Below are 144,179 nucleotides of genomic sequence, written 5' to 3' on the forward strand. Positions count from 1 at the left end.
GTCAAAGGCTTTGGTGAGATCAATGAAAGCAATGTAGAGGGGCATCTGTTGTTCACGGCATTTCTCCTGTATCTGACGAAGGGAGAACAGCATGTCAATAGTCGATCTCTCTGCACGAAAGCCACACTGTGCCTCAGGGTAGACGCGCTCGGCCAGCTTCTGGAGCCTGTTCAGAGCGACTCGAGCAAAGACTTTCCCCACTATGCTGAGCAGGGAGATTCCACGGTAGTTGTTGCAGTCACCGCGGTCACCTTTGTTTTTATAGAGGGTGATGATGTTGGCATCGCGCATGTCCTGGGGTACTGCTCCCTCGTCCCAGCACAGGCATAGCAGTTCATGTAGTGCTGAGAGTATAGCAGGCTTGGCACTCTTGATTATTGCGCCATGGAGAGGTCACTCCATAGTTGCCTCACAGCGACTAAAACAACACGGAAGGCAGCAGTTACGGGTTTTGAGAATTGGGAGAAATAAATGTCACTTCCTTTGTGAGATTAGAAGAAACTGTCTTTGATGGGGAAAATAGTAGCTGGTTTGTATCTGTCCTTGTTGAGGGGAATAGGCTTATCTCCTCTACCTATATTTTTGCGTTTCGTTTAGAGATACAGCACTGAAACAGGCCCTTTGGCCCACCAAGTCTGTGCCGACCATCAACCACCCATTTATACTAATCCTACACTAATCCCATATTCCTATCCGTCCCTATATTTCCCTACCACCTACCTATACTAGGGGCAATTTATAATGGCCAATTTACCTACCAACCTGCAAGTCTTTTGGCTTGTGGGAGGAAACCGGAGCACCCGGAGAAAACTCACGCAGACACAGGGAGAACTTGCAAACTCCACACAGGCAGTACCCAGAATCTCAAGAGGGCTCTTGTTAAAATACAATGATGAATTCTTGTAGTGTGCTTATGCTGTTTAAGCTTTTTAACTGCAGTCTCTTTGATTATTTTTATTTAGCTTTCTGTCCTGCTACACTTTTAACTATTATCCATCAACTTCTGCTCATGATTTTATGTAAACAGTTGTACAAAATTATTTCATAGTAGCAGTATTCATGTGTAGTATGTATATCTTTTGTGATTTTGATCATGGAAATTGGATAAATGGTCAATTTATAATAATAGGAGTTTTATGTCATGCAACGCAACATTTTCTGTTACGAATGTAGAGCTATGCTTAAAACATTCTATTCTATAAGTCCAATTGCTGTAAGTCTTGAATTCAATTCGAACTCAATTGCTCTTTTTTAGGAAACTTTCAGCCATTTGTCAATTTTCAGTGCAGAAGAAACCAGTATGAAATAACTGTATTTTCTATTTTTTTAAAAATACTTTCAAGTGTGAAGGGCCTGTGAGTCAAACGTTTTAAATATACCTGTGTAATCATTTCAAGGATCTGTTGATTTTCATTAGTTTTAGTGGCAACCATTAAACTCTATGGAACTACAAATTTAACTCTATTTTTAATATCCAATCTATTTTTCCTGGATTACTTGCTTGCAAAGATGAGTTTGCACAAGTGGCACGACATGGAATTTCTTGAGTTACTATTGAATAGTAACTGTAGAAGGAATAATTCTTTCAGTTTTCTAAATTTGTACTTAGTTTTGTTTTAAATAGCCTCATTTACAAACCTTGGTTTGAGAATGTGATCAAGTTTGCCTTGAAAGTAGTTTGCAACCTGCTGTGGTTGTGTGATCAGGAATTTTAATGCTAGGTACTTGTTATAAAGCCCTGATTCTGAAGTTCAGTTGAAATCAGGAGCGAGTGGTCCTCCAGTCCAGTAGGTGGAGCCCTTGTGGAAGAGTCACTGTAACCGACATTAGCGATCCATCTTTGAGGCTTTGTGACCTTGTTTGCGGAGACAGCCTTGGGGAGGAGGCTGAAGCAGAAGCAGTTTTGCCGCTGAAAGGGGAAAGGAATTAATTGATCTTATCTTTTGCAGCTGGAGGTGGACTGTAGAGTTGGAGGAAGAGCTGGAGCTGAGAGAATGGGTGTTACCTGGTGAGAGGCGTCTCCTTTATGAACTCTTTATGGAAGAAAGGGTCAAACCCCAGTCCAGGGATGGAATCTTGTCAGACACTCCCCTCTCCCCCCACATCCAGACTAGAATTCAAGTGCATTCAACAACGTAGGGCTTCCAAGCCATTTTTAAAATGATAAATCTGTGCTTTATAGACCCAAAAAAAACCTAACTGTACCTGTATGCCAGCATTAAGTAGGTAGCATTTCTTAAATGCTTAATTTCTATTTGCAATTTGAGGGTATGCTGCATTTATTCAAAGAAAATGTATGTGTAAGATTTCATCTGTATTAGTTTAAATAGTTTGATTCTGACCAGTTGTGTTGTCAGGAGTAGGTGTTATTGGGAGCAATGTGCCTGTTAACATTTAGGCCCACAGAGCCAGGAGGGTTGCAATTTCAAGAACTGCTCTGCTGTTTCTGCTCTGAGTTGTATTGGACAGGGAGCTGAGATTTTTTTTCACCCAGAGGATGTAGGTGGGCGTCTGGAACTCACTGTCTGAAAGGGTGGCAGAGGCTGAAAGCCTCATCACATTTAAAAAGTACTTGAATGTGGATTTGAAGTGCCATAACTGACAGGACTGCAGACTAAGGTCTGGAAAGTGGCACAGACATGATGGGCTGAATGGCCACCTTCTGTGCTGTAAATTTTCTGTTTCAGTGGGTGTTGGGTCAAAGGGATTATCAGACGCACACATGCTCATGTAGAAAACCAGCAAAAGGTGACCTTGTCTCTCCCCATCCCCGTCTTATAAATCCGATCTCTTGGCGTAAAAGTCTTGGACGTTGGGAGGCCAAGAGTTGCGCTGAGTGCAGTAGGACACCAGTTATTCATACCTTTAACTGCAAGTATACCGAACGTTTGGATTTTGTGAAACCTGAAGTGAAAATAAGTGCAGTTGATAGCAGGAACTACTAAAAGGTAATTGCTGATTGTGTGACCCTTATTTCCTGACAGCGTTTGAGGGTATGAGTCATAGAGTCATACAGCATAGAAACAGGCCTTTCAGCCCACTGCGTCCATGCCAACCATAATGCCTTTCTGTACTAATCCCACCTGCCTGCATTAATTCCATGTCCCTCTATGCCTTGCTCATTCAAGTACCTGTCCAGATGCCTCTTAAATGTTGCTCCTGTTCCTGCCTCCACCACCACGTCAGGCAGCTCATTCCAGATGCAAACTATTCTTTGTGTGAAAAATTTAGCCCTTTGATCCCCTTTAAACCTCCTCCCTCTCACCTTAAATCTATGCCCTCTAGTTTTACTCACCCCTACCATAGGAAACAGACTCTGGCTATCTACCCTATCTATGCCTCTCATAATTTTATATATTTCTATCATGTCCCTTCTCAGCCTCCTTCGCTCCAGGGAAAACAGACCCAGCCTATCCAATCTCTCTTTATAACTCAAGCCCTCCAAACCAGGCAACATCCTTGTGAATCTTTTCTGCACCCTCTCTAGCTTAATCACATCTTTCTTGTAGTGCGGCGACCAGAACTGCACACAGTACTCCCAAGTGCAGCCTAACCAACATTATGTGGAACTGTAACGTGACGTCCCAACTCTTGTACTCAGTGCCTCGGCCGATGAAGGCAAGCATGCCATACGCCGCCTTCACCATCCTGTCTCCCTGTGTTGCCGCTTTCAGGGAACTATGTACTTGCACCCCAAGGTGTCTCTGCTCAACAACACTCCCCAGGGCCCTGCCATTCACTGTATATGTCCTGCCCTGGTTTAACTTCCCAAAATGCATCACTTCACACTTGTCTGCATTAAATTCCATTCGCCAATCCATTGCCCACTTTCCCAGTTGATCTACATCCTGTTGTAACCTTTGACAACCTTCTTCACTGTCCACTATACCACCAATTTTGGTGTCGTCTGCAAACTTACTAATCATGGCCCCTACATTCTCATACAGGTCATTAATATATATGACAAACAACAGAGGGCCCAGCACCAATCCCTGCGGCACACCACTGGTCACAGGCCTCCAATCTGAAAAACAACCCTCCACTACCACCTATCACCAAGCCAATTTTGTATCCAGTTGGCTTACTCACCCTGGATCCCATGTGTTCGAACTTTCCAGACCAGCCTACCATGCGGGACCTTGTCAAAGGCCTTGCTAAAGTCATGTAGACAACGTCCACCGCCCTGCCCTCATCAATCCTCTTGGTCACCTCCTCAAAAAACTCAATCAAATTCATGAGACATGATTTCCCACGCACAAAGCCATGCTGACTATCCCTAATCAGACCTTGCTTTTCCAAATGCATATAAATCCTGTCTCTCAGAATCCCTTCCAATAACTTTCCCACCATTGATGTAAGGCTCATCGGCCTGTAGTTCCCTGCCTTATCCCTGCTGCCCTTCTTAAATAAAGGCACAACATTAGCTATCCTCCAGTCTTCCGATACCTCGCCCATGGCTAACGATGATACAAAATCCTCTGCCAGGGTCCCAGCAATCTCCTCCCTTGCTTCCCATAGCATCCTAGGATACACCTGGTCAGGACCTGAGGATTTGTCCACCTTAATGCGCTTCAAAACCTCCAACAGCACCTCCTTTGTAATGTTGATATGCTCCAGGATATCGCTGTACCCTCCCTTGAACTCACTAGCTTCCATGACCACCTCCACGTTAAACAGACGAGAAGTATTCATTTAAGACCTTGCCCATTTCCCATGGCTCCACACATAGATTACCGCACTGATCCTTAAGGGGACCTACCCTCTCCCTAGCTACCCTTTTACTCTTAAGATTCTATACTTATAGAATCTTTTAGGATTCTATTTTATTTTATCTGCCAGGGAAATCTCATGGCACCTTTTCGCCCTCCTAATTTCCTCCTTAAGTGTACTCCTATATCCCTTATGGGACTCGCTTGATCCCAGCTGCCTATACCTGACATATGCCTCCTTCTTTGTCCTGACCAGACCCTCAATATCCCTCGTCAGCCAAGGTTCCCTAAACTTGCCAGCCTTGCCCTTCCATCTAATAGGAACATGCCGGCACTGAACTCTTCCTATCTCACTTTTAAAAGCCTCCCACGTCCCTTTACCTGTAAACAGCCCCTCCCATTCAACTTTTGAGAGTTCCTGTCTGATGCGATCGAAATTAGCCTTCCCCCAGTTTAGGACCTGAGGACCAGTCCTATCCTTTTCCATAAATCTTGAAGCTAATATAGTTATGGTCACTGGTCCCAAAGTGTTCCCCCACTGACGCATCAACCACCCGCTCAGCCTCATTTCCTAAGAGGAGGTGGAGTGTAGCCCCTTCTCTAGTAGGGCCATCCACATACTGCTTCAGAAAACTATCCTGGACACACTTAACAAATTCTTCTTCATCTGATCCCTTAGCACTAAGGCAGTCACAGTCAATATTAGGGAAGTTAAAATCACCTACTATTACAACCCTATAATTCCTGCACCTATCTGTGATTTCCCTACATATATGCTCCTCCAATTCCCTCTGACTACTGGGGGGGCCTATAGTATAATCCCATCAAAGTGATCACCCCTTTCTTATTTCTAAGTTCTACCCATATGACCTCGCTGGACATTCCCCCTGGGATATCCTCTCTAGGTACTGCCGTGATGTCCTCCCTAATCAATAGTGCAACTCCCCCTCCTCTCTTCCCTCCACCTCTGTCACACCGGAAGCATCAGTACCCCGGAACATTGAGCTGCCAGTCCTGCCCATCCCTCAACCACGTTTCTGTAATGGCTATAATATCACAATCCCATGTACCGATCCATGCTCTGAGTTCATCTGCCTTACCTGTAAGGCTTCTTGCATTAAAGTAAATGTAGTTTAGCCTACCAGACCTTCCACGCTCCCTGTCCTGCCCCTGCCCGGCCTGCCTACTGGACATGCTTGCTTTAACCTCTACATTTGCCTCAACTATCTCATCAGAGAGCCTACTACTTTGGGTCCCACCCCCCCCCCCCTGCCAGACTAGTTTAAACCCTCCCAAGTAGTACTAGCAAACCTCCCCGCAAGGATATTGATCTCCTTCCAGTTCAGATGCAACCCGTCCCTCTTGTACAGGTCACCTCTGCACCAGAAGAGATCTCAATGGTCCAAGTAGCTGAAGCCCTCCCGCCTACACTCGCTCTTCAGCCACGCATTCATTTGCCTTATCCTCCTATTCCTACCCTCACTAGCACGTGGCACAGGGAGTAATCCTGAGATTACAACCCTTGAGGTCCTGCTTTTTAACCTTCTGCCTAATTCCCTATATTCACTTTGCAGGACCTCATCTCTCTTCCTGCCTATGTTGTTAGTACCAATATGGACCACGACCTCTGGCTGCTCACCCTCCCATTTCATAATGCCCTGTGCCCGCTCCGAGACATCCTTGACCCTGGCACCAGGGAGACGGCACACCATACTGGATTCTCGCTCGCAGTCACAGAAACGCCCCTGACTATAGAGTCCCCTATGACTACCGCTGGCCTACACTTTGACCTTCCCTGCTGGACAACAGTGTCAGTTGTGGTGCCATTGACGCTGCTGCTGCTGCTTTCCCGAGAGGCCATTTTCCACCCCCGCCCCCCAACAGTATCCAAAACAGCATACTTGTTATTGAGGGGCATAGCCACAGGGGACTCCTGCACTACCTGCCTGCCCCTCCTGGCAGTCACCCATCTATCTGGCTGAACCTGCGTTGTGACCACCTCCCTGAAACTCCCTATCTATGATACTTTCTGACTCCTGTCAGCTCCTCAGTGAGTCCAACTGCCGCTCCAACCGATCCATGCGATCTGAAAGGAGCTGCAGCTGGACACACTTCCTGCAAACGTAGTCATCCGGGACATTTGACTTCTCCCTGATCTCCCATATTTCACAGGAGGAGCATACTACCCCACTGACTACCATTTCCACCCCAAGCGTTACTTCTGGCTTAAAAGAAAGACAGAAATTGGTAATAAAATAATACAGTATGCTCTCCAGAAAATCATTTTGTACACTTTTCAGCATTGTGAAGCATACTGTAAATCAGCCTTTCAAGTCAAAAATGATCCTTGAACCATTGGATATTTTAAAAATGTAAAGCATTGTATTTCAGGAACCGCTTCCTTTCATCAAGAATCACTAACTACATTACGTAAAAGGTTTAAGTTCACAAATTAACACTTGCCTACAACGATACCAACCAGCACAGCATTCGACATTCACAAGATAAAGTTATTGCATTTGCCCCTGTCATGGAACCCAACTAGGGTTGCCATCTGAATGGATGTAATTCTGGAGGTTTCATCACGTGATCTCTTGCCTCCAACAGCCTCGCCCCGACATTCCCTGCGTTGGTCGCCTGTCATTCATCCTTGCGACGCACCGCCTTCCTGTACCAAGCGTAAAGTGAATGGACTCTTAATCAAGAATTAACCAATTGAATAACAGTCAGTCAATTTTCCCCATCACCAGTATTTTTGCAAATAATTGAAAACAGTCAACAAAAAAAATGAAAGCAACATAAAATGTTTTTTTTAATGCTGTGATGCTTTTTCTCCAGGGTTGTTAGCAGCACTGTCCTGGCGATTAATCTTTAAATCCTGAAGGCTCCAAGCCAGGCCTTGAAAGTTGACAGCACTAAAACCAAGGCATATTGGAGATTAAGGGTCTGCGGATTTTAACTACTTTAAATTAACTTTATTCTTTTCTGAAGCTACTTTGGGAGGGATAAGAGATTCAATGCCTGGAAAAAAAATTTTTAGAATCAAATTCCAGTTGAGGGCTCACAGCTACTTCCTCTATTGACTGCTGTTCAGCCTGCTATATAATTCAAACATTTAACATTTGAAAACCTTAGAACTGATTGACAGTGATGATGGATTAATGGTTTTGTCTTTTTGCTATTTTAAAGGAGGTATAAGCTTATTTGAAGTAAACTACTAAAACATCCCAGTGTGCTTCACGGGAGTGTTAATTGTTAGCTAGGTGGTTTTATTGACAGTTTATTTTCTTGCGCTGGGAATCAGAATCAATGCACTTACATCTGCAGGAATAGATACAGGACCTGAATTTTGGATCTGACTGCTTTCAGTCTCGGATTTGCACTTTATTTTACTCTTTCTGTAGCGAATGCCAGTGTTCTGATGTTTCAGGCTCTCCAAGACATGGTTACTGTTAAGTAACAAACAGATCTCCTGTTCTGACAGTGTAAAGGAACTAAAAATAACTTCCAAAAACTTGAAAACTTCCGAAGTTACAGACCAGAAGTGGTTGTTGAACTTGTCACCAGTCTATATCACTCATTGTTCTAGTCACATACGAGTACAATCCTAAATATGGTAATCTCCATCTGGTCACTTTCAGATCATTCCAACACCAATTCTTGGTTTTATGCCTGATTTTATTCTGCAAATGCAGTGACTGGAATATTCAAATAAAGCCCATTCCTGCCCAGGAATCTCTCTCTCTCCTTAGTGAAACTGTATTGAGACTGAGAATCATCACGTAAGGTAACAGCCAAGCTGCAGAAAATTACCTTTCAGGGAAAGGAAAAGATTTCAAAATATGAATTTTGCGTAGGTTGTTATTATCTGTAAATTTTTTGGGGGATACATACACCACGACTGTTTAAAACCATCCATTCATGTTGAAAATTCTTCCAGAATTCCCTAGATTATAGAATGGTTCCCGTGGATTGGAAGGTGGAAAACATAACCCCAGTATTCAGAAAGGAGGGAGAGAGAAAACAGGGCCATCTGTAGTAGGGAAAATACTCAAATCTATTATTAGAGACGTGAGGTGGAATTTTGTACTTGCAGCAGGGGTGGGGTCTTGACTTCGAGGGAAACGGATGATGAGATCCCCGCATCGGCTCCTGTATGGAAGGCCCTCCAAATTTAGTGCCATCAGGCACCTAAGTGGTGGACTGTGGCGGGCCTTCTGTACAATGTAGGACCCTGCCACCAGGGGTCCTGGCCTTGCAGAGCTGCTGTCCAATCAGAGGCCGGCAGCTGCCGCGCCACTGCAGAGGTACTGTAGCTGCAGCCACCAGACACCGAGGCGCAGCACTGCAACCAGGCTCAAGGTAGGTCAGGGCGGGAAGGGTCTTGCAGGGTGGAGGTTGTGGGGGCGGTGGGGTGGGGGTCAGCAGTGCAGGCAGTGGGGTGGTCCTCAGCAGGGCCCCCTTCCCGAGGCCAGGTCCCTTGTTCAAGGACTAAGTGCCTTTTAACGAGGGACACCCTTCCTTCCCCCCCCCCCCACCTGCTTGCGGCCAGGCGGCAGCCCGCACGTTTTTTTGTACCGTGCTTCTCCTGCGGCAATGGGGCTGCCTGCTGTGTGGGTAATTGCGGCTGCAGAGGGAAGAGGCCCTTACTTAGTAATTAATTACCCAGTTAAGGGCCTCAATTGGCGACGGGGCAAGAAGACCATTCACAGGCCTTCCCGCCCGGAGACTAAATTTTGGCGGAGGCCACTCCTGCCACCATCCCACCCGATTTTTATGCTCTCCCCACTTCCAAACCAACGGCAAGGGAGAGCATAAAATTCCACCCATGATAATTAGGCAGTTAAAAAAAAAAATATGATTTGGTAGAGTCAACACAAATGTACTAAAAGGAAATAGTATTTGACAAATCTATTATTTTTTTTGAGGATGTCACCAGAAGGGTGGATAAGGGGGAACCAGTGTATGTAGTGCATTTGGATGTTCGGAAAGCGTTTGATGCCACAAAAAAGGTTATTACAGAATATTAGGGCTCATGGGATTGGGAGTAGTATATCAGCATGGATTGAGAATTGGTTAATGAACAGAAAACATAGAGTGGGAATAAATGGGCCATTTTCGGGTTGGCAGCTTATAATAAGTGGGGTATTGCAAGGACCAGTGCTTAGGCCTCAGCTGTTTACAATTTATATCTGACTTACTCCACATGTAATGTATCCAAGGTTGCTGATACAAAGTTAGGTGGGAAAGTAAGCTGTGAGGAGAACACAGGCTGTAAAAGGATTTAGAAAGGTCAGGTGAGTGGGCAGGAACATGGCAGATGGAATATAATGTGGAGAAATGTGAAGTTATCCACTTTGGTAGTAAAAATAGAAAAGCAGAATATCTTTTAAATGGTGAGAGATTGGGAAATGTTAGTGTTCAGAGGGATCTGGGTGTCAATGTACATAAATCACAAAAAGTTAACATGCGGGTACAGCAAGCAATTGGGAAAGCAGGTCTGTTGGCATTTATTACAAAGGAGGATATGAGTATAGTGCAGTTGTATAGGGTGAACCATACCTGGAGTACTTAGTATAGTTTTGGTCTTACCTAAGGAAGGATATATGTGCCTTCGAAGATGTACAGCAAAAGTTCACTAGACTGATTCCTGGGATGAGGGAATTGTCCTATGCGATTGAGTAGACAAGCCCTAAATTCCCTAGAGCTTAGAAAAATGAGAGGTGATCTAATCGAAACATATAAAGTTGTTAATGGGTTTGACTTGGTTCATGTTGGGAGGTGGGGTGGGGGGGGGGGGCGCGGGGGGTGTTGGGGGGCAGGACGGTGCGGTCTAGAACTAGGGGTCACAGTCTTAGAATTAGGGGTTGGCCATTTAGGACTGAGGAGGAAAAATTTCTGCAGTCAAAGGGTTCTGAATCTTTGGAATTCTCTCCCCACAGAGAACTCTACACGCTCAATGGTTGAGTATATTCAAGTCAGAGATTGACAGATTTTTAGCCACTAAGGGAATCGAGGGATGTGGGGATAGTGTGGAAAGGTGTAGCTGAGGTAGAAGATCAGCCATGATCGTGTTGAATGGCGGAGCAGGCACCAGGGGTCAAATGACCTGCTCCAGCTCCTATTTCTTACGTTTCTTATGTTTAGAATTTTTGACCTCAAATGCTTGAAGTAGGCGAACATAATCTGATTCAGACAGGTTCCAGTTTTGCCTTCAAACTGATCTGAGTGGTTCTGTCAGATTCTGTTCCTGCTCTCTAATTGATCTGATTGGATCAGACAGTTCTCATTTCCTGCCATCGAACAGATCTGGTTTGTACCAACAACCACTAATCTGATGATTTTTCTTTTCAAATACTGACCAATAGGGTGAGGTGTTGATGGTTTTTGTGTATGTGGAGAGGGAGAGCTGTGTATCTAAGGGCCTGCTATAGGGGACAGTGTCAGGAACGCGTGAGCTGGTCATCCCCGTACTCTGGTCGTGCAGGATTCAGGGCTAACGCCGAAGCAGTGCAGAGGTGCAATAATTGTTTTAATGGTACTGGGCTTGTATCCCAGCGGTCATACATTCAAATCCCACCATGACAAATTGTGAAGTAGAATTTGTGGACTGGCACCAGGGGGAAATTCCAGGGCTGTCGTCATTAACCCCACATCGTTCAGGGGAGGAGCCTGCTCATCCTACGCGTCGTTCTAGTCCCATATGATGCAATGAATTCCTAATGTTGTCTGAAGTGGCTTGGCAAGAAAGCACTGCTGTCTTTGGACTACTAGGGATTGGCAATAAATGCAGCCTGCTCGCATTCCCAAGGGCATTTAAAAAAAAAGTCACTTCAGCTCACACAAGGGAAAGCAAGACTGATTGCATTATAATATCAGATAATACTTCAAAAAATGTCTCCAGGTCAATGTAACTCTTATATTCTTTACCCAAAGAGTGATTAAGACTTGGGATGGACTTGTGGATAGGGTAGTTCAGGGCAAAGCCTTGGAACTGTTTAAGAAAGAACTGGACGCTGTAATCGGGGATTGTAGGTTGTGTCTGGATCGATGGGCTTGCCATTGGGAGATGTGCAGGAATGGTCTGGAGGTGAAGTCCGACATATTTTTCTCCACTCATCCCCGGTGGAGGTGTCACTGATGTCCAGTGGATGTCATCTCAACACAGCGCAACTCAGTGTTTTAAGTCAATGGTGTGTTTAATTGTGAGGACCCTCTATTCAAAAGCTCTAGAATGCAGCGTATAGATTGTGCCTTCCACCATTCAGCCAGTCTTGATTTCTAACTTTGGTTAATACTTTTGGTGGTGAACAAAGGGTTTGGTAAGCGTTTGTATATGAACGTTGGTTGACTGCAGGCCTTTAGTGTAAAGTTCAGGAAACATTAATCAAGCTGAGGGCTGTGTGCTGGAAGTGGAAAATTTCTGTGTTTTCAGTTGCTTGTGTCTGTCTTGGTTAGGTCTGAGTAGATTTTATTTGAATGACTACATTGGGTTCATATGAAGCCACTGGAAAAATTAAGCAGAGTGATTAATTGCAACATTTGAAGTGATTATTTTTCAGAATTGATTGTTTTTCAGTAGGATCTTTGTAGCCTTGTATATCAGGAAATTGGAACAGTTAGCATCCTTATTTGAGCGATCAGGAAAATGTGATCCTTGATTTAAACCGCTCAGACAAGGTTATGATGCACTATGGTTGAGTAACCTGCCAACATGTGGGAAAAATTGGCCCTTTGGGGTGTTGCCAAAACACTCTGCATCTGTATCCCAAAGAGGGCTTCATCTTCAAGGGAGAAATAGAATGGAAATGCAAAATTCGCAGCTGCCCCTCCTCCCCCCACCAAATGCTGTGCTTGGATCTGTGCTGAGTTTTGCTAATCTGTTGATTCTCTTTCGCAGTGTTTCCCAGATTCCAGCAGTTGAGGGGAAGAGTGTCCAGCAAGCAGTGGAGATGCTCACCAAAAAACTGGAAATACTGGGTGCTGTTAAGCAAGGAACGTTTTGCGTGGACTGTGAAACCTATCACGCAGGGCCAAATGTGGCAATCCCAGGTATCTATCACAAACACTGAAGGCCCACGAGTGCTGTTCTGTTACACAGTAGTTTGTGATCATTCCTTCACAAACTTAAAATATAAAGCAATAAATATGTACAATTGCTGTGTTTCACTCACTACTGTCTTTGAAATTTGATATATAAAATGGGAACAGATTTTTAAGTGTAATTTTTGTATTTTTTGATAGGTGGAGCAATTTCTAAGAATCAGTTTACAGAGTTCCCCAGTGATTCAAGGTGTAAGTGGTTGAAACATACAAACCAGCAAAGGTCCCAGGTTTGATTTCTAGCCTGTGCTAGAGTTAGTTGATCTGTACTGTGGCAGTGGTTGGGGCATTACACTTGACCTTGGCACCCGGGCTTGATGGAGGGGAAAAACAGCACAGCATCCACACCATTTCGCCTGCCGGAAAGACAGTTGTGTGGGTGGTGGATGAAGACAGAGTTTGGCTTGGTTGTGATGCTGCTTCAGTTGAATAGTTCATTGACATTCTTTGTTGAGATTGTATATGAACAAGATCATTTGTTCCGAGTGAAATTGCCAACTGTGGTGCTCACCATAAAGGAACCATTGCTTTCAGGAGAGATGGGAAGAGTGAAAAGAGATGGAATAATTTTCAACTTGCAGTCCTTGTCCAGTGCAAACCAGATGTGAGCAGGAGCCGCAACCTTAACCAGATTTCCCTGTCCTGTCCCTTTTTTTATTTGTTCATGGGATGTGGGCTTTGCTGGCTATGCCAGCATTTATTGCCCATCCCTAATTGCCCTTGAGAAGGTGGTGGTGAGCCGCCGCCTTGAACCGCTGCAGTCCATGTGGTATAGGTACACTCACAGTACTGTTAGGAAGGGAGTTCCAGGATTTTGACCCAGGAACAGTGATATAGTTCCAGGTCAGGGTGGTGTGTTGCTTGGAGCGGAACTCGCAGATGGTGGTGTTCCCATGTGTCTGCTGCCCTTGTCCTTCTAGGTGCTAGAGGTCAGGGGTTTGGAAGGTGCTGTCTAAGGAGCCTTGGTGCGTTGCTGGAGTGCGTCTTGTATATGGTACACATTGCTGCTACTGTGCATCGGTGGTGGAGGGAGTGAATGTTTGTGAATGGGGTAAGAACATAAGAAATAGGAGCAGGAGTAGGCCATTCAGTCCCTCAAGCCTGCCCCGCCATTCAATAAGATCATGGCTGATCTGTCCCAGGCCTCAACTCCGCTTTCGGGCCTGCTCCGCATAACCCTTGACTCTGAGATTTCAAAAATCTATCTACATCCTCCTTAAATACATTTAGTGGCCTAGCCTCCACAACTCTGAGGTAGAGAATTCCAGAGATTCACCACCCTCTGAGAGAAGCCATTCCTTCGCTACTCAATTTTAAATGTGTGACCCCTTATTCTGAAACTATGTCCCCTAGTTTGAGATTCCCCCACCAGTGGAAACATATTCTCAACATCTACTCTGTCAAGTCCCCTTAAAATCTTATATGGTTTAATACAATCACCTCTCATTCTTCTAAACTCCAATGAATAAAGGCCTAACCTGTTTAGCCGTTCTTGATAAGACAACCCCTTCATCCAAGGAATCAGCCCAGTGAACCTTTTCTGAACTGCCTCCAATGCGAGTATATCCTTCCTTAAATATGGGGACCAAAACTGTACGCAGTACTCCAGGTATGGCCTCACCAATACCCTGTACAGCTGTAACAAGACTTCCCTATTTTTAAACTCTAACCCCCTAGCAATAAAGGCCCAAATTCTATTTGCCTTCCTAATTACTTGCTGCATCAGCATGCTAACTTTTTGTGTTTCATGTACAAGAACACCCAGATCCCTCTGTACTGCAGTATTTTGTAGTCTTCCTCCATCGGAATAATCTGCCTTTTTATTCTTCCTACCAAAGTGGATGACCTCACACTTTCCCACATTGAACTCCATTTGCCAAGTTTTTGCCCACTCACTTAACCTATCTATATCCATTACAGATTCTTTGTGTCCTCATCACAACATGTTTTTCCATCTATTTTTTATCGTCGGCAAATTTGGATACACTACACTCTGTCCCTTCCTCCTAGTCACTAATATAGATAGTAAATAGTTGAGGCCCTAGGACCGATCCTTGTGGTAAAGGCCTGCTCAGGCCGGGAAAAAGAACCCGACCCGAACCCGACCGATCCACAGCAGACCCGAGCCTGACCCTGCCCGAGTCCCTCCAGTTTCTCCCTGACCCCACTCGACCTGACCTGGCCATCCCTTTACTTACCTTCCGACTGGGAAGCTCCACGGAACTGCAGCGCATGCGTGATGACGCCATAGTGATGTCACTCGCTCACTGCGCAGGCTCAGTTTTGTCCTGGACTCCCAGCTCAGCTAAGTTTTTATTTTTAATACTTAACGGCAGAGCACTTGCCGTGTGTGTCCGGCCTGACCCGACCCGAGCTCGAAAGCCGGACCCGGAAGACTGTCTGGTCCCATCGGGTTCAGGTCGGGTAGCAGGCCTTTACCTTGTGGCACTCCACTAGTTATGGCTTTCCAACCTGAAAAAGACCCATTAATCCCGACTCTCTGCCTTCTGAGTGTTAGCCAATCCTCAATCCATGCCAATACGTTACCCCCAATACCCTGAGCTCTTATTTTGTGCAAAACCTTTGATGTGGCACCTTATCGAATGCCTTCTGGAAATCCAAATACACTACATCTACCGGTTCCCCTTTATCCACTCTGCTTGTTATATTGTCAAAGAACTCTAACAAATTTGTCAAACATAATTTCCCTTTCATAAAACCATGTTGACTCTGTTTGATTGCATTATGTTTTTCTAAATGTCCTGCTATTTTTTTCCTTCATTGTGGACTCTAGCATTTTCCCAATGACGGCTGCTAAACTAACTGGTCGATAGTTTCCTGCTCTCTGTCCCCCTCTTTTCTTGAATTGGGGCGTCACATTAGCGATTTTCCAATCAGCTGGAACCCTGCCGGAATCCAGTGAGTTTTGGTATATTACGACCAATGCCTGCACTATCTCTGCAGCCACTTATTTTAAGGCCATTGGGTCCTGGCGACTTGTCTGCCTTTAGTCCTATCAGTTATCAATCAAGCAGGCTGCTCTGTCCTGGATGGTGTCGAGCTTCTTGAGTGTTGTTGGAACTGCACCAATCCAGGCAAGTGGAGAGTATTCCATCACGCTCCTGACTTGTGCCTTGTAGATGGTGGACAGGCATTGGGGAGTCAGGAGGTGACTTACTTGCCGCAGGATTCCCAGCCTCTGACCTGCTCTTGTAGCCACGTATTTATATGGCTACTCCAGTTCAGTTTCTGGTCAATGGTAAGCCCCCCCAGGATGTTGATAGTGGGGGATTCAGCGATCGTAATGCCACTGAATGTCAAGGGGCGATGGTTAGATCCTCCTCTAGCTCATAACCACTGAGGTCAGTTGTAGCCCACCCACTGCCATCGTGGGGAGCTTGTGTCCAGTTTTGACAAATTGCATTATAGTGTGAAGGTCACAACCTATTGCCTCCCAAAGATATGGCTTGGCTTCTCTGACATTTTCTTTTTGGCTTGAGACCAACTGAGGCAGTAATGTAGGCAGAAGGTGAGGAACCAGACTGCAAAATCTCGCTGTCAAAAATAGGCATTCGGGCTAGAGTTACCAAGACTCACCCGAAAATATTTTAGCAAATTGAAGCTGAAGTAGTCAAAATTGGTTTTTTTTTGTTGGTGGCGCCACATCTAATTGTTGCAACTTTCTAAGTCAGTGAGAGAGCATTAAATGCTAACATTGAACTGCAAAGAGTTGTTTGTGGTGCGATTCAGGTCTTGTTCTTTTCCCCCTCGAGCTGCTGAATTTGCCGTCTTAACGTTATTGCTGATAGCAAGCATCAAATGGACGACAGGCAGACAGGCAGTCAGTTACCTGCTGTGAGAGGCGTGGAATTGGATGAGTAATTCTTGGAACAGCAGTGCACATCTTGAATTCATCTTTTTTTCAGCTGCCAAAGCTTGTCCCCCTATCGCTGCCTCCACAGTGACTGCATGGCCTGAAAGGGAACCCTTGAATAAATAAATAAAATCTCTCACAACCACAATCTGATAGCACTGAAAGAGAAAAAAAATGTTGCGAGCTAGACAAATCTCCGGCTGTGAATCTTACAACATTCAGTGATTCAATTTGACATTGTGGTAAACTAAGAGTTTTACTGTCTTCCTATAAAATCCAGCAGTTGAAATGCAATTTCTTTTACACTATGTTACAGACCCAGGAACTTTAGTTCTGCCTATATAAATGAAACAAAATTTCAATCCTTTAGTTTGTGCAAAGATGGTTGATCTCCATTAGTCTGGCAATAAAAATAATTAAAAAGTCTAACAGAATTGGCCTTTATCCCAACGGGCTGGAATACAATGAGGTGGAAGTTACATTACAGTTATATCAAGCTCTGGTAAGACCCCATTTAAAGGATTGTGTTCACTGCTGGGCACTGCAGCCTCGGGAATGATATATTGGCCTTGGAGGAGGTGCAGCACAGATTCACCAAAACAATACCAGATTTAACTTATAAGGGTAGATTGCATAGACTATACTTGCATTCTTGAATATAGAAGAATAAGGGGTGATCTAATTGAAGTGTTTAAGATGATTAAAGGAGTTGATAGGATAGATGGAAACTATTTTCTCTCGTGGAGACAGTCCAAAACCAGGGGGTATAGCCTTAAAATTAGAGCTAGGCCATTCAGGGATGATGTCAGGGAGCACTTCACAAAGAAGTCATGAAAATCTGGAACCCTCCACCAAAAAGCTGTGGGCATCTCAATTGAAATTGATAGATTATTGTTAGGTTATTATGGATTATAGAACCAAGGCTGGTAGATGGAGTTAAAGTACAGATGGGCCATAATCTAATAGAGGGATGAAATGGCCTACTGCTTTTCCTAATATGGACACAAATTCACTCCAGCACCCCTAAGTTATGGAAGGGGACAAAGTCAACCTGAATCCCCATTCCTGATTACTACCCTGCTGGAAAGTTTGTGCATTTGTACATTACATGAAGACCATGTAATGTTCAGCTCTGATGACCCTATGAACGAATTGCTGCACTCAGACTGTGTTGCTAAATGAAGATGAACCATTTCACTGAGATACTGGAGAGTGTGTCGAGATGTGTGTCGGGGCATGTGTGTGTGGGGGTGTCGGGGTGTGTCGGTGTTCCCAGCGTGAGCCAGAGCCTGAAGGGTGGGGGTGTAGGTTTATAGTTTTCTTTTGCTTTTTTTTTGATCAGAAGATCAGATTATTTAGAAAGCTGACATGAGCATTCAGTGCTCATTCTGAAAGACAAAATTTGCACGATCAGAAGAATACACTGAGACAGTAACCCCACCCATCTCAGTTGTGTCACCTCAGGGTGGGGTTGGGGGAGCTGAACAGAAGGCATTTGGATCTCTCTCAGAAGGAAATATTCTCAGTTCAATTTTGTGCATATGTTACTGATCTGCCTCACTACAGCTTCTTATAACAGCAAATACCATTTTATGTAGAATGCTTGCTAGCATTGAAGTATGTGGGATTATCTCTAATGTTAAACCAAAACTGTGCTGCCTGTTCACAATGATGTCCCTAACATGGTTATAAATACAGAGGTTTGATGCTGCCGTGAAACAATGAGCTGCTTGAAACATTGAGCTGTTCTTCATGCTTCTGATGTTTTGAGCTTTACCTATTAGGGACACAGTAGAACTTGGCCTTTGAATGCTACTTCCATTGAAGTCACAAAGTCTTGGAATGCAAGATTTTTGAAATACTTGGTGATTCTCTCACAGAATAGCTACACATTTTGTATGTATTAGATGTTAAAACAGCTCTGAAAATTATCCACAGGTCTTCCTACATCACAATTTTGTCTTACCTCAGTTTCCAGTCCACTGTATTGTCTTACACTTTTATTTTCTGAAAGTGAATCTCAGCCAGAGATCTCAGAAGGGTGATCATCTGCGTTTGACTTTGGTGTTCCTGTGTGAGGGAGGAGAAAATCAGCCAGAATTCTGATTTTTGTTTGGAAAGTGTGCATGTAGAGTAAGGACGGGGGTTGTGATTGGATGTGATAGCTTCCATGGTTGAATAGCCTACCAGTCCTTACTATGGAGGTGCACACATGAGGAATCGCTGCTGGGGTGTAGTACCAGCAGGCGATCAGTGCCCATGGAATTTTAAGCCAGCATGAATGAGTGCCTTCAAAAGAGGAAAGGAGGGAAACGGGTCAATTAATAATTGATGTAAATCTCCTGCTGAGCGAAGTTAGAACTCTAAACATGGACTGTGTGTGTTGGGTGGTTAATTTACTGCATCTTTGTTAGACAGCTGCAGCATCCAGCCTGAACTGAATGTGACCTCTGTGGAGCTGGAAGTATAACAGCTCAAATCTCTCATTGGCCTTGTGCTCATTAATTCTAATGATATCCATCCTACTTTTCATTAGGGCAGGCTGCAAAGTTCATGTATGTTATGCACAACACGGAATATCCTCTCAGCTGCTTTGCACTTTTCGAAAATGGCCCCTGCTTGGTGGCAGACTCAAACTTTGACACGCTCATGATCAAACTGAAGGGGTTTTTCCAGAATGCAAAAAGTAGCAAGATAGAAAGCCGTGGACCTCGCTACCAGTATGGTGACTTCCTAGTAAAGGTTGGGACAGTCACCATGGGACCCAGTGTACGTGGCATATCTGTTGAGGTATGTTCGCTATTTTGCTTTGATTTCAGCTGCGGATCCTTGATCTTCATCCCTTTTATGTTTCTACTGGGCTCTTTAGCATAACATTTATTTCAAATTTACACTTCTGGGGTAATGAAGAAAAATGCTCTCTTTACTCTCCAAAGTCTATTCTATTTTTCCATGTTAATTGGGTTGGCATAATGAAAGCTATGCTGTCAAAACAAATGCTAGGCGATGTGTTGTTTTCCCCCCTACCTGGACTTGCAAATCCTTCTATCTAGGGAAAACCTGGCAGATAATTTAATTTGAACTGTGGTCTCCAAGCCAAAAGTCTCGAGCTCTCTCTTTGGAATTCCCTAATCATACCAGGTTTTTTCTCTCTAGCTGTTTTCCAATGAACATTGCCAACCCCAGCAGCAGCTTGTCCAAGTAGCCATCCTTAATCTGTGAGTCTACGCAACAAAGCTTGCTTGTGGGTGGCATCACGGCTGAAGCTGGTCCTGCCCTCCCTCAGCGCCTGTGATTTTCCTAGATCAGAAGTGAGAATCCTGGTGTGTTTTTTTTTGTCCATTCTAAGCCCAAAGATCTGAGGCTAATTATCCTCTGCCACTAGTCCAATTGGGACAGGCTCATTTAGTACAGAACAGTGAACAGTCTCATAATTTTTCCTGTCTCAGTATAATAAAACATTAGACTTTTATCCATCAGGAATCCGAGACTTTATGAAGTCAGTTTTTTAAAAAAAATTATACAGAAATAATTCTACAAAGTAGTACAACCATGAGTGCTGGTAAAATGTACCCATTGATTTCTTTCTCGAGCTTGTTCCATATATCGTTACAAATGGGAAATACTGCAAAAACTCAACAGTTAGGCAGCATCTGTGGAGAGAGGAAGATGGGGTATCGTTAGCTCGACCTTCCTTTCCTCACAGATGCTGCCTGACCCGCAGAGATAGTTTACAACATTTTCTGTTTTCGTTACTTGTTTGACTACAAAGGAGCAATGATGGACTGCCTACCTTACTTTTCATGGCTGTTTAGCTTACTCTGTATTGCACTTTGTTCCAGTTATGATTGTAACTGGATTAATTTACTTAATTTGGTCAGTGGTTTTTGGCTGCGAAAGGGCCAAATTAAACATGGTGAAAGATTGATGCATTCTACTTTATCAAAGGTGGTTGTGTGTGTGGATAGAAAAAGGGAAGGGTATAGTTTGGAGACTTGTGGTTTATGGCCGGGAATGTGCACAAAATCAAGGCTGACACTCCAGTGCCATACTGAAGGAGTGCTGCACTGTCAGAGGTACTGTCTTTCAGATGAGACTTTAAACCGAAGCCCTGTCTCCTCCTCAGATGGACGTAAAAGAACCTATGCACTATTTCGAAGAAGAACGGGAGTTCTTCCCGGTGCCCTGTCCAATATTTATTACTCAATCAACATCACAAAAACAGATTATTTGGTTACTATCCTTTTAAAATGTTTCCCCTTTGGCCACCTTCCCTAGTTTTCTTGATTCTCACTTTGTGAAGTACCTTGGGACCAAATAAAAATACTACATAAGTGCAGGATGATTTTTCCCCTGAATTCAAGGGCTAGAAAAAAAAGTTAATTCTGCAACAAACAATTTTGAGACTTTTGTCAAAAATAAAACAATGTATTTTCTGAGTGAAGAATTTTGAAAGGAGCAAATAAAATGATCGAAGTGAATAACGATTGCTTACAGCTGACTTCACAAAGCGTTTTCTTGCTAAAATACTCCATGCCGGGTGCACTCAGTGGCTCTTTCCTATGGTACTTTATTCAGTTATCTGTACATGACACATATGGCTGAAGGTGTGATCTATGTTGATGCCACCCATTGATGAGCAAAGATAAATTGCTATTTATGCCAAATGGGAAAGTAGCTCCCTGCATCCTGCAGAAATTGCAATACACCGATTGTCGTATTTGGGTTGGATTTTCTTAAGGTTGCTCCTAATTTTGGAATTCACTTTTTTTTGTGTGTGAAAATTATCAGGTCTCAATCACATGGCCTATCTATATGAATGGTTCTATTCCATACAAGACACTTGTTTTGTGGAGTTTGTTTTGGTGTTCTGAATTTTTAGGTGGGATTAGCATTGTACATGCAGTGAAAAACAGCTACATGATGCACATACAGATGCCATTGAATGGCCAGAAATCCCCAGAGGGAAGGGGATGTGAAAAATCTATTGATCCTTTTTGGTAATTATAACATTATCAAGAAAACTACAATGAGAGTGGGTGGTCTACAAAAAATTCAATAGCTTCTGACTCATTAGTTTGATGAGAGCTAGGTTGATGTCACTGATGTATTTTTTTTACCCTTCTTTCACCGATATGACATGATTTGGTCTCCAATTGACACATCTGAGTGATAAATGACCAAGATCAAGAACCCATACTGTAGATGTAATTTGCTGTTAAATAGGGTCCATGTAAGAGAGTAAATATTGTGTTTTTCCTAATTCTAGGTGGAATACTGTCCTTGCATTGTGTCCAATGACTGTTGGAATCTCATGATGGAATTCATGCAAAGTTTCATGGGAAGCCATACACCTGGGATTCCTTCCGTGTTCTCGGCAAAGCATGATGGGATTTATACACCGACAGACACAGCTATTCAGTATATGGAGCTCTTCAATAAGATTCGGAAACAGCAACAGGCTCCGGTGTCTGGAATTAGATAGTCTGCTTTGATATAGAAGATCGGTATTAAGCCCTATATGGACTTTGTACTTTATATTTTTTTATTAAATCTAAACCTTATCCTTATGAGATTGAATCACGTTTACATTTTCAGTATGAAATGTGTTCGAAATCAGTCAAGGTGCTACTTAAAAGAGTGGAATGTTGAGTAAAGAAAGATGTTTCATTGCTTTCCATCTCTACTGATGTCCCCCCACCGGACCCCCGGCATCTGGGTGTCACTGTTCTGGACTCGTCTGTGAAGTTTTCCTGTGCTCTTTTTAAAAAAAAAAAAAATTCCACTCCCCTCTCAAACTCTCCTCGCATTGACTCCCTTGTGTAATTGGAGAGTTTTTGTAGCAGTGCCGTTCAATTAAAAACAAATATGGCCTAATGAAGGCTGCTGATTCAGCTTTGCACCCACTGCTTTCACAATTTCAGCTATACCACTGTAAAGGAGTGGCGAGTGGAAGCCATTTGTTCACAAGGATACAGGGAAGATCTGAATGGAGTCCGGACCTATCTGTTCTAGTGCACATCCAGTGACCAATTTGAAAGTGGCATGAGTGATTGATTAATTCAGACTTCTTGCCTGGCTATGGACTAAATGTAGCCTGAAAGTCATAAGCAGTAGAGGAAGATGCAAATGGTGAAAAGATCTCTTACTTCTGACAACGAAATAACCCTTAAACAGAAGCAAAATACTGCGGATGCTGGAAATCTGAAATAATACCCAAAAATACTAGAAATACTCAACGGGTCAGGCAGCATCTAGAGAGAGAAATGTTCTGATGGAAGGTCATTGACCTGAAATATTTACTTTCTCCACAGCTCTGAAATAATACCCAAAAATACTAGAAATACTCAGCAGGTCAGGCAGCATCTAGAGAGAAATGTTCTGATGGAAGGTCATTGAACTGAAATATTTACTTTCTCTCTCCACAGCTGCTGCCTGGCCTGAACATTGTCTGTATTTTCTGTTTTGATACAATAACCCTTAATGTCTTCCTGTATGACTGCACAGATTACAAGCTGAATGAAAATATATTGCTTTGCTGTGGATTAGGACTGAAAGATTGGCTTGGTCTTCGTAAGTCCTTTGTATGATGGTTTATTAGGTAAATTCACTTCGCTTTGCAGCCCAGCAAGCTTTATCATTCAAATCTTTTGTTTATGCTAAAACCTTAGCTAGATCAAAAGCACTGCCACACTTAGTCGCAGTGTTGCAAGGCTGGGGAGCAAGTTTTTTTTTAAAAAGGCAGCTAGGATTTCCAATTCTGATCAGTTGATTGACTCCTGCTGGAGAACTTGTGTGTGGCCTTTTGAAGAGGGCAAGATCTGACTGCAATGGTTCATGTGACCAGATAGCCTGCTGAGGCTTGCTTGGCAGATTTACTCATGAATGGTCGTTTGTGTGAGGTACCAGGGGACTGCTGGTGCTGAATTTTGTTTGTTGAATATTTGAAAACCTCTACATTTATATTTACTATTGAACCTGTTCAATACAAATGTTTTTTAAAAAATTATTAAAAGAATTTGATGCTTGTTGAGTGACAACTTTTTTAGGTGAACACAATTTATTCCCTAAAGTTATAGAAAATACTGGTAGACTGGGAAATCTGATTTATACTGCACTGAGTTTTTATACAGCTGAATTCCAAAACTCATTACAGCTCTCCCTATTACCTGGTTTAAAGCTATCTAGATTGTGTTATGTAGCATGTTGTATTTCAGTATTACAGTTAATGGTTTTTATGTGTTTGTGGAAAAGTTAATTCATTGGTGGGACTCCCCACTCCACTACTGAGCAAGGTTGAGATAATGTTGTAAACTACAAGCCTTGAGAGTCTTACTATGTCAATCTTGGGAGGTGTTAGTGCTCTGAAGCCCACTCAGAAGTGTAATATTTACAATGTGCCTAACCTGGAGATTTCTTGCAGATTTTGTGTTAAGGATTGCTGTAGCAGAATTCTTGGATTGATTGTGATATTGTTGCACATGTGGCCTTATGAGCAGTACTGGCATAACTGAACAAAGACAGGCAGAACAACCTGCCTGTGAGAAACAAAAATGCTGGAAAGTTCATACAAAAATAAAATGCTGGAAGTGTTCAGGTTGTTTACCATCTGTAGAGAGACCATTCTGATGAAGGGTGTGCATCTGAAATTCTAGCTGAAATAAAAACAAAGTGCTGGAAATACTCAGGTCTGGCAGAATCTGTGGAGAGAGAAGCAGAGTTAATGTTTCAGGTCTGTGACCTTTCTGATGAACGTTAACTCTGCTTCTGTCTCCACAGATGCTGCCAGACCTGCTAAGTATTTCCAGCACTTTGTGTTTGTTTCAGATTTGCAGCATCCATTGTATTTTGCTTTTGTGAAATTCTAGCTGGTCTGTAATGGTATTCTTTATTTCCCCTTCGACATTCTCTCCTCACACTGACTCCATTTTTGGAACAAGAAATGGACATTTCCAACCCTCCAGTAAGACAATGACATTCCTCAAGAGCCTAGATGGAATGTTGGCATGATTATTTGGCAGTGTGGGGCATCACACCGTAGCTAAATCAATAACTTACATTTTTATATATCACTTTTTAACATAGTAAAACATCTCAAGATGCTTCACGAGCATAATAAGACAACAATAACACCCAGCCAACAAATACATTAGGGCAGGTGACCAAAGAGGTAGGTTTTAAGAACCATCTTAAAAGAGGGGAAGTGGTGGGGGTGGGGGAGAGGAGGTTTAAGGAGGGAATGCCAGAGCTTAGAACCTAGACAGCTGAAGCCACAGCTGGCAATGGTGAGCTGAAGGAGATGGGTGATGCACAAAAGACTGGAACTGGAGGAATGTAGAATTCTGAGAGGTTGTAGGACTGGAGGAGGTTACAGAAATAGGCCTTCCCTCGTCAGATGTCCACACATAATGTGCTTTCTAATTTGGATCACTGCATAGTAATCAAGAGTGGGATCATTTCCCTTTCCCAATCCCTCTGGCCATGGAGTGTGGAAGACAGTTGTAGTGTTACACCCGCTGCCCAGGCTCAGATTAGCTGATGCATCACAAGAATGGAGAAGGATCCTGAGACGACTTAAGTCTGCATGCCTCAGTTGCCTATTATCACAGGATCATAGTTCACTTATCCTCCTTTGCCTGTTTATTTCTGTCCAATTGATACCGGTAAAAGTTGGCTCAATCACTTGGCTTCTTCATTAGCAGTAAAAGATTGAGCTGCATTTCTGACAGTTACAGATGCACATGATAATACTTTTATAGAATTCTGATATTACAGTCATGGTAGTCTAGTGATCTTGTATGATGTTCAGATCTGATGTCTTGACTATTAGTTTTCCTCTGTCTACCCCAGTGAATTTTACTCTCCAGTGGTTGAAGACAGTACTGCTCCCCTCCTAAAGAAGTCAGCAGAAGTAACCAATTTATTAGCACTATCTGGTATAAAATTATATCGCATGGAAGGTCATTCAGCCCATTGTGCCTGTGTTGGATAATTAATTAATAAAAACAATGGCAATCTGTTTTTGTAGTTCGTGATTTTGACAATCAGCAATAGAAACCAGGATTATAACCACCTCATGCTACCAGCAGGTGGTGGCAAGTTAAATCTCCATTTCTTTCTCCTCTTTCTACACTACATGCCTTGTGCAGCTGACAAGACAGCCTGTGGCCGTACCAGCTGTAGAAGTGTCTTTAATCTTGTGCCAGATCCTTGAGACACACCTAGTTCAGTTCTCAAAGTCAGAGACTGATGAGTGGAGCAAATTAGTTTCAACAGGATATACAAAATATTGCTGTTTCAGTGTCAGTTCACTAATGTAATGACTGCCATCAAATACTACATGTTGGCATATTTCAAAGCCTGGCTACTTTCACTAATCTGGTATTTTTAAAAAAATTATTGCCAATTGTCACATTGTTTCCCATTTTCTTTTCCTAAGGCAAACATCTGTCAACATGGCGTTATTAAGAGTAAGGCTGAACATGTGGAAGTGTTTATTTTTACAAGTAATGTACGTAACAGTGGATCATATCTTTTAGACAAGATTTGTATTATACATGTTTATTTTACTGTTATACCTGGGTCAAATTTGTTTTGAAGCTCTTACAGTTTTTACAGCTCTTTTATTAGTACTGTAGTCACCTATAGAAAGCTTCACTGTTGAGTAGGGTTAATGACCCCATCACTCAAAATTCTGCTCTTCCGATGCTCAATTGATAAATGTGCAGCCTATCTGTTGCGTACACAGGCTTGGGGAAAAAATCAGTTGCCAAATCCTGTTGCGATTACTGATCTCAGTTGGGTGGCAGTAGTGGTACAAAGGTTGGCCTCTACCATGGGGCTCAGTATATTGTCCTGGGTTCTTGTTCCTTATTGCCATCTTGTAAAGTCCAGTTGTTTGGACATTTGAGAAGGACAGGATTCGGCATGACTATGATGCCTTTGTGGCAAAAGAACCAGGGGGAAGATTGGGAGAAATTTTTTTACACCGAGTTTTTATGATCTAGAATGCACTACCTGAATGGGTGATGAAAGCAGGTTCCATTGTAACTTTCAAAAGGGAATTGGATGTATACTTGGAAAGGAAAACATTTGCTGGGCTTTGGGGAAAGAGCAGGGGAGTGAGGCTAATTGGGTATAAAGGCCTGCTCGGGTCTGCAATTTAAACCTGACCCGCCCGAGTCCTTCATTTTTTTTTCCCATGCCCGAATGAAATTGATTGTATTAAAGAGTTTGTGCTCTACCTTGGATGGAATTGCTCACTGCAGACTAGTGCGGTGTCCAAATGCAAGTTTCCTGCCTTGACGTCCTGGCTGCCACTGTGTCCGACCCGACCTGAGCCCGAACGCCAGACCCGGAACAGCAATTCGACCTGACCCGAACCTGACACATCGTCGGACCCGTTCGGGGTCGGATAGCCATGCTCTAATTGGATAGCTCTTTGAAAGTGCTGGCAAGGGCCGAATGGCCTCTTCAGTGCTGTTATATTCTATCATTCTATAAAGTAGCCTGCTGAAAACCTACTCAAGACTAATGCATGAGGTTTAGCCTCTTGGGCAAGGTACCATGGCGGGAAGTGGTGCGGTGGGGTTTTGAAACTGTACCCGAGTATGAGAGAACTTTCCAGAAGTGGAGAAAATGGGAGGTGTGGGGTGCAAGGGTGGATTTTGTTTGAAATGGTGTACCTCACAAAGGGATAAACAAACCCACCAAAACACATTAATTGGGAATGGCAGATATTTTTAAACAATTTTAGTGCCAATCACTCTTGTTCCAAAAATAAACTTTGTTAAATGAGTTTGCAATCTGACGCAACTATTATAGTTATTTACATTTATAAATCTGGTCCCCATAACATTCCAGTTATTACACTAGGGTTACAGATTGAAAATGTTTTCTAAATAAAAAGAAACCCAATAATTTTATAATGGTTTCTTCTAACCTATAGTCAAAAAAAGTTGCAAATAGTTTAGATACCTTGTGGTTGATCTCTGGAAATAACAAGTTTACCTATTTAGACCACTTGCCTGTAGGAAGTATTTGAGCAGTGATCTTGAAAGGGACAGGCCAGGTTAGCAGCTGTCATAACTGTGCTCCAGACTTCAAATACTTTAGTGTCTATTGCATGAATGAAGAACTGCTTGAAAGGATGTCAGTTTGGTTAAGCGGTGGCATTCTGAGTCACAAGGTTCTGGGTTTAAGTCCCACTCTAGGTGCTTGAGCACATTATCTAGACTGACATTTTAGTGCAGAACTTCATTTTCAGAGATACTATTAGTTTTTCGGGTGAGATGTTAAACTGACGACCTGTTTGCGATGTGAAGGATCCCATGCATTATTTGAAGAATATGTGAGTTATCCTGGTCAACATTTATCCCTCGGCCAACATCACTGCCAAAATGGATTAATTGCTTATTTATTTCATTGCTGTTTTTGGGACCTGTTCATTTGCAATTGGCTTCTACCTTCAACTATGTAACAGTGACTGTACTTCAAGAGTATTTTGGCTGCGAAGCATTTTAGAACATCCTCAGGACGTAGAATGTACGATTATAAAAAATGAAAGTTTTTCTGAAGCGGAAAGCTGAACACAAGCTCATTTTAACAGAGGTAACAGCATTTTTCCTGTTTTATCTTTATTGTCCAGTGTAAGAAAATAAAATGACTTTCCCCTATCTCTTCAAAATGTAAAAAGGAGACTTGGCAGCAAATGCATTGTCACCAAGGGACTGGAGTACATAGGTGATATTATTTAATGTTATAAGCTGCCTTTGTTTTATGGTTTTGTTCATTACTTGTGCCTATCTTTTCTTTTGATGACACTGAGGCAAACTCACTATCTCCTTTATGGTTTTTATTACAAAAAGGGCATATTGCTATGTGTTAAAGTTGCCAACTGTAGTAGGATATACCCTGGAGGATTTGTCACATGAATCTGTACCTCCAACAGCCCCACCCAGTCAAACAATGTTCCGATCCCCCCCCCCCCCCCCCATTTCTTTTGGCAAAAGAACCAGAGGCAATATAAGGCGGGGGGGAGGGGGTGGAATTATGCAGGGAGTTCTTATGATCTGGAACACCTGAAAGGGTGGTAGAAGCAGATTCAGTAAATATCTTGAAAAGGAAAAGAAAAACTTGCATTTATATAGCTCCTTTCATGGCCATCAGACATCTCAGAGCTCTTTGCAGCCAATGAGGTACTTTTGAAGTGTAGTCACTGTTGTAATGTAGGAAGAAAAGGGAATGGGGTAAATAATTGAAGAGGAAAATTGTGTAGGGTAATAAGGAAAGACTGGGGGTGGGGGGAGCTGGAGAATTAATTAGGTATTGCCTTCAAAGAGCCAGCACAGGCATAATGAACTGAATGGTCTCCTTCTGTGATGTGTCATTCTATGATCTCCAATATTTTATAAGTAATAAAAAATGTATTCAAAGAAAATGGGGAAAAAAATACCATTTGAATGTGTTTTTTCCCCCTCTTGTGGGTTGCTTGCAGTCAGTGTCCAGGAGATGATAAATTATTAATTTCTGGAGAATCCTCTATGACAATCCTGGAGGGTCTAAAGGAAGACTTGTATATAGCACCTTTCATGACCTCAGAACATCAAAAAGTGCTTTACAGCCAATGAAGTAATTTTGCTGTAAATGTGGCATCCAATTTGTGCACAGCAAGCTCCCACAAACAGCAATGTGATAATGATCACATAATCAGTTTGAGTGATGTTGGTTTTAGGGATAAATATTGGCTGGAACACTCTGACATAGCGGGCCAAGCAATCTTTCACATCCATCTAAGACAGTAGATGGGGTCTCAGTTTTACATCACATCCTAAACACAGCAGCACTGACTGTGTAGCATTGTACTAGGAGGATAGGCCTTGAACTTTTGTGCTGAAGTCTCATGGAGTGGGTCTTGAACCCACATAACCTTCTGACTCTGGGTGTGCTACTCACTGAGCCAGGGAACAATGGAACAGGAGTAAGCCATTTACTACTTCAAGCCTATTCTGTCATTCAATGAGATCATGACCTCACCTGCCTTTGCCCCATATCCCTCCACACATTTGGTTAATAAAAATCTCAAGATTTAAATGAACAACTGATGGGGGCATCGATTGCCGTTTACAGAGGAGAGTTGAATCTTTTGTGTGAAGTGTTTCTTAATTTGTGCTCTTGAAAGGTTCTGGCTCTAATTTGTAGACTTACGCCCCCTCCCCCCACTTGGTCCTGGATTTGCGTGTCAGCCATGAATCAGTTGGTAGCACTCTCACCTCTGAGTCAGAAGGTTTATCAAGTCCAGATCTTGAATGAAAATCAAGGCTGACACTATAGTACAGTACTGAAGGAGTGCTGCACTGTTGGAGATGCTGTCTTTCAGGTGAGATGTTAAACTGAAACCCTGTCTGCCCCCTCAGGTGGACGTAAAATATCCCATGGTATTATTCGAAAAAGAGCGAAGGAGTTATCCCCTGTGTCTTGGCCAATAGTTATCCCTCAATCAACATCATAAAAACAGATTATCTGGTCATTATCAGAATGCTGTTTGTGGGAGCTTGATGTGTGCATACTGGCTGCTGCATTTCCTACATTACAATAGTGACTGCACTTCAAAAAGTACTTAATTGACTGTAAATTGCTTTGATATGTCTGATGGCAGTATATAAACACAGCCATTTAATTATGGCACAGAAGGAAGCCATTTGGCCCATCAAGTCTACGCCGGCTCCCCGCAGAGCAATCCAGTCAGCGAATCACAGGATTGTGACAGTGCAGAAGGAGGCCATTCAGCCCGTCGTGTCTGCACTGTCTCTCTGTAGGAGCAATTTACCTAATGCCACTCCCCTGCCTTCTCCCCATTACCCTGCATGTTCTTCCTTTTCAGATAACAATCCAACTCCTTCTTGCATGCCTTGATTGAACCGTTTTCACCACTCCGTCAGGCAGTGCATTCCAGACGCCAACCAAAAAGTTTTCCCTCATGTCTCCGCTCCCCATAGGAAATAGCAGTAGGCCATTCAGCCCCTCGAGCCTGCTCCACCATTCAACTAGATCATGGCTGATCTACCTCAAGGCCATTTTCCCACACTGTCCCCACATCCCTTTAAATATCTAGAAATCTATCAACCCCTGTCTTGAACATAGTGACTGAGCTCTGCATATTTATTCCCTTCAAGCGCCCATCCAGTTTCCTTTCAAAATCATTTTCTCTTCCTGGCCCCAGACCTCCTCGACCAGCAGAACTCCCAAAACGGGCTCCCCTTAATATCTTGAAAACTTTGACCTGAAAAGGTGAAGTTTTACACTCTGCAAACCTCCTCCCTCCCTCCCTCCAATAGCCAAGCCCTACTCTGTGTTGCTTTGGAAGGAAACCCCAGTGCAGAGCATTGAGTGTGCGTTATGCGTGTGAGCAGTGGGGAGGGATGGAGTTGGCCAGGGCCACGTGGAGCACCAAGTGTTGCCCCCGCCCGGACTGGCCCCGCCCCCCCTCCCTCCCTCCCTCCCCAGCGCTGACCCCTGACCCCGCGGCGTCACAGCAGCAATGGCGCCACCCAGTGACTTCCTGTCCAAGCGCTCTATTGTTCTTTATGAGGATTTTCAAATCTTATTTTGGAGGTTAAAAAAAAACGCGCCGATGGTGCCGGCTCTGCCCAGGCGGCGCTTCCTCTCGCTTTTCCCACTTGTTATTCCGTCTGGGGGAAGGAAGATGTCGGGGGAGGAGGTCGACGGCGTTTTCGCGGTGAGTTGTTTTTCTTGAGGTAGAAAAAAAAACACCAATAAAAAAAAAAAATCCCTCACGCACTCACAAATAATAAATAAAATATAAATATTGTTTTAAAAGAAAAAGGCGCAGGCCGCGAGCCAATGTGTTGGACTCGAGGTCTCCACAACAACAATAACAACACGTTAAATCCCTCTTCCCCACCCCCCCCCCCCAAAACCTCCTCTCTCTTTAATTATTTATTTACTATTATATTTTTTTAAATAATGAAATGGAAGACAGAGGGAAGGAGAAAGGGAAAAAAAAAACACCCCGACATTCGCCAGCCCCCGTCCCTCCTCCAACCCGTCTGTACTTTTTCTCTTCTTTCAGTCACCACACACACAAAATTGTGTGAACTTTTATTTTAGAAAAGATTTTCTTACGGCATTCGTGTGTGTGTGTGTGTGTGTGTGTGACTCATCCAAATCTTTATCTCCATAACAAGTGTTTGAAACGTCCCAACACGTTGGGAAATCCTTTTCTTTCTCTCTCTCCTGAGATTTCAATTCTCTCTCTTCACAAGTCTTTACAAAGATTTTTTTTGTATGTATATTTCTAGCTCCTTTTCCCTCTACTTCCCCCTCTTCCTATAGTCCAAGGATGTGATTTATCTTTTATTTCTCTCTCTCGTGGCTGCCACATGATTAAATTTTTAAACAGTTTGATGACATGTCGGTGATTATGATGCCCGGGGACGTCATTAATCCTCTTGATATAAATAAGTACGCGTATATTTTTGGTGACTTTAACTTTGTCCAGTAGAAAATCCTGATTTTTATGCTGCATCCAGCCCCTTCTGTCTGTGTCATGAATGTAAGCAGAAGCTCCTTTCTCTCTCTCTCGGGGTGTTGGTGGTGGTGGGCCGAATCCCAGCTAGGTGGATTTGATAAAAGTCTTCGCTCTCTGAGTAAGAGTCACTGTAGCTCCTCCGCCGTGTGCTTCATGGTTAGTGTTTTTGTTGCTCTTACCATAAAGCGTAATTAGGTGAATTTGTGAAATAAAATGTACCAGAGTCCTGGCTGTGGTTCTTATCTGTGTCTAGCCGAACACATCAGATCAGAATGGACAGTTCAGAAGCGAAGATTTTTTTTTGTGAATGTGTGTATGTTTGTGTAGTGGTGGAAGTATCGGATCATTAGTAGATTCTGCGGTATACAAAAGAGTATATGATGTGTAAAATCGTGGACTACATCCCACATAATCTCTATTGCATTGTCGCTGAGCGATGCAAGATGTCATTGTGCCATTCTGTGAAACTTTTACCTATAATTGTTGACAGATTTTTGTGCTCTGAAAGTGTGGACCTGGGAGATTTTGACTACTTTTGGAGAGGGGGGCGTGTACTCCCTCCTGCCGAAAGCAGATGCTTGTAATTTCAGGTTTGGAGGTTAGCTTTGACGTAATTGCCCCCCCCCCCCCCCCATATATTAAATGATGTTGTTCCGTAATTTGCCAGGTTATCTTCGTGGTGTTTATAAACAGCTGGTACATTCTATCAAAAGTGTAAATTCTTCAAAAAGCCCTGAAGTATTTCTGATATATAGGTGCAAAGAGTAAAAGAACTGTGCACAGATTGCAGATCACCATTTCATGAAATGTGTCATGATGTGGAATTTCTGAATGGTCTGTGTCTACAGGCAAATTTACCTTTTGTGATGTGGGTGTGTTTGAGTATTCATTTCAAAGTATATATAAAAAGTCGAATCTGATTGGACTGTGATATCTTACAATACATTCCTTCATATTTCCTCTAATTTCTGTATTCTTTTAGTTCTGCAATGTTATCGAAAAACTCTGTTACTGCTATCTGTTACCTTTTTCGTCCACGTAAAGATAATCTTCCTCCTGAATTTGCTTATTCTTCAGAAGACTAGGTATTCTATAAATTTGATGTAACTGATTTTTAAAAAAATAAATCCCATTACAAAAAAATTGTTCCGTTCTTGAATTAATTTTCTTTGTCTGCACCAGTTAATGTGTATCAGAACATTACATATGTTCCAGTAAACTTGTTCAGATTTTGTGTTAAATACACATAATATTTCAATAAGTGCTTCAGATAGCTCAGTAAGCAACTGATACCAGGTTTGATCAGTGGTGAGTTGACTGAACGTAATGGGAAGAACACAGTAATTAGTTTCCTTCATAAAAGCAAAATACTGTGGTTGCTGGAATCTGAAATAAAAAGAGAAAGTACTAGAAATACTCAGCAGGTCTGGCAGCATCTGTGGAGAGAGAAACAGTTAACGTTTCAGGCCGATGACTTTCCAGTTCTGATGAAAGGTCATCGACCTGAAACATTAACTCTATTTCTCTCTCCACAGATGCTGCTAGACCTGCTGTGTATTTCCAGCATTTTCTGTTTTTATTTAATTAGTCTCCTTCCGTAGGTTAGGTAGGGAAAAATCACCCAAGGCTCTTGATCACTCCAGTGAATCCTTTTAGAAGTGCTTGCGGGCATGGTTGAGTTTGCCTGTGATTGTCTTACCTTTTCTCCAATCCACCAGTTCAACAGCCTGTAAATGCTTAATATCACTGTCCATGTGTAAAGAATGGGATACTTTGTGGTGAGGTTCTGGAATGTTCCTGGTACCTATGGAACCTAACGCCAGCAAAAAGCCAATTGCTCTCACGGGAGCAGTAATAGGAGAAAATTTGGCTGAAGAAGGTGGACAAAACCTTTCAAAGATTGTTGGCAGCCTATGGCCAGATCTGTGTCTGTTGCCAATTTCAGGTTGACAGGACATGTGTGAAAGCTTGGCTCAGTTGTAGCACTCTCACCTGAGTCAGAAGTTTGTGATTCTAATCCACTTTGACCTGAGTACATAATACAAGCTGACATCTCAGTGCAATATGACTATAATATCTTTCAGATGAGATACTAAACTGAGATCTCATCTGTTCTAGTGTTTCAGGTGGATGTTAAAGATCCCATGCCCCTCTTCAAAGAAGAGAAGCGAATTCTTCCAGTGATCTGGCCAATATTCTTCCCTGAACTAGTGATATCAAAAACCAATTAGCTGGTCATTCATATCCATGCTGTGAAAAATGGCTGACGTGTTTGCCTACATTAGTCCATGCAAATCAAGGTAATTAATTGATTGTATGTGAAACACTTTGAGACAATTAAATACATATATAGGACCCTGCTCCCCTATTACCCCTGTTCTTGTTACCTACAATGGCTCCTGGATCCCCAAAGTCTCCATTTTAAGATTCTCAACCTTGAGTTTAAATCTTTGTGTTCTTACCCATTCTACCTCTGTAAATTTCTCCAGCCCTACAACTGCTCCCCACCCCCACCCCTTGGCAGTGCACAATGCTCCTGCAAACTCTCTGTTCTAACTTTTTAACTTTTTGTACGTCCCCTCCCTTTGCCCCACCATTGGTGGCCATGACTTCCATCATCTAGACCCCACACTCTCTAATTCCCACCCTAAATCTCTCCACCTTCCTCTCATTTAAGATCCTCCTTTAAATCCCTGGCCAAGTGTTTGGTTGCACCTCCAAATAAAGAGAGAACTTCTGTTTTCATAGCCCCTGCCATGACCGCGGGTCATCCCAAAGTGCTTTACAGCCTATTAAGTACTTCTGAAATGTAGCTACTGTATAAATATCTCCTTTAACTTGGCATCAATTTTTGTTTGACTACACCTCTGTAAAATGCTTTAGGACTTTTTTTGTTATTAAAGGCACCAAGTTATTATAAATGCATTTTTTTTTTTACTTCTTCCCCCCCTTCCTATAGGTAAACTCCTAACCTTATTGACTGTCCAGCTGAGATTGGGAAAAGAATACTGTTCTACTGCTCAGTGGTTTGATATGTTATCACAGTAAGATGGTGTGGTACAGGGTCGCTGTGAAATATTCCAGCTGATTTTATTTTTCCTTTCGCTTGCACTCCACCCTCTCTCCCCAGGATTTGTGCTAGCAGATAGCTAATTCTGTAGTTGCTGGTACCTCACACAAGTAGCCAGTCTCCATGTGTGAACCTAAATAGCCAGTATCACCAAACAAAAGGCATTGTGGCTCAGCCCAATTCTCCACCCCATCCAGCAACACATAAGCGCGCACACACATGCGTATGGCTTTCAGCAAGGCTTGCTAGATACCAATCAGAGCTGATGAACCCTGGAAGACTTTCCATCTGGGTGTCAGGCCCATTTGTAGCAACCAGCTTATATCAACTAACTCAAATGACCAGGGATCTAATCTGAAGTTCTCTGGTCTTTGATTTTTGTGCTATATAGTTCATGGATTGACAGTAGTAATGCATTTTATGTTTCAAGTTGCATGTTCCTGTTCCTTTCTGAACTTTAAATTGCAGCAAGATGTTGGTTCCCAAGAATTTCTCTAACGTGCTAAGTGTGCTGATCGTTTTTTCTGTAATTGTATGATTTTGTTTTTGCGTTGATGTGCAGTCTTCAAGTTCTTCTGTAACAGTGGATGAACAGCTCGAGTTTTCTCATGCTCCTATTCCTGGTTGGAATAGTGAATAAATTGCACCTTGCACCGCTGTTCAATTCAACTCACAATGCATTGTTAAAATGTAGGATCTTATCGAGTAACTGTCTATGTGCCGCATGTATACTGACTCATTGAATGTCACGCAAAATGAGCCAGATGATAAAACAGTCCCATGTCCTGAAGCTCAAAGCTCTTATCATTTTGAATGTTCTCGTGTCTCTTTCCTTTCATCTGAAGGGTCTGACATGTGCTGCGATTCAATTCCATAGTTTGCGGCACTGCTGTGAAACGTCAGCTAAATGGGTTGAGACGATGAATGTTTGCAGGCCAATTGAATTCGGAGGCATTTCAGCCAAACGTATGACACCCACTTGTGCTTTTCCCAGATGGGGGTCATTGAACAGTGACTGCAATGCCTATGGCCTAGGAATACAGCAGTTGGCCTCAGTACCTTTAGCTCAAGTATGCTATAACAGTTGTAACAGTCTCTTCCACCTCTGCTGAAATCAGCTAACTCAGCATAGACCTGTAATTCACATGTAGGGCTATCATATATTGTTCTCTATCACACTGCATGACACATTTACCCTCAGGGCATTTTGGAGCAGAATTGAGGAGAGGTGTAAAAGGAAATTATCATCGTGTACACTTTGTATGCGGTAGTAACTTGTTCACTTCATACTGATTTGGCATTGACTTTCACCCCTGCAAGAAGATATCTACTTCATTTGTATACATTTGCAAAGAGAATCATAAAATAGTTATAACACTGGAGGAGGCCATTTGGCCCATTGAGCCCATGCTGGCTCTCTGCAAGAGCAACTTAAGTAGTCCCATTCCTTGGCCCTTTCCCTGTAACCCTGCAATATTTTCCCTTTTCGGTGCTTATCCAACTCCCTTTTGAAAGCCGTGTTTGATTGTGCCTCCACCACTCTTTCAGGCAGTGCATTCCAGATTGTAACCACACTGTGCATGAAAAAAGGTTTTCGTCATGTCGCCTTTGGTTCTTTTGCCAATCACTTTAAATCTGCGTTCTCTGGTTCTCAACCCTTCTGCAAGGGGAACAGTTTCTGTCTATCTACTCTCTCTAGACCCTTCATGAGCAACATGATGATGCATTTTATTGAATCAATTGTTAGGGACAAAAATATGCAGTTGACAATGGTTTACCTCAATACAATATCTTTCATAGCTCTAGATGTCCTAAAATGGGCAGCATAGGACACTAAACAGGAAGGAGGAACAGAGGTAATAGAAAGGATATCAGAAACAAATTTTGAGGAGGATATTGAAGAATGTAGCGGGCAAGGGGATAAACAGAAAACAATGGTCAGAAATGCAGAGGTGCTCGCTGGAACATGGGGAAGGGATGGTGAAGTTTGAATATTGGAATGTGGCCGTGGAGGATTTAAACTTGAAAATGGGAATTTTGAATGTGCTATGGGAGGTATATTGTGGAAGTGGGTAGTTAGCGGTCCTAGCGATGGACCAGATGTATGATTTGAAGTTTCACTCGGTCATGCAAGCACTTGCAAGTTTTGTCTGAGTGGGCATCTGGGAGGGAGGTAGAATCTGTGGGTGAGGTGTGAATTTTCTTAAATCAAACAAGACAGCTGTGATCTTCCAGATGTTGGAGTTAGTGAAAGTTCTGGTTCATCAAATATTTGTTGCCAGACAAGCAATTGAGCAGCATGATAGTAGTTGTGGAATCGAGGGCAAAAGCAGGTCAATAGAGTTGGATGTCATCCATGTACCTATAGACGCTGTTGTCAAGGGACAGCATGTAGGAAAGAAGTTGATGGGTGTCTAGGATGGAGCCATGGCCCACACTGGAGATAACTGTATCAGTATAGGAAGAGAAGTCACTGGAAGAGATGAATTGACTGCACTGGGATCGATAGGAATGAGGTCAGGGAGGGTAGTGCCATAGAGGCTCATCACAGATAAGTTGTAACGAAGGTGGGACGAATGTCAGTTATGTTGAAGGCAGTCAAGGAAGAATAATGCTCCATATTAGCAGTCACAGGACATTATTGATATCTTGACACTGAAAATGCAGAGTGGTGGGAGAGACAAACATGAAATTAGATGGTGATCCTCCTTCCCTTTATAAAGAATGCACGTGCTTACATTTTTACAGTGCCATTCATGACTGCAGGATGTCCCAAAGAGCTTAATTGCCGGTGAATTGTTTCTGAAGTGTATTCACGGTGGTAGGCAAATTTGGCAGCCAGTTTGCTCACAGCAGCTTCGGCAATGAGATAAAAAAATAACTATTTAATCTGGTTTTTTTGGGAGGTATTGATTTGGATAAATGTTGGCAAGGACAGTGCTATGGGATCCTTTACACATGCATCTCCACTGAAAGATGGCGCCTCTAACAATGCAACACTCCCTCAGTACTACATTGCATTATCATTCTAGATTATGTTTCTGGAGTGAGGCTTAAACACAATCTTCTGACTCAGGCAAGAGGTTACAGCCAGTCCAAGTTAATATGAAAGGAGCTGAAACCTTCCTGATCAGTATGATTTCTTTGGTAAACTCAGATAAGTCAATCGAGGAGCTAAACTGTTAATACTTTGTTCAAATTTACTTTATAAATCTTTGAATCTTGTGACACATCAGTACATTGGGTCAGTAGAGTTTTGGCATGATGCAATGGTATAGAATTGTAGTGTGGGTGTTATAATTGACCCCAGCTTCCCTGGGCTGTGTAGAGGGGGAAGTCACCAATATTCCCTCTCCATTATCAAGGGACGCCTGTTGGAAAGTATGCGTGGACAAAGGGTTGCTTTGGCTGTGATGTTACCCACTGTTGAATAGTTTGGTGGCACTCGATGTTCATATTCTATATGAAGAATGATGAATTGGATGAAATACCTACAGGTTGTGTGCGCTTGCGGATCTGTACCCCAGTGAGCTCTGTGCATTTAGGGAAGGAGAAAACATGAGAAAGAAGATGGTAAGGAAATGCACAATATACTTTCTGCAATAGTTAAGGAATCAGCAACAACTTAATTTACTTGTGGCATGAATAGACTGGAGTTATTGCACAGTGAGATAGATCCACAGAAAGAGGAAAAGAAGTGTTTTTCACAAAAATGGTGATTGTCACTGGATGCAAATGAGAATTCAACATGACTGTAAATTTCAGATTTGAAGGGATGTCAGGGTATAACCTCATCATGAAATATCTTTTTCTTTGTTTGTAAAAGAAAAGCAAATTGAAAGAAAAATTATACGATGCTTGTCCTTTCAATTGAGGCCTGCCTCTTTACTGCAGTACTGAGATAGGAGCTAAAATTCGACATTACGCTTGATTAGTTTTATGTCACCCCCCCACCCCCCCCCCCCCCCAACCGATTCCCCCGACTCACTCCATCCCCTGCTGTTTTCTGCTTTCAGTAAAATAGCAGGACGGGATTAGTGGAGAACACAGTGCAAGATGAGGAAAATAAACTTGTGGATAGAGTTGTTTTTTTACAGGCAAATGCTTGAGGATAGAGCCATCGTACAGATGTATCCAGGAGTGTTCCTTTAAAACAAAGAACGCTTTTTCGGTTGCTTTCTTCAGGTGTACAGAAAGAGTAGCATCTCATCAGAGAAAAACGTACATTCCAAAAGTACAATGCGTTATCTCAGAGATTGAATTAATAAAATTGTAAATCGAAAATGATGGCGATAGAGGCTAAAGGGTCCCATGTGAAACTGAGTTATTCATTGTCTTTCTGTCTCTTTTGCGCCCCCCCCCCCCCCAATCCCCCTCATGCCTTCTATTCCCTGTTCTGTCTCTTATTTTTGAATTTTCAGATTTCATGGTCTTTTTACCTCTGCTATTGAATTGCTGAAGTTGGCTATTGTCCTCTTCCAGGATGAGTAAAAAAAAAACTGGCTTAAAGACAAGTGCATTTCTTTTTACATATGTCCTGTTTATACTGGAATCAGCAGTTGCTCTCTTTTTAAATTTCTTAAGGTATCACCCAAAATAAATTGATACACCCTGCTTACACTGCAGCACAAAGCAGGGTAGTAATGCTAGCTTAAAACGGCAGTAACATTTAAATCCCTGCATGGGTGGAGAGAAAATCAGGAAAACAGTGATTTGTATCAGTAAGACATTGATGCAGCTGCTTCTCTGTTCAGGGTAGAGAATCGAGCTTCAAAGAGATCAGTTTTTATGCTAGTTTTACAGTGGTGTAGGTTAATCCAAGGGTTTACATTGGCGTCTTGAAAACTTATACCAGGGTAAAATCTCCAGTGTAAATGTGGGTTACTCTGCAATAGTAGAAATCTGCTCAGTTGTAACTTCAGAAGGTTATTGGGGTATAGCTGAGGAAATCGATCCCAAGGTGCTCTCCCCTTGCTCTGCATTTGAAATTTTGATGCCAGTGCCTCCCTTTTTAAATTGCCAAATTTTCTTCGAGTGAAATCATCTTGATTTTCTTTAGTTGTCGCTGATTTATGCAGTTCCAAATTATCTGTCAATAATTTAAAATATGAATAATGTAAAATAAATGGCGAAATACCCCATCTGATACCATACAAGGGAGCTTCCTATCAACCCTTTATTATGCCTTTTGTTTCTCCTTAAGCAAAATCATGGGGAGCAATTTCTTCTTCTGTGAAATTGTTCTAAGTTTGGATTTCTAATTTTTGTGTTTAGTATAGTCTGATGGCAGACAATTTCTCGTAAGCAAAGTAGTAAACTAAATTTTGAAGAAAAATCTTCTAGCCTGTGCCAATCTGTGAAGGCCCAGGACTGCTATGTAGTTGCGACTAGGGGTGACATGCCGTGTATTCTGGCATTCTCCACGTTTGCAGTATATTGATGTGTCGACCTTGTGGAACGAAACATTCCATTTTCAGCTGCAGCTTTTCAGAGTTCAGTGATGTTAATATATGTTTAGTTTAGTTTAGAGATACAGCACTGAAACAGGCCCTTCGGCTCACCGAGTCTGTGCCGAGCATCAACCACCCATTTATACTAATGCTACACTAATCCCATATTCCTACCACATCCCCACCTGTCCCTATATTTCCCTACCACCTACCTACACTAGGGGCAATTGCTAATGGCCAATTTACCTATCAACCTGCAAGTCTTTGGCATGTGGGAGGAAACCCACGCAAACACAGGGAGGACTTGCAAACTCCACACAGGCAGTACCCAGAATTGAACCCGGGTCACTGGAGCTGTGAGGCTGCGGTGCTAATTTAAATCTTCCAGACGTTGCCACTTTATCTTGAGAGTAATTTTCGTTTGGTTTATCTACTGTTTAACTCGTCTAAAATTTGATATGGATCAATGTTTTTCAGTATCCTTTTAATCTTAAGGGATTGATGTGACTTAATTATCAATGGAATGTAGAATCTTGAATGTAAATGAAGTGATTGTATTATCCGGTCTGGGGTTGCCATTTTGAATTTGGGCAGGCTGAGGAAACAGTGATAGTGAGTGGTATAGTGAGTGACGTGACTGGCTCAGTATCATTTCTGGCCAAGAGACAGAATGGAGTCAGCAGAAACTTGCAGGATTAGGAGTGTGCTGAACCTACTATTTGAAGTAGTTTCAGATAATGATGCCTCATGAAGGGAGTGTTATATAGTACTTTTACATTTAAAAAAAAGTTTCTTTAAATTGACTAGTATGCAAAATCCAATGCACTAATTATTATTTTTGAATTGTTTGGGTAGCTGACGGATGACACATTAGGAAAATCCTGCAGCCGTAACCATATGTGCTATTGAAATAAGATGGCATGTCAGCTTATTCTCACCTTTCATGAATAGGCTATTAACACATTCTGAGGCTTTTGTTGTGTGACTATCCATCGTTAAATGGCTGATTAATGGGGCAGTCCACAGGACAAAAGGGTGCAAGGTCACCTTAGATCACTGAGGGGTGTGCTGCAGCTGGGGGAAAGAAAAAAAAACAATCACACTTGTTTATAACCAGAACAGCTTTTTCTTATCAGGAGATTTAGTGCTCGAGGAATGAGTAAAGGAAAATCCTGCACTCTCTGGTGTGTAGAACTTCTTCACAGGATAGCTGTGACGTGGGACACACTGGTTAACGTTAAAATTATATGACTTAATCAGCATATGATTTGGTTTACATTTTCCACTATACATACAATTTTACAAAAATATTTAAATGAGACCCACTTTGTTTATGAAGTGTGTAGAAATACACAATGGGCTCTTTATCTTTTCTGTCTGAGCAGTAAGCTGCTGAATTATGAGTGTGTTAAACTGACAATTGGAATGATATTTGAAGCACTCAACAGCCCTTTGGCTTTTCTATACAATGACGTAAGACTGACCAAGTAAACAAAGGTTCATGATGTAACATTGCACATAAATGGGAGCATGGCAAGTTCTCCGAAACTGTTTCATTTGCTTTAGTTAGAATACTTGAGATTGAAATCAAAACAAAAAGTGCTGGAAATACTCAGCATGTCTGGCAGCATCTGTGGAGAGAGAAGCAGAGTTAATGTTTTAGGTCAATGACCTATCATTAGAACTGGCAAAGCTTAGAAATGTAATAGGTTTTAATCAAATAAAGTGGGGGTGGGGCAAAACAAAACAAAAGGGAAGGTGTCAATAGGACAGAGGGTCAGAGAGAATAGCTGACCAGAAGGTTATGGTGCAAAGGGAAAGGGTGTGGTAATGGTGTGGTGAAAAACAAGCGTTAGTGCAGAGAGGGTGTTAAATGACCGAATAACGAACAGCCCTGGCCAAAAGCACAAACATGAAAAAAACAGCGGGCAGGCACAAGGTAAAAAAAAGAATGGTGAAACAAACTAAAATAAAATTAAAAAGAACAAAGAAAAATATAAACCTAACAAAAAGGCGGGGGGGGGGTCAGTCATGCTCTGAAATGATTGAACTCAATGTTCACTCCAGTAGGCTGTAGCATGCCTAATTGGTAAATGAGATGCTGTTCCTCGAGCTTGCATTGATGTTCACTGGAACACTGCAGCAATCCAAGTACAGAAATGTGGACATGAGAGCAGGGGGTGTGTTGAAATGGTAAGTGACAGGAAGCTCGGGGTCATGTTTTCGGACTGAGCGAAGGTGTTCCGCAAAGCGGTCACCCAATCTGCATTTGGTCTCCTCAATGAAGAGGAGACCGCATTGTGAGCAATGAATACAGTGTACTAAATTGAAAGAAGTACAAGTAAAACACTGCTCTCCCTGTGACTGTGGTTTTCCGCCTGGTGCTCTGGTTTCCTCCCACGGCCAAAGACTCGCAGGTTGATAGGTAAATTGGCCATTGTAAATTGCCCCTAGTGTAGGTAGGTGGTAGGAGAATTGAGGGAAGGTAGGGAATATGGGATTAATGTAGGATTAGTATAAATGGGTGGCTGATGGTCAGCACAGACTCGGTGGGCCGAAGGGCCTGTTTCAGTGCTGTATCTCTCTGACTCTGTGCTTCACCTCAAAGAAGTGTTTGGGTCCTCGGCCATATCAATTTCTCTACTCTCACTCACTCTAACCTGTCTTCCGCTGAACTTGCTGTATGCTGTTCTCTCAGGTCTAACCCCAACATTGTGATCAAACCTGCAGACAAGCGTGGTGCTGTTGTTGTCTGGCGTACTGACCTCTACCTTGCAGAGGCTGTGCACCAACTCTCAGACACTTCTTCCTACCTTCCCTGGACCATGACCCCAACACTGAACATCAAGCTACTGACCACAGGACTGTTACTGACCTCATCTCCTCTGGAGATCTTCCCTGTACAGCTTCCAACCTCATAGTCCCGTAACCCCAGACTGCTCACTTCTACCACCTTCCTGAAATCCACAAACAGGACTGTCCTGGCACACACATCATTTCAGCTTGTTCCTGCCCCACTCAACTTATTTCTTCCTATCTTGACTCTATCTTTTCTCCCCTGGTCCAGTCTCTTCGTACCTACATCTGTGACTCTTCTGATGCCCTACATCATTTTGACAATTGCCAGTGTCCTGGCCCGAACCACCACCTCTTCACTATGGACGTCCAATCTCTCACCACCTCCATCCCCCACCAGGACGGTTTGAGGGCTCTCCACTTCTTCCTTGAACAGAGGCCCAACCAGTCCACATCCACCATCACCTTCCTCCACCTGGCTGAACTTGTTCTCACATTGAACAACAACTTCAACTCCATTCACTTCCTTCAAGTATAAGGTGTTGCTATGCAAAATCGCATGGGTCCTAATTATGCCTGTGTTTTTGTGGGATATGTCGAACATTCCTTGTTCCAGTCCTACTCAGGCTCCTCCCCCAACCCTTTTTCCGGTACATTGATGACTGTATCGGTGCCGTTTCCTGCTCCCGCCCCGAACTGGAAAACTTTATTAATTTTGCTTCCAATTTCCACACTTCTCTCACCTTTACATGGTCCATCTCCGACAGGTCCCGTCCCTTCCCTTTCTTGACTTCTCTGTCTCCATCTCTGGGGATAGGCTGTCTACTAATATTCATTATAAGCCCACCGACTCCCGCAGCTACCTTGACTACATTTCTTCACACCCTGTCTCCTGTAAGGACACCATTCCATTATCCCAATTTTTCTGTCTCCAATGCATCTGCTCTGATGATGCAGCCTTCCACAACAGCGCTTCTGATATGTCTTCCTTTTTCCACAATCAAGGATTCCCTCCCCACTGTGGATGACAGGACCCTCAACTGCTTCCGGCCCATTTCCCGCATCCCTCTCCTCACCCCTTCCCCTTCCTCCCAGAACCACGGCAGAGTTCCCCTTGTCCCTTGGCCTCCACATCCAAAGGATCATCCTTTGCCATTTCCGCCACCTCCAGCGTGATGCCACTACCAAATGCATCTTCCCCTCCCAGCCCGTCAGCATTCCGAAGGGATCATTCTCTCCGCGACACCCTGGTCCACTCCTCCATTACCCCCGACGCTTCGTCCCCTTCCCATGGCACCTTCCCATGTGGGAATCACAGGAGGTGTAATACCTGTCCTTTTACCTTCTCTGTCCTTACTATCCAGAGCCCCAAACACTCCTTTCAGATGAAGCAGCGATTTACTTGTACTTCTTTCAATTTAGTGTTCTGTATTCGCGGCTCACAATGCAGCCTCTCTACATTGCGGAGACCAAATGCAGATTGGGTGACCGTTTTGCGGAACACCTTCGCTCAGTCTGAAAACATGACCCTGAGTTTCCTGTCACTTGCCATTTCAACACACCCCCCTGCTCTCACGCCCACATCTTTGTCCTGGGCTTGCTGCAGTGTTCCAGTGAACATCAATGCAAGATCGAGGAACAGCATCTCATTTTCTGATTAGGCACACTGCAGCCTACCGGACTGAACGTTGAGTTCAATAATTTCAGAACATGACTGGCCCCCCTTTTTTATTTTTAGTTTTATGTTGTCTTTTTTCTTATTTTATTTTAGTCTGTTTTATCATTCATTTTTTTTACCATGTGCCTGCCCACTTTTTTTTCATGTTTGTGCTTTTGGCTAGGGCTATTCATTATTCGGTCATTTAACACCTTCTCTGCACCTTGTTTTTCACCACAGCATTAACACACCCTTTCCCTTTGCACCATGACCTTCTGGTCAGTTATTCTCTCTGACCCTCTGTCCTATCAACACCTTCCCTTTTGTTATCTTTTGTCCCACCTCCACTTTATTTGCTTAAAACCTATTACATTTCTAACCTTTGCCAGTTCTGATGATCGGTCACTGACCTGAAATATTAACTCTGCTTCTCTCTTCACAGAAACTGTCAGACCTGCTGAGTATTTCCAGCATTTTCTGTTTTGTTTTCAGATTTCCAGCATCTGCAGTATTTTGCTTTTACTTGAGATTGATGCTGGCTGTGTTTATTGAGCAGCTTCTCTTCCTCCTTTTGTTGTATAGATGGAGCAAGAACCCAAAACTGAGTGTACAAAGCCTCTTGCAAAAGCAGCTTTGTACTGTAAATGAAGTGGGATTATAATTGTTTGGGGTGCATCATGAGGAAGTGCCCTTAATTTATAACCATGGATGGAATTCATTGCTTTTGTATACTTAACAATGGACTTTAATGTGTTATCAGATAATGCTTCGTGGATGTTTGTATCTTTTTCAAACAAAATTGATCACTGTATTTATCTTGGCAACAAAGATCAGCATTAATACTATGGACAGGATGTCTTTAGGACATTTAAACATTTGGCGTATAAAAAAAATCAGTATGAAAATTTTTAAGGGAAATGGATATTTAGAAATGATTGCACTGCTGTTATCTACCTGACGCGCTCAGTTGATTACCAAAATCTCAAGTGCAAAGATCGAGTGGTTTATAACAGTCACGTGAGCCCCTAAGATTAGATTTAAACTTTGAAATCGCTTCCAGGTACCTATTGAGATCAAAGCAAACTGCAAAAGCTGAAAATCTTAAATATTGGTTTGCTGTGGTTTTCAGGCATATTCAATTAACAACGAGTTTATAAATGATGTTTATCCTTTCGAATACTCCTAATGCAGAATTTTCTGTTTATATTTCAGGTATCTATTCTGAATTTGTTTCTTTTGGGGTAGTGAAACTGTTGGTGCGCTCCATATTATTGTTAGCTGAGTGCAGCCATTCGGATTGTGACCTCTCTATTGCAGGTTATCAAGAAATAATCTGCAGTTAAACGCTAGGAAATTATGCAACAGTTGAACTGTCAACTGCCATTCAAATATATAATTTTTTCCAAAATGGACACGCTTTTCTTTAGCAGAAACATGAAAAAGATTTTTACACTACTGTCAACCAAGGTAGAGGTAATACTGCCAAAATTGGCCTCAACCCATTCCCTCCTCTTCCTCCCGTTCCCACCCCCTTACCTTCCCGTTTTAAGGAAGGGGCAAATTGGCCATGGTTCACCCCTCCCAATCACCATCCAGGAAGCCCTGCTGGTGAATATGTATGAGGATCATTTTGGGCTTGACTGTGATCTCCCTTCCTCACTGCATTGACATGGACTGTTGAATGTCTGCTTGTCATTTGTGAAAGGTACAGGAGGGTAACCAGCTTCCCTGGTGCCATACCTCAGTTAAGTCAGCATCTGGGGGAGGGGAGAAAATTGCCAAGTTTTTTTTTACTTTCATTCTATTTGAAGTAATGCTTGAAAGATTTAGGATCTTCCATCCGCCCCCCCCCCCCCCCCCCCGACCTTTTCTCCCTCCTCCTTGTCCTTTTCTCCCTCCTCTTGTTCTTTGCCCCCTCCCTGTATTGGTCTAATTAGTCTTCGTAATTATACCTGGCATAACTTAGGGAAATGCCTTGCAGTACTTACTGTGAAGCTACTTTGAAAACTGACACCGATTTAGTGCATGTTTATACATTTTCAGACATTGGAAAACTGTTTATGTATTTCTGACATTTGACGGTGACATAGTATAAATTTTAGTGCGGAGTTCAGATAAAGTTTATAAGCAGAAGGATTTGCAGGTTTTGGCATTCAGCATGTTAAAACTTAAGCAGAATGAATGTGAATGTATTTTTCTGTTTACCTTGTATCATAAAGGCAGTGTGCTGGGTTCATAGATGCTGACAGCTCTGTATATTCTTTTTTTAATTCTTTCATGGGATGTGAGCATCGCTGGCAAGGCCAGCATTAGTTGCCCATCCCTAATTGCCCTTGAGGTGGTGGTGGTGAGATGCCTTCTTGAACCACTGCAGTTCTTGTGGTGTACGTGCACCCACAGTGTTGTTAGGAAGGGAGTTCCAGGATTTTGATCCTGCGACAGTGAAGGAAAGACGATATAGTTCCAAGTCAGGATGGTGCGTGGCTTGGAGGAAAACTTGTAGGTGGTGGTGTTCCCATGCATCTGCTGCCCTTGCCTTCTAGTTGGTAGAGTTGGAGGTTTGGAACGTGCTGTCATTCATCTCCCCGTGTGTTGGCAGGCTGAATCTTCCTTTAGCTTGTTTCCATCTTGGTAATCTTCAGGAGTAGCAATGCTGGCTAATATTTAGCCCATTTCTCTGAAGGCAGTAACTCCAAAATGACTGCATTAAATTCCCCATATTTGCACCAGTTGAAATCAGCTAAATCAGCACAGACCTCTGATCGCACTAGGGCCTTCGTTTGACCACAGTACCACATCATGTGGCCATTTATCTACTAAACCATTGGGGGAAATATATTGCATGGGCTGATTTTACAAAGTTTCTATGCACCACTTATCTCTATAATCCAGCTGTCTGGATTAATACACCCAGTTATTTATATCTTCCCTTTTACGCTTGATTTTTATCTTGCAGTACTGCTGTTTATGCTTGTATTTTATTTTCATAATGTTGGTTAGATGTGATCTGGCATTTGGCTCATGTAGACCATTAGGCTGAATTGTCTGTTTCTGTGCTGTAAATTCTATGCAATTCTATGATCCTATAACCCTCTCTTCTTGGTTCGAATACATCTCGTTGTTTATACCCCTTCTGCTCTCCTGAGGACTTGCTGCATGGTTCAGTGGGTGCCAAGTATCCTCCAGTGCCTCAACCATCCGACCATTCTTCACTTGTGAGCCTTGACTGGTTGTGATATCCCACTCATGATATACACAATCACATACACATTCAGCAGGTATTGCTGAATGCACATCTACAGGGTTCCTGCTTCCAATCGTCAATCATTCAGCCATCTTGGCATAATTAATTTCACAGTATAAAAAGCCATGATGTTAGTCTTTGGTGCTAATATTTTGAGCGGATTTATTGCCCAGTTGTTGCAATACTGGCACTTTGCTTTTATCTATCCTAATATTTATTAGCACTTCATTGGCTATAAAGCACTTTGGGGCATCTTGAGTTTGTGAAAGGCACTATATAAATGCAATTCTTTATTTTACTTCTCAAAAGCATTATTACCAAAGTCAAAATGTTCAGATGCCTGGCCTTCCAGAAAGGAGCCAGTTACCTCGATAAAATGTATAGGCCAGTGTCATGTTCCAGAAAGACAACACAGTGTGAATATGTTTGTATTCGCCTGCCACTGTGTGAGACAATCTCTCTTGTTACTGTATTTTTAGTTGCATGAACTTTGGAAATTCTTGTCCTTCTGTTGACCCTAATTTTCTTTGAATATACAGTAGATTACTGTGAAGGAACAAGCTGTAGTGTCTCCTTGGTTTTGTAATTTTGTGTGTATATTGGTGGATTGACAATGTCAGCTTTGTTATGTGTCATGTTAACTGTAACTGTATGAAATCAGCCTTTTTTGGTTCAGTGGACTCTACTGTTGATATATTATCTTATAATATACATCTACTGCATACTCTTGAAAATGAACTCTACCTAAGCAGTATACAGAAAAAAACATCTTTAAACGTTTTAAAAATTCAGCTATACTCACATTTCTTGGGTTATGATGCTCCAACACTAGGTCAGTCTCCCTGATAAAATGCTGCCTCTTAATTCTGATTAGTGTGGAGATTTAGTAGATAATCCATCTTCCATGCAAGCTCTACCGTTGATCAGTATTCACCTCTTTCTTCTAGCTGCGTTGCATGTCTAATGTTATAAGTGGTTTTACACAGGAACTGCATCTTTATTAGATTGGGTGTGCTGCACCTGTAAATGTTTGCTTTGAAAAAATTGTTTTGATCTAAAGCTCGCCTATATTGTCGCAGTATATGTTTTAAAAATTTGGTATATTTGGAAGGTATATCTTTTTTTAAAGAATTTATATTATTTATAGCTTTACCTTATGATATTTCATTGTCTTTTCTAAGGAAACACTATTTTAACTGCGTATATTCCATCTCTGGGCAAAATATAATCATCTAGACGCTGCCCAGCCCTAGGTTTTGTCAAGCACATTAAGACGTACTTAGGTAGCAAGTACTAGGGAGAGAGACATGAGTAATGTGTTTAGTTGAAAGTTACAGGCTGTCTGAGAACATTAAATGCTGTTCATAGTTTCAGTTCAATAAGAATCACCTTCATGACCTTAACTGAATGCTGTTCTCTTCCCCTGGGCTGCCCTCAGACATTTTGTTCCCCATGCAGGGTTGAATTACCTGCTTCCCCTTTGTGCTGACTTTCTTTCCCCATTTACAGCTAAAATTAGTTGGTGATTCTCATCTGGTTTGTGTTTACCCTTTTGTGATCCCTGTGTTGCAAATCCAGGCACTCCAGGACATGTATTTCTTTACACTGTTGGAGAATATTAGCTTGTTATCTTGAGAATGTTTCTACGTACAATTCTTCCTTACAGCGTCTGCAAGCCAGACAGGTGGGAATTTATGACCATAGTATAAATAAGGATTTCTGGTATATGTGTTCTAAGCTAAAGTCTATTTTCTGGTGTGGTCTTAACGTTTTCCACAGAATTTCCCAGTATCGCCACAGATGTCCCTTCCAAAGTGCCCAAATTACCATTTTTTTAAAAACCCTTTGCCCTCCTTTTATCCCCTCTCCCCTCCTGAAGGTGCTGACTTATGTTGGAGTCTAGGGGTCAGCAGCCATTGAATCACCCAAATGGCCATTCCTCATGTGTGAGCCTTGATGGTGAGTTGAACTGTAGAGGGTGCCACAGCAAACCCTCAAACTGTTTTTGCTCGATGTGCACACTATTCAAGACTGAGAGAATTAACGATTGGGGTCAAGAGATCTGGCTGATGCTTTCCCCTTCCCTGACTCCAGTGGCCATGTGTTAATTGCAGTTGCTGCTTTGGCTCAGGTCAGTTAATTCCACACAGGGAATCAGATTATTATTTTAAAATGATGGAATACCTCCATTGGGAGACGGGAAGGTCCTGGTCTTCAGATTTCCCCGTGGCTGTTGTGTGATCAATGGGTGGGAACTGTGCCTCTTTGAGACTGTTTCTGCTAGATATCTTTCTCGCTCTTCTCCACTCGAGTGCTTAGAGAAAACCGAGCACTGTCATAATCTGGCTGAGGCATGGCAAAATGTCCCCAGTGAGGGCAGAGTCTTAAAGCTAGAGATTTAATTCTATTCAGGCGAGCGTGCCAGTCAAGTGGGTCAGTGCCAGATTCCACAGATTGCTGCCATTCACGGATCAACTATCAGATTGCACAATTTTGCTTGGTGATGCATATACTGTAGTAAGACTTGTTAATACGTGATCACTGCCTGTATTTTAGATAGATGTTTGTGTGTGGAACACGTAGTTTTGCAGAATAAGCAGAGGTCTTTGGCAGTACACTGTGGTGTTATTTGTGAATGGATGATGTCAATGCGTATTTTCCATTGAGGGGCTGAATATTACAAAATAGAGCCAGAGAGTGGTTTTCCTAACCAAACTCTGAATGAATAACCTCAAAAAGTGTACTTGCTGCATATTTCAGTTCATATTTGAATAATTTTTGTTGGGGTTTTCTTAATGTAATCCCTGTTTTTGACTGGAAAAACGCAGGCTTTTTTCAATCCACACTAGACTTTCTTGTACCTTGCTTCTTGTCATGATTTATTCTCTGTTTCGAATGACTGATTTTAACAAATAAATTTCAGACAAATTCCTCACTTAAGTTCTCAATTTTGGAAAATGTGATACAGAATTAGCACTGGATTTTAAACTTGGAGTATTTTAGAGGTAGAGCTAGTATTTCCCTTCTCTCTCCTGAGTCTTCATCCATGAGTCAGAACTGGGACTGTAAGCAGGCTATCGAAACTGTAGCTTAATTTCTCCACTGAAAGAAGTGTTTTTTTCCGTCTCTAAAGTTGCCCTATTTTTTCTTCTCCTGTCTGGCTGCAGGTGAAATAAGTACTCAGTCCCCACTTGTCCCTCCCCTGCTTTCTACAGACGAGACCTGGAGCTTTTCTACTTGCTGGTCTGCTTACACCTTGGGGAAGGACCAGGGGCCAGAACTGAAGTGCTAAAATTGTGAATTTCAAACAGCTGCACAAGCATAAGTTTGCCATTTGATTGTTACTCCAGTGGGTGTTGTGGCTGAGGAATTTGCCCCACTGCATGGGGATTATTCCTTGAAGTTCTAAAATAAATAAAGCGTGAGTAAAGTACAATCTGGGTCTAATTCAGTCTGTACTGGGACTAGCATTGGGCAATTCGATGCTGTGTGGTTGTATTTCCTATCAGCCTGAACATGTCAGCATAATTTGTGACCATTTTAGCAAGCAGCAGATTGAGAGGAGGAAGTAAGAATGGGATTAGCTCACTAATTATATCTTGCCAATTTTCCTGGCTTTGTGGCTCTCTAGTTATTAATAACAGTGAGCTTCATTTTGTTCAAATGCAGCATTAAGAAAACCCAGTGTGTCAACCTGCATTAAGAATTGTATCTGCTTTTAACAGAAGAGTCTAATTTTCTGATAATGTAACTCAATGTTCTTTTAAAAATCTGTTTCCTTTTCAAATTTTGTACACGTACCTGTTTTTTCCTGCAATGTACAGTTTATGACAGGGCATAGTTCCATAACCAGCCCTAGTCCTCTAGCATTTCACTCAAATGGCCATTCTTCATAGGTGCATCTGAACACTGAGTGCTCACTCTGATTTCGAACTGCCAGTTTGAATGCAAAATTAATATCCGGCTGAAACATGGTGACTTTTTAAATTCTCCGATTTTCTCACCAATGACACTGAAGCACCGTAGCAGCGGTCTGCAACCTTTTTTTACCTGAAGAGCCTTTTAAAAAAAAAAAAATTTGCCTGAAATAAAAACTGTGCGGAGACGCAAGACAAATACTTGCCATTTCTAAACCAAATACTTGGCAAATTGCCAATTATCTCTGATAGAATGCATAATTTGCATATATAATATAAGGTATTGAATTTATGTATCAATAGAAAAAAAATTAAAATGGACCTAACTCTGAAGTAGTGCTTTTTTTGACTTTTACTATAATTTTGTCAGTAAAGTCAGCTTTAAAACAACTTTAACTTAAGATGTAGAATGAAGACAATTTTTTTTGGCTATTGATTCTTGTGATTTAAAAAAAAACTTCTAATCATACATTCCGAATAATTTATCATCTCTATATTAAAAACAATAATGGTCATCACTAGAAAACCTGTTCCTTGAATCAAAGGCATTATCTATAACCGGTAGTATAAGCTATACCACTCAAACAGATTTATTTCAAGAATTATGTTTTGCATTGAAATAATCATTTGAAACCGTAAAGTGTAGCGTAATGATTAGCTTTCTACGCCCACAATAAAAACATGGCTCTTGCTTTTCTTAATTTTTTTTAGGCTTTTTTCATATTAATGTGATACAACTGCAAAAGGTTGGGAGCTGTAAATGCGATGTTAAAGAGCCACAGGTTGCAGACCCCTGCTCTGTAGGGTTATGAGTGAGACTGGGATATGTTGATATTCAGAGGGACTGAGGTGCCCTTGTACAGGAATCACAGCAACTTAACATGTTGGTACCGCAAGTAATCAGGAAAGCAAATGCTATGTTAACCTTTATTACAAAGGAATTGGAGTATGAGTGAAGCATTCTTACAGCATATGTATGAGACCTTGATAAGACCACACCTGGAGTACAGTTTTGGGCTACTTACCTAAGGAAGGATATACTATCCTTGGCGGAGTGCCACAAAAGTTTACTAGACTGATTCCAGGGATGAGGGGATTGTCCTACGAAGGGAGATTGAGTACTGGGCATATGTTCCCTGGAATTTAGAAACATGAGAGGCGATCCTATTGAAACATGAAATCTTAAGGGGCTTGAAAGGATAGATGCTCTGAGTATGTTTCCTTTGTCACAGTCTCAGAATGAAGGGTCGGCATTTAGAACTGAGATGAGGGGAAATGTCTTCACTGTTGGGGTTGTGGATCTTTGGAATTCCCTACCCTAGAGGGCTGTGGATGCTCAGTTGTTGAATATGTTCAAGACAGAGATCGATAGAATTTTGGATACCAAAGGAATCAAGGGATATGGGGGAGGTGAAATTAAGGTAGAGGATCAGCCATGATCGTATTGAATGGCAGAGCAGGCTTGAAGGATCGAATGGTCTACTCCTGCTTTTAATTCCATGGATGCTGGTTGTCCTAAGTATTTCACCCAAGTTATTTTATTTGAGCCTCAGAATGAATATCAGCAAGACTTGGTAGGACATTGTAACTGTGTCTAACGTCTTCTCACCTCGCATCCCTAACACACTTTACTGGATAGTTGTGAAGAATCGGACCCCAGGTGATTTTTATTTGTTTTTGTCTTTTCTATTTCAGGGGTCTTCAGACAAATTTTAGCACCCCATTGCTGAGATCAGCTAATTCAACATAGATTGGGATGAAACCTGGCACTTTGTGGTCTATATGGCCTAGTACCATTCCACGTGGTGCATTCACACCAAGCCTCAGGAAAGGCACAAGGATAGTACCTGAATTTAAGAGCCTCCGTAATGAAGCATGACCTTGTCTTCACCCAGCATCTATCTACATGTGTGTTTTTAGTACAGGTCCCTGAGTAGTAATCAGACACAGGAACCCCAGCTGGGTTGTTCTGTTGTAACTGATTACTTGAAATCTTTTCCCAGTCAAAGGGGCATTCAAAGGTTTTTAGCTGGATAACAATAAGGATTTTTTTTTTTTTAAAGCATTAAACCTGAATTGTTTTGGCGCTGGAGTTTATGTCCAATATATTCTACCATTTACTACGTGGACGGTTGATTCCTCTGCTGCAGATGCTGACTATGATGAGATCCGAGTTTATCCTGTTTAAACTACAAACACAGTGTGGTACCTCCTAAGTGGTGCTTAGAATGCGCGTATGACCCTCAAGCACGAGAAAGGAGCTTTTGTTGTTGCAAATACAGTATCTCTGTTACCATGGTAATAAGTAGGCTGCTGGGATACTAATGCTGGTTTCACACCAGTTGAGTTTTTACACTCAGCAGGTGAACCCAGATGGAGAGGGACGATGCTCTTGTGCTTACTACATGTCTATCCTTTCTGTCACTTAGGATGCTATCAACGTTATACATGCACAGTCTTCATACCAGTGCAAATAGGGTAATGCTGTAGCTCCCAGAATGGCTCCTCGCCATCCCCACCCTCCACCCAAAAAATCTCCCCACTTTATATCCCTCCTGAAAATGATGGCACCTATTGTGGGTGTGATTGTGTGGGTACTGCCCAACTGGTCATTCTTCGTGTGAGTGTTATGGGACTATTCAACCATGGAGAATATCATAGCTGAGTCTAATCCTGTCATTATTTTTGTCTGCGCATGATCTACACATGGGCATTTTTGAGTAGGAGTCATTATATAGAAATCAGGAATAGGAGTTTTAATTTTTTGAACCCCTCCTCCCACTTTGTTCCACCTTAGTCCACCAGAACTGAGGTGATAGTTGATCGCAGCTAGACAGACAATGAAGCACTAACCACACAGAGAGGGATTCTCCAGGGACCATTTTTGTCTGGTGCAGTATTGAACCACATGGTACATTTGCCAATTGAAAAAGTATTTAGCTTTTCCACCTTTTCCTGATGATTCTAAGCTTATTAAAAAAAATGCAAGGTGGGCAGCCTAATGGTACAGCAGCGTTTGAGTAATTTGCAGCCTCAGCATCCTATTTTACTCTGATTTGAGCTTGCAACCGCTATCCTCTCCATCACAAAGATCGCCTACTTTCACCTCTAAGGTCAGCTGCCTCTGCTGCTACCTCAGCCCGTCTGCTGCTGAAACCCTTATCAAAGCCTTTGTCACCTCCAGACTTACTGTCCCAATGCCTCATTTGCCCTCTGTTAGAAGCAAAAGATCCCATGGGAGGTTGGGAGGAGGCTCGTGTGGAACATAAAAACTGACATGAACCTGTTGGACCAAAAGGCCTGTTGCTGTGCTGTAATTACTTTGTAATGCCTGCCTAGCTGGCCTCCCAGCTTTCTTCTTCCGTAAACTGCATCTCATCCAAAACTCTACTGCCTGTCTCCTGTCCTGCTCGCCCATAATCCCTGTAGCTTCTCAAAACTCCGTTCCCTAGCAACCGACTCCATCCCTCTCCCTGGCAGCAGTCTGAGATTAAACTAGTCTGTTTGTAATCTTGGTATCACATTTGACCCCCAGATGAACTTCCGACCTCATATTCGGCCATCACTAAGACCGTCTGTTTCCACCTCTATAACAGCACCCGACTTCACCCTGTCTCAGCTCATCTGCTGCTGAAACCCTCATTTGTGCTTTTATTACCTCTAGACTTAACTATTCCAATGCACTCCTTCTGGTCTCCCATATTCTTTCTACCCTGCATAAATTTGAGGTCATCCAAAACCTTGCTGTAAAGCCTGGCTCGGGTATAAAATTAAAACCCGACCCGGGCCTGAGTCCTTCAACTTTTTTTCAAGCCCACCCCAACCCGAAAATATCAAACATGTTATTAGTACAGAAAAAAAATTGCGTCAAGACGTAGATTAAAAAGAAAACCGTGCAAAACAAAACCCGACCACAGCAAACCCGAACCTGACCCGAGCCCGAATGCTGCACACAGAATGTAGACCCGACCCGAACCTGACACACCCAAACCGGGTTTGGTCGGGTTCGGGTCGGGTAGCCAGGCTTTACTCTGCTGACTGCTGATTTGTCAGTTCCGAAGAAGGGTCACTGACCCGAAACGTTAACTCTGCTTCTCTTTTCACAGATGCTGCCAGACCTGCTGAGTGGTTCCAGCATTTCTTGTTTTTATTTCAGATTTCCAGCATCCGCAGTATTTTGCTTTTATTTTACTCTGCTGACTATGTCTTAACTCAAGTCCCGTTCCCATATCACCCATGTGCTCACTGACTGTTGGCTCCCAGTCAAGCAGTGTCTTGATTTTAAAATTCTCATCCTTGCTTTCAAACCCCTTCATGACCTTACCCCCTCCCTACATTTGTAATCTCCTCCAGCCCCACAAACCTTAGCGATATAATATCCACACTCCTCTAATTCTTGAACATCCCCAATTTCACCATTGGTGGCCACGCCTTCAGTTGCTTGCTCGAAGTTCTGGAATACCCTCCCTAGACCCTCTGCCTCTTCATCTCGCTTTCCTTCTTTAAGACACTCCTTAAAAACCTACCTCTTTGACCAAACTTTTTGTCATCTGACCTGATATGTCCTTATGTGTCTCGGTCATATTTTATTTTATAAAGTTCCTGTGAAGTGCTTTGAGGTGTTTATTACATTAAAGGCAATAGTTAAATATAAGTTTTTGCTGTTGTTCTAGCTAGCCTACATAGTCTCCTGGTCTCAATGTTACATATTTAAAATTCTCACCCTTGTATTTAAGCCACTCCATGGCTTTGCACCTCCCTATTTCTGTAAACTCATCCAGCTGTACAAACCACCCAAAATTGAATGCTGCACATTCAGCCTCTTAGGCCCCAAGCTCTGGAATTTCCTCCTTAAATTTTTCCGCCTCTCTTCCTTTAAGACCTTTCTTAACACTTGTCTCATTTGATTGAGCTTTTGGCCCTCTGTCTCAATCTATCTTTCCTTAGCCCGACATCCATTTTTTCCTGATTCCTTTGTAGCGGCTTGGGATGCATTTCTATGTTAAAGGTGCAGTTTAGGATGTGGTGGTGTGGTAGCTCATAGTTTCTTCCACTGAGATTCCTGATTTTACTCGCATGCCAGTTAGCAGCATTAACTGTGGAAAGGTGTCCTGTTTATTTATGGTGAATAGTGGCAGTTAGCAGGTTAGTACCCGAAAAGTGGGTTACATTTTTGTTCTTCAATACTAAATTTACTTTAAAAGGAAATATTTTCATCCCAAACCTTTGACGGCCTACTAGATATTGTCAGGACTCTCTGCTGTTCAGGAGAGTATGCATACACTTTTGGAGCTATGTAATTTGGCTTTGAATGACTTGATTCTTGTAAGCTGCTTTCATGTTGGTGCTATTTAAATTTTGATTCCAGGAGTCTGGCATCCAAGATCTAGCTTCTGTTGTCTACAAAAATGTGGCTTCATTATTCCAGCAGCAAATTGTGCTTCCTGAGCAGTTGTAGCTCAGTTCTTCAGGGGTTTATGAGGGCTGCTAGCATAAAGCAGCTGGGTTTAATAAACATGGGGGATTGTGTCATTGATGCTAGCCTTCTGGAATCTAAAGTAAAACATTTTAAAACAGCTGCATAGAGCTGCCAGGACCAACCCCAGTTAAAATACCAGCAGTCCTGGAGTACGATGCGACAGCCTCGCTCAGTTGTAGCACCTTCCCCTTGGAGTCACAAGGTCGTGGGTTCAAGCTCACTCCAGGACTTGAGCATATAATCTCAGCTGGCACTTCAGTGCTTTATTGTTGAAAGTGCAGTCTTTCGGATGTGACGTTATGCCAAAGCCTCATCTGCCCTCATTTGGACATATAAGATCCCATGACAGCATTAGAAGTGGAATAGTGCGGTTCTCCGTGTGTCCTGATCAACGTTTATCTCTCAATCAACATCACTAAAACAGATTAAGTGCTCATTTATTTCATTTATGGGATCTTGCTGTGGGCAAATTTGCTGCACTGTTTCCCTACAGTGACGACACTTCAAAAGTACTTTGGGATATGCTGAGGTTCTGAAAGCATAACACAAATGCAAGTTTTTTTTCTTTTTTGCAAAGCTGGGGACCAGCAGTGGTCCTTTCCGATCTTGACATACATAACTGTGTGCCTAAGAATAGCTGAACCAAACAAATCAGGAAGTTTTCATGCTTAGACCCTACTTGGAGCTGAGTTTTCATGCGAAGTGCTCACATTGAGTCAAGAGCTTGGAAGCTAAGGAAGCAAAATTCAGCAGGCTTCCTGCTCGTGACTTCTAACTAGTTATCCTTGCTGGAAGTATGTACTTGTTCTTGTCCAGCAAGACAGGTTGGGCTGTCTCTTTCATGCTTCCCCCCCCCCCCCCCCCCCCCACCCATCTAGCTAATGAACCAAGAGCCTGACTTTGCTCGCTACACTCAGCATACAGAGGGGGCTTGGTGCCTGTAATATCCTAAGAAGGAGATGGTGGTTTTAGGGAGCGATGAAAGTGAGTAAATGCACCATGTAATTGGGAATCAAACATGGAACTGTTTAGTCTGTGTGGCTCAGTATGAAATATTTTTCTGTATTAGCTGAGCTATGGAGCATGCTGCAGTGTAACTCCCTGTCCCTGGGCTTGAAAGGAGAAAAAACAGCCAGAGCTTAGCTTTCCTCCACAAACAAATAGCATATCAACACTCGCTGCCTAGACTTGTACTAGGCCAATATACCAGGCAATTTACCAGAGTGCTGCTGGTTCTCGTGGAACTATACAAAAGAGCCAATGCGTTTCAGAGGAAAAGGGAGAAAGGAAATGTGGGTACGAGGGAAATTATATAAACTTGTTCCATTAGTGATGTGTAACCTGTTAACCACAGAGCTCTAATTTCGATTTATTTGTCATTTTTGTTTTGGAAAGACATTGAGAAATCTTAGAACGGTAGTTAAGGAGGTAGCTTGGGACTTGTGTAACACAAGGTAGCAAGGCTTGTATGCTGAGAATAGGAAGGATAGAATGAAAAATGTTTGCTAGCGAATGAGAAAAGATAGATTTACCAAGTCCCAGACTAGAATAAATGAAAATGCGTTGTGGAATTTTAGGTTGTATCAGGATGTGTGTTTATCTAGATTCCATTGACATTGATATTTGCCTATGACAAACTGATAGTCCTGAGTCCTTTTGGAAGAGAATACTTTGATGAGATGGGTCAGTTTAATGCATAGTGCTAGACCTGTGCCAGTGTAAAGACATAATTGAACTTCAGGGGGCTTATGTGTTAGTGGAAAGATAGAATGCCATTGTTCCAAATCAGGGTTTTGAAATATCACATGCACTCCTCTTTCATAGGTTTTGGTTTAAAAAAAAAAGTAAAATTCCATTAGCACTTGAAGACTGCTCTGCAATTTAAGAGCATTGATGAATATGAAGTGCAGTTTTTGAAACCAATTATTCCAGAGAGTTAGTGTTAGTTTCAGAGTAGTAGAGCTGTCATGATGCAAGGTTTTCTTTCCTTGAGAACACCCATTAAATTCATGCCCCGATTCTCTCTATTTAATTCCTGCAGCAATTTGTGGAGTTGTGTTTTTTCTATTTTAAGCAACTTCAGTCTAATTCTTTTTGTAGCATGCTAAAAATTGTGGTTGAAACGCTTCAAAAAAAAAAATCCTGCAACAAATGACGTGTCTGTGATTCATGTTAATTCTGTTAAAGCCCCCTCACACTTTCTCAATGTGCCTCCTTTGTGCATGTTGATCAAATCAGCCAATTGGAACTTCCATTCATCTCTGTCTGTCATTGATCAATGGCAGAGGCCTAACACTGAATGCATGATTTGAACAACAGTCCATCCCTAGCCTCTGCAGTCTCTTGATGGATGCAAGTGTGGGGGGAAAAAATATTTTAATTGTGGTTTTTTGTAATTATTTCACCTTTTATTTACCTCAAAAGACTTCTATAAGTAAAAAGGACACTGAAAGGTTTTCTGTCTTTACCCAGCCAAGACGTGGCTTGAAACTGCTTTTTGCTCCTGTCCTCTGCTCTCACTCGCAGCCCTCCCCCGCCCCACCACCCAAAAGTTAACCTGCTGTGTCCCTTCTCCCTTGTTGTGCCTTGAAAAGATTTCTCTGGCCACTGTCTTCATTCTTTTCCTCCTGCCCCAATGTGTTCAGAAATATTTCCCTACTGTTTCCACCATGCTGTTCACTGAGATGAAAGGGAATGTCAATCTAATGTGCCCCTCACTGTAATGCATGGCTTGCTTCCTCTGCCCTCCTCAGCTTCACCTCCATTGCACATTATAGCAAGGGTTAACTGTACATTTAACGTGCATTCAAGGAAGACGAGGCATGGCAGATGCAATGTGCGTAATACAGCAGAGTGAACAAATAAATGAGGATGTTAACCCATGCATTAATGTGAATGTCCTGTTTAGGTTTTCTGTTCTGTAACTCATAAATGATATTATGACATGTTTAAATAATGCCATAAAGTAGCATCAAAAATCTTGTGCTGTAATTCCAGCTCGTAGTCACAGTTGTCGTAAATCAGTACATATCATTGGGTTTTGGTGAAATATGCTGGTTGTAGCAGCTGACCACTTGGTGCAATTAAGCCCTCGGGCTGGCATATCATTAGAAAATTAGATTTTTTTTTTTGTTTAGATGTTTACAGTTTTTGCAATTTCTGTGACCATTTTCACACGAGTTTTACATCAGAATTCAGCCAATGAATTTTGACAGCCATGTTGCTGGATAGTCTTGGGGTATCTGCATATTAAAATGATAAAAAGGCAATCCTCCACAGCTGTGCAGATACCTCTTGGGATAGAAAGGGAAGTAACAAATAGAATGCAGATGATACCAGTTAGTGATGCTTGCAGAAATAGCATTGTCTAAATATTAACATTCTGTTTCGCTACGGAAAGCTTTGCTCTCTTAAAATATCTCAATATATTTCCAGACTCATTCACTGAATAAAATACTTTAAACATGATAAATGTCTTGACTTGAGGGACAGAATCTCAGTGGTACTTTGCACTAAAGATATTTTTTATGTTTCAGAGCTGTAAGGTTGTCTGCCTGTAATATGGTATCCTGACAGTTCCTAGCAACGTATCGTAGAGGTACAGTGCTGTGACTACTGCTTGCTGAGATGGTATTTTCCCAGACTGTGACCACTCTGTTGTTGGAAGAAGATTTGAGAATGTCTAAGTAAGTACAGATACTTTCTGCCTGATAATGTATGCAGCCAGGAACCTGAGTGTTAAATTTTTCATTAAATCTTTCCTTATTTTGCCTTTGCTATGTGCAGTAATATGATCAGGAGTAGCACTTCCAAAGATTAGAAATGTGTTTTGCAGTTAATATCTGTTAATTGTCCTTGCACTACAATTGGCGCAATCATTTTTATCTATTGGAAGATAGCTTTTGTATCTTGGCCTTTGCCTGAGGGTTGTACCTACTAACTCTTAGTTTAATTTTCAAATTTTCTCATCTCTTCTTTTTCCTTCTGAAGTCACTGACTCTTGTTCCATACTGCCAGCCATCCCTTAATACCTTAATTTCACAGACGAGTCGACTGGTATATTTCTTTCCACTTGTGCACTTTCCAACAGTGGTCACTATGCAGGAACCAGCAATGGGCATCCTGGCTGAGTTTTCTACTCTGTAACCCAGGGAAGGAAGCTGAGCCCAATTGCAGTTGGCCAGGTGAGAATGGCTAACAGCACAGGCCAGGAATCAAATCTAGGACCCTCTGGTCTGCATATCTGATGCTTCATCACACAGTGTCTTTCTGCTATTCTCACCAAAGTGAAGAATGGGAAATGAAGCATTGGAGGCAGTTGTCATTGGGATCAAGAATTCTTTAAGTCAGATATGTCATGGTTAGGTGCTGTGTATCATAGAATCATAGAAACTTAGAGCACAGAAGGAGGCTGTTCTGCCTGCACTGGTTCTTTGAAAGAGCAGCCATGCTTAGTCCTACATCCCCACCTTTTGTCTGTAATCCTGTAAGTTCCTCATCCTCAAGAACTTGTCCAGCTCCCTTTCCAAAATTATTTATAGAACCAGTTTCCACCACCTTTTCAGGTACAGTGTTCTAGATTCCAACAACTCTGAGTGAGAAGAATTCTCCTCATCTCCCCTCTAAATCTTTTGCCATTAATTTTCAATCTGTGACTTCTAGTTATTGACCCACTCGCCAGAGGGATGAATGTTTATCTAATCTATCAAAACCTCTCATCATCTTTAAAAACTCCATTAGATCGCCTCTTAACTGTTTCTGTTCCAAGGAAAATAGTCCTAACTTTTTCAGCTTCTCCTCACAACTGAAGTCCCTCATCCTGGTGAACTTCCTTTGTACCCCATCTAAGGCCTTTACATCTTTGCTGAAGTGTGTTGCCTAGAATTGTCCACAGAATGCCATCTGAGGCCTAACCAGTGATTTATAAAGTTCCAGCATAATATCTCTATTTTATTCTATTCTATTCCTCTGTTTATAAAGCCAAGTAACCCATATGCCTTTGCAACCATCTTATCAACTTGCCCTGACACCTTTAAGGATTTCTCACTTCACACTTCTCCGCATTGAACTCCATCTGCCATTTCACCATCCTATTTGTCATCCTAAAGCATATAACTATTTTCATCACCATCTACTACTTTTCCAAGCTTCATATCATCTGCAGAATTTATAATGCTGCTCCCTACACCCAGATCTGGATTGTTTATAAAAACTGAAAAGAGTAATGGACCTAAAACTGACCCTTGGAAAACACGACTGCAAACCAGCTCCCAGACTTATCAACAACAACTCTTATTTTTGTATTCATACTGCCACATGGACTTGTACCTTCTCAGTAATCCTCCTGTGTGGCACTTTGTTAGATGCCTTCTGAAACTCCATATGTGGAACATCTGTTGTACTGCCTTGATCATTCTTCTGTTAGCTCTTGAAAGAATTCAATCAGGTTAGTCAGACATGATTTGTGTTTAGCAAATCCATGCTGGCTTTCTTTGACTCTTAACTTTTCAAATTAAAATTTATTTTGTTCCTGATAATGGTTTCCAATAACTTCTCCACAACCAATTATAGACTGATAGGCCTGTAGCTTTCTGATTTCCCCTCTTCCCTTTCTTGAATAGTGAGTAACATTAGCAACCCTGCAGTCCTCTGGCACCACTACTGTAACCAACGAGGATTAAAAGATTGTAACAAATGCCTCTGCTATTTCTACCTTTTACTACTTTCAGCAACCTAGGATGCATTCCTTTTGGACCAGGTGACTCACGAAATTTCAGTTTTGCTAATCTCTTCGGTATATCTTCTCTATCCATTACTATCCTGTCCTTAACTTCCCACTCCTCTTAGTGTAACTTTCATGTCATCAGCTTCCTTTGTAAAGACAGATGCAAAGTACTCATCTAATACTTTAGCCATGTCCTCTGCTTCAACATGAAGATTTCCCTTTGGGTCCTTAAAAGGCCCAACTCTTTCCCTAGCCATAAGCAAAACGCTGCAGATGCTGGAAATCTGAAACAAAAACAGAAAATGCTGGAATTACTCAGCAGGTCGGGCAGCATCTGTGGAAAGAGAGTTAACTGTTCTGATTTATTTGTTTTATTTATTTAGAGATACAGCACTGAAACAGGCCCTTCGTTCCACCGAGTCTGTGCCGACCAACAACCACCCATTTACACTAACCCTACAGTAACCCCATATTCCCTACCACCTACCTACACTAGGGGCAATTTACAACAGCCAATTTACCTATCACCTGCAAGTCTTTTGGATGTGGGAGGAAACCGGAGCACCCGGCGAAAACCCACGCAGACACAGGGAGAACTTGCAAACTCCGCACAGGCAGTACCCAGAATCGAACCCGGGTCCCTGGAGCTGTGAGGCTGCGGTGCTAACCACTGTGCCGACCTAAAATATTAACAGCATTTTCTGTTTTTTACCCCTAGCTAACTGCTTACGCAGTTAAAGTTTTAGGGTTTAAAGTTTTAATGTTTCTAGCTAATTTTTCTCATAACTTCTCTGCTTATATTAATATTTCAATTCCCTGCTGTATTTTTCCACATGGACTGCAGCGATTCAAGAAGGTGGTTCACCACCACCTTCTCGAGGGCAATTGGGAATGGGGAATAAATGCTGGCCTAGCCAGCGATGCCCACATCCCATGAACGAATATATATTTTTAAAAAAATCTTCCTGATTATTAACTGAATCTTCCTGCTGACATTTGTTATAAGCCTCTTTTTTTCCATTTTATTTTAACCTTTATTTCTTTTGTCATCCAGACATTAGCTTTGGGTGCTCTACCTTATCCCTTCAAGAGAATGTGCCCAGTTTGTGCCTGAATTATTTCTTCCCTGAATGCCCTCCATTGCTCCATTACTGCTGTACCCTGCAATCGCCTTTTGCAATCTACCTGTGCTACATCCCTTCTTAAATCCCTGAAATTAGCGATGTCACCTTTTATATTTTCTTGTCTCTTTCCATAACTACTTCAAACCAAATTATATTGTGGTCGCTGTTAGCTTGATGATCTCCTAGTGTAACATGCTTCGCTTGCCCTACTTCATTTTCCAGAATCAAATTCAAAATTGCTTCCTCCCTTGCTGGACTGGAGACGTATTAACTTCTCCCGCATGCATATCAGAAATTCCTCTCCTTCCTTATCCTTCGCACTGTGTTTTTCCAGTTTATGTTAGGGTAATTAAAATCTCCTATCATTATTACTCTATTTTGATACAAGCCTTTTAAATGTGCCACAAATATGCTCATCTATCTCTTCACTGTATGGAGCTCCCTCTACCTACTCGGTCTGAGCATCAACCTTGGTGCATCCCTTACTGTATCATTCAGTGTAGCATTTCCCAGGTTAGCCATCCTTTCAGGCCTATTAAGTGAATTGCAATCTTGGTACCAGTCAGGGATGTTTTTATGCAATGCTCACTTAATAGCTCTTCAAAAGCATTTTAAATATCCCTTTCAGCAAACAGGTGCCAGGTCTGCTATAAGTCTATGTGCCATTATCATTGCCATAAGTCTCATCAAATGGTTTTTGAAAATTCATATAAACCAATTCACTGCATTTCCTTCTCTGCTTCTGTTATTCGAAAAATCCAGTAAGAATAGTCAAGAATGGCTTGTCTTTAGAAGTTGATGTTAGTTTGTGTTTCTTCAGGTGTTTAGTAATTTCACTCTATTTTATAAGCTCTTGGCTGACCTATAACTTTCTGGCTTACTGCATTTCCTTTTTTTTTTTTGCAGAGTGTCACGTTTGCCACTGTCCAAATATCTGGTGCAGAATTTTGGAAAATCTTAGAGCTTCTGCATTTTCTTCCCTAACTTTCATCAGGATCTTCAATTTTATGAAGGGTTTTAATAGGGTTAACAGGGAATGACCACTAAAGTATCGAGGGGAGAGAATGAGAAATTTCTTTACTCAGAGTTGTGAGAGCATGGAATGTTTTTCCACAGGGAATGGATGAGTCAGAGACCATTGTTTATGGGAAAACTGGATAAATATTTGAAATAGATAAAGATACAAGACTCTGGGACGATTGCAGGAAAGTGGAATTAATTTTAGATTTAACTGGCAATGAGTCAGCACAGATACAGTGTGCCAACTGGCCGCCTCCTGCGCTATAAACTTTTTTGGTTCTATAGTGTTTATGCAATCCTAATATCCGCCTTGTCTGTAAAAAAAAAAATTGAGGCAAAGTGCACATTTTGTATATCTGCCATTCCCTTAATCTTCATTTTTCCTTTTCACAACCATACCAAAATCTTGACTATCCTCTCACTAGGAATATACCTTTATAATATTTTTGTTATTAATTTTCACTCATACTACTTTTAGTCATTCCTGATCTGCCTTTTTGTAGTTTTCCTCTTTTTTTTTATCTGCACTGTAAGTTATGTTTTTTCTAGTTTCAAAATCTCTCATTTCCCTATTTATCTATACCACCCCAGACTTTGAAAACTTCCAATTTCCTCTACTGGAATATGCTTTTACCTATTCCTCCACTGTTTAAATATTTTCTACTTCTAATCTATCTGTCAATTTTTCCTTCAGTTTAATCTGAGCAATATCCCTTTTTTATCACACTATTTTTATCACACTAGGGGGCGGCACAGTGGCGCAGTGGTTAGCACCGCAGCCTCACAGCTCCAGCGACCCGGGTTCAATTCCGGGTACTGCCTGTGTGGAGTTTGCAAGTTCTCCCTGTGTCTGCGTGGGTTTCCTCCGGGTGCTCCGGTTTCCTCCCACATGCCAAAAGACTTGCAGGTTGATAGGTAAATTGGCCATTATAAATTGCCCGTAGTATAGGTAGGTGGTAGGGAATATAGGGACAGGTGGGGATTGTGGTAGGGATATGGGATTAGTGTAGGATTAGTATAAATGGGTGGTTGATGGTCGGCACAGACTCGGTGGGCCGAAGGGCCTGTTTCAGTGCTGTATTTCTAAAAAAAAAAAATTATTTTTCCAGTCAAGTGCCCTTGCCTTCAAATTTTTCTTTGTCTTTTCTTATACTGCACGTAACTATATATTGTGATCACACTTTCACAATATCATGGGTTGGATGAAAACCCTAGTCATGGAAGAAAAAAAGTCAGCAAGCTAGCCTAGCTGACTTAAATTCATTCTTTGAATAATGTAGCAAACAGCACCCACTTTATCCTATTTTCCCCCTGTAGTTTTAGATTCTGTTTGTTACTATAAGAAAAATATTAAACTTGTCTTTTTTTTTGTATACCTTATTTTCATAAAACTGCACCTTTAGGGGTCAACCAACATCAAACTTGATGTCTTGATTCAGAATTGATGCTGTTGTCCTCTGAGGATGTTGAGATCCTTTGTCAACAAGCTTGTAACCCTTTATTAACTAGACGACAGGGCAGTAAAGGCCTCTTGATGTGCTATTCCTGAGCTGGTGGCTAGAAGGTGTGTAAAGGAAATGAGTTGTCTTTTGTTGTTCACTTTAATGAACAGTGGTTTGTTTGGCAAAAGTAACTCATTAAAAGTGGGGCATTTACAAGGGCTTGGACCTTATCTCAGTGAGAATCTTCTCTAATTTGATGCTTTACAGCTTGTTATAAAGTTTCAACAGCTGAAGTTTTTTTTCTCTTTCTGTACAGGTTAAAGCAGTACAGCAGGTCAAGGATACTACAACCAGAATATTTCTGAGAGCTTTTAAAGCCATGGATAGGTGTAAGCATGTAGGGCGTCTGCGACTCGCCCAAAATCACTCCATATTGAATCCCCAGAAGTGGCATTGCATGGACTGCAACACCACTGAGTCTGTTTGGGCCTGTCTTAAATGCTCCCATGTGGCTTGTGGCCGCTACATTGAAGAGCATGCACTCAAACACTTTGAGGAAACTAGGCATCCTTTGGCCATGGAGGTCAATGAACTTTATGTCTTTTGTTATCTTTGTGACGACTACGTGTTGAATGACAATGCTACGGGGGATTTAAAACTGCTGAGAAGCACTTTAAGTGCGATAAGGAACCAAAAGTACAGTCCGACTGCACGCAGTGGCAGGGCATTGCGGTCAATGGCTTGCGGGGAATCTCCTTGTTCGTTTCAGAAGAACAAAAAAGGGCAGACTCATAGTACAGAGCAGATGTTCACTGCTCTTTGGCACAGACGGCAGTCTTTGCTAACAAAGGCAATGCGCATTTGGTTTGAACAGACAACCAGTGGGAAACGTAGATTGGAAGAAAAGAGGCTACAGGAGGAAATGGATAGAAGAAAGGAGGAAGCAAGGAAGCGTCGACAGGAGCTAAAACGCAAGTTCATGGAAGAGCTTGCCAAAGCTCCACCTAGGAAAAGTGCAAGGATTTTATTTCAAATCCGGAAGGAGGATCATATCTCGAGAAAGTGCAGAAAACCAACTGGAAGAAAGGTGCTACAAACTGTCCCTACCTCAAAACGACAAAGGAACAAAATGAAGCGCTATTACGCTGCCAAGCGTAAACCAGTGGTAACTCCTGGTGTTACGGGTCTAAGAAACCTTGGTAATACCTGCTACATGAACTCCATCCTGCAAGTACTGAGTCACTTGCAGAAGTTCAGAGAGTGTTTCTTAACCCTTGATCTCTGTGAGACTGAAGAATTATTGGCAAGGACCACAAATGGAAAAACGAGATTGTCTAACAAGGTCACGCTGGGGATTGGTCCTACAACTTGCCTAGCAGGAAGAAACGATCATGTGGGAACTTCAGGGAGATACAGTATGCCAGCTGGTTTGAATGGAGGTGCCTCTATGGCAAGGAACCTGGAACTTATTCAACCCAAGGAACCTAGCTCGAAGCACATCTCTCTTTGCCATGAACTTCACACACTCTTTCGAGTAATGTGGTCTGGAAAATGGGCTTTGGTATCCCCATTTGCTATGTTGCATTCTGTATGGAGCCTGATCCCAGCATTCAGGGGATATGGTCAGCAAGACGCTCAGGAATTTCTTTGTGAATTACTGGACAAAGTGCAGCAGGAGCTGGAATCGGAAGGCACGAAGCACAGGATCCTCATTCCTTTTTCCCAAAGGAAGCTCACCAAGCAGGTTCTCAAGGTGGTAAACACCATCTTTCATGGGCAGCTGCTCAGTCAGGTAAATGAAAATGACAGTGTGTGCAGTCTTATTTTAATTTAATTCTTCATTCGTGATCTGATCTTGTCAAGATGAAGGATGACAATACTGTTGAATGAAATACTTTCCACTTTGTAGCCAGTGTCAGCACTCTTCTATCAGTTATCACATGCATGAGATGTAGCAGTAAAGTTACCTGCACTAAATATAAAAGTTAAAGCTATGTCCTTTTGGCATTGCCATCCTTCACTTTTTAATGAAAACTGAAAAGGTTGTTTTGTAACTGAGAACTTGATACCTTTTTCATTTCCAGCCTGTTAACATTTGTTATTTAATGATCAGTTGTTCGGCAATACCAGTCAGAGTACGTACAAGTTATTTCTAACCTTGGGTTTTAACTTTTTAATTATAATCTTCTCACTGCTCTCCTGAAGGTGCTGCTTGTTGCTGGAGTGCAGCAATTCCCTGGGCGCCTGTAGCCATCTGTTATCTTGCCCAAGTCACCATTCTTAACATATGTGTCTTGATAATGAGCCCGTGGTAAGCTATTTGACTCTGGAAAGCATCAGAATCGAGCCCAATCTTGTTCTCACCCATCAGTACACTTTCTAGCACTGCTCACTGGGTACTAATCTGGAGTGGAACCCCTGGTGGATTTAAAAAAAAATTTCCTTTGGGTCATAATCAATTCCTCCCCTCCCCCATTCATGATGTCACTGAAGTAGAGCATACCGCTGAAGAGGAGCCCTTTTCACAGAAATAGAGGCTGAATAATCTGTTGGTTATGATTTATATGCCACAAATTCGTTTAACTAATAATTTATTATGAATTCATTGTAAGCCTTGCAAGTTTTACATTGCTTGTGTCCCAGGACTTAGTTCATATTTTAATTGTAGAACACCAGCAGGATCCAAATCAGGTTAAGTTCCAGGTCTTTGAACAACTGTGCATGTTGCCAGTCACTTCCTGAAGTTGCCCTTTGCTTCAAAGGGGGTAAATTTATAACATGGGGCAGTTGAAGTATTTAAAGAATAGATATGATTCTATGGGAAATATGCATCCATGTTTTTGATGTATCACCACCCTCTCTTTCAGGACAGATATTGATGCCATTTTTATAAAATTGATTTTATGCCTTTTATTTGCCTCATTGTGCTCATTTTACAATGGCTCCATCCAGCTGCTTTTCTGAATTCCCAAGGTATCAGCTGGAATACCTTTAGGTCAGCTCATTTGCATTGCAGCAGACTGTAGGGCAGCAAGCAAAGTGAAACTCCAGCAGTATTAAATCTGAACATATGTAAGTATGATGATTCAGGTCAAGCATTGTGCACTTTGGGTTTTTCATACCTTATTTATATTAACAGCTTCCAGAAGCACTGTGAATAAGTCAAAACCTATGACTCCAGAGATGCAAAACTCCACCTCAGCAGGTGGTTTCATTCCTGCCTCCAGGAGCAAGACAGAGGAACAAGAGTGGGCCAATCAGGAATTGGAACATTACGTTCCTGACTGTTAAGCAGCTGAACCACTCACGGTTCCTGCACAAGCACTGTTCAGACATTGCTGCCAATGTCATCTGTGTTGCTGCCATATATAAATAGCATAAACCTGGACAGAGGGAGACCTTCAAATTTTGAAATTGCTTCTGCTGGAATATGTTTTGCAATATAAAGGGGTTTCCTGTTGCTTAACCAGTTTCTGTGTTTACATCGAAGATATAATGTTACAGGACCCACCAGCAGGAAGAAATCCATATTACCAGGGTTTTGACAGGCGGTGGATCCTGTCGGATGGTTCCCCGAACAGACCGCCAAAGTCATTTGGCGGAATGCCTCATCACCAGAACTTTCAAACAAGCATCAAGATGTAGCTTGGCTGGTGGTGAGAAGAGCCCTCCCCGTCAGATCCTTCCTGCACGCCTGGAGTCTCTCCCCCTCCGCATAATGCCCCCGCGGTGGCTGTGGTGGGGAAGAGACAGTTGCCCACCTCCTTCTGGAATGTGTCTTTGCAAAGCAGGTGTGGAAAGAGATGCAGTGGTATTTGTCGAGGTTCATCCCAGGCAGCTCTAACACAGGAGTCTGTGCTCTACGGGCTGTTCCCAGGGACGCACACCGAGACAAACATCAACTGCTGCTGGAGGACTATCAATTCGGTGAAAGACGCCCTTTGGTCTGCCCGAAACTTGCTGGTCTTCCAGCGCAAAGAGTTGTCCATGACCGAATGTTTTAGACTGGCACATTCCAAGGTCCAGGACTACGTGCTGAGGGACGCACTAAAGCTTGGGGCAGCCGCAGCAAAGGCTCAATGGGGAAAGACCACAGTGTAAGGTCCCCCCACCAAGCTGAACTGAGAGGCTGGATCCATGGGAAACCCCTCGAACTGTATCGGGAAAATTTTGTGTGCTGTTAAATGTAAAAATGTATATGGCACGACAAATGAAATGGAAGGGTTGTGAGGCAACTCATGATTGTATTGAAGGAAACTGATCTCCCTGGCACTGTTTGTATATTTTGACTTGGTGCTGTTTGAAACTGTTTGGTAATGTATTTTTTACAGATTTATATGAATAAAGTATATTTTGGAAATAAAAAAAAATATTACCAGGGTTTTGAGAGTTTGAAAGATACTTGAGCATAGTTGCAGGCTAGCTTATTTGTTCTTGCATATTTGGATCTGCAATACTTACGGTTAAATTCTACCGAATTGGTAGAGATTGCACATATTCTAGTGGATAAAGATTAGCAAAGCAGAGGGTAAATTTCCAAGCAAATAGCAACTTAAAGTACAGGCAGCAACTTATTTAAATTGTGAGAAGTAATAGAATAAAAATTTAAATTATAATCATTATCCGGATATATAGACACTTTTTAATTTAGGATTTTATCAAAACTTTAGAAAGGACAAAGCACATAAGTGCATAGTCCCAAAAAGGTGACAGCAAGAGTCATTAATTATAGCATCAGCCAGTTGTTTGATTCTCCCCGACCTTACTTTTGTTCCTGTGCTACTGCTCAAGTTACTAGAATATATTCCACAAAGTGGGCTAGTTGCTGGTTATGAGCCACTCTTCATGTGCCGGTCAAGATAGTAACTGCTGGTGGTTATTTGTGAAAGAGCAGAACTGAGCCTAATCCAATTCTTACGTATCCATATACGCATTTCCAACAGAAGGTCACAACAGCAGTTGGGAGCTGAAAGCCAGACATTCTCCTTAGCTGGGGAAACTTGGACTGAGGCCCCTCCCTCGGCTCGTTTTGCACTTCCTGGAAACTGAGTCAGTAGCATTGGCGGAGACCTGGGAGCAGGTTCCATCTGGGCTGCAGATGCTGTCTGTTGTAATGCAACTAGACTAGGGATAGCGGAGTAGAGAAACTTGCCTTCATTTATTTTTCTTTAAAAGTTGTTGGTATATGTTGTGTGAAAATATGATCAGTATTGGATCTGAAAACTTAAATAAAGCTGTGTCACAGAGTGATAGAGTGCACTTTCATAGTTGTGATTCCCCCATGCACAAAACTTTCTATTCTCATCTGAACCAGTATTTTTTCAAACTTTTCTGCATTGGCTCCTCTAGCAAATATTGACACACTCCCAAGGACCCCCTGTTCCAAGTTCAGTGTCATATACCCAAAGGAAATCAGTGCGGCCATTGCACAAAGCATTCTTTATTTGCATAAAGCAATAGAAATAACATTAACAAACAACATAGTCAGTAGATAGAGAAAAGGGAATGCTGCATTTTTAAGGTACTGTGTTCTTGCCACATGTGTTCACGCTAAACAGTCGGATATCTGATGACCTTTCAAAGCCCGATGACCTTGCAAACCCCATTTTGATCTTAAATCATCGAAGAGAAGTACTGTATTGATTTATTTAGTGACCACTTTGCCCTAAGCAACTCTCATATACCTCCTAGTGGCCATTTCAAGAACAGCGATGACGGAAATGTATTATCAAATCTCTTGCTTTCCTTCGGCACCATGGAAATGGTGGATTCGTTGAGAAGTTAAAATCAAATGGAGATTAAAAATCAGAAGTAAGCTAACCAATGCCTGGATCATAAACTGCTACAGCCCAGGAGAAGGCTATTCAGTCCATCGTGCTATGTGCCAGCTCTCTGAAAGAGCTATCCACTTGGTCCTACTCCTTTTCCTAAATCCTGTATAGCAATTGCATGGGGAAAACTTGGTTACAATCTGAGGACTGTTAGTGGTGATACCAGGATTTCATATCCACAACCAACTTAATTGCAGATTTGCATATTGTACCTCAACCTAGTTGGATAAGATGTAACAAAATATAAAGAACAGAGCAACAGTATTCTGATTAAAGCTTCACGTCAGTGCTCCCTAGAAAGTACGGCGTAACAATGACCTCTTTCTGCAGAATGCCAACAATGAAACAGCTGAAAAATAAAACAAGGCATTTTTGCCTACCCAAGTAATCCCCTATGGTTAATATGGTTGTAATTTTAACCATACAAGATTTTCATTCAATTTTAGAATATATAGAATTATATCTGGTTTCTGAAGTTGCAGCATGCAAAACAGCCTTGCTTTTTTCTTCACTGTCTGACTTGACCCAGAAGCTTTCAACCCTTGAGCAGATTCTCTTCATCCATTACTGCATTTGTGCCTCATCAGAACCCTGTTCAGGACTTCGACACAGCCTTCCTTCAAGGTTAAAAGGGTTAAATTATGAGGATAGTTTGCATGGACTAGATTGTACTTCCTTAAGTATAGACGATTAAGGGCTGATCTAATTGAGGTGTTTAAGATGATTAGAGGATTTGATAGGGAAGGTAGAGAGAAACTATGTCCTCTGGTGGGGAGAGTCCAGAATAAGGGAGCATAACCCTAAAATTAGAGCTGTGTTGTTCAGGGGCAATGTCAGAAAGCACTTCACACAAATGGTAGTGGAAATCTGGACTGCTGTCCCCCAAAAAAGCTGTTCAAAACTGAGATTGGTTGATTTTTGTTAGGCAAAGGTTACGGAACCAGAGTGGGTAGATGGAGTTAAGATACAGATTAGCCATGATCTTTATTGAATGGTGAAAAGGCTCAAGGGGCTGAATGGCCTACTCCTGTTACTTTGTTCTTTTATACTGACTACCTCAGCTGTGTCGCTTTCATGATTTCTTCCTATCCAAACCCCTTCCTCCTGCAAACCTCTGTTACAATCTTCAAACTTAATCTGTCTGTTACAACACCCAGTGTTGTTTCATCTGTTTATTCTGTTGATTTCCAGTTGAGTTCACTACAGGTCTCAGCCCTTCACAGCTCAATTTCACTCAACATTTCTGCATTCAATGCTATCTCTGAACTGGAAACCACATATACAGAAGCATAAACAAAGTTCTCCACAGGCTCCAGTCACATTTCTTTACATCTAAAGTTTTAAGTAACCCAACATATCAGGTTTTTACTTCGTGTCTAATTATAAAAATTAGTTTTGCAGATAAAAGCTTTTCACGTCATCAGCCTTCCACCATCATGGTTACAACCTAAAACCTTTACATCTTAAGGGTTTCAGCAGACACATAAGCAAACCCCCGAATTACATTTAAGATGTTGCAAAAATTTTAATCATTCTTTTAAATTGTTCAGAGCATTACCACGCCACTCCAGCCCTGATGAATATTTACACGTGGAAAATTCCTGATGAAATTTAATGCAGAGAACTGTAAAGTGATGCATTTTGATAGGAAGAATGAGAAGAGATAATACAAAATAAAGGGTACAATTCTAAAGGGGGTGCAGGAACAGAGACCTGTGGGTGAATGTGTATAAATCATTGAAGGTGGCAGGCCAGGTTGAGAAAGTGGTTAAAAAAAGCACACGGGATCTTGAGCTTTATAAATAGAGGCGTAGAGTACAAAAACAAGAAAGTTATAAAATAAAAACAGAAAATGCTGAAAATACCCAGTAGGTCTGGCAGCACGTGTGGAGAGAGAAACAGTTAACATTTCAAGTCTCTGACCTTTCATCAGAACCTGTGAAGTTATGATGAACTTTTCTAAAACACTGTTTCGGCCTCAGTTTGAGTATTGTGTCCAATTCTGGGCACCGCACTTTAGAAAGCATGTGAAGGCTTTAGAGAGGGTGCCAAAAAGATTTATGAGAATGGTTCCAGGAATGAGGGACTTACAGTTATGTGGGTAGATTGGAAAAGCTTGGATTTTTTTCATTAGAGAAGAAAAGGTGGAGAGGAGATTTGATGATTCAAAATCATGAGTCTGGAGGACAAAGTAGATAGAGAGAAACTGCTCCCATTGGCGGAAGGGTCGAGAACCAAAGGACACAGATTTAAGGTGATTGGCAAAAGAACTGACAACTGAGGAAAAACTTTTTTGTACAGTGAGTGGATCTGGAATGCACTGCCTGAGAGTGTGGTGAAGGAAGATTCAATAGTGACTTTCAAAAGAGAATTGGATAAGCATCTGAAGAGAGACAATTTGCAAGGCTATGGAGAAAGGGCAGAGGAGTGGGACTAGTTGAGTTGCTCTTGCAGAAAGCTGAAAGGCCGAATGGCCTTCTGTACTGTAACCATTCTATGTTCCTTAGAACAATATGTTGCAGAACCTACCCGGGAACAGGCTATTTTAGATTTGGTAATGTGTAATGAGGTAGAATTAATAAGAGATCTCATAGTTAAGGATCCTCTAGGGGGAAGCGATCATAACATGGTAGAATTTCAAATTCAGTTTGAGGCGGAACAACTTGGGTCTCAAACCAGTCTTCAACTTAAACAAGGGCAATTACAGAGGTATGAAGAAAGTTGTCTGAACCGGGCTGGGAAAATAAGACTACAGGGGAAGTCAGTAGATGAGCAGTGGCAGACTCTTAAACAGATATTTCATAACACTCAGCAAACATTTATTCCGGTCAGAAGGAAGGACTCAAAGAGAATGATGGACCACCTGTGGAAACAAAGGAAGTTGAGGAGAGTATCAAATCAAAAACAAAGGTGTACAAAGCGGCGAAAGCTAGTGGTAGGCCAGAGGACTGGGAATTTTTTAGAAACCAGTAGCAAATGACTAAAAAACTAATAAAGAGGGAAAAAATTGATTGAGAGTAAATTGGCAAGAAATATAAAAACAAACGGAAAGAGCTTCTACAGGGATATAAAAAGGAAGAGAGTAGCGAAAGTAAGTGTGGGACCCTTAGCGGATGAGACTGGGCAATTGATAACAGGGAAATGGCAGATAATTTAAACCAATATTTTGCATCAGTCTTCATGGTAGAGGACACTATAAACATCCCAACAATAATAGATGAGCAAGGTGTAAATGGGAGGGAGGAACTTGTAACAATCTTTATCACGAGGGAAAAGGTGCTGGACAAACTGATGGGACTAAAGGCAGACAAGTCGCCAGGCCTGCATCCAAGGGTTTTAAAAGAAGTGGCAGCAGAGATAGTGGAGGCATTGGTCATAATATGCCAAAACTCACTGGATTCCAGTAGGGTACCAGGGGATTGGAAAATCGCTAATGTGACGCCCCAATTCAAGAAAGGAGGGAGACAGAAAGCAGGAAACTATAGACCAGTTAGATTAACATCTGTCATTGGGAAAATGCTAGAGTCCATTATTAAAGAAGAAATAGCAGGACATTTAGAAAAACATAATGCAATCAAACAGAGTCAACATGGTTTTATGAAAGGGAAATCATGTTTGACAAATTTGTTAGAGTTCTTTGAGGATATAACAAGCAGAGTGGATAAAAGGGAACCAGTAGATGTAGTGTATTTGGATTTTCAGAAGGCATTCGAAAAGGTGCCACATAAAAGGTTATTGCACAAAATAGGAGCTCGGTATTGGAATAATGTGTTGGCGTGGATTGAGGATTTGCTAACACAGAGAAGGCAGAGAATCGGGATCAATGGGTCTTTTTCAGGTTGGAAAGCCATAACTAGTGGGGTGCCACAAGGATCGGTTCTAGGGCCTCAACTATTTACTATCTATATTAATGACTTGGAGGAAGGGACAGAGTGTAGTGTATCCAAAGTTGCTGACTATACAAAAATAGGTGGGAAGGCATGTTGTGATGAGAACCCAAAGAATCTGCAAAGGGATATAGATAGGTTACGTGAGTAGGCAAAAACTTGTCAGATGGAGTTCAATGTGGGTAAGTGTGAGGTAATCCACTTTGGTAGGAAGAATAAAAAGGCAGATTATTATTTAGATGGAAAAAGACTACAAAATATTGCAGTACAGAGGGATCTGGGTGTTCTTGTACATGAAACACAAAAAGTTAGCATGCAGATGCAGCAAATAATTAGGAAGGCAAATAGAATTTTGGCCTTTATTGCTCGGGGGGTTAGAACATAGAACATTACAGCGCAGTACAGGCCCTTTGGCCCTCGATGTTGCGCCAACCTGTGAAACCATCTGACCTACACTATTCCATTTTCATCCATATGTCTATCCAATGTCCACTTAAATGCCCTTAAAGTTGGCGAGTCTTCTACTGTTGCAGGCAGGGCGTTCCACGCCCCTACTACTCTCTGAGTAAAGAAACTACCTCTGACATCTGTCCTATATCTATCACCCCTCAACTTAAAGCTATATCCCCTCGTGTTTGCCATCACCATCCGAGGAAAAAGACTCTCACTATCCACCCTATCTAACCCTCTGATTATCTTATATGTCTCTATTAAGTCACCTCTCCTCCTCCTCCTCTCTAACGAAAACAACCTCAAGTCCCTCAGCCTTTCCTCGTAAGACCTTCCCTCCATACCAGGCAACATCCTAGTAAATCTCTTCTGCACCCTTTCCAAAGCTTCCACATCCTTCCTATAATGCGGTGACCAGAACTGCACACAATACTCCAGGTGCGGCCGCACCAGAGTTTTGTACAGCTGCAGCATGACCTCGTGGCTCCGAAACTCGATTCCCCCTACTAATAAAAGCTAACACACCATATGCCTTCTTAACAGCCCTATTAACCTGGGTGGCAACTTTCAGGGATTTATGTACCTGGACACCAAGATCTCTCTGCTCATCTACACTACCAAGAATCTTCCCATTAGCCTAGTACTCTGCATTCCTGTTACTCCTTCCAAAGTGAATCACCTCACACTTTTCCGCATTAAACTCCATTTGCCATCTCTCAGCCCAGCTCTGCAGCCTATCTATGTCCCTCTGTACCCTACAACATCCTTCGGCACTATCCACAACTCCACCGACCTTCGTGTCATCCGCAAATTTACTAACCCACCCTTCTACACCCTCATCCAGGTCATTTATAAAAATGACAAACAGCAGTGGCCCCAAAACAGATCCTTGCGGTACACCACTAGTAACTAAACTCCAGGATGAACATTTGCCATCAACCACCACCCTCTGTCTTCTTTCAGCTAGCCAATTTCTGATCCAAAGCACTAAATCACCTTCAATCCCATACTTCCGTATTTTCTGCTATAGCCTACCGTGGGGAATCTTATCAAAAGCCTTACTGAAATCCATATACACCACATCCACGGCTTTACCCTCATCCACCTGTTTGGTCACCTTCTCAAAAAACTCAATAAGGTTTATGAGGCACGACCTACCCTTCACAAAACCATGCTGACTATCGCTAATGAACTTATTCTTTTCAAGATGATTATAAATCCTGTCTCTTATAACCTTTTCCAACATTTTACCCACAACCGAAGTAAGGCTCACAGGTCTATAATTACCAGGGCTGTCTCTACTCCCCTTCTCGAACAAGGGGACAACATTTGCTATCCTCCAGTCTTCCAGCACTATTCCTGTCGACAATGACGACATAAAGATCAAGGACAAAGGCTCTGCAATCTCCTCCCTGGCTTCCCAGAGAATCCTAGGATAAATCCCATCTGGCCCAGGGGACTTATCTATTTTCACACTTTCCAAAATTGCTAACACCTCCTCCTTGTGAACCTCAATCCCATCTAGCCTAGTAGCCTGAATCTCAGTATTCTCCTCGACAACATTTTCTTTCTCTACTGTAAATACTGACAAAAAATATTCATTTAACGCTTCCCCTATCTCCTCTGATTCCGCATACAACTTCCCACTACTATCCTTGATTGGCCCTAAACTAACTCTAGTCATTCTTTTATACCTGATAGAAAGCCTTAGGGTTTTCCTTGATCCTATCCGCCAATGACTTCTCGTGTCCTCTCCTCGCTCTTCTTAGCTCTCCCTTTAGATCCTTCCTGGCTAGCTTGTAACTCTCAAGCGCCCTAACTGAGCCTTCACGTCTCATACTAACATAAGCCTTCTTCCTCTTGACAAGCGCTTCAACTTCTTTAGTAAACCACGGCTCCCTCGCTCGACAACTTCCTCCCTGCCTGACAGGTACATACTTATCAAGGACACGCAGTAGCTGCTCCTTGAATAAGCTCCACATTTCGATTGTGCCCATCCCCTGCAGTTTCCTTCCCCATCCTACGCATCCTAAATCTTGCCTAATCGCATCATAATTTCCTTTCCCCCGGCTATAATTCTTGTCCTGCGGTATATACCTGTCCCTGCCCATCGCTAAGGTAAACCTAACCGAATTGTGATCACCATCACCAAAGTGCTCACCTACATCTAAATCTAACACCTGGCCGGGTTCATTACCCAGTACCAAATCCAATGTGGCATCGCCCCTGGTTGGCCTGTCTACATACTGTGTCAGAAAACACTCCACACACTGGACAAAAACTGACCCATCTAAAGTACTTGAACTATAGTATTTCCAGTCAATCTTTGGAAAGTTAAAGTCCCCCATAACAACTACCCTGTTACTCTCGCTCCTGTCGAGAATCATCTTCGCTATCCTTTCCTCTACATCTCTGGAACTATTCGGAGGTCTATAGAAAACTCCCAACAGGGTGACCTCTCCTCTCCTGTTTCTAACCTCGGCCCATAGTACCTCAGTAGACGAGTCCTCAAACGTCCTTTCTGCCGCCGTAATACTCTCCTTGATTAACAATGCCACACCCCCCCCCTCTTTTACCATGTTCTCTCTCTCTCTCTGTGGCTTCCGATTTCTTGGCGCGCTTTTCAAAGCTCTGCTCCCACTGTTAACATAGAACATAGAACAGTACAGCACAGTACAGGCCCTTCGGCCCACGATGTTGTGCCGAACCTTTAACCTACTCTAAGATCAAACTAACTACCTACCCTTCATTCTACTATCATCCATTTACCTATTCTCTCTCTCTCTCTCTCTGTGGCTTCCGATTTCTTGGCGCGCTTTTCAAAGCTCTGCTCCCGCTGTTCCCTCTCTCTCTCTGTGGCTTCCGATTTCTTGGCGCGCTTTTCAAAGCTCTGTTCCCGCTGTTCTCTCTCTCTCTCTCTGTGGCTTCTGATTTCCTGGCGCGCTTTTCAAAGCTCTGCTCCCGCTGTTCTCTCTCTCTCTCTCTGTGGCTTCCGATTTCCTGGCGCGCTTTTCAAAGCTCTGCTCCCGCTGTTCTCTCTCTCTCCCTCTCTCTCTGTGGCTTCCGATTTCTTGGCGCGCTTTTATTTCTTGGCGCGCTTCTTTCAAAGCTCTGCTCCCGCTGTTCCTTCCTCTCTCCTCTCCTCCTCTCTCTGGCTTATCCGATTTCCTGGCGCGCTTTTCAAAGCTCTGCTCCCGCCTGTTCTCTCTCTCTCTCTCTCTCCTCTCTCTCTCTCCTTCTCATTCCTTCTCTCTCTCTCTCTCATCTCTTCTCTCTCTTCTATCTCTCTCTCTCTCTCTCTCTCTCTCTCTCTCTCTCTCTCTCTCTCTCTCTCTCTCTCTCTCTCTCTCTCTCTCTCTCTCTCTCTCTCTCTCTCTCTCTCTCTCTCTGTGGCTTCCGATTTCCTGGCGCGCTTTTCAAAGCTCTGCTCCCGCTGTTCTCTCTCTCTCTCTGTGGCTTCCGATTTCTTGGTGCGCTTTTCAAAGCTCTGCTCCCGCTGTTCTCTCTCCTTCTCTGTGGCTTCCGATTTCTTGGCGCGCTTTTCAAAGCTCTGCTCCCGCTGTTCTCTCTCTCTCTCTGTGGCTTCCGATTTCTTGGCGCGCTTTTCAAAGCTCTGCTCCCGCTGTTCTCTCTCTCTCTCTCTGTGGCTTCCGATCTCCTGGCGCGCTTTTCAAAGCTCTGCTCCCGCTGTTCTCTCTCTCTCTCTCTGGCTTCCGATTTCCTGATTTCCTGGCGCGCTTTTCAAAGCTCTGCTTCCGCTGTTCTCTCTCTCTCTCTCTCTCTGTGGCTTCCGATTTCTTGGCGCGCTTTTCAAAGCTCTGCTCCCGCTGTTCTTTCTCTCTCTCTCTCTGTGGCTTCCGATTTCCTGGTGCGCTTTTCAAAGCTCTGCTCCCGCTGTTCTCTCTCTCTTTCTCTCTCTCTCTGTGGCTTCCGATTTCTTGGCGCGCTTTTCAAAGCTCTGCTCCCTGCTGTTCTCTCTCTCTGTGGCTTCCGATTTCCTTGCGCGCTTTTCAAAGCTCTGCTCCCGCTGTTCTCTCTCTCTCTCTCTCTCTCTCTCTCTCTCTGTGGCTTCCGATTTCCTGGCGCGCTTTTCAAAGCTCTGCTCCCGCTGTTCTCTCTCTCTCTCTCTGTGGCTTCCGATTTCTTGGCGTGCTTTTCAAAGCTCTGCTCCCGCTGTTCTCTCTCTCTCTGTTAGAGTTTAAAAATAGGGAAGTCCTGTTAAAACTGTACAGGGTGTTGGTGAGGCCACACCTGGAGTACAGCGTACAGTTTTGGTCCCCATATTTAAGGAAGGATATACTTGCATTGGGGGCAGTTCAGAAAAGGTTCACTCGGCTGATTGCTGGGATGAAGGGGTTGTCTTATCAAGAATGGCTAAACAGGTTAGGCCTTTATTCATTGGAGTTTCGAAGAATGAGAGGTGATCTTATTGAAACATATAAGACTTTAAGTGGGCTTGACTGGGTAGATGTTGAGAATATGTTTCCACTGGTGGGGGTATTTCGACCTAGGGGATATAGTTGCAGAATAAGGGGACACACATTTAAAACTGAGATGTGAAGGAATTTCTTCTCTCAGAGGGTGGTGAATCTCTGGAATTCTCTACCTCAGAGAGTTGTGGAGGCTAGGCCACTAAACGTATTTAAGGAGGAGGTAGATAGATTTTTGAAATCTCGGGGAGTCGAGGGTTATGCAGAGCAGGCCCGAAAGAGGAGTTGAGGCCTGGGACAGATCAGCCATGATCTTATTGAATGGTGGGGCAGGCTTGAAGGGCTGAATGGCCTACTCCTCCTATTTCTTGTGTTCTAATAGCATCCGCCCCCACCCCCAACCTTTTCAAATGTTGACCAGCCAGTATATTACAACTAACTCTGGCAACACATTGCAAAAAAACATTTTTAACTAACAATTGGAAGATCTTAGTCTTCACAAAAGGCCATTAACTGAAAATCAGTTAAGGTGAAAAAATGTATTTCAGTATCTTGGGACTGAAGTGATACCTCCAAAGTTTGCCATTTGTGTAGTTTAACCATATCAGGACCAACATTCCCTCAATGGTGCACGGCTGCGCAGCAATCAGGGCTGTGCCACGCAGGCAACGAACAGACCGTGCACAAGCAGCGGTCCCTTTAAGATGCACGATTGCGCATCAGTCTTAAAGGGACTGTGCAGCGCAAGAAATGAGCTGTGCACAGCGTAGGGAAATTAGAGGGAACATTAATCAGCACATGTCTGAAGAAAAGTGGAGAAATTGGGGAATAAAAGAGACTGATTGAGCTTTGACAATTAGCTGAAATTTCCATTTCCGCTGTTCCAGTGAAGCATTGATATTGCATTGTTACAAAATTCAAATAAGAATTTAATATTTTTAGATTAACAAAATGTGTTCAGTTGACTGACTATAATTTTGTTTTTTAAGTTCTCCAATCTATCAACCCCCTGAATTAAAAATAAAATCTCCTAACCCCTCTTTTTTTTTTCTTTTCAGTGATCATATTAAATTTATGCCATCTATTTACTGGCCTACCAAGCAACAGAAATAGCTTTCCCTAATTTACCTTATCAAAGCCCCTCATAAATTTGAACCTGTATTTGATCTCTTTTTAACCTTCCTTTTGGTGAAAAGTGCCCCAGTTTTTCTAGTTTCTTCTCATAACTCAAAGCTGTCATCCCTGATATCTTAGTGAATCTCTTCTGCATCTTGGCTAAAATAAAATACCCAAGACTACAGACAATGTTCCAACTCTGGCATAATCAATTATTTGTTTAGGTTTGATATTAACTCACTGCCTTCCCATTCTGTGATCCTATAAATAAAACTTAGGACCCCATATGCTATTTTCAAAGCTTAATCAACTTGTCCTCCCACTTGTAAAGGTTTGTGTTTCTGAACCCTAATCCTTTTAAAACCTGTAACATATCTGATACTATCATTGCTGTGCAAAGCCTTATTCCTTCTGCTGTAGTAACTGCTCTTTGTTTTTCGGTATCTCTTAACTGTCCATGTTTTGCCTGCAAACAGTTTTTAAAGAAATTTATCTTCCATTCTTTCCTCCTAATTTTTAAATCTGCTGTGATCATCTGGGAAAATTTAGTGCATGTTTGAATCAAGTCTGATGAGTTTGGATTAAATCCTGTCCCCAGACAAGGCGATCTGGGGCTGCAGTACGTCATAGTGTATGCAGTATCGCATAGTAGCAAAGCATGAATTTGTTTTCCTCACATCAAATCAATGAAATGTAGCTTCACCGGTGGCTGAGTTGATAAAGGCAGCATGTCACTGAGCCATACAGATTCCTAGTCTATGCTGAGTTAGCCAGTAGCTTAGATAGATTTAGAGAGGATACAATTGTCCTTGATTTCTCTCTCTGCTTGAGGAGGGGATAATCAATTATGGTAGTTGCTCATCATTACTGTCTGGTATTCACTGTTTGCAGAATTGGGTGAGGGTAAGCTTGAGCTGGGCTGTGATATCCCTATTGGTCTAATCTCCTGTGAAGAACGGCTGAAATTGGGTTGAGGTACTGGAGGATGATCTGTAACTGTAGCATTCTATTCCAGTATGTTCAGGTGAGGAGAGAAAATCCAGAGTTTTTTTTAAATAAAAGAGGGTATGATGTTTCCTAATCAAAAGGAAAGATTAACGTGTGAGCCTGCCTGGCAACTCCTGTGGAAAAGGGTGTAGTCATTATATAGTACTTGTTGATATATTACTGGCACTGTGAGTGGGAGAGTGCAGTTAAGCTGCTTAATCAAACCAGGGCTGCATGCACTAGCAGTCAAGCACACAATCAGTCAGGCAGAAACAGGTGTTTTCTAACTAATCAAGTAGTTTCGACAGGAAAACCAGTTCTATTAAATTAGATCAGCACAGAATTCACCATTTGACAGCATTGCCTCAGTTGTGTTTATACTTTTGGGAATTCAGTAGCTCTGACAAAAAGCACAGATCCATTGCCTTGGTGACTGAGGGAGTATATGTGCTACTGAGCCATGTTGATCCCTTGTTTACAGAGTTAGTTGATCGCAGCCAGTGGAGCAGTAGAAGTGGTATAGTTGGCTACAGTGGCCCAGGAAAAAATCACCCAGATTTCTGCCTCTTGACTGTTGTTCATCGCCACTTCTGGTAAGTGTGTGGCTATGGACATTGAGTCATAGAACCATTTACAGCATAGAAGGAGGGCATTTGACCCATCGAGTCCATACCAGCTCTCCAGGGAGCAATCCAGTCAGTCCCACTCCCCCGCTCGATCGTATAGCCTTGAAAGTTTATTTCCTTCAAGTGCCCATTCAATTTCCTTTTGAAATCATTGATTGTCCCTGCTTCCACCACCCTCATGGGTAGCAGGTTCCAGATCATCACCACTCACTGCCCAAAAAATTCTTCCTCATGTTCCCCTTGTATCTCTTGGTCAAAAATCTGTCCCCCTGGTCCTTGTACCATCAGCTAATGGGAGCAGTTTTTACTTGGCTAATTTATCTAAGCCTGTCATCATCTTGCATACCTCTATCAAATCTCCGCTGCTCCAGGGAGAACAACCCCAGCTTTTCCAACCTAACCTTGTAGGTAAAATCCCTCATCCCTGGAACCATTCTGTTAAATCGTCTCTGCACCCTCTCAAGGGCCCTCACATCCTTCCTGATGTATGATGACCAGAACTGGATGCAGTACGCTAGTTGGGGCCTAACCAGATCTTTATATAAAGGTTCACCATAACTTTTCTTTTGTACTCTTTGCCTCTGTTTATGAAGCCCAAGATCACCTATGCTTTAACTACTCTCAATATGTCCTGCCACCTTCAAAGATTGATGTACATGCACCCCCAGGTCCCTCTGTTCTCTAGAATTGCGCTATTAAGTCTGTATTGCCTCACCCCATCCCTTCTGCCACAATGCATCACCTCACACTTGTGTGTATTAAATTCCATCTGCCACTTGTCTGCCCATTCTGCTAGCGTATCGATGTCCTCTTGCAGGCAGTTCATATCATTCTCCAAGTTTGGTGGTATCAGCAAATTTTGAAATTCTACTCCGTATTCCAAGATCCAAGTCGTTATATGTAGGAAAAAAAATCAGTCCAAGTACTGATCCTTGGGGAACACCACTGTCTGTCATCTTCCAGTCTGAAAAAACATTTACCACGACTCACTGGTTTCTGTCCTTAAGCCAAATTCTTATCCAGTTGGACACTGACTCTTCTATTGCACGAGCTTCAGTTTTGTTAACCAGAGAGAGGATGGGATCATGGTTCTTTTCTTGTGGTATAACAGCAACGTGCATTTGTATAGCACCTTTAATGTAGTAAAACTTTCCAAGGTGTTTCACAGGAGCATTTTCAAACAAAATTTGACACAACCACATGGGATATTGGGAAAGGCAACCAAAAGCTTAGTCAAAGAGGTGGGTTTTAAGGAATGGCTTAAAGAGACATTTAGGGAGGGTATTCCAGAGCTTAGGACCTCAGCAGCTGAAAGCACAGCTGCCAGTGGTGGAGCGATTAAAATCAGGGCCGCCGAAGAAGTCAGTTTTGGAAGATTGCAGATATCTCAAGAGGGTTGTAGGGCTGGAAGAGGTTACAGAGATAGGGTTAACATTCACTCGTGATTTAGCTTGACAGCACTCATGACCCAAACTCTCAAAAATGGATACCTAGGTTAACTACCTGCACATGAGGCAGTGTCTTCGGGAGCAGAAATAGGAAAGCATTTGTGCTGCTGAGTTGCCTGAATTTGTATATTTGGTTTTGTGAAACTGAAGAAAGGGATGTACTAATTTGGACACTTAAAATGTGGCAGAATGTATTAATTTGCACTGTTAGTGAACGCATGTCATTTGTGTACGTACATCCTGTATTTGGGCTTGCGCCTCAGAATAGCAAGATATGAGCTCATACAAGTTTGCTCGTCTTGGTCGTATTATTCAGAAGAGGAAGAAGTTCAGCTACTCTTGCATATTCCTGAGAAGAGCTCCAAGCTTATATGAGTTATCAATGGTGGAAAGGTGTCCCCTCAACTGAGCAATGGCACGAAGGGAAGGAAAAAGATGTCCTGGGGGGAAAAAAATGAATTTAGCTGCAGACGTGTAAAAACCTGACCATTTATTGGAGGGTTAGATTTGAATTTTTTTTTTATTCATTCAGGAGATGTGGGCATCGCTGGCTATGCCAGCATTTATTACCCATTCCTAATTGCCCCTGAGAAGGTGGTGGTGAGCTGCCTTTGTGAACCACTGCAGTCCTTGGGGTATAGGTACACCCACAGTGCTGTTAGGAAGGAACCGCTGCAGTCCTTGGGGTGAAGGTACACCCACAGTGCTGTTAGGAAGGGAGTTCCAGGATTTTGACCCAGCGACAGTGAAGGAACGGCAATATAGTTCCAAGTCAGGATGGTGTGTGGCTTGGAGGGGAACTTGCAGGTGCTGGTGTTCCCATGCATCTGCTGCCCTTGTCCTTCTAGGTGGTAGAGGTTGTGGTTGAAGGTGCTGTTGAAGGAGCCTTGGTGAGATGCTGCAGTGCATCTTGTACACACTGCTGCCACTTACCATCGGTGGTGGAGGGAGTGAATGTTGAAGGTGGTGGATGGGGTGCCAATCGAGCGGGCTGCTTTGTCCTGGATGGTGTCTAGCTTCTTGAGTGTTGTTGGAGCTGCACCCATCCAGACAAGTGGAGAGCATTCCATCACACTTGTGCCTTGTAGATGGTGGACGGGCATTGGGGAGCCAGCAGGTGAGTTATTTATATGGCTGGCCCAGTTCAGTTTCTGGTCAATGGTGACCCCAGGATGATGATAGTGGGGGATTAAGCGATGGTAATGCTAAATCCCAATCCCTCAGTTGCATTGATTTCAAAGTAATTGCTTTTGTTTATAAATGTCTTTCTGGTCTCACTAAACCCTGCCTCTCCAAGCTTCTTCAATCCCACATGCCAGTTTGCACCCTCTGATCTGTTGACTGATACCTTGTGTGCATCTTCCCTCTTCCCCTCCACTATACCAGCAGTAACAGAGCTTTCACCTGTCTGAGTTGGAATGCTTTCTAAACCCCTACAGCTCTCAACTTCTGATCAACCTTCAATCACCTGTTCTCTTAACTCATGGATTGTCTGTTGTCTTCTTTCCCCATCCCCCTTTCCTTGTGAAGTGTGTAGGGACATAATTTCCTGCACATCTGAGTGCAGGGGTAGATAAAACCATAAAGAAATAAAAGAATTTGCGTTTTATAAATGGGGCAAGAAGTATTGATAAAATTGTTCAAAGCAATGGTTAGGCCATAATTAGTGTACTGTTTTTAGTTTTGGGCATTCCATTTAAAAACAATAGGTTCACCAAGATGATATCAAAGGCAGGAAACTAAAATTATGAGACTGAGGTACTGGGACTATTTCCATTGAAGCAGAGAAGTCTAAGAGGAGATCTAATAGAGGTTTTTTAAAATTCTGAATGATTTCAATAGGGTGAATAGGGAAAGGCTATTTCCTCTGGTTGGGGAATCATTCACAATTTAAAATGGTCACTATGAAAGTGAGGACTGTAGTAGAAAGGTCTTTACTCAGAGGACTGTTGAGCATAGAATCCTTTGCTACATGGACCAGTTGAGGGAGAGATTGCATTTTTTAAGGAAGAAATGGATAAATATTTGAAGCAGAGAAAGAGAGAATGCTTGGAGAGAATGGGATAGTGGGATTAATTTTGGATTGCTGTTGCAAAGAATTGGCATGGCACAGATGGGCTGAATAACTTTGTTCTGTGCTGTGAACCTCTGTCATCTCATTGGGTTAGCCACCTACAGTATTCTGGGTTATCTGTTGCTTCTATTGTCCCTTCTTACAGGTCACATGCCTGACGTGCAACTACAAATCCAACACCATTGAACCATTTTGGGATCTTTCACTGGAGTTTCCAGAGCGCTATCATTGTCTTCAGAAGGGTGCTACCCAGCATAAAGAATGCACTCTGACAGAAATGCTGGCAAAGTTTACAGAAACCGAGGCTTTGGAAGGGAGGATTTACGCCTGCGATCAGTGCAACAGTAAGCAATGCCCTTTTAAGTGAGTTTTCCTCTCAGTTGAACACCCTATTGACACTCACCATCCAGGCTTCTACCTGGGTGAGGCACGAGAGGGCTATGGCATCTGCAGAATGGTTTTATTCTCTAGACTGAGTGACAGGCTATCTACACCTAATACTGTCCTGGTCATACGTTTGCAGAAGCAATAATGAGTGCTAAATGGTAACCAGGAGTGGGAACTTTGACCTCCCTGTCCAAAGTTCCTGAGGCCTTATGTAGTGAGATGGCAAACTCCATAAAGACCAGGGATCATGCCTGGAACATTTCTGGCCTATATGGTTTAGCTATTCACTGCCTGAACAAATTGAGGCATTGGAGATCCCAAGCAGTAGTTACTTGATGGAACCTAAGAGAAAAGATCCATACTTGTATTTAAATAAGTATTTGTAGTTGTTTCATTGCATTGTTCTCAATTACTATTAGGTCAAAACACCTTTTGATCGTTTGCACTGAAGGGAAAATCAGCACTATGTTTGCTCTAGACCTTTAATAACAAACTTACCATTGCTCTGTGTAGAGCGAACTCAAGTTCTCAAGCATTGCCATAAATAGGACAATGGTTTATACTGGAGGAAACGTGCATTTGCCCTGGACGCTGTACTGGTAGCCTTTTTGCTCCCAATCTTAAAAGGGCCGAGTAGCTAATCTTTTTAACTGAATGTCTGAATAATGCTATTTTAATTAAATAGAGATGGGACATGGCTTGTGTGGCACATGAACACCAGCCTAGAGGAGTTGGGCCAAATGGCCTGCTTCTGTGCTGTGAATTCTATGTAATTATGTGTAATTACTTCTCAGGTAAACGACGGAAATCCTCACCAAAGCCTCTCGTCCTGACCGAAGCTCAAAAACAGCTAATGATATACAGACTACCTCAGGTCCTCCGTCTGCACCTTAAAAGATTCAGGTAGGATGAATTTGCTGCAGCTTCAATGGATTGTATTAATACCTATTAATAGTTATGTAATCCATGAATTCCAATTTGTTAGTTATACCTTTGTCCCTCCAGCAATCTTAGTTTCTGTGTCAGCCATGGCTCAGTGGGTAGCACTCTCGCCTCTGAGTCAGTAGGTTGTGTGTTCAAGTTCCACTCCAGAGACTTGAGCACAAAATTCTAGGCTGGCACTCCACTGCAGTACTGAGAGAGTGCTGCACTGTCAGAGGTGTTGTCATTTGGACAAAACACTAAACCGCCTGCACTCTTGGGTGGACATAAAAGATCCCATGGCACTATTTTAAGAAGAGCAGGGTTCCCTGGTGTCCTGGCTAATATTTATCCCTCAATCAACATCACTAAAAACAGATTACCTGGTCATTATCACATTGCTGTTTGTGCGAGCTTACTGTGCTCAACTTGACTGTCGCATTCTCTACGTTACACCAGTGACTACACATCAAAATTACTTCATTGGCTGAAATGCGCTTTGGGATGGCCTGAAGTTGTGAAAGGCGCTGTATAATTGCAAGTTTGTCGTCTTTGCTCTCTTTCTGCAAGAAGAACTTCACTTTGATTTGATGATCGAGCAGAATCTGCCCAGAAATGTAGGCAGATGTTTGAACCATCAGTGTGTATATTCTGGTTCCAGTCTAGTTTCTGTACATGTTGAAAATTGATTCTGGTTAATTTTTATTGTGTGTTTCTTTTCATTTCAAACACTGAATTAAACAGTTTCTAATTATTCCTCCCTCTTCCTCTTAAATGATCATTGCATAAACTTGTGAGCAACTAGGGAACCCCCTAAAATAAATGTATTTAATGTTTTATTGTGTTACTACGATAAATTAACCTTGAACTATAGTTGCTACAGAGTGAAGCAAGTTGTAAGATACTCCATGTTTGAGAAAATGTGCACTATTCTTCATGAGCAGTATCAGTGAAAAGCAGGCAGAAGCTCTTGTTCTGTGTATGAGAAAGTTCAGTTCTTGGTGGCAGTAACCTATTGTTGCTGGAGCACCAAAGCAGCAAAACATTATTTATTAATTACACTAGGCATACCTATAGACATTTACTGCATATTACGTGAGTTGTCCATTTTCTGCAATACTGTACAGTCTTAGCCAAGCAGAGAATGTATCCTCACAGCATGCATCCTTTCATGTCCTGTCTTTGATTTGTCACACTATTTGTCCGAACTCCAATATTGGATGCACAGAAATTTCCTCCAGCTAATTACTGGGAAAACTGAAGCCACTGTCCTTGGTCCCTGCCACAAGCTCCCTGACCACTGTTTCCATCCCCTGGCAACTGTCTTAAATTGAGCAAGACCATTCTCAACCTTTTGTGTTGTGCTTGACCCTGAAATGAGTTTCTGACCACATATCCGCATCATCACCAAGACTGGCCGCCTTCCACTTCCGCAACATTGCTTGACTCTGATCCTGCCTCAGCTCATTCACTGCTGAAATCCTTAACCATGCCTTTGTTACCTTTTGACTTGACTATTCCAATGCTCTCCAAGCCACCTCCCATCTTCCATCCTACATAAATTTGTGCTATCCGAAACTCTGCTGCCTGTATCTTAACTCGCTCTGAATCTCGTTCACCCATCATCCCTTCTCTGGCTCCTGGTCTGACAACGCCTCGATTATTCTAGCCCTACAAACCTTCTAGATCTCTGCTTTTCCAATTCTGACCTCTTGCGCATTCCTGATTTTAATCGCTGCACCTTTGGCGACCGTGTTTTCAGCTACTTTGGTCCTAAACTCAGGAATTTCCTTGCTAAACCTCTCCACCTCACTGCCTCTCTCCTCTTTTAAGATACTTTTAAAGCCTACCTTTTTGATCAAGCTTTTGGTCATCTGTCTTGGTATCTCCTTCTGTAGCTCAGTGTCGAAAATATATTGATATTCCTCTTTTTTAGCGCTTTGGAAAGTTTTAATATGTGTGCTATATAAATGTAAGTTGTTGTAGTAGTACATGGAAGAATAGTCCAGGACTAGACTGCCTCTGGTTCGTCTCTCAACCTACCCCTCCCCATGATCAGGAACCTGCTTTGTGAGATTGCAGGCATGGGCTTTTGCTGTAATAATCTATGACACTCTGTTGGAGCTTCATTACACTGTCCCGACAGCAACTGATGTTTTGCACCTTAATCCATTTGAATTAATTCTCTGCAGTTAGACATCATGACGCCTTTTGTCCACTGTACTCCCTTCTCAATCTACGTATTGATGCATATGTTCCATGTTATTTAACCTTCACCCTGTTAAATAAATCAATAGTGTGGTTGATTTCACACCGCAAATGCATGGCCCTCTATATTTTCCTCTCCTGATTTTTTTTCTGTCCTTCCTCTCCTCACCTGGAAGTGTTCACCCTTTTCTGGTACTGTTACGTGAGTGCAACATTCCCTTTAAACTGCGCAGGTGCATGGCCATGCACCTATCAGGAGTGTGCCACGCAGTGGACAAACAGGTCGTGCACAAGCGGCAGTCCCTTTTAAGATGTGTGCATGCGCACCCTGCGGCAATCTTAAAGGGACCACGCAGAGCAAGAAATGGGCTGCACACAGCAAAGGGAAGTTAAAGGGAATATTTCATGGATGATGGTCACTCTGTGGTTCCTTGCCCAAGTATCCATTATTTGTACGTGACCCCTTGACAGTGTCATGCTGAACACTGAGCATCACCAAGCCATTCCACTATGGAATGCATCACAGACAGGGCTTATCTTGCCCTGCCTTCACGTCCACATATTGCTGCTTTTACTAACGAGGGACACAGTTCTGTTGTACTGCGTACTGTGGCTGAGATCAACTAACTTGGCGTGTACCAGGGATTGAACCTTTTGCCTTTTTATTCTGTACGGTTAGCTGACTATTTGAATTGTTTTGTTTAAACTTTTATCGAGTTATCTTGTATAGAATGTGAGGATTTTTTACAGGGCATTGATGTACTGTACTCGTATTCCTTATTTCCCTCTTGATGCAGCTACTGTGTTTTTAGGTGGTCTGGCCGCAACCATCGTGAGAAGATAGGGGTGCATGTCAACTTTGACCAGGTATTAAACATGGAGCCTTACTGCTGCAGGGACTCTTCCGCCACTCTTGGCAAGGAAAGCTTCATATATGACCTCTCAGCTGTGGTGATGCATCATGGAAAAGGATTTGGCTCAGGACACTACACTGCATACTGCTACAACACAGAAGGAGGTCAGTGTACTATAAATAAGAAAGGATCATAAAGGTGCGCAGCTATAGCTGCTTTGCAGGTGTCGTGGGTGAGTGCCCTTCCTGCCAGACTAAAAGCTTCCACTTCATTTCTCAATTTGTACTGAGTTAGCTGATGTCAACAGGTTCGGTTTCTACTGTGAGTGCCAAATACCCCTTGGCTAGCGAAGGTAAAACTCAGCTAGGCATCTCACTTTTGCTTGCAATCCTGTAACCACCGCTTCTATAAGCATACTTAAGAGGATAGAGTCTTGCTTCTAAAATAAAAGCAAAATACTGCAGGTGCTGGAGATCTGAAATAAAAACAAAGTGCTGGAAATACTCTGGAGGTCTGGCAGCATCTGTGGAGAGAGAAACAGTTAACATTTCAGGTCCCAACCAATCCCCAATAACCTACTGACAGTGTCTATGCATACAATTAAAGAATGGCTCCTTGGATGAAGTAGCAGAAGGCTACTGTGCCCCAAGGAAGAAACGGCACCTTCAGGAGAGGAGCGAGAAAGGGGGGGGCATGCAAATTACACATCAGATTGTACAGTAATTTAATTGATGTGCTTACTTTGATGTACTGAAAAATACTGTATTTTACAATCTGCTGTATCCTTTCTTTCCTCTTTAGAATTTTGGGTCCACTGTAATGACTCTAAGCTAAATGTATGCAGCGTGGAGGAAGTGTGCAAGACCCAAGCCTACATTCTCTTTTACACTCAAAGAACTGTGCAGAACAGAGTGGGGTTTGTCACAGAAATGCATTCTGAACCTCAGGTGCCAACCAGAAATACAGAAAAGAACAGGAGACTGACCTTCCCCTAGGATGAGATACGTAAACCATTCTTGGAATTCACTGAAACCACCCAACGTCAGCCAGTGGGAACCATGTTGGGGCTGATTAAGCACTGTGTTCTCATGTGGGCTACACATGCCCTGGGGCTCGTTTACTGAAGCATATATAGCTTCCTATACATATTATGGTAGGGTTTAATTCCGTACTTGTCAATTAAAATGGTTTGTTCAAGTTGTCCAACTGTCCCAGGTCAGTTGATGTGGACGTGTGCAGTATCAACCCTCTTGTTGCAACGGTTTTTTCAGGTAGTATATCCATTGCAACGCATTCTGTTTATGTCATCATTCATATTATTGGCTGATTTCTAATAGTTACCATTTCTGATAGTTACTTTCATCCTTTACCTCCCAAAAGGTGCCTTTGTTTGCCGCTTAATTCACTGACTGACACAGGTACACATGTTTAACCTGCTTTGCATTGTGTACTGGATGCAGTTACGTTTACTCCCCATGGTGCTATACCAAGCTAGGCTTGAACTGATTCAGTAATTTTGCATTTTCACATTATGACCCAGGGCTGTTTCACACTCACACTGAACCTTCACTAATTAGTTCAGGCTCCATAATACCAGTTATGATTTGCCACCAACGATGAAGAAACCACAAGAGAAATCCTTGTCCCTTTGCTCCCGTTTTATGATTTTATACTTTAAGTGAAAGGACTCGTGCTGTGAAGAATTACTGTCACAACACCAGTCTCATCACTGAGAATATTTACAGCCACTGTATGAAACCCAACAGGATGTTCCTTTTGTGATAATGTCAATCCTTCTGTTGTGGGTCTGATAGATTCAGGACACAAGAATGTTGGGAGTGAATGCAGCCATAGTGATTTCAAGCACTTTTGCTGCAAACTGTTTCTTAATTGAGCTTTGTCTGCTGGATTTTGTATGAGGGTAGGAATTGTTAGTGTTTTCAGAAAGCTTCCGGTCTGCAGGCAGTGTGTATGTAGCTGATCATGCAACAATAACATGGCAGCTTTGGAAATGTAAATTACGACTTTTGCAACAATTTCAAATAAATGTGGGAGATTAAATAATTTTATTCAATATGATCTATGTGTGAATACCAGAAAATGTACGAGTTTTGTTTTTGTAAGTTGTGAGAGCACCGTATTCAATATATTTTGTTTACTTTGAGAATTTTATAGAAAAGCAGATCATTCAGAACAAACCAGTAAATGCAACATTCTGCTTCTGATGCAACCTTCTTGCAGCTAAAAGGTTTGCATGTTCACAGAGTTTTTGTAGTAATACCGCCCCGAGGGCTGTTTTGATACGCACACTGACCAGAGTGAACTGAGCAGCATGGACTAGGAAATTCCTGTGTTTGTTCCTGGGACTGCACTGAGTTTTAACTAATCTTGGCCATTGTAGTGCTAGTGGTGCCCCTAAACTAGAAACTAGATGGGTAGGAGGGAAAATCAGCTAGTGACACCGCCCCCCCCCCCCCACCCAGTTGCTGCCCTGTAACTCTTGCTGGAAATTGTGTGTATGTGTTGGTGTAATAGGGAGGTAACGCAGGATGCTCAGTGCTTGTGGAATCGTACTGCAGCATGAGGCACCTCCTCAAGATGAGAAGAGGAAATGAACATGTGTTTGTCGTTGTGGTCAAGTCTGAAGTAATAAGCTAGATAGAGATACAAACTGCTATCAACTTGCTGCCACACACGGACTTTGGCATTTGTGGGCTAGTTAACTGGTTTTATGACAGCTTTATTTCTTGTCTCTGTACGGGAGTTGACTATAGGTAATTGAAGTATTGTGTCATCATGTTTTAAAATCTGTCATTCATTTTTTGTGATTCTTAAAATGTTCAAAATCCAGCTCTCAAACTGATTTTTATTTCAAAATATTTTCAGTACTCAGCTGCTAGAATGATGCCCATGCATCACTCGGCTGGAGACCTCCTTATGCCTATGAAATGGCTTGCTTCTGGCTGACTTTTCCCTTGCCTCGGGACAGAGTGCTCTGTTGTACTTTGCCATTCTCCACCCAGCAACTCCAACCGTGAACTGGCAAAAGTCCTTAAATAGGGAGAGGAAAGTTCAATGTTTGTTGAGACTGAGACTTAAGTTTATTTCCCACCTTTTCTTATCTCTAGAATTTAGGGCACTATTACATTTCTCAATTTCCCCTCCCCTCCCACAAATCTGCCCTCCCAAATGTAAAGCTAGTTGATATTGTCTAATTGCTCTCACTATCTAGTTTCTGGCACACGCAGCCAGTTTAAGGTAGCTCAATACTAGCTATGCCTTTTTTGTACTTCTTAGGTGACACAAACAATGGTACTTGAAAACTTAGTGGTAAGATATTTCGTGCTTAATATAGTGACTAACTGCTACAGTGCCAAGGCACTGTGCACGACTGCTTTCCACTGCCTTACACTGCTGCAGCATTTGTACATCCTCTATGTATACCATTTAATAATGAAATGCCAATTTGTTAGCAGTTTGCAAACCACACTGACCTTTTACATCCTCTTGGAAATATCAAAAAGCACAATTTGAATCATATCAGAGAAACAAACTTTTACTAATTATATTCTTTGCATAAACTCAATAAAATTGAATGTTTTAATTATGGTGCAGAAATGCTACTGCAGTGCTCAGAAGGTTGCTTGGTTTTGAGCACTTTTTGTGCAACAAATTGCACACAGCAACTGCCTACTCATCTGTCATTGAATTTATGCTGAAAGCCAGTTTTCATGAATCAATATAAAGTCAATGGAAAAAGAGCTGGGTCCCCCCTTTTACTGTGTTGGTACCAGCTTGCTAGTTGTAACTTTGTAGCATGCATCTAAAATTCATTTGGATGCTTAAGAGCTATATGGGTTTCTGTAAACGAGTCCTGATCTATATTACGTTACAGGTACAGCTCGTGTTTGGTTGAAGGTGGTTTTTCCTTTTATCCCACCAGGCTTTCAGAAATTGCATGACAAGACAGTTTTGTGTTATTTGAGTCCAGTCTCCTCTCCGGTTCTTTTGGAGGGGAAAAACAATCCTGAAACAGAGCTCCAAAAAGCAACTTATTCAAACACCAGCTCACATAACTTAAATCAGGTTTTTATTTTGTTCGCTGACACTGAGCTTGAGATGGTGCTTTAGGCTGATTTTTAAAATATATTTTGGGCAAAACCTTCAACGCAACATAGGTCATGAATATTAGAGAAAGGGTCAGTCAACCAAAAGCTTATATTTGCCTCAGTCCACCATCTGAAATAAAAATGAATATGAGAAACAAACACCTTTTGCATGCTCATATCACAGTGATGTTATCTTAAATCCCCATTGCCATTTATTTTTAATATTGAAGAGGGGAGTGTATTAAGATAGTACCACTTTCAGCCACTCAATATCTGTGCTGTCCTAAACATCCATACAGTATTCCCTCTCCAGCACAGGGCCACCCTTAACAATGTGCCCATGATTCCCCCTCCAGTACAAACCTGGCCTAAATATCCTGTCCGTGTCTTCCTCTACAGTACAATTCCGGCCTAAAAATCTTGTCTGTGGTTCCCTCTCCATTGCAGTGCTGGCTTAAATATCTCATTTAAGATTCCTCTCATTATTTTATTATCATTTATTAGCAAGACAATCTGTGTGTCTGGTTTCATGCTGCTTTGTTTGGACACAGTTAATTTTGCCATTTGCAGAACAGCTTCACAATTGTTAGATTTTATACCCCTTACTCAGTAAGTAGCTCAGCCATATAAACAAGGAAGTTTCCCAAGTCTACAAAAGCAAAGTACTGCAGATGCTGAAAGTCCAATATATAAACAGAAAATGCTGGAAAACACAGCAGCAGTCTGGCAGCATCTGTAGAGAGAGAAACAAGAGTTTCAGGTTAATGACCATTCATCAGAACCCAGGTGTGTTTGATTGATCTGTGTTGAATTAGCTGATCTCAGTTGGAGTACTACAATTGACCTCAGCACCTCTGAGTTGGGAAGGGGTGATCAGCCAGGGTTCCCTCTCTTGATTGCTATCCAATTACGTATACTGGAAGTGTGCCCATAGGGTAAGGATGGGGTTGCCTTGGCTGTAATATTTCCCATGGTCGAATAGTCCGCCAGCACTCGCTATTGTGATGCACATGTGAAAAATGATTGCTTGGTCAAGGTACTGAATTGTTTTGACAAATCCAAATTACTGAATAGCAAAATGCTGCCATTATGGTAGAATAATTTTGGAAGTAGGTACTTTTAAGTAATGGTTTACTACATGGGAACTTTAGAGAAGAAAATACCTGTTTTGTAGCAAAACCTTAAACATAGGTTATTTATAATTGAATTGCCAATTCCCAACATCAAAATGGAAATCTTTCCACTTTGTTTGCCTTAAACTGTGTTAAGTTCAAAAATGCTCTGGAAAGAGGAAGGGATGTCTGCTTCCTTCTGTTTAAAGACAGCAACGATGCCAGTCAGATCTCTCTAGAACTGGAAAGGGCAGGAATGTGTTGAGAAATCTTTTGAAAACATCTTATCTTAGAAGCTCAAATATTTCCTTGACTTGTGTTATGAAACTAGTCTTTGCAAAAAAACACCAACTTGTCATCGTTGGACGAGAGTTTCCAATTGTCTGAACTTTCAGAAACTGAGAAACTGCATAAAAAATTGGAAATCTGGAGTATACTGAAAAAGCTTCCATTCAAAAAAGAGCAGGTGTGATGACTTATTATTGACCTAGATTGTTTTCATTGTTATAGAGTCTTGTTCACCAGTGGTGTCTAACTACTTTGCAGTTTTATTAACTTTTAAATGGAGAGTATATAAAGCTGGATTTGGGTTTCTTTAAACTGGAAAGGCAACAGTCAAATTAATTCTTTTTTCTCAGGTTATTACCATTATTACATTTTTGACCGGATATAGGCTTGCTTTTGTGTTATCTAATGTGGTAGAAAAGAACTGATCTGTTAAAATGACAATTTTAATGTGCTTACAACTTGCTAATACTTAATCCAGAATAGTTGTTGGCATTGATGCCTGCTATCTCAAATTTTAGTAAAATGATCAGATTAGATCAAATCGGAACTAAGCATTTCAACCATGGGAAAAAGTGATATCGTCCTGCCGTGAATCAGCTCAGCCCATAAAGATGTTTTCTTTTAGCAATCATGAGGTTGTACCATGACCACTTTGCAGACAGACAGTAAGGCTTTATAAAAGATAATCCTTTAGTCAGTTCATTGAAGTACTCCAGGACAGCCATTGCCCCTATGACCTTAATTGACCACAAGTCAATACCTTTGGAAGAGGGGAAACAACTTGGAGGGACGATCAGACTTTTTAAACTGAGCGCCGATCTAAATCAATAGTGACACGTAACCAGTATAGGCCTGATTGAATTATTGTGAGTTGGCAGTGGTGTAAACTAGACCCAATAGTGGTTACATGTCACTACTGAGGCAGACATCTACCATTATAACCTGCCAGCACCCCACCCAATTGCAGCTCCTCTCCATGTCTAATGCAACTACCTCACTCAATTGTTGCTGTTTCAGTTCAGCAAATGACTCTGGATGGGGGAAATTGCACGTATGGATATTGCACCTGTAAGATCTCCCAGTAAAACTGCTCATAGCTGCCTGGATGGATTCAGTATATCATTGCCAGATCTCAGTATAACTATGGCATTTATTTCATACAGCTTGTCCAAGGATTGTGTAAACTCGTGTTTTTGTATTACAGGTTCTGTCCACCAAGTAATGTTTTATTTTGACATTTACCTAAATTGATAAGAATCCACTCTTTTCAAAAAATCAAGATTTAGTTTTAAAAATGCCCTTGAAAACAAAGTTAAAAGATCAAATCCAGATTATTTCAGTGAATCAGGAAACTGAGTCCAGTTTCCCAGTAAGGAAATCAAGAATGGAGAAGGGGAAATTGGTAAAGATTCATGATTTTGGAGGTTGTGGGGAGGGGGGGGGGGGGGCATGGGTTTTGGGGGTTGAGCCAGGACCTGGGGGACATAGAAGCGGGATTAGGCCATTCAGTCCCTCAAGCCAGTTCTGCCATTCAGTTAAAACTTGACTTATCTGCGCCTCAGCTGCACCTATCTGCCTTTGCTCCATATTCCTTGATACTCTTACCCAACAAAAATTTATCTCAAGTCTTGAAAGCTCCTAGCATCCACAGCCTTATGCGACAGAGTGTTCCAGACTTCAACTACCATATGTGTGGAATAAGTGTTTCCTGATTTCGCTGGCCTAGTTCAAATTTTAAAATTTATGTCCCCTTAAATTCCTCCATGACCTTGCCCCTCCCAATCTCTGTAATCTCATCCAGCCCTGTAACCCTCTGAAAACTCTACATTCCTTCAATTCTGACCCTTTATGCATCTCTGATTTCCTTTGCCCCACATGTGCCGGCTGTGCCTTCAGCTGTCTCAAGCCTTAAGCTGTGGAATTCCTTCCCTAAACCTCAGCCTTTCTACCTTTTAATGTGCTCCTTAGAACCTACCTCTTTGGCTAAGCTTTTGGTCACCTAGCCTAATATCTCCTCATGTGGCCCAGTGTCAAACTTTGCTTGATAATCTTCCTGTGAAGATGAGATGTTCCTTGAGATGTTTCACTATGTTAAAGGTGCTATATAAACGCAAGTTGTTCTTGATTCCTCATTAGAGGAAATAGTTTCTCTGTATCTACACTATTGAATCCTTCTCATTTTAAACACCTCAATCAGATCATCTCTCAATCTTATATACTCAAGTGAATGAAAGCCCAATTTATGTAATCTATCCTCATAATTTAGCCCTGGTTGATGCGTTTGATGGACTGAATGGCTTTTTTTCATTCCTGACTTTTCTTATGTTGCCGTATAATAGGACAGCATAGAAGGGAATATCAAGACTGTTGTGATCCTTAACCTCGAAAGATAAGATTTTAGGATATCTTTTGGGGAAAGTGTTGAAACCTAGCAAAAACAGAGTCGAGCTCCAGTAAACAGGAATATCCAAAATAGCAAGCTGGGGAACCAGTCCACTTTATTGACACAAAAGTTGTAATTTATAATTTGTCACAAGATGTCAGCAGTGTGTTTTATAAATTCTCTCACCCGTAAAGCATTAAGACACTGAATTATGACACAAATTTAAAAATATAATCTGATGACTGGGAGAATTTAGGGCTTTTGGTTTAATTTCATTTAAAGCCTTTTTTCTCTCCCCCCATTAAAGTCCCTGTATAATGTTTCTAATGACATGCACCTACCTCGATGGAGAGCAAACACAGATGGCCTAGTCCTATGTTGTGCCAATGTTATTCCGTAAGCTTTCATGAATGATGAGTTGATCGTGACTCTCATGAGGAACCTAGAAATTTCCCACTTGGGACTAGTCTACCTGAATACAAGTTCTTGGTGGCTGCACCTCCAGTTCAATCACCTCTCCTCATCTGCAAATACTTGCATTGGAAATTTACTTCCTTGCTGTCCCCTTTCAAAAATTTCCTGTGATATCATCCTCTTCCTTAACCCTGATTGTTGCTAAAAAGACAGCAGTTTCCAGTTCTTCATTTGTTATATGGTTAATCTGTGGTGTTTTCTCATTGTACACTGCTATTCACCAATTAAGTCTACTATTTGGATTGCAAATCCCTCTGCAGCAGTAACGTGTTCTATCTTCATAACAGTTGCACATTAGGTTGGCCCATCTGCAAAACACATTTCAGTTTCACAGTGCCCACTTTTATTTACAAGAAATTTTCAGTTTCATTTGTTTGCTGTCCATCTCAGCCTATAGAAGCTAGCTTTACCCCTTTTACTTATTGGTCTGAAAGATTTCTCTCTCCCAGTTCTTTTTTAAAATTGCAGCCTGCTTGTAGATGGTTTCATATTTTTGAATGTTTTATTTAAATGTTTCCATCGTCAGGAACACTAAAGTAATTGGTACAAAGGAAATTGTAACTTAAAGCTTTTGTATGTTATGTTGTCGTATGTTGTAATTTCTCTTCTAGGACTGTCTACATTACTCGCATGCACTTGCACTCTTAAGTATGGCAGCTGAGGTGAGCAGGTATTAGACTGGAAAAGGTACAGTCTTTATAGTGAAAACCCTAGTATCACCTTACTACTTGATTTCAAGAACTGTCATCTTCTGGATTCAAACAACACAATACTGTGGTGGTGCTGACTGCTCATTGTGTCTGTGAATACGAACTGTTCTTACCAGCAGATTTAAAAAAAAAATAAACGCATATATACTAGTGTACATTTTTGTGAACTTCATAATGTAATATATTGATGAAGATTGTTTTTTTAAAAAAAAGTCCGGTTTATGTTTGTTTTTATAAAAACAAAATTTACTCAGGCCTATTGTTACCAGGTCCGAAAGGAGGTAGTGATCAAATTGCCTCCTAACGTTTACTGCCCTGCACATGGAAAGCCCCAGTTACACAGGCAAGTATGCCAAGATGAGGGAGATGAGGGTAATGCTATTGTGATACCTCTTGAGTATTGAATAAGAATTTCAACTGCAAAAACAAATGAAAGATCTGTTTGTTCTGAGTAAGAGATCTGCCTTTCCATATTTGTCATTCTAGCTTATCGTAATTAATATATATGATGGAGAGTATGCAGTGTAGTCCTGATACATGCAGTAGGTCAGGAAAGCAGTGGCTTCTATCTAGACTTAGAAGATGGGGATTACACAAGTAGTGTAAGGAACAAGTAAGGAGTTATTCGAGGTTTGCATGTTTGAGGATTATATTGAAAGCTGCAAAGGACTTTCATTACGTACTGAATGAGGTAATGCATCGATTGTGAAAGTGCTGTCTGCCATAATTTTTATAACATTTTCTCTATGCCCCCTATACCTGATCCTCTAGCTGGAATAATGGTCAGGTATTTTTTTCCCCCCCATTATACACATGTAAAGCCAGGGGTATTGATTTCCCCCACAAATCTAATTCCTGAGAATCGAAGGGCATCAGTTACCAGCCTTTTCCTGAGATTTGAGAGCTTCTGACTTTGTAAACATGAAGTTACCATCGTAGTGTGCAGTAAATACTAATGTGTGCAGAACTGCACAGAAGGAGTGCTTTATATAAAACTGCCCTGTAATATTAAATAACAGTAAATGATTAAAGTTTTGAGCAAATACATAAAGAAAATGAGTTAGGACAGGGATGGGCCAAAGTTAACGTATGCTTTTATTTAAAACGGTTTCAATCCTCCTTTTAGCTGACAAACGTATAATACGTTATAAACTGCCTGTGTAAATGGGGCTGGTGAATGGTTCCTTTTTTTTGTTTTAAGCACATGCATGTTTCCTTTTTTTGTTTTTGTTTTAAATTTTTATAGCTAGTGCCATGAGCTCATTGAAGGCATGTGGTAGCAAGGAGTGTGGCTGGAGCCGCTCGCGAATTGTATTGTTATGTTGGATGTTCAGTAGCAGGTTTTAAATGTTAGATTAGGGCACTTTGTTCATGTGTTAGCAAATGTGGTTTGGTATTAAAGAGTACGGCACATTGAATCAGGGTCCATTCCTGTACTGTCTTGCTATGTCAACCAATCTGGATTTCATATCCTGTGATTTGATTTTTTTTTTTAAATAGAAATGATTTTTCTAAGCTTTTGTCTTTCTACATCTATTGTTTTGTAAGTTAAAGTTCCTAATAAAGAAAAATAAAGAGTACAACTTTAGAATTTAACAGTAATCCAATGACTCTCAAGAATTTATTCTATTCTAATTATCTCATCTCAACAGCTGGGTTATGGTTTCACAGCATGTCACTAGCTTTACAGTACATTAGCTGCATTTTTTGAGATATTAGCAGAAGCCTATTTCTTTCCAGCTTCATTTTATCCACAATTATAAACATCTAGGAATTGGATTTGGAGCTCTTTATACTCTTTGACATAGTAACATTAATACAATGGCTCAATTTGAAAACATGTATAATTGGCCATCTTTGATTGGAAGACCACCACAGCTCAAATAAATTTTTTAATGAAAATCTATTTTCAAGAGGTTTGATGCATATAGTCCACTAGATCAGAAATCAAATGCTTCTCTTCCCTCTGGATGGTTTAGACGAGTGCAGGAGGGTGTCAGAATGCTCACATCCTGTCATCCATAGATATGCATGCTTTGTGCAACCATCACTGGACAGCATTTGGGAGCATAGGCCCCATTTTAAATTTCACCCTACTTCGGCCGAAGACTAAAAGCATCCCAATAATAGTAGAAAATTGGGAGCAAAAAGGAGGAATTAAAACCATCAAAATGACTAGAGAAAAATTCAAGGCAAACTAATGGAACTGAAAGCTGACCAGTCTCCTGGATCTGATGGCCTTCATCCTAGGACCTTAAAAGAAGTGGATGCATTGGTTGTAATCTTCCAAAATTCCCTATATCCTGGAAAGATCCCAGTGGATTGGAAAATTGCAAATCTAAAGCCCTTATTCAAGAAAGGAAGGAGACAGAAAGCTGGAAACTATAGATCAGTTAGCCTAACATGTCATTGGGAAAATGCTGGAATCCATTATTGAGGAAGTAGTATTTAGAAAATCATAATACACCCACACGGTCAACATAGTTCTACGGATGGGAAATTGTTTGACAAATTTATTAGAGTTCTTTGAGAATGTAACAAGCAGGGTGGATAAACGGGACATAGATGTTGTAGTGGGTTTGGATTTCCAAAAGGCATTTAATAACGTGCCACATAAAAGGTTATTGCACAAGAGTTCATGGTAATTGTACAGATAGAGGATTGGCTAACAGAAAACAGACATGGGATAAAAATCAATTTTCAGGTTGGCAAACTAACTAGTGGGGTGCCATAGGGATCAGTGCTGGGGCCTCAACTATTTACAATCTATATTAATGACTTGGATGAAGGGACAGAGTGTATTGCAGCCAATTTGCTACTGATACAAAGATAGGTAGGAAAGCAAGTTATGAAGAAACAGTCTGCCAAGGGAGATATAGGTAGGTTAAGTGGGCAAAAATTTGGCAGAAGTATAATGTGGGAAAATGTGAGATTATCCACATTGATGGGAAGAATATGAAAGCAAAATATTTAAATGGAGATTACAAAATACAGTGTTAGAGGGATCTGGATGTCTTCAAACATTAATCACAAAGTTAGCATGCAGCTATAACAAGTAATTATGAAGGAAAATAAAATGTTGGCCTTTAATGGAAGGGAGATGTAGTATAAAAGTAGTGAAGTCTTGCTACAACTGTACAGCAGTGAGACCACAACTACCTGCAGTACTGTTTATAGTTTTGGCCTCCTTATTTAAGGAGGGATATGCTTGCAATGGAGGCAATTCAGACACAGTTCACTAGGTTGATTTCTGGGATGAAGGGGTTGTCTTATGAGGAAAGATTGGGCTGATGAAGTTTAGAAGAATGATAGGTGATCTTATTGATACAATATTCTGAGGGGGCTTAATAGAGTAGATGCTAAGAGGATGTTTCCTTTTGTGGGGGAATCTAAAACTAGGGGGCATAATATCAGAATAAGGGGTCTCCCATTTAAGCAGTTGAGAAATTTTTTTCTGAGGGTTGTGAATCTATGGAATACTCTACCCCAGAGGGCTGTGAAGGCAGCATCATTGAATATATTAAAGGCTGGGATAGATTTTTTTTTAACTATAGGGGAGTCCAGGATTATGGCGAACAGGCAGAAAAATGGAGTTGAGGCCCAGATCAGATCAGCCATGATCTTATTGAACAGTGGAGCAGGCTTGAGGGACCCTACTCTTGCTCCTTGTTATTAAGTTCAAAGATACAACTGTTACAGCAGTAGAGATTAGCTAACTCTATCCACTGAAGATCAAACCTAGGACATGCAAGCCTGATCCTATCTTTACTTATGTATCCACAGATGCACAATACTATCACTGTTCACTGGATAGTAATCAATAGTAGGAAAGCTTATTTTGCCCAGATATTCCCTCCTCTCATCTTCCAACACAGCACCATCTGCCACCTGTATCAGAATCAGAGGGACAGGCCACTGATTTCTGGTTTGTAGAGCTCAGATTTCCAACACAGGTTGAATTTTTTTTTGCATTGAATTTATTTGAGGCCATTCGTGGAAGGAGGAAGGACTCAACTGAAAATGAAGGCATTTGTTACAAATTTATTGTAATAGGCTTTGAACAAACAATATATATATTTAATTATGCCATCAGTTAATTCTGTACATCAATCTGCTTTCCACTTCTGTAAAACAAGAACTCCGACACAAATGCAGTAGTGACTTTGATTGTAGCACAGAAACATTAGGGCACAGCATTGGTGATGGTGGACGTCGAGCTATTACTGGATTCCCAGTATCTGAAAATGGAAAGCGTACAAGACGTCAGGATGAATTATAAACACTACAGCTGTCCCGCAGAAAATTGTAAATATTCATCTTGTAACTCCAACTGCCAGAGAATGATTTATTCTATCTCCTCTCTTATAGTTGATAAGTCCAGCACTGACTGCTGGACTAACTGCTTGCTGTTACTGCATTGAATTGGCCTTTTCTTGTGTTTGTCTTGATTATTAATGTTGCCCCGCTGTTTGAACACAAAGGGCATCAATGCTGAACCTCATCCAATATCCAAACATGCTCAATTTACAGCACAGATCACTGGATATCTGTGCATTTAGCAACCGAGCTCTCTAACTCCAGTTCCCCCCGCCTCTCTTTCTCCCCACCCCCACACCTCCTCAACCTGCATCTCTTTTACCCCGAATATACACTTAGAGAGCACTTACTCATTTGGAGAGTTGTTTCGCAGCTGCTGATTACCATTTGGTGCCTCTCCTTTATTTTGTGCCAGGTTAGCGAGCAGTAGCAGACAGTTCAACCCTGAGGGCATCACTATTAAATCTTGTACTCAAAATCCTGTACTCAATTAATGTAAACATTAATACTTGTTCACCTATCAGGAGTATCCCAACAACATTCAGGGGCAGGGATGCCAGCAGAATTTCCACTTCTCTACAGTGATGTCACTGCAGCACTCTGTCTTAAATCAGCTAATTTAACACCAAATCTGGGATAAAAATGGAAAGTGTTGCAAGTACTCAGCAGGTCAGGCAGCAGCTGTGGATGCTGGGACCTAGCTGTGGCTCAGTGTCCACAACAGGTGCTACATTTCCTTCACATCAAATCATGATTGAAGGTCAGTCACACTGCATTACATTTAAGTGCTTGCAACTAAACAGAGAGAGCTAGATGTGGAAATTAGTGTTGAGCAGAGGAATGTTCTAGGGGTAGCACTGACACTTAACTTTGAAGCTGAATATAATTCCCATGCACACACTTTTGAATCCTGAAATTCAAACAAGTTGCCAAAGTGAATTGAAATGCAGACGCCAGATATCGAATGGGGGAGGGGAGTCAGCATGAGATCTCACTCCTTATTCTAATCCATTGACAGAAATGAGCATGTCAAGATGTCAGGACAAGAAAGGGTTAGCATAAAACTTGGCTGCAATACTATCCACGGTCATCGATGCTCATTGTCAGGCTTTACTCATGAACTTCAGGCAGATTACAGAAGATTCTATTATAAATTACTGTTCAGTAGTTTCCTGGTGCAGGAAGACTTACCTAGATCTTGTTTATGGAATGGGCTGAGGTGCCATCAAATCAATGTCTGATAGGTTCCGGGCAATATAAACTCCCGCAGCAAACAGCCCAAGGTTTACGATTAAATTCCTATTGGAAAAGGACAGGAAATATGTTTTTGGTTTAAGTTCATTTTTTGAGGCAGAGCAGACTAAATTTGCAGAAAAATGACGAATTTATAATCGCGCCTTTCACAACCTCGGGACATCCAAAAGGACTTTACAGCCAATGAAGTACTATTTGAAATACAGTCATTGTTGTAATGTAAGGGACACAGCAGCCAATTTGCGTACAACAAGCTCCCACGCACAGTAATGTGATAATGACCTGATTATCTGTTTCTGTAATGTTGATTCTCAAGGGAAACAAATGCTGGCCTTGCCAGAAACACTCACCTCCTATGAAAGAATTTTAGAATAGAATAGAATAGAATAGAACAGAACATTACAGCGCAGTACAGGCCCTTCGGCCCTCGATGTTGCGCCGACCTGTGAAACCATCTGACCTACACTATTCCATTTTCATCCATATGTCTATCCAATGACCACTTAAATGCCCTTAAAGTTGGCGAGTCTACTACTGCTGCAGGCAGGGCGTTCCACGCCCCTACTACTCTCTGAGTAAAGAAACTACCTCTAACATCTGTCCTATATCTATCACCCCTCAACTTAAAGCTATGTCCCCTCGTGTTTGCCATCACCATCCGAGGAAAAAGACTCTCACTATCCACCCTATCTAACCCTCTGATTATCTTATATGTCTCTATTAAGTCACCTCTCCTCCTCCTTCTCTCCAACGAAAACAACCTCAAGTCCCTCAGCCTTTCCTCGTAAGACCTTCCCTCCATACCAGGCAACATCCTAGTAAATCTCCTCTGCACCCTTTCCAAAGCTTCCACATCCTTCCTATAATGCGGTGACCAGAACTGCACGCAATACTCCAGGTGCGGTCTCACCAGAGTTTTGTACAGCTGCAGCATGACCTCGTGGCTCCGAAACTCGATCCCCCTACTAATAAAAGCTAACACACCATATGCCTTCTTAACAGCCCTATTAACCTGGGTAGCAACTTTCAGGGATTTATGTACCTGGACATAAGATCTCTCTGTTCATCTACACTACCAAGAATCTTCCAATTAGCCCAGTACTCTTTAAAAAAAATTGGCCAGGACACTGGGGATAACTCGCCCGCTCTTCTTCGGAATAGCGCCACAGGATCTTTAGCCTCAACCTGGGAGAGCAGACGGTTTAACGTTTCATCCGAAAGACAGCACCTCTGACACTGCAGCACTCCCTCAGTACTGCACTGGAGTGTCAGCCTTGATTTTTGTGCTCAAGTCTCTGGAGTAGGGCTCGATCCCAGAACCTTCTTTCTGAAAGATGAGTGTACTACCAACTTTGTTGTTCCATTGATCCCATGTGTATAAAGGATCCCATGTGTATAAAGAACACTACAATAGGGGGGGGGGCAAAGATGATGGATTCGTGATGCCTACCACAGCTGAATAGCCGGCTGACATTTCAGGCCAGGTGCCTGGGCTGTACCTGTATGTGGGGTGGGGGTAGTTTTGGGGGTCTCGGAGGGGGTTGGAAGGGCTGGAAGCCACAGTTATCCCTGTTGTAAAATATAATTTATCCGCCGCAAGCTGAAGGCAGACGGTGAGTCTGAGAATTGGCAATTTCATCACCCTCACCACGCCTGCTCACCTCCTAAAGTCGGTCCTGTCGGTGGCCAGGGTATAGGCCGCTTTAATCATCTCTATGAACCCCCGGCTAGAGCCGGCCTCGGTCTTCTTCGGAGCCGCCATGTTCTCGCCACAAATAGAGGGGGAATGAGGTCGTCGGCGCACAAAACATACAGAAACGGTGTCACAGCCATACTGGTCCTCTAGATGGAATAACCGAGCTCAGATATAAGTTCCGGCAGATGTCAGAGGTCACAGTGTTTTCCATTTATATTTTAAATATTTACTTTTATTTCTAGATCATTTTATTTATTGTGCTGGTTTCTGCCACGTGGTTAAAGTCTATATAAATGTTAATCGTTCTCTATCCAGAAATATAAAAGGCTTCAGAAAAACACATAACATAATTTGTGTTTGACTTTGTGTGTGAAGCCCTTCTAATAAAATATTTTATTGAAAATTTATTTTTGGTCCCCATGACCTTTCTAAAAGTGACTCCAGTAACTTCACGACGGTCTGGGGATTTTAGTTGAATGACTGATTTTTGTGGGGTTTATGATATAAAGAAAAATATACATGAATTCTGCAAATAAAACCAGAAAATGCAAGGAATACACAGCAGGTACTGATAGAAAATGTGCACCTTTCACCAGAATTTTAATTTTTATTTCTACCTAGCAAGATGTAATAGATATTCAAGTCAAACGTTCAAAGCCCAAGGGTCAGAAAAATAATTTGTACGCCGCAGGTTTTAAATTGTTTTCTAGTTTACCCGCCAAGTCTGTTTCCTTCTGTATTTTACCAAGTGACTATTCTTCATAGCGTTAGTATGAGCATGTTGATCGACTGATGGATCTTGCAGTCACACAGTTGTCTGTACCCAAACTTTTTGACTAAAATCGTTAACAGGGAAAACTCCAACCCATCAGTCATTGAGGGGCTTCCTAGAGAACCTGTTGGGTGCAAATGGCATGTTAAACTGTTCAGTATTGCAAGAGAAAGAAAGAAAATGCAGGTAACCTGAAATATTGACAAAAGGACTGTTAATGCAGGAAAAAGAAACTGGACCACTGACTTATAAAGAGCAATTAAGTCAAAATCTGTTTGTTTAATGTATAATTCCAGGATTTTTACCAGTGTCTTAAGGATCAAATTCCATCCTCCTATCCATTTTTATGTGCAAACCTCAAAACAGTTATGTTGATAACCCAAATAAGTTACCATTTCAAGTGTGACTCATTGTTAGAATAGGACTGTTTCTTTTAAAAATTGATTAAGAATATTCACCCTGCAATGAAAGATCAGCAACCTTGAGGTTTTTCACCATATTGCTCCCTCACTAGTCTTTTCATGACATGTGCTGTTTTGCAGCTGAGATAAGGAGCAAATAAATTCATCCTATGTTACTCAATACTTGTGCTGATCTCAGACTCAGTGTCAGGGGGGAATGCAACAGCAGCCTCCCAAGGACCGCTTTGCCCCCCCTCCCCCCCATATCCTCAGTTTCCCTTCTTGTGTGGTACAGGTCAGATCACAAGAGGAGCAAGATATGAGGACTGGTGAATGACATTTCTATGGGGTTCTGCTTGCTACATCAGTGAAACACTGCCTCTTATTAAAATTGGTACTAAACTGGGAGCAGATGGAGTTGTGTTGCCTTTGAATATATTAAAGAGCATCTGGTTTGCAGAGTGATGACCATAAAGTGTTGTGAATTGGACAAGGTCGATCTCTCTTCCCCCGCCTAGGCAGTCAGATAACATTGTGCATATGAATTATTGAAGTTTATTCTATCAGCCATAGTACGCAGCCCTGCTGACATTCCCAGACACCACAAGTGCATTGGCAGAGAACTTAAACTGATAATTTGGCTTTGAATTTCACTGCTGTTTTCATATCACTTCAACTGGACTCATGGAGAAGGATTGTTTATTGTGGGAAACAAAGGTGGTTATTTCATTCTTGAAGTATTTAAGATGGAGGGTAGTGCTTAGAAAAATTTGAGCTTTGGGAAAATAATTGAAAGGCATATTCTTGTTCGATTAATTTATTTAAACATTAAACAAACTGAGAAAATCACAGACAAAGATTCTTCAAGTGAACTCTTTAAAGACATTATAACCTCAGTAGATAGTGAAAAGACTGATTCTATTTGGTTAGAATTAAGGAATAGGAAGAGAAACTGTTACTCTATTGGAAGTTTATTATAGATCAGTGAAGAGTGTCAATGAGATTGGGGGAGTGATAACATTTTTAAATATTCAAAAATAATGGCTGTAATATTGGTTGACCTTAATTACCCATTTGCAAAGTGGGGTAAAAGCAATTAAGTGAAAAAGGAAGGTTATCTACAACATGTCCAGGACTGCTCTCGAGAATGGTTTGATTTTAGTTTAGTTTAACAAGTAAGTGCTGGATTTAGTTTTAGGAAATGTAATGGGGCATTTTTTTTAATACTTGTTCATGGGATGTGGGCGTTAGTGGCGATGCCAGCATTTAATGCCCATTGTTAGCAGGAATGAATCTGAAAGAATCTCTCGACACTCGGGTCTGCTCCAAACGTCAAACAGTTTATTGGGTTATGCCGGCGGGGAGTAGGTCACTGGGCAATCCAGATTCCTCTCCACCGAACAAAGGAAAATCATCAATACTTATACAGTTTCAAACAGTTACTCAACCCATCCTGGCTGGACACGGTCCAATCATAGTGATTATAGATTACATGCATTGATTATTGGAACCAATGAAATTGGTTACTAGGCATTGGGGGACTGCGTGACCAGCTCATGGACAGCTGGGGGGTTACTCATGAACTCATGATGTCTTCCAGACCCCCTTATCCACCGTCCTTGGGTCTTATGTATACATAACATCTTATCTTAACCTTGTTACAGGCTGGTATCTTTGTCAGCATTGCATATGGGCATCTGCTAGAGGCTGCTTGATTAGAGATATTCCGCAGAATGAGCCTTTTTCTGTATGAATCTGTGTGAATCAGCCCTTATAAGGAAAGTAGTCAAGTCAGTTAGCTATGTCCCATGGTGCCTTGCAAACATTTCATTGCTAGCTAGAATTATATGTTATTGGTTATTTGTATAATATTTATTGCAGGTGCCTCTGGCCTGGGAATACACTTCAACACCCATCCCACATTGCCCTTGAGAAGGTGGTGGTGAGCTGCCTTCTTGAACCACTGTGGATTGTGTAGCAGTCAGAAAACCTCAAAGTAGCAGTGACTATAGGTAGCAGTACTGGTAAAATTCCTTCATGCACACCCGAAGTCTCGCCCCCTCCGCATGATGCCCCCGCGGTGGCTGTGGTGGGGAAGAGACGGTCGCCCACCTCCTCCTGGAATGTGTCTTCGCAAAGCAGGGGTGGAAGGAGATGCAGTGGTTTTTATAGTTTTAGAGATACAGCACTGAAACAGGCCCTTCGGCCCACCGAGTCTGTGCTGACCATCAACCACCCATTTATACTAATCCTACACTAATTACATATTCCTACCACATCCCCACCTGTCCCTATATTTCCCTACCACCTACCTATACTAGGGGCAATTGCTAATGGCCAATTTACCTATCAACCTGCAAGTCTTTGGCATGTGGGAGGAAACCGGAGCACCCGGAGGAAACCCACGCAGACACAGGAGGAACTTGCAAACTCCACACAGGCAGTACCCAGAATTGAACCCGGGTTGCTGGAGCTGTGAGGCTGCGGTGCTAACCACTGCGCCACTGTAGAGGTTCATCCCAAGCAGCTCTGTAACACAGGAGTCTGTGCTCTACGGGCTGTTCCCAGGGACGCACACCGAGACAAACATCAACTGCTGCTGGAGGACTATCAATTCGGTGAAAGACGCCCTTTGGTCTGCCCGAAACTTGCAGGTCTTCCAGCGCAAAGAGTTGTCCACGACCGAATGTTTTAGACTGGCACATTCCAAGGTCCAGGACTACGTGCTGAGGGACACACTAAAGCTTGGGGCAGCCGCAGCAAAGGCTCAATGGGGAAAGACCACAGTGTAAGGTCCCTCCACCAAGCTGAACTGAGGGGCTGGATCCATGGGAAACCCCTCGAACTGTATCGGAGAAATTTTGTGTGCTGTAAATATAAAAATGTATATGGCATGACAATGAAATGGAAATGTTGTGAGGCAACTCATGATTGTATAGAAGGTAACTGATCACCTTTGCACTGTTTGTATTCTTTGACTTGATGCTGTTTTAAACTGTTTGGGAATGTAATTTTCACAGATTTTTATGAATAAAGTATATTTTGGAAATAAAAAAAAAACTGGTAAAATTCAACAGTGCAATGCGCTTAGCGGCTATGACAGGTTCCAGCTCTTCATTATGAGATTGAAACCAGTCTGCATTTCTCCTCGCACTTTTGCCGTAGGTGGTCAAAGCTGACTCATAGATGGCATCTCTGATGTGGGCCCACTTGGTCTCAGCATCCCCTGTGGGAGTGTTTTGAAGGGCTGACACAAGTGAATTTAGAAATTTTTGTAACAGCTGTGGGTGAGAAATTCTGCTCGTGTTGATGTGCGGGTGGCCCTTCTGCTTGGAATGATGCAACTTCTTTGGTCTGAGTCTAACCTTGCTGCACACCAGGGAGTGGTCGGTGTTAACATCCGTAGCACTTAAAGCAGCCAGAAGCACTGCACAAAGAACAGCCAGGTGCTGCGCAAACGTCTACTGGCAACACCTATGCAGTCATATTCAACTGGCCTCAGACACCGGAAACATCAGAGGAATGTATGATGGCATTAAGAGAGCTCTTGGGCCAACCATCAAGAAGATCGCCCCCCTCAAATCTAAATCAGGGGACATAATCACTGACCAACGCAAACAAATGGACCGCTGGGTTCAGCACTACCTAGAACTGTACTCCAGGGAGAATGTTGTCACTGAGACTGCCCTCAATGCAGCCCAGCCTCTACCAGTCATGGATGAGCTGGACATACAGCCAACAAAATCGGAACTCAGTGATGCCATTGATTCTCTAGCCAGCGGAAAAGCCCCTGGGAAGGACAGCATTACCCCTGAAATAATCAAGAGTGCCAAGCCTGCTATACTCTCAGCACTACATGAACTGCTATGCCTGTGCTGGGACGAGGGAGCAGTACCTCAGGACATGCGCGATGCCAATATCATCACCCTCTATAAAAACAAAGGTGACCGCGGTGACTGCAACAACTACCGTGGAATCTCCCTGCTCAGCATAGTGGGGAAAGTCTTTGCTCGAGTCGCTCTAAACAGGCTCCAGAAGCTGGCCGAGCGCGTCTACCCTGAGGCACAGTGTGGCCTTCGTGCAGAGAGATCGACCGTTGACATGCTGTTCTCCCTTCGTCAGATACAGGAGAAATGCCGCGAACAACAGATGCCCCTCTACATTGCTTTCATTGATCTCACCAAAGCCTTTGACCTCGTCAGCAGACGTGGTGTCTTCAGACTACTAGAAAAGATTGGATGCCCACCAAAGCTACTAAGTATCATCACCTCATTCCATGACAATATGAAAGGCACAATTCAACATGGTGGCTCCTCATCAGAGCCCTTTCCTATCCTGAGTGGCGTGAAACAGGGCTGTGTTCTCGCACCCACACTTTTTGGGATTTTCTTCTCCCTGCTGCTTTGACGTGCGTTCAAGTCCTCGGAAGAAGGAATTTTCCTCCACACAAGATCAGGGGGCAGGTTGTTCAACCTTGCCCTTCTAAGAGCGAAGTCCAAAGTACGGAAAGTCCTCATCAGGGAACTCCTCTTTGCTGACGATGCTGCTTTAACATCTCACACTGAAGAGTGCCTGCAGAGTCTCATCGACAGGTTTGCAGCTGCCTGCAATGAATTTGGCCTAACCATCAGCCTCAAGAAAACGAACATCATGGGGCAGGATGTCTGAAATGCTCCATCCATCAATATTGGCGACCACGCTCTGGAAGTTGTTCAAGAGTTCACCTACCTCGGCTCAACTATCACCAGTAACCTGTCTCTAGATGCAGAAATCAACAAGCGCATGGGAAAGGCTTCCACTGCTATGTCCAGACTGGCCAAGTGAGTGTGGGAAAATGGCGCACTGACACGGAACACAAAATTCCGAGTGTATCAATCCTGTGTCCTCAGTACCTTGCTCTATGGCAGCGAGGCCTGGACAACGTATGTCAGCCAAGAGCGAAGTCTCAATTCATTCCATCTTCGCTGCCTTCGGAGAATACTTGGCATCAGGTGGCAGGACCGTATCTCCAACACAGAAGTCCTCGAAACAGCCAACATCCCCAGCTTATGCACACTACTGAGTCAGCGGCACTTGAGATGGCTTGGCCATGTGAGCCACATGGAAGATGGCAGAATCCCCAAAGACACATTGTACAGCGAGCTCGCCACTGGTATCAGACCCATCGGCCGTCCATGTCTCCGCTTTAAAGACATCTGCAAACGCGACATGAAATCCTGTGCCATTGATCACAAGTCGTGGGAGTCAGTTGCCAGTGATCGCCAGAGCTGGCGGGCAGCCATAAAGGCGGGGCTAAAGTGTGGCGAGTCGAAGAGACTTAGCAGTTGGCAGGAAAAAAGACAGAGGCGCAAGGGGAGAGCCAACTGTGTAACAGCCCCGACAAACAAATTTTTCTGCAGCACCTGTGGAAGAGCCCGTCACTCTAGAATTGGCCTTTATAGCCACTCCAGGCGCTGCTCCACACACCACTGACCACCTCCAGGCGCTTACCCATTGTCTCTCAAGATAAGGAGGCCAAAGAAAAAAGAAGACTGGTAAAATGGTTGAACTGTGTGGAACAGACTGATTCCTGATGCCTTCATCTTGTAATACTGAGGAAGAAGAGAGGAAATAGCAGAGCCTCTGACTCGACTTGTTCAAATATCTTTGAATTTGGAAATTGAATCAAAGGACTGGAGGGCTGCTAATGTAACACCCCAGTCCAAGAGGGGAGAAAAGGACAAAGTGAGTAACTATGGGCCAGTCAGCCTAACATCAATAGTGTAAGAATATTGGAAATAGAGGTCAATTAACATAATTTCCTTATTGATACTACCCATCATTCTTTGCAGGCTATGCTGCATACTTTGCCAAGGGTGCAGTTGATTTTTATGAATCTCAAGCCATTAAACTTTGACTGGTGACTGATTCTCGTTACCCTCACTGTGAGGCAAAGGAGTTATATGATAAAAGAGGAACAAGGGCCTCAAAAAAACGATAATCCAAAGATAGAGACAAAACCAGGACAATGCAAAGATAGATAGCCAAGTGCAGTCAGGCAAACTGACCAACTTGAAAAACAACCTTGCAAAAAGTTTTGTGGGTGGGTGAGTAACGTTAAATTAGCTGACCATCTTGGATTCTTTGGAAAACAAGCTATTAATCAATAAGGATCTTAGGAATAACAACTATGTATATAGTCTGAGATTCCTGCCAGGAGGAGGCATAAAAACCCAGCATCTTTTGAGCTCAAGGAAGAGGTATCAGTGAAGACTGATTTGAAGAACATCCCACTATCAGAAGACTGCCTAGCTGTCCGAGAACTTAAAGCGACCACACCGCCAACTTGATTGTGACTTCTGCCTATAGAGATCATTTTTATTTTATTTAGAGATACAGCACTGAAACAGGCCCTTCAGCCCACCGAGTCTGTGCCGACCAACAACCACCCATTTATACTAACCCTACAGTAATCCCTTATTCCCTATCACCTACCTACACTAGGGGCAATTTACAATGGCCAATTTACCTATCACCTGCAAGTCTTTGGCTGTGGGAGGAAACCGGAGCACCCAGGGAAAACCCACGCAGACACAGGGAGAACTTGCAAACTCCACACAGGCAGTACCCAGAATCGAACCCGGGTCCCTGGAGCTGTGAGGCTGCGGTGCTAACCACTGCGCCACTGTGTTGTTTTAATCTCTATTATTACTGTGGGAGCATAACATTGATTTGATCCCTCTATTATTGCAATTGTCCTCTAATTTTTTGTTACTTTTACCTGTTTCATTTAACTATTAATAAATGAGACATTGATAACCATTTCACGTCACGTCCAAATCTGTTATAATAGTCGATAGATTTCCACAGGCTATCATGTGAAGTAAAACTAATCTTCACTTAGAAACACGTGGCTTAATTGAGGCAGCATCTGTGGAGTTAGAAACAGTTCGGCTCGATGCCTGACTTACTGGGTGTTTCTGGCATCCTCTGTTTTTTATATCAGACCTGAAACATTAACTCAGTTTTTCTCACCACAGATGCAACCTGCTTAGTGTTGCTCCAAACTCCATTCTCTAGCTACCATCTCCACCCCTCTCACTGGCCACAGTCTGGGATTTAGCTAGTCTGTTCACAACCTTGGTGTCACACTTGACCCCAAGATGAGCTTCCAATCTCATATGCACACCATCACTAAGACTGCCTGTTTCCACCTCCGTAATATTGCCTGACTTTGCCCCTGTCTCAGCTCATCTGCTGCAGAAACCCTCTTTCATGCCTTTGTTACCTCTGGACTTGACTATTCAACACTCTCCTGGCTGGTCTTTCACATTCTACCCTCTGTAAACTTGAGGTCAACCAAAACTCTGCCGCCCGTGTCTTAATTCGCACCAAGTCCCGTTCCCCTATCACGTCTTGCCCTCCCTAAACCTCTGTGCCTCTTTACCTCACTTACCTCTTTTAAGACACTCCTTAAAACCTATTTGACCAAGCTTTTGGCCATCTGACCTAATATCTCCTTTTGTGGTTCAGTCATACTTGTTTTAGAATGCTCCTGTGAAGCACCTTGGATGTTTTATTACGTTGTTGTGGTTGTTGTTGCTGTTCTTTTCCTGTTCTTATTTCAGGCTTCCACACCTGTAGTATTTTGCTTTTGGGTTAGTTAAGGGCAGTCAGTATCTACAAAAGACACATCGCATCTGACAAATTTAATAGCTCACACAGATGCAATAGGCTGAATAGGTTCCTTATTTTTCTTTTATTTCCAAAATATACTTTATTCAAAAAAATCTGTAAAAAAATACATTACCAAACAGTTTCAAACAGCACCAAATCAAAAATTACAAACAGTGCAAAGGAGATCAGTTTCCTTCAATACAATCATGAGTTGCCTCACAACCCTTCCATTTCATTGTCGTGCCAGATACATTTTTACATTTTACAGGAGACAACATTTTCCCGATACAGTTCGAGGGGTTTCCCATGGATTCAGCCCCTCAGTTCACTATGGAGGGAGGACCTTATACAGTGGTCTTTCCCCATTGAGCCTTTGCTGCGGCTGCCCCAAGCCTTAGTGCGTCCCTCAGCACGTAGTCCTGGACCTTGGAATGTACCAGTCTGCAACATTCGGTCGTGGACAACTCTTTGCGCTGGAAGACCAGCAAGTTTCGGGCAGACCAAAGGGCGTCTTTCACCGAATTGATAGTCCTCCAGCAGCAGTTGATGTTTGTCTCGGTGTGCGTCCCTGGGAACAGCCCGTAGAGCACAGACTCCTGTGTTACCGAGCTGCTTGGGATGAACCTCGACAAAAACCACTGCATCTCTTTCCACACCTGCTTTGCAAAGACACATTCCAGGAGGAAGTGGGCAACCGTCTCTTCCCCACCACAGCCACCGCGGGGCGTTGTGCGGAGGGGGTGAGACTTCGGGCGTGCAGGAAGGATCTGACGGGGAGGGCTCTTTTCACCACGTGCCAAGCTACATCTTGGTGCTTCTTTGAAAGTTCTGGTGATGAGGCATTCTGCCAAATGACTTTGGCGGTCTGCTCGGGGAACCATCCGACAGGATCCACAGTCTCCTTTTCCCGTAGGACCGTGAGGATATTCCATGCAGACCACTGCCTGATGGATCGGTGGTCCAAGGTGTTTTCCCACAGAAACTGCTCCATGAAGGATAGGTGGTACGGCACAGTCCAACTGGATGGAGCGTTGAATAGGTTCCTCATGTATTATAAACTGCATTGTTCCCATTCCTGATTGTTATGCAGCAACCCCTGTTGGAAAATGCATGAATGAATGTTGGGTGAGGATAAGATTGGCTGAAATGTGATGCTACCCACAGTTGGATAGCCAGTCATTCTTGCTATGCAGGCTCATACATGACCAGTGCCCATACATCGGAAAACTGTTGCACCAACATGAGACAGAAGAGATAGGAGATGGGGAGACAGGGGAGAACAGGACTGAAAACAGGCTGTGAATGGGGAAAAAAATCAATGAAAGTTCTTGACGGGTCTGGTCAAACTCCTCAGTTTATCCTGCCAACCTTCATTGCCTCAGCTTAAACATGAAGAGTGCCGCCTGGTCTGTTGCCTCTTGAATAACGCTTTAGCAGACAAGGAATGAGTGGGACGGAATTGGAGAGAAAAAATTGCCCCAATCCATTTTGAAAAAATGAACGGACTTCATAACAATGTAAAATAAAACAGAAAATGCTGGAAATACTCAGTGAGTCAGGTAGTATCTGTGGAGAGAGAAACAGAGTTTCAACATTACAGGCCCAATTTTAATTCAAAGTGGGCCCAAATAGTTTCAGTTGATAACCTTTTATCAGAACTGCCAGCAGTTGCTTTTGCCATTAGGATATATATTAATATTAAATGAAATAAAAGCAGATGAAAACACCGTTTGAAACTAGATATCAAAAAGTGAGCAGAGTCTAATAAAAGGAGCCCTTGTTTTAGGTACTGGTGATGGTCTCTTTAAGAAATGGGTGGGGTTTCTGAGTTGATAATCAGGTGACTCAGGTCTCTGCATTTTTAATCTACACTTAAGAGGAAAGAGCACAGTGCAGAGCAAGGTGAGGGGTTGTTGTAGTTATTTGTGAAAGTTTGTCTTTTTTTAACTGAAATAGTTGGAGAAAGCATGTGGATTTTATTTTAAAATGTAATTGGGTGCACTTGGAACTTTACTTTTTAAAAACAATTTGCATATTTATTCTTTTAAATTCCACTATCTCCCTTCCCAGAAACCATTAACTCCTTGCAAGTGCCAAAGGAGGGGGAGTGCAGTCACACTTCATTATCTAGTTCAAGTGGGTGTTGGTCACACTTTTGGCTGCAATATTGAACCAATGTTAATCAGAGGTGGGATAGTTGGCACTAGCATTGCAACTGGCTGATGTGTCCCCAGTTTAGGAATGGGTCTGCTATCAGATTGCTATCTGCCAACACCTGTTGGAAGTGTGGGTATTGGACTTTGGTGGAATCAGGATCAGCTGGGAGTGTCTTTGTGGTCAAATAGAAAGAACTGGCATTTAAATAGTGCCTCAGGATTTCCTAAGGAATGTAACAGCCAATAAATTACTTCTGAAATGCAATCACTATTGTAGGCAAATCTAGGATCTATTTGCACACAAAGTCCCAACAAACAGTGAAGAGATAAATGACTAGTTAATCTGTTTTACTTGTGTCAGTTGTGGGACATATACTGGGAAAATGGGAAGAAAACAAATAACTAACTGGACCCAAAACTAGAGGCCAATTTAGAAACTTTATTCAGATGACAGAATTTTGGCTTATAATCTTCAAATAGCTTCAAATTAATAATATCTCTTGGCCACACAATACTATTCTTGCTAGCTTGACACACATAGAAATTGTACATCACATGTGTAATGATTCTTGTTGAACTTCATACTTCGCAGCCAGGCAATGAGTGGGAGCAATGTTTGTTCTGCCCAAGTGCTGTTCCTCACTATTGACTGTAGATTTGTTTGATGTTTGCCTTAAATTCTCTTCTCCAGGTGTCATGGGGTGATGAAGTGATATCATTCCTCCAATCCATGCCCGACCCACATGATATTTTTGGTTTCGACACTTCTGCACACCACCCTATAAAGTTCTTAACCCTTATCTAGGGTTTCATTTCTTCAGTCAAAAGGTCCCATTATCCAGTAATCAGCTTAATTTCATCAGCTCAGACCCGAAGAAGGGTCACTGACCCGAAACGTTAACTCTGCTTCTCTTTCCACAGATGCTGCCAGACCTGCTGAGTGATTCCAGCATTTCTTGTTTTTGTTTCAGATTTCCAGCATCCGCAGTATTTTGCTTTTATGACAATTCATTATCAGGTTGAAAGCATTAATCCTGAAGCATTCTTTCAAAAGTCAGGCTGTCTAATCAGCTGCTTCCTTGCCCAGATATGCCTTCACTCTTCCACTGTCATTTTAGCGAGTTACAGTTCTTCTACATCTAAACCTTGCAATTAGCAGGATGCCTCTTGCACGATTACATTAGTTTGCACATCCATAGTTCCTTTTCCAGCATGATTTGTAGTTTCAGTAAAAGCTAATTTATCACACATTTAACAAATTTTCAGCTCAAGCTAAGCTTTAACATTTTAAATGTTAGGATAGAAGATTGACTAGCTGACAGGAAAATGGGTCATTTTCCAGTTGGCACGATGTTGCTAGTGGTGTGCCACAGGGACCAGTGCTGGGGCCTCAACTTTTTACGATTTATATAAATAACTTGGATGAAGGGACGAAAGATATGGTCCCTAAATTTGCTAATGGAGGCAAAGAAAGATAGAAAAGTAAGTTGTGAAGAGGGCATAAGGAGGTTACAAAGGGATATAGATAGGTTAAGTGAGCGAGCAAAAATCTGGCAAATGGAGTATAATGTGGGGAAATGTGAAATTGTCCATTTTGGCAGGAAAAGAAAAGGAAAAAAAAGAAGTCTATTGTCTAAATGGTGAGAGATTGCAGAGCTCAGATGCAGAGGGAGCTGGGTGTCTTAGCGCATGATCTGCAAAAGGTTAGTATGCACGTTCAGCAAGTATTTAGGAAAGCTAATAGAATGTTATCATTTATTGTGAGGGGAATTGAATACAAAAGTAGAGAGGTTATGCTTCAGTTAGACAGGGCATTGGTGATACCACATCTGGAATACTGTGTACAGTCTCTTGGCATTTTTTCACGGACGAAGATTTTGGGAAGGTTGTATTCGTCGGTTGCAGGCCCGCTGGTGGCTAATCAGGCCTATCTGTGACCGGCAGATTCTCCCACAGTGGGTACAAGTGAAGGCGCAGTCGCTTCTGGGGGCAATTGGACCTATCCTTCTCCTTTTCTCTTTCATGCTGGTTCTTCGCTAAGTCTCAAAGGTATCTGTAGCCCTCCTGATGTAGCATCTCCAGGCATCATGATCTATGGCCTGCGCTTCCCACTGGCGATGGTCGATGTGGCACACAGAGAGGGATTTCTACAGGGAGTCCTTGAAACGTTTGCATGGGGTCTCTCTGTTCCTTTTACCCGTGGCCAGCTCTCCATACAACACGATCTTGGGCAGGTGACTGTTGTCCAACGTGACCCACCCAATGCAGATGGCTTTGCAGGAGGATGGCCTTGATGCTGGTGATGTTGGCTGTTTCCAGGACTTCAATGTTTGAGATGTGGTCCTGCCAGCAGATCGTGAGGATGCTGCGGAGGCAGCGCTGTTGGAAGCACTCTAGAAGGTGTACGTGCCGGGGGTATAGGACCCATGACTCGGCGCCCTACAGAAGGCTGGTGAGGACTACGGCTTTGTACACTTTGAATTTGGTGTGTGCTCTGAGGCAGTGGTTGCTCCACACGTTTGTAAAGTCTGCCGAATGTACTGTTTGCTTTTGAGAGCCTATTGTCCACTTCCTTGTCTATGGTGGCATCAAACGAGATGACGCTCCCCAAATAAGTAAATTGCTTGACGGCATTTGGCTCGGTTCCCTCGATGACAATGCTTGGTGGTCTATATTCTTCTTGGGGTGCAGGCTGATGCAGGGCTTCAGTTTTCTTTAAACTGATTTTTAGTCTAAAGAGTTGTGCTGCCTCGGAAAAGTGTGTTATACGTTGCAGGTCTGACTGACTGTGGGCCAGGAGAGCACAGACATCGGCGAAAAGACGTTCATGGATGAGTTTTTCTTGTGTCTTTGTGTGAGCCTGAAGATGCTTGAGGTTGAAAAGGCCTCCATCAGTGCAGAAGCGTGCGCAAATTCACTCCTCAAGGTCTTCCGTTGCCTGCCTGCTGCAGCACCATACTGAAAAAGATGCTGAATAGGGTTGGGGCCAGCGCACATCCCTGCTTCACACCATTGGAGATATGGAAGGGATTTGAGAGGTCTCTGTTTTGCTTGACTTGTCCGTACTGATTTTCATGAAACAGCTTCACCATGGTCAGGAACCTGGGTGGGCATCCAGGTTTTTCAAGGATTTTTCAAAGTCCATCTCTGCTCACAGTGTTGAATGCCTTGTTAGGTCTACGAAAGTGATGTACAGGCCTTTGTTTTGCTCACAACACTTTTCTTGTAATTGTCTGAGGGCAAATACAATATCTGTGGTGCCTTTGTTTGCTCTGAAACCACATTGGCTCTCTGGAAGGTTTTCTTCTACAATGGTAGGCCCAAGCCTGTTCAGAAGTATTCTAGCCAGGATCGTCCCAGCAATAGAAAGGAGGGTGATCCTACGGTAATTGGAGCAGTCTGATTTTTCTCCTTTGTTTTTGTACAAGGTGATGATAATGGCGTTACGAAGGTCCCGTGGAATCCTGCCCTGTTCCCAGCAGGACGTGAAAATCTCATGGAGCTTGGTGTATGGGCAGAGCCACCATGCTTCAAGGCTTCGGGTGGAATTCTATCGGCTCCGGGGGCTTTGTTGTTGTTCATCTGGTTGATGGCGGTCACAGTTTCCTCCAGAGTTGGGCTCTCATCCAGGTCGTCTTTGATGGGCTGTTGTTGGATGTGATTGATGGCAGTATCATGCACTGTGCACTTGGCGCTGAAGAGAGTTTCAAAGTGCTCCGACCAGCGTTCCAGGACTGACTCCTTGTCCGTGTGTAGGGTTTTGCCATCGGTGCTTCTCAGGGGGTTTTGGGTTTGATATGCTGGTCCATAGACAGATTTTAGTGCTTCATAGAAACTTCTTATGTCGTCCGTATCAGTGTACAGTTGAATTTTTTCCGCAAGTGCAATCCAGCAGTCATTTTGGATGTACCTCAGTTTACATTGAAGGATGCTGCATGCTTGACGATAGGCTGTCTTTTTCTCTTGGCTGGCCGGCTGAGCCTGATGAGCTGACCTTTTTATTTTTAGCAGATCTTGAATTTCCTTGTCATTTTCATCAAACCAGTCCCGATTCTTCTTGGTGCTGGGTCCGATGACCTCGTTGGAAGTATCCAGTACTGCAGCTTTGATGTGTTCCCAGAGATCTTCTGGAGTGGAATCAGCAGTGAGATCAGGATGTTCCAGTCTAGTCTGTAAGGTTGCTTGATATCTATCTCTGTAAGATGAGGTTTACAGGTTGCTGACTCGAAATTGTTGTCTCCAGGCCTGTTCTTGGGCTTAGGCTTGAAGTTTATTTCCCCCAAAAATGTACTTTATTCATTAAAAAAAATACATTACAAAACAGTTCAAAACAGCATCACGTTGACATTCCAAAAGGTGCAAAGGCTTGAGGTTTTTTTTTTGATTTCCAAAATATACTTTATTCATAAAAATCTGTAAAAAAAAAAAAAATTCATTACAACACAGTTCCAAACAGCACCAAAAAATACAAAGTGTGCAAAAGAGATCAGTTTCCTTCAATGCAGGAGTGAGTTGCCTCACAACACTTCCATTTCATTTTTCATGCCATATACATTTTACAGCAAACAAAAATTTTCCGGATTCAGTTCGAGGGGTTTTCCATGGATCCAGCCCCTCAGTTCACCTTGGTGGGAGGACCTTACACAGTGGTCTTTCCCCATTGAGCCTTTGCCGCGGCTGCCCCAAGCTTTAGTGCATCCCTCAGCATGTAGTCCTGGACCTTGGAATGTGCTAGTCTGCAACATTCGGTTGTGGACAACTCTGCGCTGGAAGACCAGCAGGTTTCAGGCAGACCAAAGGGCATCTTTCACCGAATTGATAGTCCTCCAGCAGCAATCAATGTTTATCTCGGTGTGCATGCCTGGGAACAGCCCGAAGAGCACAGACTCCTGTGTTACAGAGCTACTCAGGATGAACCGCGACAAAAACCACTGCATCTCTTGCCACACCTGCTTTGCAAAGACACATTCCAGAAGGAGGTGGGCAACCATCTCTTCCCCACTACAGTCACCTCGAGGGTGGAGGGGGTGAGACTTCGGGCGTGCAGGAAGGATCTGACGGGGAGGGCTCCTCACCACCAGCCAAGCTACATCTTGGTGCTTGTTTGAAAGTTCTGATGATGAGGCATTCTGCCAAATGACTTTGGCAATCTGCTCGGGGAACCATCTGACAGGCTCCACCATCTCCTTTTCCTGTAGGGCCTTGACATTCCATGCAGACCACTGGCTGATGGATTGGTGGTCAAAGGTGTTTTTCCGCAGAAACTTTTTCACGAAGGATGGGTGGTACGGCACAGTCCGACTGAATGGAGCGTTCCGCGGCAATGTGACCAGACCCATCCTTTGCAACACCGGGGACAGATAGAACCTCAGCATGTAGTGACACTTGGAGTTTGCATACTGGAGCTTTACACACAGCCTGATGCAGCCGCACGCGAAGGTAGTCATCAGGATGAGGGCGATGTTGGGTACGTTTTTCCCGCCCTTACCCAGAGGTTTGAACATCATGTCCTTCCGGACCCAGTCCATTTTGGATCCTCAGATGAAACGGAAAATGGCTCGGGTGACCGCCACAGCGCAGGAGAGGGGTATGGGCCAGACCTGCGCCACGTGGTGAGAAACACCAGCTTAAAACCACAGGGGTGGGGGGGCTTGTCACATGACAGTCACCTAGTGATTCAAGCATGGTAGTTAGCATATTTCTTCTTGCTAAAAAGAACAGGGAGTTCCCTTAAACTTCCTGGGTCTTGGTTCTTGCTGGGATGAGCAGACATTTCGTCTTCACCTCACAGGCCTTGCAATATAGGATACAGTGTGGCAAATTAGATGGCCGCCTTAAGCTGCTAGCAAAGTCATCTTTTATCTGTTCCTTTTTTAAATTTCTTTTTTAAACTATAAGTTCAGGTCTCCAGTCAGTGGATTAAAGAAAATTAACATTCAACAAAGCACGTTGGTGTGACATTATGTATGTTTTATTACAAATCATTGTGTCATGCTACCTAAAATTAAGTTTCTGGAAAAATTGAACTCTATGGAAATGGTCCAATACCCACGCCAATGATAATAGTTTAGAGATACAGCACTGAAACAGGCCCTTCGGCCCACCGAGTCTGTGCCGACCATCAACCACCCATTTATACTAATCCTACACTAATCCCGTATTCCTACCAAACATCCCCACCTCTCCCTATATTTCCCTACCACCTACCTATACTAGTGGCAATTTATAATGGCCAATTTACCTACCAACCTGCAAGTCTTTTGGCTTGTGGGAGGAAACCGGAGCACCCGGAGAAAACCCACGCAGACACTGGGAGAACTTGCAAACTCCTCACAGGCCGTACCCAGAATTGAACCCGGGTCGCTGGAGCTGTGAGGCTGCAGTGCTAACCACTGCGCCACTGTGCCGCCCACTTGTGCCTGTGTGCCTGCAAAAGAAGAATGTGGCAAGCAGTTGTAATGGCGCCAAAGAGATTGTAACAAGGACATTGCTGACAAGTAGCAAGCACAGAGACCTTGAGGATGGTTTAAAAAAAGATAAAGAAGGAAGACACCAGACGTCTGAATTTATGGTCTGGGAACAATAAATAAGGCAATGGGACTGATCACTACCCTTAGCTTTACAAAAGCCTCAAAGAAGGGAAGTAAAATTGTTGTCAGACTAGAGAAACCAGTGGAAGCCTGAAGGTGACGCGCTCCAGAAGAGGATGACATTCCCCAGGGACATAATTATATGTGAGCATGGGTCCACGGTACATAATGTAAATGAATCCAGGCAAAGTTAGCTAATCGTGTCATTGAGTAACTACTGAAGATTAATCAAACTCTGACACTCTCTCTCTCTCTCTCTCTCCCTGGGAATTAGCTGGGCTATATTAGGTGTCTTATGGATCATTTAAACAAACAAAATTGCCTTTGGTGTGCCTGCACCTTGGCATGTTTAATGCATTGAAGGTGTTATGAAAACGCAGGTTGTTCTCCGAAGGAGGAATGACAACATTAATTCTACTGCATGTGCTAATCTCTCACATTCATAGTTAGCACAAGTCCACTTTCTGATTTTTCTGATCTGGCCAGTATACTGTCTGACGTTAAGGGCCTTCTCTGTCCAGGCCAATTTGGAAACTGCAGTGCTGGCTGCTGACTTATATGGACAAGTTGAAAGGTCAACTTGCTTGTGGCGAGAGTCAAGAAGGGAGGAGGCTCACATGGACCTATTGGGCCAATTGGCCTGTTTCTGTGTAAGTCTTAAATAAAGTTGGCAGATCTTTAAATGCTTCGCTGGACAAAACGAAAGCTTAAAGAGGGGCCCAATGTCTCTGATAGCAAGAGAGTGAGGTAGTTTAAATTGCATTCAAATTCAAATTGAGTGTGGTGCAAAGTCTTTTCAGTTTTACACCAATGCTAATCTCGTTGCTTGGAGATGAGTTGTTAAAGGCCCAAAGTGACTCTGAAATGAAGTCAGCGAGATTGCCTTCAGCACACATTTACTCTTGTAACTACAGTTGCAGTTGAATGCAGTCTTAAGTCACCAGATCTTTTTTGGCCTCCTTGTCTCGGGAGACAATGGGTAAGCGCCTGGAGGTAGTCAGTGGTTTGTGGAGCAGCGTCTGGAGTGGCTGTAAAGGCCAATTCTAGAGTGACAGACTCTTCCACCGGCGCTGGTTGTCGGGGCTATTACACAGTTGGCTCTCTCTTTGCACTTCTGTCTTTTTTCCTGCCAACTGCTAAGTCTCTTTGACTTGCCACTCTTTAGCTCTGGCAATCACTGGCAACTGACTCCCACAATTTGTGTTCAATGTCACAGGACTTCATGTTGCATTTGCAGATGTCTTTAAAGTGGAGACATGGACGGCCGGTGGGTCTGATACCAGTGACGAGCTCGCTGTACAATGCGTCCTTGGGGATCCTGCCATCTTCCATGCGGCTCACATGGCCAAGCCATCTCAGGCGCCTCTGGCTCAGTAGCGTATATATGCTGGGGATGATGGCCGCCTCGAGGACTTCTGCGTTGGAGATATGGTCCTGCCACATGATGTCAAGGATTCTCCATAGGTAGCGAAGGTGGAATGCGTTGAGACGTCGCTCTTGGCTGACATACGTTGTCCAGGCCTTGCTGCCGTAGGGCAAGTTACTGAGGACACAGGCTTGAAACACTTGGGCTTTTGTGTTCCGTGTCTGTGCCATTTTCCCACACCCTCTTGGCCAGTCTGGACACAGCAGCAGACTCCTTTCCCATGCGCTTGTTGATTTCTGCATCTAGAGACAGGTTACTGGTGATAGTTGAGCCTAGGTAGGTGAACTCTTGAACCACTTCCAGAGCATGGTCGCCGATATTGATGGATGGAGCATTTCTGACGTCCTGTCCCATGATGTTCGTTTTCTTGAGGCTGATGGTTAGGCCAAATTCGTTGCAGGCAGCCGCAATCCTGTCAATGAGTCTGTGCAGACACTCTTCTGCATGGGATGTTAAAGCAGCATCGTCAGCAAAGAGGAGTTCCCTGATGAGGACTTTCCATACTTTGGTCTTTGCTCTAAGACGGGCAAGGTTGAACAACCTGCCATCTGATCTTGTGTGGAGGAAAATTCTTTCTTCTGCAGACTTGAATGCATGTGAGAGCAGCAGGGAGAAGAAGATCCCAAACAGCGTAGGTGTGAGTAGTAAACAGGTGTAAGTAAGTAGGTGTAAATAGTGTTAAGTACTTAAATACATCATGTATGGCAGCATCTGTGGAGAGAGAAACAGAGTTAATGTTTCAGGTCTGTGACCTTTCATTGGATCCTTTAAAAGCACCTCAGCCCCTGGTGTGAAGTTGTTCCTTTAAATGAGAGGCAAATGGGACTATTGTTAAATTCTACCTGGAATGTCTGAGAAAATGCTTAATTGACAATGAATTCAATTCACCTCACAAGTGGCTCTGTCTAGCCCTTGATATCAACCTACACAGGATTAGCATCTGTGAAATATTTGTACTTACTGTATTTATGACACATTTTTGAAGCACTGACGCACCTTAGAGTTTATAATGGCTATTCGGGGTCACAAAACTGCTAACCTGTGAGGCAGCTCTCTGAACATTCACCTCATTTACACCAACCTAAACAGTTTGCTTTGCATTGGTTAGAAAAGCCTTTTTATTTTTATATTGAGAATCTAGGTTAAGGTACTGGATAGCACTAAGGTTGAAAAAAGTGACTGAGGATGCGGTTAAAGATTAAATGCGGGGAGTGGTGGGACTGCAAATCTTGGAAATCTGAAATAAAGCGAAAATGCTGGAAATACTCAGCAGTCTCATTGAATTTACTGCACAGAAACAGGCCATTCGGCCCAGCTGATATATGCCATGAGCCTCCTCCTACCGCTCTTCGTCTAACCCCATCAGCAACTGACCAGAGGAAGAAAAACTTTACCATTTCCAAATTAAATTTTTCTTTTAATACTCAACCACCGTGCAAAAGCCTCAAATGAGAGCGAACCATGCCTGGGACTGTACATCCATTTCCAAATGGACCTTCACCAACGTATCACGACTATTTCTCCCATGCTTGTTTTCCTTTGTTATCTCTTGCCCCACCCCCACCTCACTTGCTTATAATCTGTGACTTTTCTAATATTTGTCAGTTCCGAAGAAGGGTCACTGACCCGAAACGTTAACTCTGCTTCTCTTTCCACAGATGCTGACAGACCTGCTGAGTGATTCCAGCATTTCTTGTTTTTGTTTCAGATTTCCAGCATCCGCAGTATTTTGCTTTTATATCAGAAAAACAGCATCTAGTCTGAGAGAGGCTTGGGAATGTAACAACAGAGGAAGAACAGTTGATTTTTGCTTCTGTTGAAAACATGCAAGAAGATCCCTCCATTTGTAGTGCTGCATGTGGAGTCACTCTTTTGAAAATATTTTGTATAGATTGTTTGCTTTTGCAGGTTGGCGAGAAAGGAGAATAAGCCCCCATGCGGGCGGGGGATTCTGTTGTGCTGTGGATTGCTGTAGGGGAGAGTACGTGGATGTTGCCTGGTTTCTTTATTCCATGCCGATACTGCACATTTGAAACTCTTGCATCATGACCTCAGGACGTCCCAAAGTGCTTTACAGCCAATGAAGTACTTTTGATATGCAGTCACTGCTGTAATGCGGGAAGCGCGGCAACCAATTTGCGCACAGCAAGCTCCCACAAATTGTAATGTGAAAATGACCAGATGATTTTTTTTAATGTCAATTGAGGGATAAATCTTGGCCAGGGTATTTTCTAAGCTCCGACTTTATGTAAAGCTGTGCTGTCTGTAATTTGTTGCTTTACATAGTATTTACAGCACAGAAACAGCCCATTTCGCCTCATTGCTCTGTGTCAGAGTTTATTCCCCACAGGAGCCTCCTCCCACCTTACTTCATCTCGCCCTATCAGCATTATCCTTCTATTCCTTTCTCCCTGGTGTGTTTATCTGGCTTCTCCTTAAATGAATCAATACTACTCGCCTCAACTACTCCACGTGGGAGCAAGTTCCACATTCTCACCTGTCTCTGGGGTACTATTACTTTTGAAATTACTGGACTTGGATTCTGTGCAGGGGCTGTTGTAAATGGAATGTGAAACATTGTGTTATGTTTTAAAAACAAATCAATGTATCGGATGGAAAGGTACAGAGCATGCTGGACATGCATAAGGTATTTCACGGTCTTAATAGACTACGGAATTGGGATGTTAGGCAGAGATTTATAAGTATCTTGTATAAGAATTGTACGAATCAGGAAAACCGTGCTGTAAACAGATTGATATAGACAGAGGGGGAAATTAGGTGTACAGCGTACACTAAGAAGAAATCGCGAGGAAAAGACTTAGTTCGGGCTATTTCGGAGGCAAGTGAGTGGAAGATGTTTTAAAAAGTTATAACGAAACTACTAAACAGTTATTAAGACACGAAGGCGACTGACTCTTTATCCTCTGTTCCCGTGTGATCTCCAAAACAAGTGACTCGGCTGACAGATCTTGATCTCCAGTCCAGGCAAATATTGTAACTCAAGATGCAGAGACTGTAATAGACCAGCATAGGAAGAGATGATCCTGTGGCTGGTGTGACTGATGAGAGGAATTCTGCTAGTTGACCAATTTGCTGTGCGTTTGTTCCATATATAAAGTAATTTTTTTTTATTTGCGAAAGGTGTCATCCTTAATCCGTTGTGCCTTAAAAGTAGAAAATGCTGGAATTGCTGAGCAGATCAGGCAATGTGTGTGGAGAGTGAAACAGTTAACCTTTTAGGTTTCATCAGAACTGGAAAAAGTTGAGATGTAACAGGTTTTAAGCAAACACAGGCAGGGAGGAGGGGTGAGGAGAACAAAAGGGTCTGTGATGGGCAGGTGAGATTAAATAACAAAAAGGATGATGGTGTGAGGTAAAAGGCAGATTTCCAGCATCAGCAGTATTCTCCTTTTGTATCAGTGTCTTTCGAGTAATGGATCACTAATTCCTGCTTTGCAGTTGTCTGTTGGGCAATGTTTAAAGAAATGGCCCCTCGAGGAATCAACGGGTGGAACAATATACAGATGTCCTTGTGGTTAAGAGTGATACAGATGGGAAACCAGTTGTTTTGATTTATCATAGTGGGGCACGTCAACATTGGAATGTGAAATGAGTGCACTGGAGAGACGGGGATGATAGACTGGAACAGACAGGCACCAGGTTTGATACAGGATTAGGTTGGGGGCTATCAGGGCATGGTGGGTGATTGGGGTGGGGGGGGGGGGGGGGGAGGTGGTGGTATTAAACTTAGGAAAGGAGGGACATTGGCTAAAATTTGCTCTGTAAATAAAGTTTAGTTGAAACTGAAAACAAACTGGGAGAGCGGTCAGTAAAACATGCTAGTTGTCAGGTAGCAGTGAAATGCAAGTGTGCTTGCTGACTGGCTCAATTTTTTAAATTTCTCATTCTTATTTCAAGTTCCTCCATATCTCTGTAACCTCTTCCAGCCCTACAAACTCCAATAACTTCAGCGCTCCTCCAATTCTGGTTCAGAGCACATCTGCGGTTTTCATCGCTCCACATTTGTGGCTGTGCCTTCAACTGGAATGGGCGACACAGTGGCGCAGTGGTTAGCACCGCAGCCTCACAGCTCCAGCGACCCGGGTTCAATTCTGGGTACTGCCTGTGTGGAGTTTGCAAGTTCTCCCTGTGTCTGCGTGGGTTTTCTCCGGGTGCTCCGGTTTCCTCCCACAAGCCAAAAGACTTGCAGGTTGATAGGTAAATTGGCCATTATAAATTGCCCCTAGTATAAGTAGGTGATAGGGACAGGTGGGGACGTGGTAGGAATATGGGATTAGTGTAGGATTAGTATAAATGGGTGGTTGATGGTCGGCACAGACTCGGTAGGCCGAAGGGCCTGTTTCAGTGCTGTATCTCTAAACTAAACTAAACTAAACTGCCTGGTCCCTAAGCTCTGGAATTCCCTTCATAAACCTCTCCACCTCTCTACTTCTCCTACCTCCTTGAAGATACTCCTTTGACCAAGCTTTTTTTGTCACCTTCCCTAGTATTTCTTCACGCAACTCTTCAAATTTTGTCTGAAGCAGATTGGGAATTACTAAGTTAAAGGTACAATATAAATGCAAGTTGTTGTTGTTGTAAAAAGCAGGGGCATCAGACATGTTTATGGTGGGCCTGATCCTGGCAGTTGGCGCAGGTCACATTTGGCAAAAGTTATTAAAATAGGTTTAAAAAAAAAACAAAAAAAAGAACCATGGTATTTTGGCAGAAAGTATTTGCAGGGCTATGGGTAAAAGGTAGGAGAGTGGGACGAGCTAAGTTGCTCTTGCAGAGAGCTGGCACATACATGACAGGCCAAATGGCCTCCTTCTGTAACTGTAACCATTCTATGCCTTCTATGACTTACTTACATGTAAATTTTAATTTGTTCATTGCAACTGTGACTACATGTCAGAAGTACTTTAATGCCTCTCAGGTGCTCCAGAAGGTTGTGAAAGGCTCTACATCTTTTTTTTAAAAAGGCAAATATCTATTTACGATTTCCCATTAACCAGTAATTATGCTTGACCTGTGAGTGAGATTCTGCCCAGTGGACAGGTCAGAGTTTTGAACAACTCAAAACCTTTTGGCCAGAATTTTGCACAGAACTGGAGACTGGCAAAATAGTGAAGAAAAATGTTGAGAAAATGTGTATTTATGAAAAGAAAATGTCTTAACTGGTCCTTGCAATCTGGCGGAGGAGGTTATAGAGATATGGAAGGGAGAGGCCGTGGAGAGGTTTGAACAGTGTGCTTTCTAAATGGTGTAAAGCTACAAACGGTGGATATTCAAAGAGACTTGGGGATCCAGCTGCACAGATCACTAAAATGCCATGCATAGCTACAGAAAATAATCAAAAAGGCTAATGGAATGCTGGCTTTTTTAATTAGAGGACTAGAATACAAGGGGATAGAAGTCATGCTACATGTGTGCAAAGCCCTGGTTGTACCACGCCTGGATTACTGTGAACAGTTCTGAGCACCATACCTTGGGAACGATATATTGGCCATGGAGGGAGTACAGTGTAGATTTACCGGAATGGTACCTCGACTCCAAGGGTTAAATTAGGAGGAGAAATTATGTATATTAAGGTTGTATTCCCTATTCGCATGCTGCTTTCACATGCGTTCAAATCCTCTGAAGAAGGAATTTTCCTCCACACAAGATCAGGGGGCAGGTTGTTCAACCTTGCCCATCTAAGAGCGAAGTCCAAAGTACGGAAAGTCCTCATCAGAGAACTCCTCTTTGCTGACGATGCTGCTTTAACATCTCACACTGAAGAGTGCCTGCAGAGTCTCATCGACAGGTTTGCGTCTGCCTGCAATGAATTTGGCCTAACCATCAGCCTCAAGAAAACGAACATCATGGGGCAGGACGTCAGAAATGCTCCATCCATCAATATTGGCGACCATGCTCTGGAAGTTGTTCAAGAGTTCACCTACCTAGGCTCAACTATCACCAGTAACCTGTCTCTAGATGCAGAAATCAACAAGCGCATGGGTAAGGCTTCCACTGCTATGTCCAGACTGGCCAAGAGAGTGTGGGAAAATGGCGCACTGACACGGAACACAAAAGTCCGAGTGTATCAGGCCTGTGTCCTCAGTACCTTGCTCTACGGCAGCGAGGCCTGGACAATGTATGCCAGCCAAGAGCGACGTCTCAATTCATTCCATCTTCGCTGCCTTCGGAGAATACTTGGCATCAGGTGGCAGGACTATATCTCCAACACAGAAGTCCTTGAAGCGGCCAACACCCCCAGCTTATACACACTACTGGGTCAGCGGCGCTTGAGATGGCTTGGCCATGTGAGCCGCATGGAAGATGGCAGGATCCCCAAAGACACATTGTACAGCGAGCTCGCCACTGGTATCAGACCCACCGGCCGTCCATGTCTCCGCTATAAAGACGTCTGCAAACGCGACATGAAATCGTGTGACATTGATCACAAGTCGTGGGAGTCAGTTGCCAGCATTCGCCAGAGCTGGCGGGCAGCCATAAAGACAGGGCTAAATTGTGGCGAGTCGAAGAGACTTAGTAGTTGGCAGGAAAAAAGACAGAGGCGCAAGGGGAGAGCCAACTGTGCAACAGCCCCGACAAACAAATTTCTCTGCAGCACCTGTGGAAGAGCCTGTCACTCCAGAATTGGCCTTTATAGCCACTCCAGGCGCTGCTTCACAAACCACTGACCACCTCCAGGCGCGTATCCATTGTCTCTCGAGATAAGGAGGCCCAAAAGAATTCCCTAGAGTTTAGAAGGTTAAGGGGTAATTTGATCAAAGTTTTCAAGATATTAAGGGGAACCAATAGGGTAGATAGAGAGAAATTATTCTGCTGGTTGGCGAGTCTAGGATTAGGAAGCATAATGTAAACATTAGAGTCAGACCTTTAAGGAATGAAATTAGGAAACACATCTTCACACAAAGAGTGGTAGAAGTTTAAAAAATGTTTTTGATTTGTTCGTAGGATGTGGATTTATTGCCCATCTCTAATTGCCCTTGAGAAGGTGGTGGTGAGCTGCATTCTTGAACTGCTGCAGTCCATGTGGTGCAGGTACATCCACAGTGCAGTTAAGAAGGGAGTTCCAGGATTTTGACCCAGCGATAGTGAAGGAATGGCGATGTAGTTCCAAGTCAGCATGGTGTGTGGCTTGAAGGGGAACTCGCAGGTGGTATTCCCATGCATCTGCTGCCCTTGTCCTTCTGGTGGTAGAGGTTGTGGGTTTGGAAGGTGCTGTCTGAGGAGCCTTGGTGTGTTGCTGCAGTGCATTTTGTATATGGTACACGCAACTACCACCGTGCATCGGTGGTAGAGGGAGTGAATGTTGAAGGTGATGGATGGGGTCCCAATCAAGGGGGCTACTTTGTCCTGGATGGTGTCGAGCTTCTTGAATGTTGTTGGAGCTGCACCCATTCCAGGTAAGTGGAGAGTATTCCATCACACTCCTGACTTGTGCCTTGTAGATGGTGGACAGGCATTGAGGGGGTCAAGAGATGAGTTACTCGCCGCAGGATTCCCAGCTTCTGACCTGCTCTTACAGCCACAGCATTTATGTGGCTGGTCCAGTTCAGTTTCTGGTCAATGGTGACCCCCAGGATGTTGCTGGTGGGGGATTCAGCGATGGTAATGTCATTGAATGTCAATTGGAGCTGGTTAGATTCTCTCTTATTTGAGATGGTCATTGCCCGGCACTTACGTGGCGCAAATGTTACTTGCCACTTATCGGCCCAATCCTGGATATTGTCCAGGTCTTGCTGCATTTGGACATGGGCTACTTCAGTACCTGAGGAGTTGTGAATGGTGCTGAACATTGTGCAGTCATCAGCGAGCATCCTCAGTTCTGACCTTATGATGGAGGGAAGATCATTGATGAAGCAGTTGAAGATGGTTGGGCCTAGAACACTACCCTGAGGAACTCCTGCAATGGTGTCCGGGGACTGAGATGATTGACCTCCAACAAACACAACCATCTTCCTTTGCGCTAGGTATGACTCCAACCAGTGGAGAGTTTCCCCCCGATTCCCATTGACTTCAGTTTTGCTAGGGCTACTTGATGCCATACTCGGTCAAATGCTACCTTGATGTTAAGGGCAGTCACTCTCACCTCACCTCTTGAGTTCAGCCCTTTTGTCCATGTTTGGACCGAGGCTGAATGAGGTCAGGAGCTGAGTGGACCTGGCGGAACCCAAACTGAGCCTCAGTGAGCAGGTTTTTACTGAGCAAGTGCTGCTTGATAGCACTGTTGGAGACCCCTTCCATCACTTTGCTGATGATCAGGAGTAGAGTAATCAGGCTGTAATTGGCTGGGTTGGATTTGTCCTGCTTTTTATGCATAGGACATACCTGGGCAATTTTCCATATTGCTGGGTAGATGCCAGTGTTGTAGCTGTACTGGAACAGCCTGGCTAGGGGCGTGGCTAGTTCTGGAGCTCAAGTCTTCAGTACTATTGCTGGAATGCTGTCAGGGCTCGTGGCCTTAGCAGTGCCTTCAGTCATTTCTTGATATCATGTGGAGTGAATCGGATTGGCTGAAGACTGGCATCTGTGATGCTGGGGACCTCAGGAGGAGGCCAAGATGCATCATCCACTCGGCACTTCTGGCTGAAGATGGATGCAAATGCTTCAGCCTTGTCTTTTGCACTGATGTGCTGGACTCCCCCATTGTTGAGGATGGAGATATTTGTGGAGCCTCCAATTCCTGTCAGTTGTTTAATTGTCCACCATTTGTGACTGAAAGTGACAGGAGCTTAGATCTAATTTGTTGGTTGTGGGATTGCTTAGCCCAGTCTATCCATGCTTCTTTTGCTGTTTGGCATTCAAGTAGTTGTACCTTCAATGGGATCACACCTAATTTTGAGGTATGTTTGGTGCTGCTCCTGGCATGCCCTCCTACGCTTCATTGAACCAGGGTTGATCCCTGGCTTGATGGTAATGGTAGGGTGAGGGATATGCTGGGCCATGAGGTTACAGATTGTGGTTGAATACAATTCTGCTGCTGCTGATGGCCCACAGTGCCTCTTGGATGCCCAGTTTTGAGTTGCTAGATCTGTTCGAAACCTATCCCATTTAGCACGGTGGTAGTGGCACACAACACGATGGTGGGTACCCCACTGTAAAGACGGGATCTCATCTCCACAAGGACTGTGCGGTGGTCACTCCTACCGATAGTGTCATGGAGAGATGCATCTGTGACAGGTAGATTGGTGAGGACGAGGTCAAGTAGGTTTTTCCCCCTTGGTTTCCTCACCACCTGCCGCAGACCCAGTCTAGCAGCTATGTCGTTTAGGGCTCGGTCAGTATTGATGCTACCAAGCCATTCTTAGTGATGGTCCTTGAAGTCCCCCACCCAGAGTACATTCTGTGCCCTTTCTACCCTCAGTGCTTCTTCCAATTAGTGTTCAGCACGGAGAAGCATTGATTCATCAGCCGAGGAGGGGGGTGGTGGTAGGTGATAATTAGGAGGTTTCCTTGCCCATGTTTGACCTCCTGCCATGAAACTTCATGGGATCCAGAGTCGATGCTGAGGACTGTCAGGGCACCTCCCTCCCGACTGTATACCACTGTGCTGCCACCTCTGGTGTGTCTGTCCTGCCGGTGGGACAGGACATACCCAGGGATGGTGATGGTGGTGTCTGGGACATTGTCTGTAAGGTATGATTCCTTGAGTATGACTATGTCAGGCTGTTGTTTGACTAGACTGTGGGATGGTTCTCCCAACTTTGGCACAAGCCCCCAGATGTTAGGGATAATTCTCTTCCACAAATGGCAATTTATGCTAGATCAATAATTCATTTTAAATCTGAGATTGATAGATTTTTGTTAACTACAGGTATTAAGGGATATGGGGCAAAGATTGGTATATTGAATTAGGTCGTAGATTGGCCATGATCTCATTGAATGGCAGCGGAACAGGTTCATGGGTCCCAATGGCCTTCCTAATCTCCAGCACCATACTGGGAGTCAACAGTTGCTTCTTGCAATGACCAGAGTTCGAGAAGCCCTCATTCATGAACAAGCCACTCCTAAAGGGATCATGGTTAATATCGAGCGAAAGTTAAACATTGCTGGCCTTTATGCACCTGGCAGTCACAGTGGTGTCTATTGAAGTTGCTGTGAAGAAATGGGGGAGTTTTAGATTCAGTTGCTGCTCTTGAGTTAAGTGGTGTCAACCAAGGCAGCAGTTGGAACATGCCCGTTGAGTTCCATGCCTGTGGGCTAATGAAGGGGAAAATTCACCAGGATTCCTGCTCCTGATGGTTGCTTATTGATCCCAGGCGGAAAGTATGTGTGGAGTTGTCAGGTGAGGATAGGATCAGAATCTGCTTTATTATCCTTCATGGTGAAACAGGTTTCCAAACACACTCCTTAGGCTATATGAAGATACAGCAGCAACAACATGCATTTATATAGCACCTTTAACATAATATGTTATCAGAGCAGTGCTGGTGCCTGTGGAGCCATACCCCAACAAGAGTAGGCAGATTGTTATTGTGTGCGTTTGAGTGAATGAGGGGTGAAAGATTGTGAAGATTTTTTTTCCACAAATTGTTTTGCCCCTCTCATTGAATCCTTGCTTGGGTGGAGTTCCATCGGCATTAGGCACCCTTTAAACCTTGTCTAAGTGTCCATTTCTAATGTATGATGCTTGCTAATGGATGTCAGCAAGCTTATTGACTCTGGTGGGAGGGTGGGGGAGATGGGCATATCACTGCCAGTGTCAGTCGTGGCTCAATTGATAACACTTTTGCCTCAGAACCACAAGATTCCAGGTTCAATCCCACTCCAGGGCTTGAGCACAAAAATCAAGGCTGACGCTCCAGTGCTGCACTGTTGGAGGCGCTGTTTTTCGATTGAGATGTTTACCCTAGCCCCCACCTGCCTGCTTAGGTGAATGTAAAAGATGCCTTGGCACTATTTTGAAGAGGAGCAGGGGAGTTATCCCCGGTATCCTGGCTAATATTTATCCCTCAATCAACATAAAAAAAAACAAGTTATCTGTTTGTGGGAGCTAGCTGTGTGCAAAGTAGCTGCCGGCTGCGTTTCCTACATTACACCAGTGACTACACTTCAAAGTACCACATTGGCTGTAAAATGCTTTGGAGACGTCCATTGGTTGTGAAAGGTGCTATATAAATGCAAGTCTTTTTCTTAAAGCTCAACTCGTCCTCACCAACTGCCCTGATTCTGCCAAACTTCTTAAATGTGCATCTCAAACAATGGAGTTTTGAAGTGCAGTGACCAGTTGAAAGGGCTGTGGGATCGTTTAGCATCCACCCAAACTATCTGATGGAGGGGGGAAGGACTCAGTTTAACAGCTCGTCTGAAGTATGGTGAATCCAACAATGCAGCACTCCCTCCGTATGGAGAATGGGCTTAGTTTGAGAGCTCATTCCTTGTATGGTGCTTATAGCGTCATAGAGTTATACAGCACAGAAACAGGCCCTTTGGCCCATCATGTCCATGCCAGCCATCAAGCACCTATCTATTCAAATCCCATTTTCCAGCACGTGGCCCATAGCCTTGTATGCTATGGCATTTCAAGTACTCATCTGAATGCTCCTTAAATGTTGTAAGTGTTCCTGCCACTACCACCCCTACAGGCAGTGTGTTCAGATTCCAACCACCCTCTGGGTGAAAACATTTTTCCTCAAATCCCCTCGAAACCTCCTGCCCCTTATCTTAAATTTATGCCCCCTGGTTATTGACACCTCTGCTAAGGGAAAAAGTTTCTTCCTATCTATGCCCCTCATAATTGTGTATACCTCAATCAGGATCCCCCCTCAGCCTTCGCTGCTCTAAGGAAAACAACCCCAGCCTATCCAGTCTCTCTTCATAGCTGAAATGCTCCAGCCCAGGCAACATCCTGGTAAATCTCCTCTGCACCCACTCCAGTGCAATCACATCCTTCCTAATAGTGTGGTGACCAGAACTGTACACAGTATTCCAGCTGTGGCCTAACTAGCGGTTTATACAGCTCCATCATAACCTCCCTGCTCTTATATTCTACGCCTCCGCTAATAAAGGCAAGTATCCCATATGCTTTCCTAACCATTTTATCTACCTGTGCTGCTGCCTTCTGTGATCTATGGACAAGTACACCAAGGTCCCTCTGACCCTCTGTACTTCCTAGGGTCCTACTGTCCATTGTATATTCCCTTGCCTTGTTAGTCCTCCCAAAATGCATCACCTCACACTTCTCAGGATTAAATTCCATTTACCACTGCTCTGCCCATCTTACCAGCCCATCTATATCATCCTGTAATCTAAGGCTTTCCTCCTCACTATTTACGACACCACCAATTTTCGTGTCATCTGCGAACATTACTGATCATACCTTCTATATTCACGCAAAATCATTAATGTACACTACAAATAGCAAGGGTCCCAGCACCGATCCCTGCAGTACACCACTGGTCACAAGCTTCCAATTTGCAAAAACAACCCTCGACCATCACCCTCTGCCTGCTGCCACTAAGCCAATTTTGGATCCAATTTGCCAAATTGTCCTGGATCCCATGGGCTGTTACCACCTTGACCAATCTCCCTTGTGGGACCTTATCAAAATTGAAGTTCATGTAGACTACATCAACTGCTTTACCCTCATCTACACATTTCGTCACCTCCTCAAAAAATTCAATCAAATTTGTTTGTCATGATCTCCCCCTGACAAAGCCATGCTGACTATCCCTGATTAATTCCTGCCTCTCCAAGTGGAGATTTACTCCTGTCCCTCAGAACCTATACTCTGACCTATATTGCTGCCAAGGGAGTCAAACTGACATACTGGGCAGCAAGCTATAGATTTCAGGCTGACAGGATTCCACTGAATGTATAAGATGTTTCATGCTGTCATGCTGTTTGCTGGTGAAGGAGAATTAACAGATGTTTCTGCCGGGTTAAGCCAGCCAAGTGTGGTGATGTATGTTTACGTGCCCTTAAAATAACAAAAGTCACTGTGCACTGTCTCAGTGCATACTTTTAAGCAGCAAATTTCTTAAGCGGTGCCAGGTTGTGCAGACTGTTGTTAAACCATCATCTGTATAGCAAAAAGGATGTGTGGTTACAGGTCTCATCAAAGAGGAAATTGGTAATTATATTTTACATAGAAGTTGAAAGGGGCCAATGACATATCGTTCTGTGACGCCGGATGGATTAGTGATAGACTCTTGTGCACAAGTCACCAATATAAGGTGTATCCCGCCAGCAGTTTGTTAGAACAGACTCGAGAGATAACTGCACAGTGAAGATTATATATCCTGTTGGCGGAGTGGTAATTATATCAATTTTTGATATTTTTTCTGTTGAACTTTGTAATGATACTCTGTACTTTTATTGCTGTCAATAAAAGTTATTAAAGACAGTTAATCACTATGAGGTTGGTTGTTTGAGTCCTAGAACCTTAAGATTCCCAATGCTGGAGTTACTGAAACTTTGGGCTTTCTTGGCCTATGTGATTCAGCTGCTCATTGTCGTACCAGCTGTGTTGGACAGGAGGGGTGGAGCAGTGATGCCAAGTGTGTGACATCAAGACCTTGATATGTACCAAGTGAGTTGGTTGGTTTGAATGATAATCTCATCAACGCTGCATAGGATCCTACTGACTCCTCTCTGGGTATTTTGCATCTCAATGGAGTCATTTTGTGTTCGGCTGTGAGCCTAATTTCTACATTCTACAGCTCTGGGTATAAATCCTGTGCAGCTTCACCTAGAGTAGTAATTAAACCTGCTGGAAGTACTTGGCGAGCAGCAGATCCTTCATTACTGCTTGTCTTCTTGATTTTCAGAAATAATTTTCTAGTGGTGTGCAAAAGAAAATCAAATCAGAATTGGAAATCATTCCTTTTCAATATTAAAACTATCAGAATCTTGATATTAAAGAAAAGCCAAAAGGCACTCGGAATCTTTAGCAAATAGAGCGATGGATTAATCTCTTGAGCTCAACAAACCAAGGTAATAGCCTAAAAAAGCCGTAAAGCTTCTCCTTGCCCGCACTGACAGACTGTGTATGGTAGTTGGCGCGCGTAGGCTGTAATCCACCACTCATGGGTAAACAACAATCCAGCCAAACTGTAGGCGAGGGCTGTCTGCTGTAATTGAAAAGCTTCCCATCCGCCATAGTTTGTGATTGCTTACAGCGGAGAATGTTCCACTTAAGAAAGCACTTATTGTTGGTGTCCTGTAGAGGTCAGCACAGACCAGCCTTGTGCTGGAATTCCCGCTATCCCCATCTGGTCGGTCAAGTAAAATGTTTGACCATTGCTGCTGTCTCTTCATGTGGCCAAATATTTTCTTCTTGATGTTACTTGAGGTGGTTTAAGCCACTTGTACTACATTGTAAATAAAAAGCTGAGTGAATTCTGATCTATGTTATCAATTTAACTGGGTATTGTATCAAGATTTTTCAGTCAATCGTGCCTGCGTGATTATGGTCTGAAAACAAAACCCTGTGAAAATTTGGAATATGAGCAGAAAATGCTGAAAGCTTTCCCAGTGGCTGAGTTGAGACAGTAAGTAGTTGAGCCATAAAGACCCGGAACAACAACCATTTGGATTTATAAAGTGTCTTTAATGTAGTAAAACATCCCAAGTTGCTTCGCAGGAGTGTTAACAAACAAAATATGATGCATTGGTCACCATGGAGATATTGGGACAGGTGCCCAAAAGCTTGAAAAAGAGGATGACTTTAATAAGTGCCTTCAAAGAGGGGAAGTAGTTAGAATGGTAGAGACATTTAGGGAAGGAATTCCAGAGCTTAGAACCTAGGCAACTGTAGGCATGGCCACCAATGGTGGGGCTAAGGAAATTGGCAATGCATGAGCCCAGAATTAGAGGAACGCAGAAATCTTGGAGTGTTATAGAGCAGGAGGAGGTGACAGAGCATGGGTGGTGGGGGGAGGGGGAGTGGGGCCATAGAGGGATTTGAACATAAGGATGAGAATTTTAATAGCTGCTTTTTACTCATGTTGTGTCCATTTAATTTTCTTTGATATTTGAACTGGCACAGTCCAAAGCATTTATACAACACTTGAAGTAAAACCTCAGTAGGTTCTGATGCATGTTACCCATGTTGCTGGACTAGAAGTCATTGCAGGTCAAAAAGTACTGCTGGGGTGAAAAATGAATGGGACCAGGTGTGAGATAGGATACGGGAAGATTTCCGGTTCAATCCCTTTTCTGTCTTAGTAGAATGTTAGACTTAGTACATTTAGGGGAGTAGAGAGAATGAGAAGCGAGATTGCGTGTAGACGGACAGTTAGGCTAAGCAATCCTGCAAGATGGAGTCTAGTGAAGTCGTCTTAAACAAAAGCTGCCTAGCTGTTTCTGTCATATGAATTACTCTGCAGTTGAGTCTTTCTTTCTATGGCCTCCTTATCTCGAGAGACAATGGGTAAGCGCCTGGAGGTGGTCAGTGGTTTGTGGAGCAGCGCCTGGAGTGGCTATAAAGGCCAATTCTAGAGTGACAGCCTCTTCCACAGGTGCTGCAGAAAAATTTGTTTGTCGGGGCTATAACACAGTTGGCTCTCCCCTTGCGCCTCTGTCGTTTTTCCTGCCAACTACTAAGTCTCTTCGACTCGCCACACTTTAGCCCCGCCTTTATGGCTGCCCGCCAGCTCTGGCGAATGCTGGCAACTGACTCCCACGACTTGTGATCAATGTCACAGGATTTCATGTCGCGTTTGCAGACGTCTTTAAAGCGGAGACATGGACGGCCGGTGGGTCTGATACCAGTGGCGAGCTAGCTGTGTCTTTGGGGATCCTGCCATCTTCCATGCGGCTCACATGGCCAAGCCATCTCAGGCGCCGCTGACTCAGTAGTGTGTATAAGCTGGGGATGTTGGCCGCCTCGAGGACTTCTGTGTTGGAGATATGGTCCTGCCACCTGATGCCAAGTATTCTCCGGAGGCAGCGAAGATGGAATGAATTGAGACGTCGCTCTTGGCTGACATACGTTGTCCAGGCCTCGCTGCCATAGAGCAAGGTACTGAGGACACAGACTTGATACACTCGGACCTTTGTGTTCCGTGTCAGTGCGCCATTTTCCCACACTTTCTTGGCCAGTCTGGACATAGCAGTGGAAGCCTTTCCCATGCGCTTGTTGATTTCTGCATCTAGAGACAGGTTACTGGTGATAGTTGAGCCTAGGTAGGTGAACTCTTGAACAACTTCCAGAGCGTGGTCGCCAATATTTATGGATGGAGCATTTCTGACATCCTGCCCCATGATGTTTGTTTTCTTGAGGCTGATGGTTAGGCCAAATTCATTGCAGGCAGCCACAAACCTGTCGATGAGACTCTGCAGGCATTCTTCAGTGTGAGATGTTAAAGCAGCATCGTCAGCAAAGAGGAGTTCCCTGATGAGGACTTTCCATACTTTGGACTTCGCTCTTAGACGGGCAAGGTTGAACAACCTGCCCCCTGATCTTGTGTGGAGGAAAATTCCTTCTTCAGAGGACTTGAAC

The 144,179-nt window shown here is 42.8% G+C and overlaps 3 protein-coding genes and 1 long non-coding RNA gene across 9 annotated transcripts in view; 3 read left to right on the forward strand and 1 right to left on the reverse strand.

Annotated features, from left to right (window-relative positions):
- Window positions 1-1,868: 1,868 nt before the first annotated feature.
- med20 (mediator complex subunit 20) lies at window positions 1,869-22,256 on the forward strand. 3 transcript variants are annotated; one of them, XM_068057330.1, is made up of 5 exons: window positions 1,869-2,008; window positions 12,610-12,761; window positions 12,954-13,004; window positions 19,223-19,476; window positions 21,956-22,256. In XM_068057330.1, the coding sequence occupies exons 1-5, from the start codon at window positions 1,995-1,997 to the stop codon at window positions 22,169-22,171; spliced, it is 687 nt and encodes a 228-aa protein (XP_067913431.1). In that variant the 5' UTR covers window positions 1,869-1,994; the 3' UTR covers window positions 22,172-22,256. The 3 variants fall into 3 exon arrangements, with proteins under 3 accessions (XP_067913431.1, XP_067913432.1, XP_067913433.1); XM_068057331.1 differs by lacking the exon at window positions 12,954-13,004; XM_068057332.1 differs by lacking the exon at window positions 1,869-2,008 and having other exon boundaries at window positions 12,646-12,761; window positions 19,228-19,476.
- On the reverse strand, window positions 7,123-49,405 carry LOC137383930 (uncharacterized). The gene is made up of 4 exons (XR_010977506.1): window positions 49,256-49,405; window positions 18,653-18,756; window positions 16,410-16,786; window positions 7,123-7,377 (listed from the first exon to the last, which is right to left on the reverse strand). It is a non-coding gene; the product is annotated as an uncharacterized lncRNA (long non-coding RNA).
- On the forward strand, window positions 28,155-99,310 carry usp49 (ubiquitin specific peptidase 49). Of its 4 annotated transcripts, none has more exons than XM_068057328.1 (7): window positions 28,155-28,296; window positions 61,386-61,535; window positions 67,477-68,952; window positions 88,155-88,353; window positions 89,191-89,299; window positions 92,323-92,543; window positions 93,181-99,310. In XM_068057328.1, exons 3-7 carry the CDS (start codon window positions 67,540-67,542, stop codon window positions 93,372-93,374), a joined length of 2,136 nt encoding a protein of 711 aa, XP_067913429.1. In that variant the 5' UTR covers window positions 28,155-28,296; window positions 61,386-61,535; window positions 67,477-67,539; the 3' UTR covers window positions 93,375-99,310. The 4 variants fall into 4 exon arrangements, with proteins under 4 accessions (XP_067913429.1, XP_067913427.1, XP_067913430.1 ...); XM_068057326.1 differs by lacking the exon at window positions 28,155-28,296 and adding an exon at window positions 31,205-31,423; XM_068057329.1 differs by lacking the exon at window positions 28,155-28,296 and adding an exon at window positions 31,205-31,423 and having other exon boundaries at window positions 92,338-92,543.
- Window positions 99,311-109,241: 9,931 nt separating this feature from the next.
- The window catches only part of LOC137384031 (uncharacterized), a 102,797-nt gene continuing 67,859 nt past the window's right edge, over window positions 109,242-144,179 (forward strand). Inside the window, exons 1-5 of the mRNA XM_068057596.1 lie at window positions 109,242-109,287; window positions 109,575-109,680; window positions 111,777-111,837; window positions 117,503-117,532; window positions 119,429-119,453. Coding sequence (XP_067913697.1) covers window positions 109,242-109,287; window positions 109,575-109,680; window positions 111,777-111,837; window positions 117,503-117,532; window positions 119,429-119,453 — 268 coding nt within the window. The remainder of the gene's footprint in view (window positions 109,288-109,574; window positions 109,681-111,776; window positions 111,838-117,502; window positions 117,533-119,428; window positions 119,454-144,179) is intronic.

The sequence above is a fragment of the Heterodontus francisci genome, chromosome 25 (assembly GCF_036365525.1).
Source record: "Heterodontus francisci isolate sHetFra1 chromosome 25, sHetFra1.hap1, whole genome shotgun sequence".
Taxonomy (NCBI): domain Eukaryota; kingdom Metazoa; phylum Chordata; class Chondrichthyes; order Heterodontiformes; family Heterodontidae; genus Heterodontus; species Heterodontus francisci.

What these genes read in the sequence shown, in the direction of transcription:
- med20 (XM_068057330.1), top strand. An exon ending in GTTCCCCAGTGATTCAAGGT is followed by an intron (nt 13,005 to 19,222) that starts GTAAGTGGTTGA and finishes ACTTTTCATTAG; the next exon opens with GGCAGGCTGCAAAGTTCATG. An exon ending in TACGTGGCATATCTGTTGAG is followed by an intron (nt 19,477 to 21,955) that starts GTATGTTCGCTA and finishes TCCTAATTCTAG; the next exon opens with GTGGAATACTGTCCTTGCAT.
- usp49 (XM_068057328.1), top strand. Translation starts at nt 67,540, where the DNA reads ATGGATAGGTGTAAGCATGTAGGGCGTCTGCGACTCGCCCAAAATCAC. An exon ending in CTGCACCTTAAAAGATTCAG is followed by an intron (nt 89,300 to 92,322) that starts GTAGGATGAATT and finishes CTCTTGATGCAG; the next exon opens with CTACTGTGTTTTTAGGTGGT. An exon ending in CTGCTACAACACAGAAGGAG is followed by an intron (nt 92,544 to 93,180) that starts GTCAGTGTACTA and finishes TTTCCTCTTTAG; the next exon opens with AATTTTGGGTCCACTGTAAT.